The sequence below is a fragment of the Onychostruthus taczanowskii genome, unplaced genomic scaffold, assembly GCF_017590055.1.
Source record: "Onychostruthus taczanowskii isolate IOZ18803 unplaced genomic scaffold, ASM1759005v1 scaffold14, whole genome shotgun sequence".
NCBI lineage: Eukaryota > Metazoa > Chordata > Aves > Passeriformes > Passeridae > Onychostruthus > Onychostruthus taczanowskii.
The window spans coordinates 1,383,929-1,509,082 of NW_024498573.1; the positions used below are offsets into that span (position 1 = coordinate 1,383,929).

Consider the following 125,154-nt stretch of genomic DNA (forward strand, 5'->3'; position numbering starts at 1 on the left):
GAATGTGGTCCTGATTTTGGCAGCTCCTAAATCCCCCAGATTCAAGTTACACTTTTAGCATCCATCATGTTACATTAACGTGATTTTGACATGTTGCTGGCAGCTATTATTGTATGTCCTTATATTATTATTGTGCCTTTATTTATTTCCTATTTATTTATTTATTTGCTATTTATGTATTTGCTATTTATTTAATATTTATTTTATTTATTTCCTATTTATTTATTTATTTGCTATTTATGTATTTGCTATTTATTTAATATTTATTTTATTTATTTCCTATTTATTTATTTATTTATTTATTGACTTTGCGAGGCCAGTGGATGGCAGTTGCTGTTCAAACCACTGCATGTGTTAACTTACTTGGAAAGTCACCTCCTGAAAGAACTGTTTGAATATTCCATTGTTTAATTGCTTCATTATTTGCTTATTTAATATTTATTTGTGTTATTTCTGTGGGACTGTGCAAGCACAGAAAGCCCTGTCTGCCTGAGCAGCTGGGCTGGGGTCCCCAGGCCATCCCCACCCTCCAAGACATGGGGGTAAAGGAGGAATTGCAGGTGCAGAGCCCTGGGGATGTTTCCTGCTGCCCTGTGTCAGCTCTCTGTGCCCGCAGTGCTGATGCCCAGCTGGAGAACTCTCCATGAGGGATCCATGGAGCCCACTGGAGCACCGGTGTGAAGGCAGCTCTGAGCCTCCTGGCATCCCTGAGGAGCAGAAAGGAGCCAGGAGCTGCATTTCTCACCTCCCCAACAGCCTCCCCTCCTCCTGGGGCCTTTCTGATCCCGCTGTGCCCGGGGCATCTCCTGCTGTGGAATTGCACAGGAGCCAGGAACCCCCAGGGCAGCTGGACCTGCACCCCCTGCCTGGAATGTTAGTGAATGTTAGTGATCTCACAAAATCAGACTTTTAGAGCAGAGATTTTTGTAGCCCACGTTGCCGGCGTGCCCCACAGTGTGCTGGTGTGTCCTGAACCTCAGGGAAAACTCCTCCTGGCACAGCCAGGGCTCAGCTCGGGGAGGAAGCAGCAGCAGGAGTTGGGACGTTTGTATTTTTCATGGAATCCTGGAACTGTTTGGGTTGGGAGGACCTTGAAGTTCATCTGTTCTTCCCACTGCCCCAGAGGGCTCAGAGCTCCATCCAGCCTGCCCTGGACACTGCCAGGGATGGATCCTTTGCCAAAACACTGAGCCCTGACTTCCAGGAGGACAAAATACTCCGAAATATCTTTGAGGATTCAGGCCTTACCCTCTGATACAGAATCACTGACATTAAAGTCTTTCTTTGATACCATGCTTCCTTTTCCCCAGTCTTAGCCATGGGTGGTAATTTAAGATATTCAGACATTGAAATGTGTGAAGTATCTGATATTTCAGAAAACTGCTGATAACTTATTTACAAGTCCTGTTGGTATTTATTAATATTAAGTTTACATGTCTTATTTTAGCTATAAAGGCAACTTATGTGCTTGTTTACAAAGGAGCTAATAATAAATACACCTGAAAACAAGAATTTTGGGGTTTTTTTGGTCTTTTAAGAATGGTTTGTGTCAGTATTCACTTTTGTACCAGAGGATCAGACACTATTTCTGTCTCAATGTCTGCAGGGCAAATGAATTATTACTAATTAATAATACCAAATTCCCAGCCTGTAAAAGTGCAGAGGATGGGCCAGCCAAGGGAGCAGGGTGTCACAGCAGGATCTGCTGAGCCCTGCCTGCAGGAGGGAGAGCTCTGGGCTTCTTTGTGCTCTCCAGCTCTGAGTTGAACCCAGCTGCCCCAGGTTTGAGGGCTCTGAGGTTCAGAGGTCACAGAACTTTCCTGACCCTCAGGGTTTAAACCTTGGCTGAATCCCTGAAACCTCTCCTGATCTTGGGCCCAGCCCAGCCTCCATTCCTGGAATATTCAGCTAAATTTTGTATCCTGACAAAGCCTAAATTGATCTTTGCCTTTCAGAATGTGCCTTTCTGTGCCACGATGCCAGAAAATGAGAGAGGCTCCAGGGGGAAGCCACTGGGTGAATTTACTCAGGAAAATAACAAAGCTCAGCTCAGAGCTGCCCCTTTCTCTGCAGGAATCAGCTCACTGGCAGGTGGCTGCTCCCTAAGCCATGAAGTTGGCTTTGATCCCCAATTGTCCATTCCCTGGGCCCTCCATGGATCCAGGTGCTTGTGAATGTCTCCTCTGGAATTGTCAGGCTCCCACCTCTGCCTAGATTGGATAAAAAGCAAAAAATATTCACTGTGGTGGCTCCACACACAGGTGATCACGTTCTAACATGCTCCATCCATCCAAGAACATAAATTAATGTGTCAGTCAGCCTCTGGGCTTCTCTTCCTTCTTTCCTCTCCTTTTGCACTGTAAATAATCTGGAAGCCTCTGGAAATGCCAAGTGCACAGCTCAGGCTGCACAATGTACAAAATTCCCCCCACACCCCCAAGAAAACCCCTTTAGATGGCAAAATCCAAGCTTCTGACATAAAATTTTAGATTTAATTTATTCCTGAGAGAGAAGAGTCATTGACTGGTCTAAACCCCAGATTTTTCTGCTGCCCTGCTCCTTTTCCCAGGCCCCACCATTCCCTGGGAAGGGGCAGCTCCCCCAGCTTTCCACTCATCCCCATCACTCAACCCCTGGCTTTGGGTTCTGCTACCACACCTCCCGAAATCTGCTCTGAGCAGAGCCTGACTAATTCCCCCCGGGCCTTTCTGTGGGTGCTGCTCGGCTTAAGGAATGCTGGCAGATAAAGACTCGGTGTCCTTAATGAGGCACTAATTGGTCGCTGTAGGAATTTGCTGTTCTCCAAGAGCTTCAGCCCCTGAGCTGGGCAGGCAGGCACCTGCTGAGAGCAGAAGGGGGACAAAGCTGATGTTCCATTAGGGGTTCTGGGGGAGAACACAGATTTCAGCTCCAAATGCTTCATATCCACCCCTCCTCCATGCTGAACCTTCCTCCCACTCCTCTTCTTCCTAAGTTGTAGCTTCTCTTGTAGACACGTTTTATTTTTAACAAAGGGAAAACCAATGCACATCCTCCAACCCTGTTGTGAACCATGAAAACACCTTGAGGCCTTTCTTGAAATGTCAGTTTGATTGACTTTGGTGTGACAGAAGGGCAAAGTCCAAACACCTGGAAGTTGCATCTTAAGGCGATTTCAGATCAGTGCTTTTCAAAGCCCATTCAGAGGAAGTGTTAAACCATTAATGCTTTGTTTTTGTGAAGAATCAGCTCAGAACCATCAATGGTTGATGCCCTGTGAAGGCTGAGCTAGAACAGAGACTAGACAGAGCTAAAGAATAAAGCAGGGATTTATTCAAAGGCCTCCATGGATGCACCTTGGGCAGCACAAGAGCCCAGCCAGGGCTGCACCCAAGATGAACCCAAATGGTCCCAAAATGGATAACCTCTCATGGGGTCTCTCCCTGGGATCAGCTCTGCTCCATGTGCACATTGCAGTTCAGTGTCCAATTCCAGCTCAGCCCCTGCACTCCCATCCTGCTTGTTTTTCTCTCTCCAGCCCACGGGGTTTGTGCTCTTGGGCTGAGATTTGGATCATTTGTCCTTGGTGCCCAGCTGGAGCAGGAATTGTTTTGTCTCCCTGCTCTGTGCACAGAGCTCACCATCCCCTGATGTGAACCCAGACCCACACACTAAAGCAGCACAGAATCTGAAAAATATAAAAGCCAAAACCTGAGGCATCAATCTTACACAGGAACCAAAGGATCCCCGAGCTGCCTGCAGGATACCAGAATCAATCCTGGCACTGTGTCCCAAAGAGATCAGGAGGGACAAGGAAAACAAAGATCAGCTCCAGCCTTTGCACATCCTGTTGGGTTTATTCTTAGTTTCTGAGACAACACACGAGACCTTCAGCAGGGCTCTGGCCTGGCCTGACACCCACAGTGCTGAAGGAAGGGCTCTGCTCTCCCACAGGGGTGGAAAACAGGGAACTCTTTGATGCCTTCAGAGGCTGCCTGGAGCAGAGCCTGGGCAGAGTTCAGGAATAAATAGGTTTTTATTAAAAACCCTTCACAGGGCACCCCGGGGGCAGTGCAGGAGCCCGGCCGTGGCTCCACCCCAGGTGGACTCCTGGCCACGAGTTCTCACTCTTTGATCAGTTTTGGTCCATTCCATAATGGGGTTCAGTGTCCAATTCCAGCTCCAGCTGATGCAGTCCCATCCTCCCAGACTGCTCTCCTCCATTCCCTGTTGGTGGCACTTTTTGGGCTGAAGCTGCAGCGGTGTCCTTGGTTCTGGGCTGGAAAAGGATTGTTCTGTGTGCCTGAGCTGTGAGGAGACCTGCTGACACTTGATGTGGAGTTCAGAGTTCTGTACCAGTGCAGTGCAGAGTCTGGGAAATATCAAAGCTCAAACTGAAGGCATCATCCCCTTTCCCAGGCAAACACCCAAAGGCTGTGGCACAGCCTGAACAAAGGCAGCCCTTGGTTCTCAAACCCTGCATTGAGCAAGACTTCAAAATCTGATGCTTTAATTGCACCTGGGCGGACAACCCTGAGCCACCCACCCTCGCTGGGCCTGGGGCTGAAAACAGCCCGGGATACCAGGGAGGGGAGGACCCTGTGACTGCAGCAGCCCCGGCTGGAGCCTCCCTCGCAGTGACAAAGTGGTTTTTCACCTTTTCCACGTGCTACTCGTCATCTCTGCGGATGCCCCACATGGGAGGCTCTCCACGGATGAGTGGGAGCAGGTTCCTGCTCTGGAATGCAGCCAGGGAACATCCTGCCATGCACTTAACTAATGACCTGCTGCAGCAGCATTTTTGGCATCCCAGTGGTGCTCCAACGAGGGCTCCAAATGAAAAGCAGTCTCAAATTTGGAATAAATAATAATTGGGAAAATTTTCTTACCCTCAGAAAAATGCACACTAATATTTTATCACGTGTAACAACATGGAATTGTTTTTTCTTCTTGAAAAGATCAACTTTGAAGGATAAGAATTTGGAAAAAAACAAGATATAATGGCAAAGGTATAAAATTACAGGAGTTCCACAAGTAAATTACAGGTATTCACGGGTTTGCTGATGAGGTCAAAATTGCACTCACAATTCTTCAATATAAACGATTTACCATATTCACCCTCAATTTCAGGATGAGCTCAGCAATTAATCCTCACTCACCCAGCTTTGGGAAGCAGCTGTCCCTACACACATCCCAACATTTGTTTTCCAATGAACTCTTTTTCCATTGCGGTGCTTCACCGCCCGTGTTTGCTTTGTCAAACATTTATTTACGAGGACAAAGACACCACAAGGTCCCTGAAAATGCCAGCCCCACCTGACATTCCCTGTGGGAATGGCAGAGCCAGTTTCCATTGGGATGGCCCACGGAGGTCACTGGGTGCCCCCGCCCTGCGTGGCCCCTTTAGGACAGACCCATTTTTGCTATCTCCAGGGATCTCTGTGGGTAACCTCTTTCCATGGTTGACTCCTCTTGTTGTGAAATTTGTTTTGCTCCCATCTCTAATTGGAATTTCTCTCCCTGCAATTTGCTCTGTTCCCTCTTCCTTTCACTCTGCAGCTCCAGGAGGGCTCTGGCTCCTGTTTCCTCTGTTTCCTTCCTCTCCAAATGGAGCCAACCCCTTCTCCCAAGTTTTCCTCTGTGTTTCACTCCCTCAGCACTGGGTGCTCCCTCACGGGCTCTGCTCCAGCATTCCAGTGCCTTTCCCTGCCAGGGAGCCCAGAACTGTCCCAGAGCAGCAGCTCCAGCCTCGCCAGGGACACCTTGGGAATTATGGACTGAAATTCAAGTGCAGGGCTGGAAAATCTCCCTGCATGAACGGAGCAGGATTTGTATTCCCTGAGAGGGATGGGATGGGATGGGATGGGATGGGATGGGATGGGATGGGATGGGATTGATAGGATTGATGGGATGGGGTGGGATGGGATGGGATGGATGGGATTGATGGGATGGGATGGGATTGATAGGATTGATGGGATGGGATGGGATGGGATGGGATTGATGGGATGGGATGGGATTAATAGGATTGATGGGATGGGATGGGATGGATGGGATGGATGCTGGGGCTGCATTCCAGCGGACACTGGGAGCACTGGGCTGGGCCCTTTCCTCATTCCAGGCTCAGGATCTGCCAGGCTGCAGTTTTAGGGTCAGGACACCTCTGGGAGCTGTGTGTGCTCCAAACCCTCCAGATCAGGAGGAGCTTCCGGCACAGTTTGGGTTTTGCTCCTGTTGCCTCATTGCTGAAAATTGTCCCTCAACCACGGACGTGTCCTCAATACTCCCCACGAGTTCCTGCATGCTCCTTGCCAGGATTTTCTCCAGAAAATCTCCCCAGGACACAAAGTCACCCACAGCCCCAAGCAGGGGGACCCAGAGCAAGCCCACCCTGCCTTTTGTCCTCAGCCTCACAGGAACAAATATCCAAATTAAGGAAAAAGAAAAAAATTAGAACAAAACCACTGAAGGGCATTCAAAAATAAAATTCCAAGCTTCCAGCTCCAATTGGATCTTTGCCCATCCTGGAATTCGGATTTGATGGCATTTATGTTTTTTGTCCTGTTAAGTGATGAGAAATTAAACATTGATTAATTACCTATACTCTTTAAGACAAAATTATTCATATCCCTCTTGGGATGAGTTAGAGGGGCCCAAGGCTGACCTGACCTATTGAAATCTTTTCTGCAGGAGCCTTCAGGCCCTTGTTTTACTGGAATGAGCACCTCTGGCCCCAATCCTGCACAGGGAGAAAGGCCTGGGCTACCCTGCAGTGAGGGAAGGTGATCACTGAAATACTGGCAATTGAGGTGGTGTGCAGGGATTTTTCTTGTTGAGATTTTTGCACGTTTAGATGGCAAATCACTAAGAGAAGGCAGCTCTGGATGGAGGGGTGGAAATCACGCTATCACCTCCACTCTCCACATCACTTTGGATTTATGAAAATTAAGCCTCAGATCTGAGTGTCCCATGGGGAGGACTCTGTCATAAAAGACAGAAATTGCTGCCTTTTGGTTAAGCCACCAACAAATGCAGGGTTTGTTTAAGGAATCCCTCCTGTTGTGGTGGAAATGGGGGACATGGGAGCAGAGGAATCTCTTTCCCTGGAAGGAAAAGGACCCCTGGGGATGCTCTGGGCTGGGTGTGAAGGGTTTCCAGCAGAACACAGATCTCCCAGAGCAGCTGAAGGGCTCAGTGCATGGCCACAAGCACTCAGCTCCAACCACAGCTCAGAAGCAGCTCCAAAACACCCCAAAGAATAAGAATGAAGCCCTTCTGGGATGAATATTTTGGCAAACACCCAGCCAGCATTACTCTTCCCTGAGTCCCCATGGCAATAACAGAGCAGCCAGCCCTGAGTCAGAGCCCGGCTGCTGGGGCTGGAACAGTTAATTAGGCTGGGCTTAGGCAGGACAATCCCTGCTCCATCAGCAGCCCTGCCGTGCCCAGGACACATCCCACTGACCCTGCCCTGGCACCACCTTCCCTAATTACTGCAGGCATTTCATCACCAGTGCTGCCTATAAATGGTGCCACAGGGCCGTGGGACACTGGGGACACTGCGGGGAGCTCAGCTGCTCTGGGACAGCCATGAAGGTCACCCTGGTGCTCCTGGGGCTGGCAGCTCTGTGCCTGGCACGTGAGTACCTCCCTGGCCTCCTGGGCTTCTCCTCCTGGAGGGTTCTCAGGTGGTTCCTGCATTGCCTGAAACTATAAATGGGATTTTCTGCTTAAAATCCTATTATTTAGCACCATAATAGTTTATTACCCAGCTGGGGCTGGGGTGGGTGGAAGCTGCTCCTTGCTGGGCGTAGCTCAGAGGTGTGTTCTGTGGCTCAAAAGAGCTGTGATGCCTCAGAACCACCTGGTTTTATCTATTTATTTTTAAATTTCCATCTGAGAAGGGAGCTGGGAGCTGGTGAGGTCCTGCCCCTGCCAAGCTGACCAAGCAGGGGGCAGCTGATGATGCTCAGGCCACATGAAACAGCTGGGAATTGCATCTTTTTAATCCTATTTTTCCAGGCTGCAGAGAGATTTGAGGGACATATTGCTTTAAAAAAGAGGGATCTGGGAGGAATTTCTTCAGCCTTTACTTGGCAATTTTGTTTTTACTAAAAACTTGCAGTAAAAATGCATTTTTAGAGAAAGATAAGTGCATTTAAAATAACTGAAAGACTCCACACCTCTGCAGGTAGTATAGAAGTTTTAAAGCATTATGAACATTAAAGAAGCAAAATAATGAAAATGTTAAATGCAAAATTATGAAACAAAAGAATCTTTTGAGTAGCTCTGAAGAGGTTGCTTTGAAATTTGTCTCAACCCCAAAATTTTTATGAAAAACAGCAGTTTAAATGAAATGTGATGAAATATTTCAGTGTTTCATTAGCTGCAGGAAAATAAATAAATATTCCTTCCATTAGAATTCCAGGAAATCTCTTCCTTGAACTTTCTGGTTTATCTTGTCTGCTTGAAAACTTCATGAATCAGCACTTTCTGAGCCACACCTTTTTTGCATTCACTCCGTTTGCAGAGCGGCTCCTAAAGTTTACCAGAGGAAAAAATCAGATGTGAGTGGTTGGGGGGAAGTGGAATAAATCGAATCCAATTCCAGAATAATGAAATCTCAGTCAACCTCTGGTGACAGAGATGGAAACCTGACCTGGAGCTTTATTTCTGCTCATTTTCTTTACACTGAACAACTGTATTTGATGTGAGGGTGTAAACAGGTTTATGAAGGGAAGTTTTTGTGCAAAGTTTAACCTTTGAAGATCAAAAAAAGCCAAATTTATTCCAAAAGACAATTGCTAGAGCTCTGCTCCAGAACAAATTTGGAAAGTTTAACCTTTAAATATAAAAAAAATCCAAATTTAATCAAAGAAACAAGTGCTAGAGCTCTGCTCCAGAGCACATTCCTGCTCCTTCTGCCCAGAAATCTCTCCCTGGTCCTGTTACCCCCTGGAAGCCCCAGGATGATGATTATGGGACAGCAGAGGCACAAATACATTCCTAAGGAAAGTAAGAAATGTGTCAGCAGCCTGGAGCCACGCCAGGGAGCTGATTACTTTGTGGGAGGTGTAATTAGCATTGTTTGGAAGGAGCTCCTTGAAGCCCCACCTGAGGACACGGCTCTGTCCCAGAGGAATGAGGTAAAAATAGGAGCCAGTCACCTTAAAATCCATATTGAAACAAGGGAAACACTTCCTAAGGCGGGATTAGGAGCCCAATTGTATTGTCATCGTTATTCACAGTCAATATTGTGTTTAACTCTCATTGTTGACATGAAACACAGATATAGAAGGGACATGTGGTTTGCTCACAGCCACACACAGCTCTTGGTAAACTCAGAATTAAACCCCAGCAGTTCATCCTGGACATTAAACACAAAATAACATGATGAACAGTAAATATAATATTGGCTGCTGGGCTCTCAGTGGTTTTGTGGTGAACAATGGCTCCATTCCCCCCTGCAGCAGAGGCTGTCCCAACAGGGGACAGAAGTTTCTAAGGTAAATAATGCACCAAACCCCACCTGCTCAGTGGGTTCTGACACCTCACTAATCACTGCACAGCTCTGTCAGTGCTGACAGTAAAGGAGGTAAAAGATTCAGGGCTGCTGAGTGAAATCATCCTGGTTTGCACTTGAGTGTTCATTAACTCTGGCTTTTCATTTTCTCTTTTGTGGTTCAGTTTCCACTGCAGATGCTGCCACGCAGAATGAGGTGAGTGATTTCCTTTTTTTTTTTTTTTCTGGATAAAAATATAGAATATGAAGTAAAAAGTTATAATAACATGAGGTCAGAAAATAAGCATAACTTTAATTGAATGCCTCCATTTAATTTATTGAGGTTTCAGTGAAAGTTCCTGAGTTTGGGATATGGGGTTTCCATAGAATTACCCTGACAACTTCCAGATGTTTTCACCTGTTTGACATTCTGGGCAAGAAATTGGGCAAGGACAAATTTTAACTCAGAAAAATCTAGATTAAAAATAAATAAATTTATTTGATGATGACCCTATAAGGCTTTTTTAATGACTTTTAGCTCCTAAATCAGGTACCTGTAGAGATTTTCATTCTCTCTGAGTACTCTGGGGTCAATGTCTGGAAAAATGAGGCACCAAGGAAAAAAAATCCTTTCTGGGGTGAGCAGGAAGGTCCTGGCAGAGTGGATAGTGGTGGGGAGAGGAAATTCATCCACACACAGAGCTGGACCTGTATTTGCAGAATATATCAGGAATTTCTCCATGGAAAGGGTGGTCAGGCATGGAAGGGCTGAGGTGGAGTCCATCCCTGAAGTGTCCAAGGAAGGGCTGGATGGGAATTGATCCCACCTGGATTTACTCATTGTTGTGATCAGATAATAAAAACCCCAACACTCCGCTCCTCTGGGGCTGTGTTGTTCCAGGACCCCATTCCTGCCCATCCCTGTCACAGGCAGCCCCACTCTCACCTCTGAGCAGAAATTTTTCATTTTTTGGGGCTTAGCCTCTGTCAATAGAGGTGGTGCCACCTCCCTGCTGTGCTGCCCCAAAGCATGCCCCAAAATTCAATATATTCATGATTTCTGTGCATGGAGGAGGTGGCACAGTAAAGCAGAGGGGGCTCATTTTCTTCATGCAGAAAAAGCCAGTTTTTATTCAGTTGGCTCATATTTACAGGAATTCTGCTCCTCTGGGGCTGTGTTGTTCCAGCCCTGTCACAGGCAGCCCCAGTCTCACCTCTGAGCAGAAATGTTTCATTTTTTGGGGCTTAGCCTCTGCCAATAGAGGTGGTGCCACCTCCCTGCTGTGCTGCCCCAAAGCATGCCCCAAAATTCAATATATTCATGATTTCTGTGCATGGAGGAGGTGGCACAGTAAAGCAGAGGGGGCTCATTTTCTTCATGCAGAAAAAGCCAATTTTTATTCAGTTGGCTCATATTTACAGGAATTCTAAAGGCACTGTGTTAAACCTGACTGGATAACAATACACTGTCAGTTCCTTGGTCAGTAAATGGAATTTTGTGCCTCCATCAAACCTCTTTATTCTTGGATTGTTTACACATCTTCTTCACTGATCCTCATTGCACCAATTTCTTGGTTTTGCAGGTGCAAACCTATTTTTCTCCCAAGAATAAACTATTGTGTTAACTGACTTTTCATTCTTACGACTTTCCTCACGGGAACAAGCAGTAGAGCTGCACCAGCAGGCCTAAGCCTGACATTATAAAGCCTTTTTTTTGGTGAGGTTTCCCCCTGTGTGGCCCAGAGGGTGTGAGACTCAGGGCTGTTCTCGTTGCAGGTGGATTGCAGCGAGTACAAGAGGCTGGAGAGGGGCAGGCCCATTTACTGTGAGAGGCTCTACCAACCCTACTGCGGCTCTGATGGCAAAACCTACAACAACAAATGCTCCTTCTGCAAGGCTGTGCTGTGAGTACTGAGCTGCCCACTCCCCTGGGAGCCAAAAGCTGCCATGGGCTCAGCAGCTGGGATTTCTACCCCGTAAAAGTGCTGGGTCTCTTTAGGGTTGGTGCTCCTCTGCTGCTGTGGTTTGCCTTTACACCATTATTGTTCCTCCCACTGATGATGTGCAAGTGAGCTAAAGAACAAATGATGGTGATGTTTGGGTGAGAACTTCCTGTTCTGGTAGGAAGTGTAAAATAGGCAACTAAAAATTAATGACCCAGATATTCAAGGTCTGAACTTCCTATTCTGGCAGGAATGGTGAAGTCGGACACTAAAAAATTACTAGGATATGCGTGTGAACAACTTCCTATTCCAGCAGGGATTGGGAAGTTAGACATTTAAAAACCACTTGGATATTTGTGTGAACAACTTCCTATTCCAGCAGGAAGCGTAAAATAGTGAACCAAAAACTGACCCAAATACTTGTGTGAGCAACTTGCACCAGGCACTGTGAAGTTGAACACTAAAAAATTATTCCAATTTGTGTGAGGAACCTGCTGCAGGTGCTGTAAGGTTTAGTCACTAAAAATACCCTGGTATTGGTGTGAGCAGCTTCCTATTCCAGCAGAAACTGTGAAGTTGGACAGGAAAGAGTCCAACGAGCAGCAGAGACCTGACAAAGCACCTGCACCCGATGCAGGTCACACAAAAATTCAGAAGTGGTGCTGGCAGTGTCTTGGGTTTATGGATAAAATGTATAATTCTGCAAGGAAAGCTGTTTACAGATGAGTGCCCTGATGTCTGCTGTGAACATTTACAGTGCCTCCTCTGTCAGCAAAGAGCTCCAGAGGATTTTGGTGCAGCATTCTGTGTGCAACGCCCGTGTTTTTCCTTGCAGGAAGAGCAGAGGGGCCCTGCAGATGAAGCAGGCAGGAGCGTGCTGAGGACAGCTCTGCCCGTGCCTGCCTTTCCTCCAGCCTGCCCTGAAGTGCCAGCTCTGCTCCAGAGCTGGGACTGCCACTCCTGTCCCCGCAGCACAACTGCTCCTGTTGCTGCACACCAGCCCTTCCTCGCATGTTTGTCTCCACGGCTGAAGTTCAAATCCTCTGACAGTGCCCCAAGTCTCTCCCCTTCGTTGATCAAATTTTGTTTTTTGTTCCTTTACCCAGAATCTTCAGCAGATATTTTTTTCCCCAAAGGTTTTCAGCTTTCCCAGGCACTGCTCTGAGTCTCCCAGTTTTGGGGCTGAATTTTAAGTGTTTGTTTTTCATCCCTCTCTGTACAATTCTGGTTTCTGTCTGTTGTTCAGCTACTCAATGTACTTGTTTATTAAAATAAACCTTCACTCTTTTTTTTTTGTCCATGGTGAACTTTCTAGAGAATTTATTGCATCCACGACTAACAAGTATTTCTCAAATTACAGAAAACTGTGGTGGAGCAGGGGCTGAGTCCAGAGGCAAAAATCTAAAGCTGGGATACAAAAGTTGTATCCCACTACATGGCCTTATGTACTGCAATTTGCCCCCCAATCTGGCTCTTTTTTTTTTTTTTTTTTTTTTTTTTCTTTAAATGAGACAAATCTGGTAAAATGTAAGACTGTAGAAGTTTGTTAAATCCTGTCATTTAAATGTGAACATTCATTAATCTTTTCACTTGACAAATTTCAGAACCTAAAGAAATTTATGTCCTGCTCTTACATCCTGATTATCTTCACTGTTAAACTAATTTGTCTTTTACTCAATACTTGGTCATGGGAATGTATTTTCCCAGAATTAAAATTGTGAATGGCTGCCCTTATTGGGCTGCCAGGAGGAAAATTTTGGAACAGCTGGACACAGGAGAAATCCAGCCCTATCCTGAATTCTGTTTATCTGGAAACCAGGTCCCAGCAATTAGGAGCAGGAATGAAAATGAGGAAGGTAATAGAAAAGTTCCTCCTAGCTCAGGGGCTTCAACCTAAAGAAGTTCCTAGAACAGATCACCTTGACTGAAAAAGATAAAAATGAGAAAACAAAGATCAGATTGAGAAAACAAAGGGAATCTCTGAGGTCTCCTCGTGATGTCAGAAAAACCTGATTTGTGGATATTTGCTGCCTTCCAGCCTCACGGATATTCCCACCCTCTGCTTTGGTTTGTTGGGATATTTCATGGGCTGTGCTTGTGCACCAAACTGAAATTATCCTGCAGCCCCAGGAGTGATTCAAGCAGCTGCAAGGCAGAGGTGTAAACCCCCCCCTGAATCTGCTGGCACTCCAGTGTGCCCCCGATCATTCCTGACAGGGAATCCCTGAGCCAGGAGCAGCAGGAAAGCAGGACCTGCCCAGCTGGGCGCCTTTCCTCGCTCACACCTGGCAGGGAGGCACAGCAGCTCCTGCCACATACCAGAGCACAGAACATCACCTGCAAACTGCTGCAAGGGACACCTGCAGAAAATGCTGCTGGAGTGGCTGGCCAGGCTGGCCAGTCGGGTCTGTGGGATGGAGCAGTGCCAGGGAAATGTGGGGAAGGGAAAATGAGCAGAGCCTGAGCGAGCTGATGGTCGGGTTCTGCAAGACAGAAAATGAAATACCGGTGTGGAATAGGGAACAGAACAGATCTTGCACTCAGGGAAGATCAGAGTGCAAAACTCTGCGCTGGAAAGGTACTTAAATACCTGCTGTGTCTTTATAGCTGATGCATTTACATGTGAGGGACAAGGAGGGGCTTTCCTCAGGTCCTACAAAACACTTTCTTTGTTGTAAGACAAGAGGTGATGAAATCTGGAAATCAGACAGTGGGATCCCTGCAAGAGCAAAGCCAGTGCTGGAATGAAGCTGGCTGGGGTTACCCTGGCACCATTCTCACCTGAGGGCTTTGGCTGCTCAGATCTTCTCTTAGAAGCTTTAATTTTGGAATGTTGAGGTTTTGCTCCCTGTTTGTTGTGTAATTAACGTCTCGTTTGGTGATCAGGAGTGTCCAAGGCCAGGCTGGATGGAGCTCTGGGACAGTGGCAGTGTCCCTGCCCAGGGCAGGGGTGGAGTGAGACCTCTGAGCTCCCTCCCAGCCCAAACCATTCCATGATTTACCATTGTTGGGATGGAGAACATTCATTCCTTCAGAGGAAAAAATCTTAAAAACATCTCCTAGGGCTGCTGCTAAGCACTGACAGCTTGTGGGGAACAAAATATTGGGTTTTTAAAGGAAGGCATTGATTCTCTCAGGTTTTTTTTTTATTTTTGATTCAGTAATACCTGTGCTGAGAACCAGGATTCTGAAACCCCCCCTAAAATCTAAACTGTGTATGTCCAAATAGCTTCCACCAGCAGTAAATGAGGAACAACAAAAGCAACGTGCTCTTTTGTTTTGCAGCTGGTCAAGACCAGAACAGAATTTTTATTGATGACTGTTCAGCATCTCTGATTGTTTTCCCTTGGGTTTCAGTTCAGATATCCTTGAGTGCTGCAAATTCTAAAATTTCCCACATATGGCAGTGGAGCGAGAAAGAAGTGGAGGAACCCCAAACCCTTCAAAGATCCACAAACCACTGACGTGTGGGATAAATCACAGGGTTTCTGTTCGGAACAAATGGGGTGGTTTTGGTTTCTGCTGTCTGTCTCGTAACCACTTCACCATTCACATTCTGTGACTGTTCCAATGACAGCTCAACCCCAAGGCCCTGCCCAAATTCCTTAATTCCATTTAGTGTCTCCTGTGTCCTTCAGGCCATCTCCTCTTGCTGCCACCCCTGTGTCCCCTGCCTTGGGCTGAGGGAGGGCAGGACAAGCTTTGCTGGACCTGGCTCTGCTCTTCCCACCCTCACTTGTCCCATTTTTGGGGCTGATTTTTCGGATGTTCTGCTGTTTTTAATGCTGTGTTGCTGTCACAGGTTGGACTCGGTGACTTCTGAGGCCTTTTCCAACCTCAGTGATGCTGTTGACACATCCAAAATTCACAGGGATTGCCAAGAATTTATTTTGTTATTCCTACTCTGCCACAGAGCATCGTGGATTCCTCTGGGATTGTCACTGACCCAGCAGCTGAGTCTTTGCATGCTGTCATTCACAAAAAATAACTCACCAGCAGTCTGCTGGGTGGTGAACGAGCCTTGTCACCCAATCCCTTGGGGCTTGCATGAAACATGACTTTAAAATGTTGAGGGAATTGTGATTTCTGCTGGGATCCACCCAAACACGGCGATTCAAACAAGGCTTAAGTGCAGACCTGCACAATGCTGCAAATACACGTGTGGGGCCAGGGTGAAGACTCTCCAGGGAAAATCACTTCTAAAGCTTGCAGAGAGCCTCCAAAGGAGGGGATGAGGGTGGGGAAGGGTCTGGAGGGGCCATGGAGGAGCAGCTGAGGGCACTGGGATTGTGCAGCTGGAGGAGGCTGAGGGGAGACTCCTCGGGCTCTGCAGCTCCTCCCGAGGGGCAGCTCGGATCTCTGGGACAGGGACAGGACACAGGAAGGGCTGGAGCTGTGCCAGGCTGGGTCAGGGTGGATTTTGGCAAAGGTTTTTCCCCTAGAAGGTGCTGGGCACTGCCCAGGCTCCTCAGGGATGGGCACAGCCTGAGGCTGCCAGAGCTCCAGGAGGGTTTGGACAGCGCTCCAGGGACCCCGGGTGGGATTTTGGGGGATCTGTGCAGGGCCAGGAGCCGGGCTGGATGATCCCGGAACCCTGCAATGCTTTGTGCTGGAAGGACAAGAACGCCCAACTCATCCCAGCCCGGCACGGGCACCTCGCGGAGCCGCGGCCGCTCGGGCTCCACCCGCGGCCTGCTCGGCTCGGCTCGGCACAGCCGGGACCGCAGCGTGTAGGGCTGACAGCCATCCCTGGGACTGCCGAGGACTGCTACTGACACCCATCCCTGGGACTGCCGAGGGCTGCTACTGACACCCATCCCTGGGACTGCCGAGGACTCCTATTGACTGCCATCCCTGGAGCTGCCGGGCGCTTTTATTGACACCCATCCCTTCAACGGCCGAGCGCTTCTACTGAATCCCATCCCTGGAAATGCCGAGCTTCTGAATCCCATCCCTGGAAATGCCGAGCTTCTGAATCCCATCCCTGGAACTGAGGGAGCGCCTCTCTTCACTCCCACCCCTGCAACTGCCGAGCGCTTCTATTGAATCCCCTCCCTGCAACTGTGTGAGGACTTCTTTCGAATCCCACTCCTGTAACTGCCGAGCACTTTTATTAACACCCATCCCTGCAAGTGCCGAGAACTTCTACTGAATCCCATCCCTGGAAATGCCGATCACTCCTATTGACTCCCATCCCTGGGACTGTGCGAGCACTTTTATTGACTCCCATCCCTGGAACTGCCGATCACTCCTATTGACACCCATCCCTGGGACTGCCGAGCGCTTTTATTGACACCCATCCCTGGAACTGCCGATCACTCCTATTGACACCCATACCTGGGACTGCCGAGCGCTTTTATTGACTGCCATCCCTGGGACTGCCGAGCGCTTTTATTGACTGCCATCCCTGTGGCTCAGCGCTGTGCGCCCCAGCTCCCCGGAGCCCTCAGCGCCCTCAGCGCGGCCCGGGCGGTGCCGTCCCCTCACGGCGGCGGGGCGGGCCCGGAAGCGCGGCCGGAAGCGGAAGCGTCGGCGCAGGAAGCGGCGGCGCTGGCGGAAGGGGCCGCGCAGGAAGCGGGGCCGGGGCTGCCCCGCGGCCACAACCGGGGCGAGGGCGGCGAGGGGAGCCAGGGCAGGTGAGGGCAGCGAGCGCCGGGGGAGCGCAGCGAGGGGCAGGGCGCGGGGACGCGGCCGGCTCGGCTCCCGGGGCGGCGGGGCGGGGAGGCGCCGCCGCCGCCGCCTCCCGGCGCCGCGGGCTCGGGCCGGCCCCGCTGTCACAGGCCCCGAGGCCCCCCGGTGACGGGGCTCTGTGGGAACCTGGTTTTCCTTGGCTTATCTCGGCACAAATCACGGCGTGCTGGCGTTTCCCCGCTCCGGGAGCGCCCCTCCGTACCGGCGCTTGCCAGGCCGGCCCCGGCTGCTCTCGCCGTGGTTTTGCTCATTTTTGCGCTGCTGCGGAGTCTCCCCGTGGTTCTTTCAGCTTTTTAAGGTCCGCGGGGTGTTTCTTCATCAGGAACACAGCACGTCGAGCTGTTGTTTCGTGCGGCGCTCATCGTCGGGAGTAAATTGAGGTGGGGGCCGCAAAATCCCGTTTGCTTTGTGGAATAGATAAAGCTCTTTGTGCTGTGGAGAGCTGTCTTTCATTTTTAAATGGGGTCAGCTGGCTGATGTAGAATGAGGTGTCAAAGCTACGCTCATTAGCTCGAAATAACCCCAGGAGGAGCTTTAATTGTGCAGAAACTGCAGACTCATGGAGACAAATCCTTCTTTTCCCCCTTCGTGGCAGGGGCGGGTTGTGCTGGTGTCATTTGCAGGATTTTTCCTGCTTTGCTTGTTAATATTTCCATTTCTCTTGCCTTTTGCCCCAGTGCTTCTGCTGTTCTCTTTCCTGCTGGATTGTTCCCAGCACGGGGCTGTGCCAGCCTGGAAGGTTTTAGGTTGTGTTGCAACGCTCTGTTCAAATTGAGTTATCTCAGGTGACTGGGGATTGATGTTTTCCTCGGAATTCAATCTATAAATAGTTAATTTTGGGCTTTCTCAGGTTGATCACCCCAAACTGAGCCCAAAAAGAACAAGCACAGGGTCTTCACTCCTGGCTGGAGAATTCCCCCAGACCAGAGGAGCAGAGAGGCCTTGCTGAAAGCTCTTCCAAAATCTGCCCTTTTTTACCTGTTGTTTCTCCTCAGTCCACTGAATTTTGGCATCCAACCTGTTTAACAGGTTCACTGAGCTGCTGATGCTTTGCCCTCCTCATTCCTGTGTTGGAATAAAAGAAACCTTTGCCAGATCCAGTCATGACAGGATCTCTCAGCATCTGTGCAAGGTGATTTTCTGTCAGCAGTGAGTTCATCCTTCCTTTAGGTGCTGATTTGGTGCTTCCATGGTAATTGTGGGTGTTTTTGTGTGAGGCACTGGAGTCCACAGGGGAGGACACAGCTCAGGGAGGAGCAGAGCATCCTGCACACTGCTTCCAGTGACTCCCAGGTTCCCTGTGCCTTTGATCTCTAACTCAGCAACCTGAACATTTTACTTGCTCTTCTCACCTCCAAGAGGAGCTGCTTTGAGGGCTTTTAATGGGGCATTTTTTTGGAGAGTGATCAGCAGGAGGCCATTTTTTCCAAAAAGAAGAATAAATCATTTTTCTGCTGGACAGACTCTGGACTTTTACTTTGCACTGGAACGTTGTAGTTGGTGCTGAGCTGGTGATCCCTGCACAGCTTCCCTGAGACTGCCTTGATCTCAGGGTGGGATCTCTGAAGGTTTTGTATTCATAAAAAGAACTGATCTCTGGTTAAACCTGTGATGTTTCTTCATCACTCCCTCAGCTGAGAGGGTTTGCCTGAGAATCCTCAGGTTTTGTGTGAGCCCTTCTGTCTATAATCAAACCACAGCTTGATTTTTTGCAGCTTCACTGCAAAAATTTTTATTTTTTTTTGCAGCTGTGCCCTCTCTGCTCTGTCCCTCTGTGTTTCAGGTGCCTGAATTTCATCACTCTGTGCCTGAATTTCATGACTCTGTGCCCGTTTCCTCCCAGCAGAGCTCGCAGCAGAGATGGGGCCCCGGCGGAAAACTGTGAAAGCAGTGAGCAGGGAAGGGGCAGAGTCTACCAAAGCTGAGGAGCCAAAAGATTACATGAACCAACTCTCTCATGAAGTGCTTTGCCACATCTTTAGGTGAGCAGCCTGGCAGAAATCACTTCAGTGCTTCTTATTTTAGAGTTGTTTTTTCTCCGACTTCACCTGTTTGTGACACAGTAAACAGTGGATGTACCACGGGTGGAGTGGTGCATAAAAAGGGATGACAAATGTTTTTTTCAGTCTCCAAAATTCACTTGGAAAGCGAAAATTAATTTATGTGAGTGTCATGAATGTTCAAATGAAGAAGAAATAAATAAGTGATTTAATTCTGTTATAAATCCTGACTTTAGAGCAGAAATACACTTTGGGTAGGGCACAGTTGAGGTGATTGTTTGGGAATTGTTGTATCTGCAGAAGGGATCTGGGATGAGGCTGTGACTTCCCCTGCAGCAAAGTCCTTCTCCCAGATGGTCACTCAGCCCTGTTATCCATAATGCCTCACCCACAAGTTCTTGGGAAACAGCAGCTCTCCAAAAATATTTGAAAATTGATCTTGCACTATGTGCTAGAAAAAGAAAGTAACTTAATCAAACCTGTTGAGGGAAATGGCTCGGTCAGCAGGGTTTGGCTTGGTTTGCATTAACTTTAAGGAAGGAATTCCTCCCTGTGAGGGTGGGCAGGACTGGCACAGGGTGCCCAGAGCAGCTGTGGCTGCCCCTGGATCCCTGGCAGTGCCCAAGGCCAGGCTGGGTGGAGCTGGATGGGCTTTAAGCTCCCTTCCAGCCCAAACATTCTGCGTTTCTGTGATGTACCAGAGAACCAAGCCACCTGTGCATTTAAAACTCCCTTGGTGTGGCTGTTCCACACTCAGCGTCAGGAGCTGCCGAGTCACTGCTCAGCAAAACTCCGGTTGAACCCCGGGCGATTCCGTGTGAGCAGTGCCCCAGTGCTGCAGCCAGGCTGTGCTCTGGGATGGCTGGAGGCTGCAGCAGGGGCTGTTTGTGCTGTCCCCAGGTACCTGCCCCTGCAGGACATCATGTGCATGGAGTGCCTGTCCCGGAAGCTGAAGGAGGCGGTGACGCTGTACCTGCGCGTGGTCAAGGTGGTGGATCTGTGTGCGGGGCGTTGGTGGGAGTACATGCCCACAGGTGAGCTGCTCCCTGCCTCCCTCCTGCTCAATAAACCTGGACTTGCTTGCATCTTCCCTTCCTTTGCCTTGGGGAATGGCTTGCCACGTTTCTGTCTGCTTGTAAATACAAATTTGGCGTGTTGCTGTATTAGGTCATAGGTTGGAGTTGATGATCTCAAAGGTCTTTTCCAAGCCAGTTCATTCTGTGATTCTGTGACTGGGAGTGCTCTGTAGGCAGCTGTCAATACAATCTGTGTTTGTCTGATTGTTGGAAGGGAGTTTATGCCATGAAGAGGCTGTTTGCATGCAGGCAGCAAAAAATACAATGGAGTGAGAGAGCAACTCATCTGCCAGCACTTAACAATGTAAGGATAAGTTTTGATGTCGCACCTCGAGTCACCTGCAGCTCAGTAGATAAATTTGTCAGTCTGGGTGAACCCTGTGAGTACCAGGATTTATGTTGGGTTTAAATTGCACTGCTGAGATTTGGTGGGGGACACAGCTAAAATGAGGGAATTCTGAAAATGAGAGGATTTGCAAATTGAGATTGACTATGGCTGGTATTAAGCAGGTGTTTAGACCTAACCTAAAATTGGTGTAAATACAAGTAACATACCCAGTTAAAATCCTTTTTATGTGCTGTCTTTCATTAGACTAAAATAAACCTTTGCTTTAAGAAACCATCCTGTTTCTGAGAATGAGAAATGTGAGCTGTGGTGAATAGTGAACTGAAATAAAGGGATCCAGCTGGGATTATTTTGAGCCATGGAGCTGATAAATGGAATTCCAGGAAAAATAGACCCACAAAGCTTCATGTGAGCAGGGAGAGAGCACAGTGAACCCTGCAGCCATTCAGCTCCTCTGAAGGAAACCTGTAGCAAACCTGCAAAATTCAAGGCAGAGGAGTATTTAGGTCATGATTTCTAGAACGTGGAAGTAAAAGAAAAGCTGTTGCTTCACCAAGTGCATCTTTTCAACATCCGCAGAACTTGTACGCCACATAAAGAGAGAAGTGTGTTTGGCTTTCCCTTCAGAGCTGAGTGTCTGCTGCCACACCAATACCAAATGTGTTGTTGTTGTCTTAGGTTTCACTGATTCCAGCTTCCTAACGCTGCTGAGGAAGATGCCAGACATTGAACAACTTTATGGTCTTCATCCCAGGTATCTGGAAAGGCGCCGAGTCCGTGGCCACGAAGCTTTCAGCATTCCTGGAGTTTTAGAGGCTTTGCAGGCCTGTCCAAATTTGCTGGTGAGTGGCTGGACTTGGGAGAGAACCTCCTTCAGCACTGCTAAGAATTGTGACAGGGACTTGCTGCTTCCAGGGCTTTGGTTTAGGCCTGGCTGCACAGGGAGGGGTTAATTGTGACCCTCTTTGCTGGTGACAACTATTTTTAGTTGCACCACTGGGAATCCCAGGTGCTCTTAAGCCCAGCAAGGAATTAAAGCTCTGATCCCTCTGCTTTTAAACAGACAAGTCTTGCTAGAAATGAAAAGTGAAATAACGTTGCATTCTGTAGTTTACATGGTTAAGAGGATGTTGTTGTTGAACTGGTGTTAGAGCATTTGCTTTGCTTCCTTTTATCCAGGGTGTTGAGACCTCTCATTTAGAGCTGGTGGAAGCTATTTGGACATACATGCCCCAAGTCCACATTTTAGGGAAGTTTCGTAATCGTAATGGTGCTTTTCCAATTCCTCCTGAGAACAAGCTGAAAATTCCTATAGGAGCTAAAATTCAGACTTTGCACTTAGTAGGTGAGTGTGGTCGTGGTGAAGTAGTTGGCTTCAACACAGGTGGATTTAAGGGCTTTGAAACTCTGCAGATTTGTAATTCTTTGGAGGAGAGGGAGTTTGGGCTGTGGCATCTTGGAGATCTTAGTTGGATATTTGATAGCAGGTGCAGAGGGCAAGTTCTAAAGAATTATTGACAAACCAAGGTGAAGAACTTGTGTTTCAAGTGTTCACAGCTTTTCTCACTTGCCACAAAGCACAGAAAAACTTCCTTTTGAAAGCCAGGAATTTGTCATGCAGTGGATTAGTTTAAAGCTTGTTTAAAATGTTTGTTTGTTTTGTTTATGTATTATTAGGGGTGAATGTCCCTGAGATTCCTTGTATCCCAATGCTGAGGCACCTTTATTTGAAGTGGGTGAGACTCACCAAACCACAGCCTTTTAAAGATTTCCTTTGTATCAGCTTGCGTGCTTTTGTCATGAGGAACTGTGCTGGTAAGAGGGATTCTTCCTGTCTGAAGGGGATGGTAGAGCATGGAGGAAATCTGGTTCTGTTAAAGTCTTGGAATTCCACATTCTGAGAGCAGCCCTTGTTTGATTTGTGGTGTTGGACAGAAATCTCTCCCTGTCCTGTCCCTTACTTGGTGCTGTGTGGTTCTGTTGACTTCCTGCTCTAGAGGGATTTGTGTGGATGTGTTTTAGTTCTTCCATGGGATAATTCAGGGAGAAGTGAACAATCTGCTCTGTCTTTCTGGCCTTGTTGTGTGCAGGACCCACAAACTCTCTGAAGTATGTTCCCCTGGTGACAGGCCTGGCTTCTGCCAGGAATCTGGAGCACTTGGAGCTGGTCCGTGTTCCATTTCTTGGAGGACTTATCCAGCACGTGGTAGAAGACAGCTGGAGATCTGGTGGGAAACTCCTACTCCCTCATACCTAAATAAAAATTAATTAATTAATTAAAGCTTTAGCAAATTCTGGGGGCTTTTTGTCTGTAGCATATTCTTTTTTTAAGTGTTTGGAACTATGGTCATAGTGCTAAACGTGCTCTGTATTGGGTATAATTTTGACATTCTAACTGCAATTAACTCTTAATGAGCTACATTTGTTGATGAGCAGAACCAGGATTGGAGGATTTGGGTGCAAATATTTGTTTTCTTGATTTGCTGCAAAAGGTTAAGACATGACTGGTGAAGATGTGTAGGGCTGAGGGCTGTGATGTGAGGCTGGAGTGTAAGAAGGCTGTTCTTTTTTTGCCAGGTGGTTTTAGGAATTTGCACACTATAGTTCTGGGAGCTTGCAAGAATGCACTTGAAGTGGATCTTGGCTACCTCATCATAACTGCTGCACGAAGGTACCTCCCTTCAGATCTCTCTTAGCTTCCCCTTTTTCGAAATAAATGTCTTAGAAATGGCACCCAAGAGCCAGAACAACCATCAGACTTTAAGGAATACACATACAAACTTCACATAACAAGAGTGTCCTGTGATTAAAATAACTGCAAATACCCTCTGGGTCCTGCCAGAGTCTCTGTTTGATTGGAACAGGGCACTTTCTGGAGTGTTTTCTGTGTTTTGGCCTGAATTTTGATAGGAGCAATTCTGAATTCCCTGCAGGTTGCACGAAGTGCGGATCCAGCCTTCCTTGACCAAAGATGGTGTTTTTTCTGCTTTGAAGATGGCTGAACTGGAATTTCCACAGTTTGAAACTCTTCACCTAGGCTACGTTGATGAGTTTTTACTACAGTGTATGACACTTTTTATATCCATAAAAAGCACAAGGATTACAGAAATTGCTGTGTTTTCCATCGTGTTCTCAGTGATTAATAAGAATATGAATGTTGCATGTATTGAGGCTGCTGATCTCATGCAGCTGAATCTGGTTTTCCTCACTCCCTGAAACTGGGAGGGCTGAGCTTTATTGAAGGAATGATCTGATCAGTAAGGAGTTAGAAAATCCTGCTATAAAAGGCAAATTTACTGCTGTGTCTGCTCCTCTCTTTTATAGGTAAAATGACGAGTACGGACTTGGTGAGGTACGGCTTGGCTGATGTGGTTGAAAACCCAGGAATTATTACAGATATTGGTATGAAAGCTGTAAATGAAGTTTTTTCTTTCATCAAGTATCTGGTCATTTACAACTGCCCACATCTACATAACCCAAATAATTGGATCACAGGTATTGCACACCTTTGAAATTTCAGAGCTATTGTATGAATTTCTGTGCTAAACCAGAATTTCTCTGCTCTAGTACTGCTTGTTCTGTTGTTAGTAAGTACAGTAGATGATGCTTGCTTTGGGGCCATGGTGGTGCTGGGAACAGGATGGAGATCCAGAGGATGCTGCTTTCAGATCTGAAAAGGGGGTGATAAACAAGGAGTGAGGTGGGAATCCCTCAGGAAAGGCCTCTCTTGTGTTCCCAGACCACTCGAGGTGGACCCGCCTGGTTGACCTGACCCTGGTGAGATGCCATGCCATCAAGCTGGACTCTTTCAGTCAGTTCATCGAGTTACTGCCAAGCTTGGAGTTCATTTCTCTGGACCAGATGTTCAGAGAGCCTCCAAAGGTAAACTCCAGGGAATGGTTTGGCGTTTTCTCATTGCCAGGGGTTTTACTTGTTTCCATTTCATTGGCACACCAGTGTGCTCCAGCTGCTGTGCATTCTTCTCAAAGCTGTCATTAATTGAAGAGATTGGTAATAAATGACTTTGGTTTGCAGTTGCTTTTAGCATGGTATGCTGGGGAGAGTGGTGCTGCTTCTGCAAATGGGAGCTGTGGCAGGGAATGAACCTGTGACCAGAAAATAAAACTCATTGATCCTATCACGAGTAAAACTCACTGATTCTCTCAAGGTCTCTGCTGATATTTCACTGTGCTGCTGCTTTTTGTATTGTTTTTTCCTCTTAGACCTCTCTTTACAATACTAAGAGGTTTTTATTATTTTTTGCTGGCTGAAATGGGGATAGTGTTTCCCTTCTGAAGTGCTTTCAGAGATTAGGAGTTTTATTTCTTCACATTGTCCCCTCCCACACTGTAACACAAATCCTTGGTAAGCTCCTGGCAGGCAATGGAAAGTGTAAAACCTGCTTCCTTTGGCCATTAATGGTATGCTGGGAATATCCTTCCCTCGTGTGCTGGGAAGGCTCTGATCTGCTGTTTGTATTCATGTCATCATCCCACAGCAAATTAACAGATTACCACAATTAATAGATTAAAATGAAGTGCTTTGAGGACTTCTCCTTTCATTAGGAGTTGAACAGCGTAAGTTCTGAGTTGCCAGACCTCTGCACTCAGGAAATCTGAGGGACAGTTTCCCTGTCAGTGTTGTGCTATCCCAGCCATTCCAGCAGAGAGGTTTTCCTGTTGCCTTCAGGGGATGTTGAGATAACAGCTCCATGTTTTCAAATCTGAATTTCTGCTCTTTGTTTCCAGGGCTGTGCTCGGGTGGGCCTAAGTGCAGGCACGGGAATTGGGGTCTCCTCTGCCCTGGTGAGCAATCAGAACTCTAACAATGACAATGACAACAACAACAATCACCAGAACAACAACAACAACCCCAACATCCACCACAACAACCACCAGCACCCCAACGAGCAGAACGAGGAGAACGAGCTGCGCCAGGAGGGCCCTGCTGAGGAGCAGCAGATTGGGGCTGAGGGTAATCCTGGGGGAGCTCTGGGGGGATTTGCAGCTGAGGGTAATCCTGGGGGAGCTTTTGGGGTAGATTTTATCTGCATTCCCACTCACATAGGCTCCTGGTGAAGAAGGGAATCTGCACTGAAAGCTTGTTGCTCTTTCAGCTCCTGGTGGGGAGCTTTAATCTGAGTGAACTAAGCCCCAAAAGTTAGGCTGGGCTTTGCCTACAGAGATCAAATCTGTGAGATACTTTGTGAAACCCAGAGGCTCACCAAGGCAGTTTTTATTTATTTCCTGTGGGTGTTTGAGGGCTCAGTTTGTTCTGTTTCCTGTTCCTGACCTCCTGTTCCCTTTGCAGCCCTGAATGAGATGGAGGAGGTGGCACAGGAGGAAGGGGAGGCTGCTGGGCAGGGCCAGGACGAGCTGCCAGCTCCCAGCCAGGCTGTTGTTCCCATGGAGGTGGATGAGGAGCAAGCAGGTAACTGGGTTGGGGAGGAAATCACCTCTTGGTATCTCCCTGAGGGATTAATTTTCTATTCTAAGTCTGGTTTTGGATGTTTTACTTCAGCAGGGTTGTCTGATTTTGAATAATGATGTTAGCACAGCTTAGTGCTGTGAAGGAATTTATTCTCTGTTACAGCCCAGAGCTTTCTCTGCATATGCAGGGAAATACCTTGAGCTTAAAGCCTGATTTTTGTGCTCAGTATAATAAAAGTCAGAAGGCCTGAATGAATTTGTCCTGTTGCTCTCTTGGTGTTCACGGCCTTAGTCCTTTCACTGCAGCCCTTGGGTTGTTTTTGCCTTTTGTCAAGCCAGCACAACTTGTTCCAGTATTAATTTAATTTAATTAGTGACACAAGGCTGTCTTGATTCTTTTATTGCCACTTTGTTGCTGGACAGTATAATTTTCTACTGAATATCCCAACAACCTGAAGTAACACTCCATTGTGACACTCCTCCCCTTCCAAACCAGAATGCTTTAATGCTGAAATGCAGTATTTTGTTCTTCTCCCATTTATATTTTAATGAGGGACCCACAGAATGAGTGGCTAAATTGACTCTAATTAATTCCTTACCAGTTTTTCAAGCAGTGCTGAAAGATTTTCAGCCCTTTAACCCATGCTTGGTTAATTTTTACATGAAATGCTGATATTCTCCTTCTCAGGACCAAGTGGAATTCAACCTGCTGTAAAAGCAGCTCCTATTACCATCCATGATTCAGACAGTGAGGATGAGGAGGAAAACATGGGCACTTCCAGAGCCTGCATCTCCAGCAGCATTGCACAGAGTTACTCAGATGGGGAAGAGAAGAGCAGGGATCCAGTGGAAACCAGAGAACCTTCAGGTGTGCAGCATTCCTTCTTAAGCTTCAGTCTTTCCCTGTGGGTCAGGTTCATTTCTAGCTTGGTTTGGAATGTAGAGTGAAGGTGGAAGGAGATGTTTGAGCAGTCACAGGTCTTGTACAGAAACACAGATAGTGTTGATAGCACTGATCAGAGACCTGCAGCTCCTCTGTGGGATTCCCAAGTGGACAGAATTTATCAAGCCTGTGAGCCCACAGTGTGGATGTTTTCAGGGGGGGAAAAAAAAATCTTTGTTTGGAGGGAGTTTGCATCAACTTTTGTACTGCCAATATTGGGGATTTGGGGCATGGGGTAGTGCAGTGAGCTGAGAGGATTCATACAGACATTCAGGAGGAATTTCCCCATGGAAAGGGTGCTCAGGCCTTGGCAGGGGCTGCCCAGGGAGATTTGGAGTGCCATCCATGGAGGTGTCCCAAGGAAGGGCTGGAGGTGGCACTCAGTGCTCTGGGCTGGGGACAAGGTGGGATCAGGCACAGCTGGGGCTGGATGGGCTGGGAGGGCTTTTCCAACCTCAGTGATCCTGGGATTAATTTCTGTTATGATTTGTGTGGGTTTTTATTCCCCTGTGAGCTGAGCCTGCTGTTACTGCAGGCAGCACTGCCCAGACCCAGGAGGGGGAGCTGAGGGTTGCTGCTGAAACGTGAACTTCAGTCCTGTCTGTTCCTCTTTGATTCTTCAGATGTATTCCTCATATTTAAGAAAACAGAAGCCTCTCTAGATTAGATATTAGAAAAAAAATCCCTCCCTGTGAGGTGTGAGGCCCTGGCACAGTGCCCCGAGCAGCTGTGGCTGTCCCTGGATCCCTGGCAGTGCCCAAGGCCAGGCTGGACACTGGGGCTGGGAGACCTGGGACAAGGGAAGGTGTCCCTGCCATGGCAGGGGTGGCAGTGGATGGGATTTAAGGTCCCTTCCAACCCAAACTATTCCATATTCTTTGATTCTGTTATCAGTGTTTATTTCATATTGCTGTGCCCTTGTGAGCAGTGAGCCGCTCTGGACAATCTGTGATTTGTGTGCAAACCCTCCAGCACATCTCTCCAAAAATAGCTGCAAGATGTTACAAAGGTGCAGCAGCAGCTACAAATACTAATCATTCCCATTGCTGGGGAGACTGTCATTGGCCTCTGGGCTGCCCTGTGTTTTCAGCAGCTTTCAGCAGAGGAGCACTCAGGTTTGTTGGAGGTGTCTCATGGTTCTCCCTCCCTTCACTCCTGCAGTGAGCGGCAAAGGCAAGACCCCCCTGCGGAAGAGATGCAGCACCAGCCACGGGGGCCAGGCCAAGCAGTTCCCCGTGGAGGAGAGCAGCTGTGAGAAGGGCTGCCAGGTGACCAGTGAGCAGATCAAAGCTGACATGAAAGCAGCCAGTGACATGCCAGAGAGGAGCAAAAGCAAGGATTCCTACGGCAGCTGCAGCAACGCCCCGGGATCCACGGCAACGTCCAGCTCCTGCAGTGCTGCTTCCCCCAGCCCTGACTGTGCCCAGGCAGCCCAGAGCCACTCTGCTGGCACCAGCCCAGCAGCTGGAGAGGAGTGCAGGCAGTGTGGCTGCTCTCCCTGCAGGAGGGATGGATGCAGCGAGAGGGAGCCCGAGGAGAGCTCGGTTTGCTCCCGCTGCTGCTCCCAGGCGCAGCGCAGGACGAGCGGGGGGTGGGATGGGGAGAGCCCCTCCACCAGTGGGGCCTGCAGGGACGGGCCAGACTTTGCACTTAGGACACTGCCAGACTGTGGGGCTGCAGGAGAGCCTGGGGATGACAGGACTAGTGGGAGTGCCTGTGGGGCTGGCAGCCAGGAGCAGAGCACGCAGCCCTCGGGCTGGGAGCTGGACTGCAAGGAGGAGTATCCACGGAGACCCCTGACCAGGGCCAGGAGCAGGCTGTCCCACGTGCCTCTGGTGTCAGAGCCAGGTAGGACTCACACCCAGAGTAACAGCTGAGTACATGCATAGCTGCCATGAGACAGCTCTGAGCAACTGCAGCTCCCCCAGGAGCTCTGATGTGCAGCTCATTAGTCAGGGGTTTAAACCTGAGTGGTTTGAAAGGGTCAGAGCTTGATGGAGCAGAGGTGCCATCACCAGGGAAAATCAGGTTTCTCTGGAAGTGCACTCACTTTCCTCCATGCAGCTCTTTCTGTGTTCTTCATACATTCTAACCAGTATTTGCTTTACTCCGTTGAAAAGCAAATGCTATTTTTTGGTACTCTGCCTGCCTGTGGAGGCTGTGATTCATTGAAACAGAAGTTGTCTCTCCATTAAAATCCTCCCTGCAAAGGCAGCAGCTACACTTAGATCTGAACAAGAAGGCAAAGGTTATAACTGGTGCTTTATCAGCCAATAAAGTCATAATTGCAATTGAGCCAGGCTTATGGACCTGCACTGGGCTCTGCTTCCAAGTGTTTAAGGCAGGGTGATCAAACTTACTGAAAATTGTCCTTTTGTTAAACACCTTCATGCTTCACATGATTGTTTTGTTCATCTGACATAAAATAAAACCCCTGAAGGGCTGGAATGAAGGGAGAAAACAACAGATGTGGGAGGGGAACTTGCTGTTTCTTTCAAATATACTTGGTTACCAAAATAACCATCTTAGTGTGGCACAACCTCACATATCCAGGATTCTTTGCTGGGAATATCTGGCAGGTAAAATGAAACTGAAAGATGAATTGTGCTGCTTACACAACTGTGAGTGTTGGAGGTAGGGAAGATTGAGGGCAAATGCCTGCCTCTGTTAACATGGAATGATTCAAACACTTCATGTTTTTCCAGTTTATTTAATGCTCCCACGTGTTAACAAAACCTAAATCACCTCAGATGTTCTGCAGGTAGATGCAGCTCAGGTTTCAAGAAGAGATCTTGCTGTTAAATTTAAAGTATCTGGTTTCTGCCTCAGGACCAGTGATTAACTGGAGATCTTTGTGCACATATGTTTTAATAAAGAGAGCTTAGTTTTAGTAAAATAATTTCTCATTTTGCTCTGTTAATGACAGAAAATTAATTCTAGGGCATTTTTTCCTCTTTCTTTTGGAAATAATGCTTGTGGTGATTTTTTTTCAAAGACTGATCTGTTAAATCAAGCAGGAATTTGAGGTCCCTGGTGGAGCTTGGGAACATTAAAGGATTTTATATACCTGGGCATGCTTTGGAATATTAGGAAGCACTTAGTGACAGTTACAAAGAACAGATTTTCCAGAAGTTTGAGATAATTTCTACTATTTAAACATTAAAGCTATTTTGGGTCTTGTATTTATCAAGGATGTTCTGTTTCCTGCAGAGATTCAAGTGTAACCTAACCATGAATCTTTTCTTTTCCTGGCTCCACATCTTTCTGTGGTGTAGGTTCAGCATTCCTGGGTTTTCACCTGTAAAGTTATTTATTGGGAATAGTTCTGAGCACCAAGCTGACAGTGGGGTTTGAGCAAGCAGAGATTTGTTCTGAAGCCAGGCAGGTGTTTGGATTTACCTGTGTGGGAAAAGTTGTTGTGGCGTGGGCTGTTCTCAGCTGACGTGGAGCAGAGGAAAGATTTTCAAATGTTTTTGTTTCCAGAAGTAGCAAAGCCAAAGCCAAGGCAAACCACCAAGAGGAAAAGGACAGCTGACAAATCCACCAGTACCAGTGACCCTGTGATTGAGGATGATCATGTTCAGGTAAGAGCTTTTCCTTCACTCCCTGCAGCTTTATCACCATAAACACCTGTTGGGAGCTGAAGCTGTATTATATTAATTCATATATTCCTGTAGCTCATAAAATACAATTTATTTTTCTTTCATTTTTACCTTTTCATACTTTTTTTTTTCATTTTCCCCAGGTACTGACTTTGAAATCAAAAAATCTTGTAGGAATCACATTGACCAACTGTGGAATAACAGATTTGGTGCTGAAAGACTGCCCCAAAATGATGTTCATCCATGGTATGTGCTTCATGTCAGGGCTGCCTCCTCCCTCTGGCATTATTGGAAATTCCAGAAAGAATTCAAGTCAGGCCACTGCTCATTTTGTATTCATCAGCTGCATTGCTGGTGAATTAGAGCTCCAAATATTGCTGCTTCCCACTCTGAATGGCTCTTATAACAGCTTTAATAAAGATTAATATCTGAAAATCAACCGCTGAAATGATCTGACAATTAGGGAGATGAGATGTTTATTGAAGAGTGGTAATACAGTAATTAGAAGTTGATGAAATGAGTTTGAGTACCTTGTTTTTCTCTCATTTCTTCATTCTCCTGTAGGTTTTTTAGCTGACAGGATGATACTTTTGCTCCTTGACATGATAAAAATCTGTTTTCAGTGCTGGCACTTAGCTTGCATTAGTTTCATGTGCCAGGGTGTGACTGCTCCTGGATTGGGTCATTTATTGTTTTCTGCACCATCCAAATGAAGAATTTTTCTTCTGAAATGAGATCTGTGTACTTAGCAGAAATAAAGGAATTATTTCTTTATTCCAGAACACTTAGAACACACATTGATTTTTGAAGGAAATTTTGATTACATGAGCAGTGTTGCTAGAAAGGAAACAATTTTATTTTCCATTGTGTGCCTTCCCAATCCTTTGTGTTTGAACTGATTTTAGAAGTTGTGGCAATCCTCAGACCATTTCAGTGACAGGAAACAGAGGGAGAAAAAGGTTATTAGATGAAATTTGATATGGCCTTTTAAAAGGCCACTTCTGGCAGGGTCACAGCAGAAAAGTTTGATGATAATATGGAGAAAATGAAGAGCTGGGCTATATCTGAGACACGTAATCTTTTGGAACTTCTATTGCTTGTTTGCTTTCTTTTGAACCTGCCAGCCTTGAAATTCTCTGTCAGGAGGCTCCTGAGGTTTTTATTTCCTTTTCCAGCTACCAGGTGCCGTGTGCTGAAACACCTGAAGGTGGAGAATGCCCCCGTTGTGAATCGCTTTGACTACGCCCAGTGCAAGAAGCTGAACATGGATCAGGTGCTGGATCAGATCCTCAGGATGCCCCCAGAGAGGAACAGGATCATTTACCTTCGTCCCATGCAGCAGGTACAGAGGCAGCTGGGCTCCCTGCAGCTCTGCCTGGGGGTTTGCAGGGATGCTGCAGCAACACAGCTCTGAAATTTGCTTTTTTCAGCCCAGCAGGGCTTTTATTGCTGATCCTGCTGCTTGGATTTTAAGATACTCTGCTAGATTAAATATTAAAATTCATAGTCTCCAGTATTCAGTGCATTAGAGGATATTGTAAACTGCATTCTTAAAGGTGCAGGACTTCATATCCAGCATGAACAGAACAGGTGACTGGGGATACAAGCATCATAAAGTCACCCTAGGACAGATGCATTGAGATCATTTCAAGCTGAATAACTCAGACTGTGAGAAGCTGGGTGCTCCTTGTAGCTGTGTGTGAGCATAGGGATCTGAAATCCTTAACCCATATCCTGTTGGACTGAGGAACAGCAGAATTTGGGATTCTGAAGGCTCCATCCCCTCCTGATGCTGCAGTGTTGCAGGATACTGGTGGGACTGGGAGCCACCCTTTCCTTCCTTGGGCTGTGGGAGCTGGAAACAGGGACATGTAGGGAGTTGTTTAAATCATCTGATGAGGATTTATGAGGGCTGCATTTAAGATCTGGAAGGTTGGGAATGTTTGATTTTATCCCTCTGTGGTGCTGCTCCTCTCCTGCTTTCCTGTCTTGGTTTGCCAACAAGGGAAGGTTGATTGTACATAAAATCCATAAAATCAGCTTTGCTTTGAAATCACATCTCTTAAAGGACAGTGGTCAAAATATTAGATGGGAAGAAAACCCCAAATCACTGATCCCCTCCTTGTAACAAAAATTCTGAGGAAAAAATGTAGTTTTAGACCATTCTGTAATTTTATGGGGTTTATTTCCACATTGGAGTTGGGAAAGACATCAGAAATTAGACATTTCCTACCCAATTCCAGTACTCAAGAAAATAAATTGACAGAGCTGCCCTGGGGAGGCTCCACTCCCCTCAGTCCTGTGTTTATTTGTGCTGTTAAAATTCTCTCCCTTGCTGCATTTCCCTGGCATTTGGTCAATATCTGTTTGCTCTTGACTCTGCAAGCCCATGCCAGTGCTTGTGGTGCTCACAAGTCTTTGTCCCCAGGTGGACACGCTGACTCTGGAGCAGAAAATCTTCAGTGGCCCCTACCCCTACCACATCTGCATCATCCACGAGTTCAGCAACCCCCCCAACGTCCGCAACAAGGTGCGGGTGAGGAGCTGGATGGACACCATAGCCAACATCAACCAGTGAGTACTGCCAGCCAGGCAGCCCTGGGACACCATAGCCACAAAACCAGTGAGTACTGCCAGCCAGGCAGCCCTGGGACACCATAGCCAACATCAACCAGTGAGTGCTGCCCAGCCAGGCAGGCCTGACCCACAACCAGGCAGGCCTGACCCACAACCAGGCAGCCCTGACCCTCCCTGGACACTCCTGGCCCTACCCAAGGAGCATTTGCCCTCCAGGGACTCTGCCAAGGTGTCCTGTAGCAGCTGCAGTTCCAGACCTGCTCTATTCTGTCACCGAAATTTTAAAAACAAACCCCTTTGGTTACTACTGAATGTTGAATTCTGGGTGGTGCAGTGTAAATGCAGTGTCAAGATGCATTTAATGTAAAGCAGACTGTAAACCCATATAAAAAAATCCTATAAATTCCCCAGCAATAACCTCACATTCATCCAGCAATAATGCAGTTGTACATGGAAGTTGTTGGAATAGTTGGGAAATGTCTTCAAAGCTGAAAACAAGTCATTTTTAAAAGAGTGCTTTGCTTTAAGAAGTAGTGTTGGTTTCTGTGGAAGGTGATGTTCAATCTGTGTCAGCTCCTGAACATTCCCAGCAGTGGGAATTGTGTCAGTGGATCTCATCCAGCAGTTCTAAACCTGTCCCTGTTGGCTGTGGTTGCTCTCCAGAGTGAAGGGATGGAGCTGAGCTGGTGTGAGAGTCTTGGGTTTTTCCGTGGTTTTTCCATGGGTTGAGGCTCATTGAAGGAATAATCCTGTATTAGGATTCCTCCTTTGCTTTTTGTCCCTCCCACCTGCCCATTTCCTGGCTGTGACCTGTCCCTCCTCCTCCCCAGAGAGCTGATTAAATACGAGTTCTTCCCTGAGGCCACGAGGACTGAGGAGGACCTGAAGAAATACCCCAAGTACCATGGATTCAGGCTCATTGAAGGAAGGTTGTGTCTGAGGATTCCTCCTTTACTTTTTGTCCCTCCCACCTGCCCATTTCCTGGCTGTGACCTGTCCCTCCTCCTCCCCAGAGAGCTGATTAAATACGAGTTCTTCCCTGAGGCCACGAGGACTGAGGAGGACCTGAAGAAATACCCCAAGTACCCCTGGGGCAGAGACATCTACACGCTGGAAGGTGAGAGTTTGTGGGGAGCTGAGGATTCCTGCTCAGCCTCCTCTAAGAGAAGAGCTTTGCACCATCACCAGGGCTGTGGAGAATATTCCCTGTGAGGGAAGTGGGGAAGCAGCTCAGGGGGGGAATAAAGTGAGGAGCTGCTTTGTGCTGGTCAGAATTTGAGGGGTGCTGCTGCTGCAGGGCTGGTGTTTTCCTCTTGGCTCCTCACGTGTCCCTCTGCAGGCATTGTGGATGGTGCTCCTTACTCCATGATCACTGACTTCCCCTGGCTGAGGTCCCTGAGGACAGCAGAGCCCAACAGCTACGCCAGATACGACTTCGAGGACGACGAGAGGAGTGAGTAACCTGCTCTGCTTCTTCACAGAACTGCTTCTTTGGCAGTGCCTCCCTTTCTTTCTCAGTTCCCTGCTCCTTAGGCTGGTTTTGGTAGATATGTTGTTAAGGTGGGCTGGAGAGAAGTGAGATAACTCAGAGAAATTTGATGTAAAAGTTCAAAACTGGACCTGGAAGCTCTGGCACGGGGATGATGTGGGTTAGAATTTACTGCAGATGTGGCTCTTTCTGTTGAGATATGATGGTAGGCAGTGCCTGGGGCTCAATTAAAAACCTTGCTTGCTAGCAGAGGAAAAGAATGTTCTTCTATTACTTAATTAGGAGCATCTTGGTTAAAAATACCTCTACCTTCATTAGAGGTATTTTTAATTGATCCTGGTTTGGATATTCTTACCCAGCTCCAGTTTAGGAATCTCAAGAGGATGAGGAAGAGAGGATTTATTTTTTTGGCTATACCTTACTCTGGTTTTATTTTTTAATTTCTTTTTTAAATTTTATTTTGGACTGATGTAATCTAATTTTATTTTAGCTTGGCTTGATGCCTGTAGTTCAATATGAGGTCTGAATTACCAAAGAATTGATAAGCATTTAAGAGTCAGGATGTTAAAAGAGTCATGGTGCTAAAGCCATGAAAATTCAGGAGAGCGCTGCTGCTTTATCTGCAATTTATAACAATTGCTGTTGTTTCTAAAACATCTAAGTGATGGATAACCTGGAATTATGTCAGAGAGCCTCAAGGAGAAGCTTTCTGGGGTTCATTCCACTCCCAGACATGTGGACATGGGGACTGGAGCTGTGGAAAGCTCAGAGGAAGGCAGCAGAGAACATTCCTCAAACACGGCCACGCAGGGGAGCCTTTTCCTCTTTTGCCAAGTCTGAAAGCAGAACCAACCTGTCTGGGGAAATACTTTTGGGAGAAACATCTCCTTTTCCTTGCTGTGTTTGCCCAGCCACCATCTACGCCCCGAGGAGGAAGGGGCAGCTCTCAGCTGACATCTGCATGGAGACCATCGGCGAGGAGATCTCGGAGCTGCGCCAGGTCAGGAAGGGCGTGTTCCAGAGGGTCGTGGCCATCTTCATCCACTACTGCGACGTCAACGGGGAGCCCGTGGAGGATGACTACATCTGAGGGGTGCCCCCAGCCTGCCCTCCCTCCCCCTGGCACTGCTGGCCAAGAAAAAGCAGGATTTTTTTTTTTTTTCCAAGTGCAAAGCATTTCCCACCAAGGAGCCCTCGGCTGTTCCCCGTGGCCAGGAGGATGTAGTTAAATGTAAAATGGAAAGTACAAATTGTATACTAAGAGTTGTACATAGAGGAAACAAAAACAAAAACAAAACTTCCTAATACTGAGACTTTATTTCATATGTTTATACAATTTAATTTAAGTTCCATTTTAATGAAGGCCAATAATTAGGAAAGGGGAAGAAGATTTGAACTTTTCAACCCATACAATTCATAGCAGTATTTTTTTTTTCCTCATAAACAACAATTCCATTTGCTGTGTTCAAAAAGAGTCATCAGAGTCTCTTTTAATCTGTGCCTTTTTCTTGAGCATTTAAGAGTCCAGTCTGAGTAAACCTGTTGAGCACAATCTTGGTGTCTTGTGTGCATTTTTGGAAGGGTCAGAATATTCTCCAGCTGTTGCAAAGAAGGCCAGAAGCAGGAAAACAAAAAAAAAAGTAGAGAATTTGGTGATCTGTGGTAGTTTCTAGAGATATTCAACCCATTTTTGGGGGGAAGGAAGCCCCCCTGTTTAGCACCTTGGAAACAGAATGTTCTCAAGCATTTTGTACTGTTAGATTTCATTTTCATGGTGTATTTGACTCTGTACTGTGGAAATCAAGTTGCTGATTGTTGGTTCCACCCTCTTGAACACAGCTCTGCCCGTTCTGGCTGGCTGGGAGCTGAGCTCTCCCTTCAGGCAGGCAGAGAAGGGGATGTGGAGCTCTGGGGCTGGGCTGTGCTCCCTTCTGAGTGCACATTTTCCAGCTGGTCAGTAAAAACTGCTGCTATTTGCCCCAAAAATGTGTGTGTGTGGTGTATTGAAAGGTGCTCCCAGTGCCCACAGGTGTCTGGTGGGGATTTGCTGCCAGTGCAGGTGTGAAATGCACATTTTGGTGGGGCACTCCCAGGGTGCCCAGGGCTGGCAGAGGCCAAATCCCAGCTCTGGCCTGTTTAAAATTGGTGTTACCAGCCTAGAAAATGACACTTGCTGAGGTAAAAGCTGTACAGTTTAGAGCATTTTATCCAAATTTTGCTCATTGTCCTGATGGTGATTCTCTGCATTTGGGGTAAATGTGGCTAATGGGGATTTCTGTGATGTTTAGCTCTGTAAAACTGAGGTGAAGCTGCTCCACACAGCCAAGGCAGTGTTGGTTTTCTCGGCCTCTCTGTGGGAATTCTTGGGATAATGTGGAACTAGAAAGACATGGGATAAGAGGCAGAGAATGGTGCCTAATGGGAGCATTGCCTCAGCCCTGCTCTGTGCTGGCTGGAGGTGGAGCACTAAACACCAGAAAATGTGAATGTTACTAAATTTGCTTTAATGCAGGATCACAGTCAATGGTTTATTATAACTCTTATATTTAATTAACTATAGATAATGTATTCAATGATACTCAGCCAAAACAATTGTGACCCTTTCTAGAAGTGTTTCAAGTCCTCTGAGTCATTGATTCTGTCAGATTTTCCATTTTAGTCCAGAAAATGTTACTGAGTTTCTGGAGTATTGCACCAAGTCTCCAGCTGGTATCTCCTCACTGCAGCCTTTTGCAGAAGTATTTACACAAATAAAGTGTTTGTTTATATTCAGTATCTCTGGAAGCAATTGAAATTTGCAGTGATTTTGCCCTCTGCAATGTGACACCCATTTTCCAGCAGTGCCTGAATCCATGTCTCCCATCTCCTGAGGGCTGGAGGGAGGGAGGAGCTGGGATCTGCTGGGGATTTGATCTTTGGGCTCTGAGCTTCCTCCTCTCTCCATTTCGTGGCTGTTTTGGGCACTTTTATTCAATCCCCACGGCAGGAGAGGCTTTCCCTGGCTCTGCCCAGCTCAGCTCTCCTTGGAACATCCCAGATGTTTCCGTGCCAGGCTTCTCCTCCCTCCTGTGCCTGGTGTGTGACAGGAGGAGCAGCGCTGTCCCTGCAGGGGAGGGCACAGATCCTGCTCCTCCTGCAGCACAGCAATTCCAGCTGGGCCTCAGCTCTGCTGTGGGGCCAGGCTGGGATCCATCAGAGCCCCTGAGAGCAGGGATGTTGGCACCTGGGTGCCAGAGGGAGCTCCAAAGGCAGCTTGGCCAGCACTGAAGCTGCAAGGTAAGGAATGCTAGAGGAGATGTGACTGCACCACCTCTGTGCCCTGCTTCCCCCCTGTGTGTGGCTTTGGGGAAAACACGGAGCAGGAATTTCTTCCCTGGGTCAGCTCTGGCTCAGCCACACTGGGAAGTGCAGTCCTGGTGGGGTTTGTGTCCCTCTGTGCAGGAGCTCAGTCACAGGGGGCTCCTCTTACAACCCCTGAGGAGCAATGAGCAGGTGCTGGTGGTTCCTCGGGCTGGGGAGCGAGCCTGAGGTGACTTTGGCACTGCTTTTCCCACAGCTCCTCCTGGAAGAGGATGCAGAGATCGCAGCTGGGAGAGGCTCAGGTGCCTGGAAATGTCATCTAAATAGTACAGAGGGTGAACAAGGAAAGGCCAGGGTGTGTTTGGGCACAGCACAGGGCACAGCCTCGTGCTCACTGTGCTGGGGATGCTTTTCCCTCTCCTTTGGGTGGAGGGCAAAATCAGTGCTTGGGTTGAAAAAGGAAAGGGTTTTGGAAGTGTTTTCGTTTGAGAAGCTGTAAGGGGTTGATGGAGACAGGAATGTTGCCCCTGCTCCCTCTCCAGGCTGCTCAGGGTGTGAGGATCCCCTTGCCCAGGATTTCCACTTTCAGTTCCCAGTTAAGCAATTCCAGCTTACCCTCTGGTCAGGGTGGGACAGGGACACTTGGCCCTGTGTGCACTGTGTGTGACAGCAGGACAGCCAGAGCCAGGGCCCATCACCTGGAGAGCTCCTTCAGCTCCTCAGCATTCCCTGGGGGTTGGCAGGAGATAAACTGGGGATTTATTCAGGAAGGTTTATACAAAAAGTGGAAGAACTAAAAGCTTTGGTATATTTTTATTGAGTTTGTATTATTAACCCCCTGCAGATTTCTTGCCTTTTGGTCTGGGAGTGCTCAGAGGTCACTCAGGAACTCAAATGTGAAGAAAAAGGGGATCCTAAACTGGGGAAGGGTTCCCAGCTGCCAGGTGCAGAATGGAAATGCTCTCCTTGGCTTCAGCACTCCCAGAGCTGGCTGGGAATGACTCAGAGCCTGTGTGGGCTGCCTGCTCCCAAACCAGCTCTTGGCTGGAGCTGCTCCCTGCTTTTCATCTGTGCTGGCAACGAGCTGGACACGATCTGGGCCCCACAGGTTGGTTCTGGGCACGTTGTTAAGTCAGGCTGACACCAAGAAGTGCCTTAAACACTTTTGATTCTCCTTTCTCTTGCTGAGCAGGGCCAGCTGGGAGTGAGCTCCATCCTAAAGCCACGACCTTGGGTGAGATGAGCTTTAGGCTGAAGATATCTGTCAGTAACCCCTGCACTGAGAGTATTTGGAAATGCAAAACCAGCGTTTATGTAGCTAATAGAGCATTGCTGATTGTTCACAGAGCTCTGGAGCCCAGCAGGGCACAGGAGAAGCAGATGAGGTAAAATCAAAGCCATGGTGAGTCAGAGGCAAGGTGAGCATCGTTTACCTGTCAGCTCTGCAGGTTTTCAGTGGCACATTCCCAATGTCCATCCTCCCTGAAGGGTCCTTTGGTGGAACAGACACCCCTGGAGGAGCAGAGTTTGCTAAAAAAGTGTCTCTGGAGCAGGGGATCCACACTGCTCCACATCCAGGGCACCCTTGGCTTTCATTTCTCACACAAATCCCTTTGGATGGCTCTGATCCCATCAGCAGCTCCACAGGGACCTGGGAATCCTCCAGGTAAGGGGTCGGGACAAGGTGGGGTCTCCTGGACTCAAATAAATCAGAATTGGGAATGCACAGATTCCTGTGAGCATGGGGACAGGCAGGAGCAGGGCAGGGACTGTCCCCTGTGCTGGCACTGCTGAGGGACCTCCAGGGGTGTCCAGTTCTGGGCCCTCAGGCAGGAGGGACCTGCAGGGGCTGGAGCACGTCCAGGGAAGGGAAGGGAGCTGGGAAGGGGCTGGAGCCTCAGGAGAGGCTGAGAGAGCTGGGGCACGGGCTCAGCCTGGACAGAAGGAGGCTCAGGGGGGACGTGGGGGGTCTCCAAAGCTCCCTGGGCAGTTCCAGTGCCTAAGCACCCTTTCCATGGGGAAATTCCTGCTGTGCCCACCCTGAGCCTGCCCTGGCCCAGCCTGAGGCCGTTCCCTCTGCTCCTGTCCCTGTTCCTGGAGCACAGCCCGACCCCCCAGCTGTCCCCTCCTGGCAGGAGTTGTAGGAAAAGCAAAGAGGGTCATATTCCCCTCCCTGTTCCAGCTCCTGGAGCCTCCTGTGGGGCAGCTGGGAGGTGCCACCTGCTCCCACCCTGCACCAGAAATGAGCCCAAGCTGGAGTTCGCTGCCATGTCCAGAGAGGAGCTTTTATTTTTAGGAACAGCCACTGCAGCACACATCACTGAGCACAGGCAAGGACTGGCACCAGCAGCCAAGATGGGCAAAGCTGCACTGGGAGGCCACAGGAGCAGCCATGGAATTCTAGAGTGGGGCTTTCCATGAAACCCCTCCTTTTCCAGGGGAATTCTCCACTGCTGATGGCACAGTGCCGTTGCTGGCTCACAGAAGCTGTCTGGGATTATTGGCTGATTGAGCAGGAGCTGCCAGGTGGTTCCTGACAGGTTTGCTGAGCCCAGGGAGGGATTAGAGGTGACACAGGACATGGATATTTGGTGTTTGGAATTCCATCCATTTGGAGGGGGGGAGTCTTTTCCCAGTGAGAGCTTTTGACCATTTTGGCTGGTGAGCCACTGCTCCCATTGACAGAGCCTTGGGAATGTTTCCCTGGGGAAACTGGGAGTTTATTTGAAATTAAAAAGAGATCTTTTCCTAATGCACATAGAAATAAAGGAGAAAAGAACACCTGAAGGACAAAGCAGAACCAAAGAACCCCTCCCTGTGCTGCTGGTTCCATCTCACTCCAGGAAATTTCACACCAAGATCTGATGCCCTTCAATGGGGACAGAGAAAAGCTTTTTTTGAGGATTTCTTTAAGAAATTTGACACTTGGGGTGAAACCAAGCCAAGCTGTTCTGCAGCCTCGTGTGCCCAAAGCCCAACAAACCCCCGTGGGCACTTCCACAGGGGGAGGATCACAGCACTGAAGCAGACCTGGATGGGTTTTTTCCAAATTTTCAATAATGGCTTTTTTTCACTCCACAGCTCTGGTGTCAAGAGTAAAGTTACATGAATTTTTTTGAGATAAAACCCTGTAAAAACAGGTCATTGCCAACCAGGAGCACCTTCCACCACAAACATCAATAATTTGTGCCTTTCCAGCAGCCAGCAATTTTCTACCTCAGCATTCCAACTGGGGCAGTTTCTGCCCAGTGTCCTTCTGAATCCTACAGGAAAAAGATGTGAAGCTTTATCAGTGACTTTGCTGTGGAAGAAGTATTTAAATAAGTCAGACACCATGGCCAGGAAACCACTTGTTCTTCTCATGCACAATATTTCTCCTACTGAGCAACATTTTTGTTTGTTCCGAGCGTGATTCGTCTGTTTGCAGTAAATACCTGTCACATAGCAACAGAAATATTACTAAATAATAATACATAGTATGTTAAGCTCCTTGGTCTAGAAGCTTTTAATGAAAAAACCACATGTTCCTGATAAAAAATAATAAATAATGTCAGCTTTTCTTTGTACATTAAAAATATCTGTACATGGTTCCACGATATGACAAAGTACAATTGTATTTTCGAAGCTCAGGGTGGCATCTTGGGGTAGATCTTCACCTAAAAAGGGTCGAGGCTCGTGGTCTTGATCCTGCATGAAAATCCTTTTCCCAAATTCGTGGAGTTTCGAGCCTTGCCCACCCTTTCCATGCAAAGGGGGAAGCAGCCCACGAGGAACGTGGCAACACCGACATGCAGGAAGCAGCTGAGGACTGAGATCTTTGCAGATGTGAGACTGGAGAGCCTGGAAAACTTCTTGCCTCGACTGGAAGAGACCAGCAACAAATAGAAAAATAAAGGTGGCAAAGGTAAGTAGAAGTCTCTCTTCCAAATGTAGCTAGAAAAGGGTTTAGGTGGTTTTTTTCCAAGATGGCACTTAGTGATCCATTGGCTCTGGCTCCTGCCCAAGCTTCTGCTGCCTCAGAATGCCCAAAGTTTGCTCAGGGGAGGGATGGGGACAGCTCTGGGCTCCAGGGCACGTCCCATCCCCTGGCAATGGCAGAGCAGGGCCATGGCTCTGAGCTGGGCTGGTCCCACTCAGCTCCTGCACACCCTGGCATCCTCCCTGGCCAGGAAACACCACCAGGCCATCCCAGAGCTCTGCAGGGTGGGGGAAGCAGCAGCTGGGGCTGGAACCAAAGGGCAGCAAGCATTTCCTCTTGTTCTCCTGGAGAAAACGTGGGGCTGCTCCTCTCCTGGCAATGCCCAGGCTCCAGGCAGAGCCAGCAGGGAGGGAGCAGCTCGGTGCCACCCCACAGCTGGGACGTCCAGGATGGGCTGAGCTGAGCAGGGGGCAGCTGGAGAGGAGCAGCAGGAGTCCCTGCACAGGCTGGTTTGGAGCTGCTTTGGTCCTGGCTTTGTCAGGAATGCCTTGCTCCTGGAGCAGGGCTCTGGCACAGCTCCAGCTGCTCCTGCAGGGACAGGGACAGGGACAGCAGTCCTGACCCTCCCCATGCTCCCAGCCAGCTCCCACAGCTGGGCATTCCTGGGAATTCACTGCAGGAGGCACCAGGACAATGCAGATGGATGGATTTTCAAGTCCTGCTGTCTGTGAATCCTTGGGATATCCTCAAAGGCCTCTGTTCCTCCTCTTCTGGGCCAGGACTAGAAACAGGACTCTTGGGATTCAGGGTCAGTGTGGATGGGAAGCTTCTCTTGTTCCTGGTGGTGCCCGTTGTGTAAAACCGTGTACCTGGCAGGGGAACACAAACCTTTGTCAGTGCCAGGGCAAAGGCCAAACTGATGGAAAAAGGAAAATGAGATCTTGCAAACTCCAAAGTATATTTAAGAGAGTGATTCTTCCAAATATCCAAATCCCACATTAAAAAAATGTGAATCCCTGCTTTGGGAATGAAACCTTCAGTGTGGAGCAGTCAGAGCAATCCCTGAAAACCAAGAAGCTGTTGGGTTTCAGGTATTGGGTTTCAGAAACACAAGCTTCTGGGTTTGAGGTGAGCTGCACTGCCTGAGTGTGGGCTGGAGGATGCTCCTGCAGGAATTCCCAGCTGGATGCTGGCTCCCAGCATGGCCAAGGCACTGAATGTGCAGGTATTTCCCTCAAACATCCCCTGGAACTCCAGCACTTCAAACAAGGATCAGGAGTTTTTAAAATGTGCTCCCAAAGAGTCACAGACTGGATGTCAGAGACAAGCAGAGGCATTTTGACCTCACACTGAACAGACTCCAACGAGACAAGCACGAAGAGAGAACAGAGCTGGAACTGATGGAGCAGGTCAGACAGGGACACTGTGGGACACAATCCACCCGGGACACCTCGGGAATGCCAAAGGCTCTGCCACAGACGGGACACGGACAGAGCCCTGACACCTGGGGCAGCTCAGGACCATGGACAGGGACCGGGATATCCAAGGATCCAGACAGAGACTGGGATATCCAAAGTTCCAGATGCACAGGGACTGGAACACCCAAAGATCCTAATGGACAGGGACTGGGATATCCAAGGTTCCCAATGGACAAGGACTGGGATATCCAAGGATCCAGACAGACAGGGACTGGGATATCCAAGGATCCAGACAGACAGGGACTGGGATATCCAAGGATCCAGACAGACAGGGACTGGGATATCCAAGGTCAGACAGGGACATTGTGGGACACAATCCACCCGGGACACCTTGGGAATGCCAAAGGCTCTGCCACAGATGGGACACGGACAGAGCCCTGACACCTGGGGCAGCTCAGGACCATGGACAGGGACCGGGATATCCAAGGATCCAGACAGGGACTGGGATATCCAAAGTTCCAGATGCACAGGGACTGGAACACCCAAAGATCCTAATGGACAGGGACTGGGATATCCAAGGTTCCCAATGGACAAGGACTGGGATATCCAAGGATCCAGACAGACAGGGACTGGGATATCCAGGGTTCCAGATGGAGAGGGACTGGGATATCCAAGGTTCCCAATGGACAGGGACTGGGACACCCAAGGTGCCAGATGCACAAGGACTGGGACACCCAAAGATCCTAATGGACAGGGACTGGGATATCCAAGGTTCCCAATGGACAAGGACTGGGATATCCAAGGATCCAGACAGACAGGGACTGGGATATCCAAGGATCTAGACACACAGGGACTGGGATATCCAAGGTTCCCAATGGACAGGGACTGGGACACCCAAGGATCCAGCTGGACGGGACTGGGAGATCCAAGGTTCCAGACAGACAGGGACTGGGATATCCAAGGTTCCAGATGGACAAGGACTGGGACACCCAAGGATCCAGCTGGACAGGGACTGGGACACCCAAGGATCCAAACCTTCCTCCGTGTTCTGCGGCCGTCCCAGAGTGGAGCAAGAGCAGCAAGAGCAGGCGGTGCCGATTGTTAGAGGTTCATTAAGCTAAAGAGGAGTCATTAAGGTGTCCCGGGGTGTCTGTGGCACAAAGTGTCTGTCTGAAGCCTCTGGCAGTGAGCTCAACACTTCCAGCTGTTTACCCTGTGGGGAAAGAGGACTGCTAGGACAGGAGGAAAGAGCATCCCTGGCACAGGGAGTGCCAGCTCATGGCTTGCTCAGGTACCAGCACATCGTTCCTAAAATATTCCCAACATCTCCACGAGTCTGTTAAGGGTGTCCTCTGCTGCCAGGCCTTTGTGTTCCATGGGGTTTTCCATACCCTGCACCCTTTCCCTTCAAATCTAAGTTCAGAGCCTCTTGCCAGTTGTAGGGCACTGATTTAGAGTTGAGTAAAAGCTGGGATTTTACAGCCCTGCTTTTGTTCTCACAAAAAGTTTTTGTTCTGTCTCTTTCCCTGTGCCTTCAGTGATCTCTCTCTGAAAATACACCTCATTTCTCAGCTCTTGGCACCTGTGGGAAATTCTCGTCTGCACCTGAGATTCAGCTGCTTCCCCTGCAGGAACACACCTGGTGCTCCTCAGCTCCCACCCCATGGATTTGCCAGGGATTTATCCTACAATGCAAGGAGGAAACAGCTCTGGAACCCTCCCTGTGTGGGCTGAAGGCTTCAAGAGGAAGCAGCCAGGTAGGTGTGAGAAATAAATACATCTGAGGGAGCTGGAATATGTGTGCAGGGGAAAAAAAACTTTTAAAGGGTTAAATGCATTAAGTAAATGATCTGCAGCAAATTAATTGTGCTGTTTTCCTGCCTTGATGGGCTCCTTGATGGGATTTGTGCTCAAAGAGCATCCTGGGCTGTCCCTCACAAAGTGGGGACAGCATTGCTGTCCCTTCCCCGGGAGCTTCCCCCAGATCCCAAGCACCCCCCAAAAAATGAATTATAAACCATAAATCCCAGCAATGGGAAGGCCCTGCCCCTCCAGGGACCTGCTGCAAACCCTGCCCATGGCCCTGGGATTGTGCTGATGGCCAGCTTGGGGACAGTTGTCCCTGCCAGCCCAAGGGACTCTGGAATGACAGCTGGGCTCAGCTCTGGGCACCAGGGGAGCTCTGGGGCTCTGCAGGACCAGGAGCTCCAGTTTATTCTGGGAATTTGGCAAATCCCAGGCAGAAGGGGGACTCCAAGGGGATGCACTGTTCCCACTTCCACTCCCTGCAGAGCTGCCCCAACACCGACCTGGACATTTACCAGGCAAGCAAAGCCCAGAAATGGCTGGGCTTTGGTTTCCCCAGCTGGAATGAAATCCAGACCCCATTTCCCCCCAGCCTGAGGTCCTGCTCAGTCCTCACCCCTGAGACCAGCCCTGAGCTCTCAGGGACAGGAACTGTGAGGGTTTGGATCACATTGGTCATAAATAAAATTATGAAGAGAGGCTAAAGGCAGGCTGGCCCAGCCACAGCTGAACCCTGCTGGCTGAGGGATTTGTGGCTGCACTCCTGCATTTCCCACCTTCCCAAGCCCACCAGGCTGTGCAGCTGCCTTTGCTCTCTGTTCAATAATCCCTTCCCACTTCACAGCTCCTTTCTTTATTAATTGCTTCCCTTTTGGACTGGCAGGAGGGGGTTCCTGCTGTCCTGACAGTCCCTGGACAAGCAGGGGAGGTTCTGCAGCTTCCCTTTGTGCAGGGAGGGACCTGAGTTGCCAGCTCTGGGCTTTTGCCACTCAATCCATTCCCCCTCTGCTCAGAAAAGGAAGGACAACAGGCAGAGATGAGATTTTGCTGCAGAAATTGGGATGGGTGGGGGGAGTTTTGGTGTGGGGTACCTCAGGTCTCACTGGGTGCAGAAGTTTAGACATGAGCTACACAAAAAGGTGCTAAAGCCCAACTCTGGCTGTATTCACAAATCCCTTTGTAATTTTTGTATTATAAATGCAAAATAGTTACTGACAGACCCCTGAGAATGCAAGGGCAGAAGAAGAAATCCAGGTATCAAATTCACTGAGTTCTGAGCTGTTCACTTTTTTTGCTTTCCTCATTCTCCATAATTTCCACTCTCAGATATTTTCCCCATTCCTGATCTGGAGCAAGTCTTCAACTCCTCGTGAGGTAAAACAAAGAAGAAAAAAGCAGAAAAGAGCAGATTGCAATTGATGTCCAACTCTCTTTGCTGCTTTTATCAGGGGACCGATCTCCCCACTGATATTGACAATTTTGGGAGTGAACATTCACTGCCTGTGTCTCCATTTTCTCCTTTTCCAGTTGCTGAAGCCCAACTCTAAATGAAACAATTCCAAACACTTTTCTTCCTTCATCTACAACCAGAAACTCCCCCAGGAACAGCCACCATCCCACCTGGAACAGATCTCCAAGGAAAAGGCACGTAGGTGAGGATGATGGCTCCCACTGTATCAAAAACCTTTTGTTATTTGCAGGAGGACCCAGAGGAAAACAAGATGAAATTATGAAAAACTGTGAAGATTTGCATTTGGCTTGAGCAGAATCCTGTTCTCAATAATGTGTTTTTTTACCATTTTTCTCCTCAACCACCTAAAATAGTGGAAGGTAGAAGAGGTTTTGAGGTAAAAGTTGCCTGGAACCACATTTTAAATGGAACCGAGCTTCCAAACTGAATGAAGGATTGAAATCTTTCTAAGCTTTGACAATTGTGTTGCTCCACAATTTATCTTTCCCTGCATTTTCCTTTCTCTCCCAAAGTGATTTTCCTCTGGAATATTTGCAGCACCACTGCTGGAACTTCACCCTCCAGATCGTGTCCATGCCTCAGAGCTCTGCTGCTTCCAGAGGGAATAACAAGAGCAGGAACAAATAATTGATCTGCAGTGGGATTGTGGTGAACAATCACTTGGCAGAGGTTATTTTAATGAACACATCCCTGAAATCAGCCCTGCACCATCTGCTCAGTTCCAGAATTATAAATTCTGAATTAGAAAACAACGGAATTCATGAACCACTCTGGCAGTGAGGGGAGGAGAGCAGCTTCAGATGATTTTTGTGCTTTATCCCAGCCTGTGCTCGCTCTGCTCCGTTCCTGTGTCAGGAATGGGTGGAAAAGGTTTGTTTTTTTTTTAATTTCTGTGTTTTATGGCAGCCACAAAGCCCCAGGAACCAAGGCCTGGAGGTGCAGGATGGGTCTGGGTGGCACCAGGAATGATCCCACAGATGGAGCTGCAGTGGGCCAGGAACAACATCTGAGTCTGTTCTCCAGGACATGAGGAAGGTCCCCTCCTCCTGTCTGCTGGAAAGGGACTTCTGATATTTTTGGAAAACTGGGAGATGATGGGAAACAGAGAACTGAGAAAAGTGTGACACAAAATCCAAGAATCTCTGGAATTCCCTATTTTAATCTGTGATATTTTTCCACTTTGAAAGAGCAAAACCCTCAAATCTGAACTCCACCAAATGTCAGAATGAACTGGGAACAAAATGCTTTGCTCCATTTGCATCTTCTGCTGAAAAAATTAATCCACAGAGGCCAAATTAAATGGAATTTCACAAAACATTTGCTTTTAACGCAGCTGCATATGAAACTTCCACAAATGAGAGCAGAATTATCCCTCTCTCAGCATTCCCAGGTTCACAGACTCCAGAAAATTAAAAACTTCCCAGTTACTCTGTAACCTCTGGGTTGAATTTGTCCTGCTCCCATCCCTGCAGTGAGTTCTGCACCTGGCCATCAGCATAAAATCATTAGAGCAGGGTAAGAATAAACTGAATTATCTCATTGCAGCCCAACGTGAAAACCCAGATCTTGGGAAAACGTTGGGATTGCTGAATTATTTACATGGCTCTGACAGCAATGTTGATTTTAGAGTCCTTTGTAGTCAAATCTAGACACAAATCTCTCTCTGTCTCATGACAAGTGTTTATTTTCCCACTCCTGAGCAGTTAAGCTGAATCTCTTAATTATCTTTAAATCAAATAATGCTGTTCCGACCTTGGGAGCTGAACTCAGGCCTCGTCATTCTTTGCTATATATCAGGCAGAGGTTTTATAAAACATCTGTCTCCAGCCCACATCACCCAGCTTCCAGTGCGCTTGGTAGGATTTCTGAAGAAATCCAGATTTAAAATTAGCAGTTCTCAAGTAAGTAAATACTTATTTCTCTTGAATAAGAGGAACATTAAAAAAAAAAAAATAAAAAGGAGATTTTTTTTTTTTTTTGTCTCTGACAAGTCCGGAAACAAAGAGAGCATTTCCCCATATGTTTGTGTCTCCTTTTTTCCCCCATTGTTCCATCATCTCTCTTTTTTCTGGCAAACCAAGATTAAACCCCCTCCAGTCCCTTTGTTTTTGTCTTTGCAGGAGCTGTGGATCCTTTTTGAGGAGGATGTTTAGAAGTGCAGGCAAATAATAACCTGAAATAGGATCTTGAAATGAAATGTCCAAACCCTTCAGCATCTGGTTTCTTTTTGCTTTTCTCCTGTTGAATTTCACCCAAATTTTGTTCCCTGGGACTGCAGGTGCTCATTTCCATCTTCCTTTTTTATCTTTTTTATTGCCAGGCTCTATTAATGAATTTCTCTGTGGTCCTTCCCAATCCCCCTCACCACAATTGCTGAATTTGATCGTTTTTCCCTTTTCCCACTCTCCTTCTGCTTTCAGCTGCTCCACCTAGTTAATGTTTATAATTTTCCCTGTTTTCCACTGCAGGATGTTTTGCTCAGCTTCAGCTGAAAACCTTGGAATTTGGGTATGATGGAGAGGAGTTGGTGATGGAAACCCAGGGATCCACACAGCAGCCACGAGGTGGGGATGGCCCAGAGCTGCTGAATTTCTGCTTTAGATTTGTGCCATTTCCACGTCGCAGAATTTGATGTTTCCACAACAGAAGCAGCAATTTGGGCACCAAAGGACAGAAATGAAGCAAATTTCAGCATCAACGAGGGGCTCCTTGTTTGCAGTGAGTGAAATGCATTTGCTAATTATAAACCAGAGCAAACAAGTCAATAAATGAGAGAGGCCATGCAGGGGATGTGGGGAAGAGGAGCCCTTTCCCCTTTTTCTCCCATTAACTCCCCATTTCCATTTCTCCCTCGTTAATGTTAAGCTTGGCACTCCATTACAGGCACTAATTAGCTCCAGATTTTGGCCTCCAGTTCGTTTTTGCACCATAATTAATGCAACAGCCCTAAGAGCCCCAAATTTGATAATGAGGAGAGCACTTGGAAGTGCTCAGGCACAGAGCAGCCCATTAAGAGCAGCTCCCAGCCACCCCCACATGGGAGGGCTCACAGTGGGCTGCTGGCTTTAAGTGTTTCAATTAATGAAACACAAGCAGCATCAATTAATAATATTCAAATGGAAGATAATTTTTTTTTTTAATGGTGGTTTCATCACTGGCATAATTAAATCTTTTATCAGCTGGGGAAAAAAAAACCCCAACATTTGTTAAAGCTGTGGAGTGAAACAGTGGCAAAAGCTGGAGCTGTTCAGTGGAGTTTGTCAGGTTTCAAATGTGCCACAGGGGGAGAATCTCAGAATCTCAGGGTGGAAAAGCCCTCCCAGCCCATCCAACCCCAGCTGTGCCCTGTCCCCACCTTGTCCCCAGCCCAGAGCTCTGAGTGCCACCTCCAGGGATGGGGATCCAAACCTCCTTTTCAGTATTTACCAACCCTCTCCCTCTGGGAATGGGTGGTTTTTCCCCACTGAAATACCCAGTGGAAAATGGAATTACAGCTCGTTGAAATCCGGCAAAAAAACTCCCCCCTCCTTCCCTACTTTGTGTGTGAACAGCAGAGCTTTTTTTTTAGGTGTCAAAACCAGATTTTTCTGCCCAGCATCACGTGTTTGGTAACAAAAGGCTGGCATGTGCACATTGTTCCTGTCACTCCTTTGTCACTCAGGAGCAAATGCCACCAACTCCCTCAGAGCAGCTGGGAATCCCTCCCACCCTCCGGGCTGAGGAGAGAGTTCTGCTCCCCAGGGAATGGCTTCCTGCTTTTTGTCCTGCCAAATCCACAGTTTTGTGTCCTGGGAGCTTCTGTGCAGTCCCAAGGTGGTGCTGGGAAGCTGTGCTTACTTTAAAGTATTTAATTTAAGGGCTGAGAATTATATTTTCTTGTAATGGAGTAATGACATAAAAATTAAATAACGAAATACCAGTTAAATAATAGTCAATTTAAAACCTGTTACATTTTATAAGGAAAAAAAATTAAAATTAATAATAAATAACCTCGTGATGCCTTTAATATCTCAAATAGGACTTGTTGTAGGTTAAGCTCATTAAATCTTATTTATCAATCTTACACACAATTTTAATTTAAGTTTATTTGGCTGCCTTTCCTCAGGTCTCCATCCTATTGAGAGAGCAAACACCAGGTTCTACTGTGTTGTGTTCAGTGTGAGTTTCTTCTCCCCTTTCCTTCCAGGTTTTCCAATTAATAATTCGATGATGTGATTAAAGTAGCACATTCCTGGCTTTGGACTTTCTCCCTTACAACCCACGGGGTGTGAATTTGTACAGCTTCATCCGTGGGATTGTGAACAATATTAATTAATTGTGAGCTGTGCTCCCCGCTCCTCATCCCTTGTGAGCCTTTTATCAGGATTAAATGTCACACCACAGATGGGGACATTGGCAGCGGGTGCTGAATTTGGATAAAATCTCCACATTCTCCCTCCACAGCCTTGGTTTTGAGTGCAGGCTGGGATTACAGGCTCCCTGTATTCACAATTCATTCCCTGCCTCCTTCCTGGGCAGTTTCTCCTGGTTTCAGGCTGTGCAGGTTCCCAGCCAAGGAGCACAGCTTGCCCGTGGCTGTGTTCCTTCCCCTGTTCTCAGGAAGGATGATGCTCCCCTGGCTCATCCCCTTCCCTGCCAAGAGCTCTCCCAGCAGGGTCAGATCCTCTGCAGGAGGGGGACAGGAGCTGCTGCTTCATCTTGCTGTGATTCAGAGGCTGCTGAGCCCCCAGTTCCTGTCACCCTGTCCCCAAACCTCCTGTGCTGCTGCTCTTACCCCACCTCAGCCTCTCCAGGGGCTGTTCCTGGGATTTTGTTCAAATTAAACCCCTGAGGATCTGTGCAGGTGGTGCCAGAAACCTGCTCCCTCTGGGATTTCAGGGACCCTCTGAACCTCTCTGGAACAAAAACCTGAGGAAAACTTTTTTTTTTTTTTCCCCTGAGCATCCTAAAGAGCAGAGCCTCAAATGTCCTGAAGGTGACCAAAAGAAAAATGTCAAGCTCAAAATCTGAATGTGCCCTGTCCAGGGCAGGAAGGGGTAAAAATCTGAATATAAGGCATAGCTTATTTTGTGGGGAGGATGAGGGGAACCCAAAAAACAAGGGACCATAATCAAGCAGAATTTATTTATTCTCTGATGGGTTTGGGGTTTTCTTTTACTCAGAGTAAAACCAGCTCTCAGCAACTCCTCTGGAGATCATTCCTTAGAGAAATTCCCTGCAGACTGGGACATGACATGAAGAGTTCCACTGATCAATGAATTGATTTTGAGCACAGGAGGAGGGAACCAAGGCCATCAAAACTCCTCTGAGTTTGTAAACCCTTTATCTCCCTATCCCTGCTGTTTACACGAGGTTATTTCTGGTATTTTGTGCTTTCTTCTGGTCCTTCTGCAGATCTGTCTTTCAGGGCCACCTGTGAGACCCCACCTGTCCATTTCTTGATATATTGCCATCAAATTTGCTGTGCAGAGCAAAAAAAATAAGTTCAAACTTCTGAAGGTTTTGCCATCCCTTGGTTGCCCCTGGGCCTGTCTATTTTCTGCTCCAGAGGAGATGACACAGTCCATAAATCTCTGCCCTAGTCCCTGCTTTGGTAAATAAAATCTGCTCAGATTTATGTCTGCTCCTTCCTGAGGAAAAGCAAAGCAGTGATACATGTGGCAAATGGAACAGAAAATTGCTTTTCACCCATCAAGTTTCCAGTGTAACTAAAGTTTGGGCTCTCCTACAGCAATAACTGATCTCACAAAATAAACCCAATTTTGCAGCACAATTCTTTGTGTTACCTTGTGGCAACCAAAGATGTGCTTTGCCCAGTAATTTAGCATATGTGTTTGGCCAGGAGAATGTGTCTGCTCCCTGTGTCTGGCCAGGAGAATGGGGCTGCTCCAGGGCTAAACCCAACCCCTTGGAATCAACTTGGCTCCTGAAAAACAATTTATGAACCCAGCATCCCAGCCCTTTGCTGAGCCAGTTCTGAATTGCTCCCTTTCATCCTCTCCAGCTGTAATTCATGCTGCTTAATTAATCTTAATTAAATGTTGTGGGCATCTCTGGAGCTCAGTTCTCTCTTTATTTAATTACGCTAACACACCATATAATGGTCTCTGTTTGATGGGATGTTTTGCACAAGAGTTTAATCCAGAAGCTGAAAGAATTAATTAGTTCTTAGAATGTCTCCAGAGGGTTGGCCAAGTAAACTGTGAGTTTGTCACAAATGCCTGGACTCTGCAGCGACCAGAATTCATCCCTGACACTGCACACCTTGAGCCACAAACACGTTTCCCCTTGCTGGGGCTCTCAGATCCCTGTGGGATCTTCTGGAGCAGGAATCACTCATAGGAGACAGGGAGATCTGGGATTTGTCAACATTTTACAGCTGGTTCCTGTTCCAAAAGCTTTTCCCCCTGTGCCCTGGCCACTCTCTGCACACCCACAGCTTGGGCCAGCCCCAGAAGGGATCAGCTGCCCATGGAATGGGAATTCCAGAAGGGAATGATCCCCCTCTTTGCCAGGGCTTTGGTGGGAACAGGGCATTTTCTTCCCCAGCACCTCCTGCGACCTTGGCACATCCACACTGATTTCTTTGCCCAGCAAGGCCTGGAGCTGCTGGGCCTCCTCCTCTTTGCCAAGAAGAACCTGGGATGGCAAAACACAGAAAACTGCAGGGAAACTCCTGGAGCAAGGACAAAGGGCAGCCAAGGCAGGGACAGTTCTGTGACCCCAGAGCTCCTGATGCTCCTGTTCTGCTTGACAGCTCCACTTGGGATGATTTTGTCACAGGATCTTCTCTCTAGCTGTGATTCCTTCAGGAACAGAACTGTAGGGCAGCACAGGAGTTCCACAACAACCATCCAAGGGTGGCCTGCTTGGGATGAGCACCTTGTCCCCACTCACCCAAACTCACTGCAGAAGTCTGATGCTCCTGTTCTGCTTGACAGCTCCACTTGGGATGATTTTGTCACAGGATCTTCTCTCTAGCTGTGATTCCTTCAGGAACAGAACTGCAGAGCAGCACAGGAGTTCCACAGGAGTTCCACAACAACCATCCAAGGGTGGCCTGCTTGGGATGAGCACCTTGTCCCCACTCACCCAAACTCACTGTAGAAGTACAATCCTTCCCAAAGACAGACAAGCAGAGCCTGACTGGTTTGCTCCCAACATTTCCATGAACTTTCTGCTTCTTCTTGGCCCAAGCAGGGAGCTCTGGATCCATCAGCCATCTCTGCAGGGATTTGTGGGTCAGGAGAGGGTGGTGATTGTTGGAGACTCAGGTTCTGAGGGCCAACTTCCATCCATCCATCCTTCAGGAACCGGCTCCATCCCAACGGAGGGGAATTCCAGGTGGGCCAGGCCCTCCCGAGCAGGCAGCTGGCAGTCCAGTGCTTATGGCAGAACCATTCCAAGAGCTATGACAATGACACTGTTGATAGCTCTGGAAATGGCGCTGCCATCGGCACCACGCGAGGCTCCGTCCCCGCTGCTCCTCCTCGTGCTCCTGTGGCCTTGGGGGGGGGAAGGAACGAGGATGGAGGAGCAGCTCTGGCTCAAATCCCTGAAATCTTTAGGAAAAGGTCCCAGGGAGGGTGTCTGAGAAGCCTCCAGAGGTGCTGGCTGCAGTGTGCTGCTGCTGGAGCGTGCCCTTGGGATACAGAGCACACTCACACTCACACACAGTGCCTGTTTCCCCTTTTACCCTGGGTTTAACTGGAAACAAAGGGAAAGCCTCCCTCTCTTTCCTCATTCTCTCATTCCCCCTTTGCAGTTTTCTCTCCTTCCCTTTGGATCCAAGCCAGAGCTGCTGCCCAGCCCTGGAGTTCCTGGTGCTGAGAAAAGCACGTGGAACTGGCAGGGCACCCGCTGCACCTGCCCAGCAAAGTGCCACAAATCCAGCTCTCACTTCATCCTGGAGCATGCTGCTGGTGAAGCACTGATCATTCTTACTGTCCTTCCAGCAGGAAGCCTGTTCCAGGGTGGGTATTTCCATTGCTTCTGTTCCTCAAAACTGAAGGATTTATGCTTTGGAAAGCTGGGCAGCTCCTGGTTTCTGCTGCTGAAACCTCTTTCCAAGACATCTCTTGTACCACTACAGCCAGAACTCCCAGCAGGGATCATCCTTACCACACCAAGCATTGTTGATGTAGGAAAAAAGACAAAAAGGAGTTTTTCCTTCTCCTTCCAGGCACATCCTGCAGTAGCAGGGATCATTACCACACCAAGGGGTTGTTGATGTAGGAAAAAAGACAAAAAGGAGTTTTTCCTTCTCCTTCCAGGCACATCCTGCAGCCTCCAAGGATGATTGTGGGGAAAGGTTTGAGTTACAAGGTGAAAACACTTTTTCTGATGCCTGAGGTGTTTCAGTCAGCAGTGCTCCTACAACAGGCACTGACAACTCCTCTCTCAGAGCTTCTAAGCCTCAAAAAAACCCCCAGCACGATCCCCAATAACTTTTCTGCAGCCTCACCGAGGATCTCATCAATAACAGCTGTGACAAAAACAACTGGGGACATAAACAAGGACAAAGAGAGGAGCAGAAGAAGAGAAAACAGTCTTCACACCCCAGTTCTGTCTCCAGACCAGGGAAAAATGGCCCAGAGCATGGAGGGGGCTGCCCAGGGCACCTTTTTCCAGTGCATTTTGACTTTTTTGTCCTTGCTCCTTATTGCTTCCTGAATCTGAATATTTTGCTGCTGTCCTGACCTTGAGGGAGGTATTTGTCACTTTGACCAGGGAAGTGTAAAATCCTACCAGACCACATGTTTTGTAACTACTTTGCATAGATATGAGGGAAAAATCAAGATTTTCCTCTCTGTGCCCAGCACAACCAGGGGAGAGGTGTTATGTCCAAGGGTCACAGGGTTTGGCAGCAGCTCAGCTTGGATTGTTCCAGGCAGAGGTAACACTTCCCCAGGAGAGCAGAGAGAGCAGCACACCCAGCAGCCCACACCTGCAGCCTCTCTCCAGTGCAGCTTTTTGGGAAAATTGCAGCCAAGATGGATCACAACAAAGGGGTGGACAAAGGGATGCTTCCAGAGGGGTGAGAGCAGACAGAAACACTCACAGAGGACATTTCACAGACACCTGACACAAAGGATTGAGGGAATAACAGCTGGGTACAGCTGCAATGGAGACCTTTGAGTGCTCAGTGAAGCCTGAGATCCCAAAATGTGAGGAATCCCGAAGTGTCCCAGCCAGGCTGGACAGGGCTTGGAGAGTGGAAGGTGTCCGTGGCAGGGGGTGGAAGAGGTGAGCTCTAAGGTCCCTTCCAACCCAAACCATTCCATGATTCTCTGTTCCTGCAGGCCTGGGAGGGATGGTGGCAGCTCTCCCTCAGTGCTGGCTGTTCTGCAGAGCAGCTCCAGGGAGCAGATTGCAGCCTGAGCTCAGCTCTGCCACCCTGCGTGCCCAGCCCTCCCAGGGAACCTCCCTGGGGAAAATTCCAGATGGAGGGAACAGAAACAGCCCTGAACTCTGCTGGTGCAAAATCTGCTGCCTCGCTGAAATCTGTGTGCCTGATGAGGAATAACCAAAAGCATTGAAGGGAAAAAGCAGAGGGAAGCCCCTGCCTGCCCCAAATCTGTTGGGATAGTTGCAGGTTCAGTGGGAGCTGTGCAGTGCGCCCAGGATTTGGGCTGCAGGTGAAGGGATGGGTGCCTGGGGATGCTGCAGCTGCTGTGGGGTGTGGCACTGAAGGGAGAGAGGCATTCCCTGTGTCCTGCCAGCCAGGTCCCACACAGGGAGGCTGTCACTGTGAGCACCAGCACTTTCTCAGTCCTGCCATGAGCCCTGCTCCTTTCCCTGCCCTCTTACAAAGCCATTTTGAGGAGGAAGCCAATTCCACGCTTCTTCCGCTCTTCTGGAGCTGCATCTGTGGAAGTGCCTGGCCCTGGAGCATTCCCAAGGTGGCAGGAACCCAGCTGAGGGAAGGGGAAGTCTCTGAGCTGTCAGGTTTAACCAATTTAAACCAGGTCCAACCTGGCCTTGGACACTGCCAGGGATCCAGGACCTCCCCACCCTCACAAAGAAGAATTTTTCCTAATATCCAAACCCATTCTCTGTACCCTGCTTCTGTCTGTGTGCTGCCCACTGAGGAGATCCTGCAGTGCTGTAGCCTGGTCCTTGGAGTGAGAACAACCATCCCAAAGGGGAAAATCCCTCTTATCCACATTACCCTGCAGCAGGAGCCCACTCCCAATGCCCTGCCAGACATCCCCATTTCCCTGGGGCTGCTGCCTCCACCCCACAGGTGTTAAGCCATAAATCAAGGAGGGTTTACAGTGGGTTGCAATAAACAGTGAACAGACAGAGCTGCAGTAATAAAAGAAAGGACTTACAGAGCATGGTCATGGCTAGACAGGAGCTGGTCTGCTGCAGAAGAGCAGGAGGAGCTTGGAGACAGAGGAACAGCCACTTTTAGTGCAGGAAGGAGCAAAGACAGACACAGTGAGGGAGTTAAAGGGAAAAAGGAAAAAACACAGCGCTGGTTAATCAGGAAACAGCCCCACATCAAACACTGAGCAGTCAATGGCATCAGTCAGAGCTACATCCCCAAACCTCCCACTGAAAGGAGCCTGACTTCAGTGTTAGAACCATCTGAGCCATCAGCTGGAGGCCTTTTCTCCATAAACCATTCTGGGAATCATTGTGCTTTTCAAGAAAATTTCCCCATAGGATTTTAGGCAGGAATTCTCTGCTGAGCCTGTTTTCCAAAACCTCTTCAGCATTGCTCTGGAAGGGATTTGGGAGCTGGGTCCTGCCTTCCTCCCAACCATTCCATGAGCACCAGCCACCCCTGTGCTCTGAGGATCCTCTCTGGAGGAAGCCACATCTGGCTTTAAACCCAAGTCCAGGGAATTGTGACTTGGCCACTTCATCTGTCCCCATGATTTTAGCAGCCATGCTCACTGCTAAAAAACCTGATTTATGGAGGCAGTGCAGAGCTGCTGGAGCTCCCTGGCTGGTGGTCCTGGAGTCTTTTGGCAGCTCCAATGTGCTGGAATGCTGGGTTGGGGTTTTAGGTACAGATGGGAGAGCAATAGCTGAGCTCCCTGACTCAGTCTGCAGTGCAGGAGGACAGCAGTCACCACTTCATCTTTAGCAAAGCTGGATCGATGCCTGCCTGCAGGATGAGCTTCAAAATCCCCCTCTGTGGGCTGCTGGTCTTTCACCAATCCCCTGAAGTGGAACAGGGAATTCCAGGGGTTCCTAAAACAGCTGTAACCCCACTCTCATCCTGCACTTTTCTCCTGAGCCAACAAGAGCCTGAAACTGTGCACGTGGAAAAGAAAATTCTCCTATAAAACAGCAGTCCTGGATTGGAAGAAATCAAATTTCAGGCATCTACAATTCCTCAGAGTTAAACAGCTTTCTTTATGTCATGAGAGGATAATGTAGAACTGTCCCTTAGTGTAGCTGAGTGTGAAACAGGAGCCTGGAAGCTCTGTGTGTGCTGGGCCTGCAAACAGGAGAGCCCCTGAGGGAGGAGAGGAGGGCAGGGAGCTCCAGGAGAACCCAGCAGCCTGTGTGCCCAGCTATTAATTATGGGACAAGAAGAACTCCAAGGTGAGCAGACACAGTTTTACAGCCAAATCTTGCCAGGCAAACACATGTGAAGCCAAGCAAGGGAGAAAGAGGGTTTTAAGGAAATTAATTTAGCTTGCAGCTTATTTTAAAGGATTTTATGGGCTTGTTTTAAAATTTATCAAGGACAAAGATCCTTTCATAAACAGAGGAATTAGTTTGTCACTGCAGTGCATCATTCATTTCCCTGAGTTCTGTGAGCTGGTGTTTTATGGGGCTCTGTCACAGAACAGAACCATGGAATATCCTGAGTTCCCACAGGATCACCCAGCCCAGCTCCTGACCCTGCACAGCCCTAAAATCCCAATCTGACTGTCCAAACCCTCCTGGAGCTCTGGCAGCTTTGAGCTGTGCCCATCCCTGGGGAATCTGTGCAGTGCCCAGCACTCTCTGGGGGAAGAACCTTCCCCAAAATCCACCCTGACCCTGCCTGGCCCATTCCCAGCCCTTCCCTGGGTGCTGTCCCTGTCCCAGGAGCAGAGCTCAGTGCCTGCTTTTCCTCCCTCCTGCAGAGGCTGAACAGGGCTGTGCCCAAGGAGGATTTCCAGGGATGCCCAGCAGCTGCATCCCTGCCTGGGAGGTGGATGGGACACTCCTGCAGGATAAAACATCCCCCCTTGAGCTCTTTGAAGCTCTCCTGGCAGCACTCGTGGCAGTGTCACTCGTAATTGCTTCCCTGCCTGCGGAGCAGCTGCTTTGTGCAGTTCTTGTCTCAAAAGCTGGATCCGAGTGTTATGAAGTGCTTTCAGTGCTAATAAACACCAACTCTGGTGCTGTAAAAGCCTGTCACAAAAGCAGCACAAGGCATGAATCTCCCTGAATGCATTAATGTGCCTTTAATATATCAGTGGAAACTGGGACTGCTCCTGTGCACTGACAGATCAATCTGTGATAAAGTTACTCATAGATAACATTAATGTGAGACATGAGCAGTTTCTTGATTTTTTTTCTTGAGTTTGCCTGTTTGGCTCTGCTCTGTTTCATGTAGCTTTGCAAAGGGATAAATCCATATTTTTTCCTTCAATTCTTAAATAAATCTCCACAATATATTGCTCAGCATTGCACTTAAACTGTTGTTTATGTGTTTTTCCAGAAGTGGCTTCACTTCAGTGGTGGAAAAAGCACTGCCAGGACTCAGAGCTTGGAAAACACGGAGGTTAAAGGAATTGTTAGACTTCATTTTGAGAGAAAAGGATTTCAGAGCAGGAAAAGGCTCCTGTGTGGATGTCACATCGTTTGGGCCATGCCATCATATCAGGGCAAAGTACAAAAAAAAATGGAAGGGGCTGCCCAGGGGGGTTTGGAGTGCCCAGCCCTGGAGGGGACCTCCAAGGAATTCCTGGAGGTGGCACTCAGTGCTGTGGGCTGGGGACAAGCTGGGGATGGGGCACAGCTGGGACTCGATCCTGGAGGGCTCTTCCAGCCTCAGGGATTCCACGATAACACAAACACTTCAGAGATAAAGCAAAAAGCTCTTTAGTGCCACAAGCTCTGCCGTTCCTGAAGCGCTTTGATGGCTCAGCGGAACGACACAAATTAACAGCCTCATTAACAACCCTTCTGCCAGAGCTGCAGGAACATCTCTGAAGGGCTGTCAGTGACAGTGGCAGACACAATCCACACTCAGGGACGTGACTGACTTTGAAACCAGTGCCAGGGAAGGCTGAATGAAGCAAGGTGGGAATTCTGAGGGAAACAGCAGCACAGGGAGGGAGGAATTCCAAATGAACCACGCAATGCTCCTGTTCCCAGCCCAGGACTGCCAGAGCAAGGGAAGGTCACACAGCCAAGCCTATCCCAGTGCAAAACTCATTCCAGACCTGGGCCTGGAACGTGGCTGTGCCTTCCAATCCAATTTAAGGGCAGCCCAGCAGAAGGCCTGGCTGGGAGTCCCTGGGGAGTTCCCAAAGTGCCTCCTAAATCTGGTTACCTGCATTTCAAAATGCTCTTTCCTGGCTGCCTGGAATGGGCTGTCACAGCCCCAGAACAGAAAGATGAATGCAGAAGCGAGGACTGGAAATCATCAGCTCATGCAGGAACAGCCTCAATCAGCTGGATTTCATAGGGATGGAATATTGGCAGGGCAGGATGCCATTCCCACGCTCCCACAGCAAAAGTGCAGCTTCACTGGTGGCAAACCCAAAGCAAGGCTGGCTCTGGATCAATTCCCAGGCTGGGTCACCATTCAGGATGCACTGAGCAGCACATGGTGGCAAGGATCGCCTCTGCTATGCCAAATAAATCAAACCAAACCCTCAAATGCCAATTTCCTGGTTTGAAATGGAAAGTTGAAGCTCAGAGCTGCCCAAGGGCTGGGCTCACAGGTGGGTGAGCCTCACAGGCAATGGGAAGGATCTCAAAAATGGCAAATTTTCTCAAATGCCAATTTCCTGGTTTGCAATGGAAAGTTGAAGGTGGAAAGACGCACAGAGCTGCCCAAGGGCTGGGCTCACAGGTGGGTGAGCCCCACAGGCAATGGGAACGATCTCAAAAATGGCAAATTTTTAAAAAACAGTCACATCACAACAGGTGTGCTGAATGTCCTCAACACCTTCTTGGAAATACCAAACTTCTGGCCAAAATATCTTGGGAATATCAAGGTTTTCTCTCCCACAGACATTCCAAAAGCCTTAAAAGCAATTTTAACACAGCAACAGGGAAGCTTTTCCACATTGTGACTTTTTAATGGGGTAGTGCATACAATGCTTAAATGAATTCTCCTCTAGCGATCAGAAAGGAAGAGAATTATTGAAAAGAACAGCAAAGAAGTGAACCTAAAATTAAAATGCACTTACACAATTAGCTCTGAGTTGTAGATACTGCTGCCACGAGGAAGAACAGAACATGACAATAATTGCTGAGGTTTCCATAGAATTTCTAACCCTAAGGCATGTGGAGCTCTTTGCACATGCTGATTTGCATTGTCTGAAAACACTTCGCTAATAAACCAAATTAATCTCTCGAGAGGAGAGAACCAGCCCAACACATTCAAAGGTTAGTTGAAACAGAAGGAGAGTAGGTGGAGAGCAAGGTTCTATCCATAATAGTCTATTCAGGCACCAAAATTAGTTTTAAATCCTGTTTTGGACCTCTGGAATGAGTGGAGAGCCTGACAAAGGACTGGGAGTTGGATCCAATAGGTGCTGCATTATGAGGGATGGCTGTTTTATCTGAAGGCAGTTGTTGAAGTTGCACTCCATTATTTAAGTGGGAAGTTTCCACCAGGCCTGGGCTGTGCCAGGAGGAGCTGTCAGGCACTTCACCTGCAGGATTTTGGGGCTGGGGGCTCTGTCTGGTCATGGATCCCTAATTCCAGCTGCACGACACAGCTGCCCTCACTGCCCAAAGCACAAATCACACAATTAGAGGCAGACAAAGATGAGTGACATCTCAGTCATCTCGACTCTGTCTGGCCATGGATCCCTAATTCCAGCTGCAAGGCAGACCCTGCCCCAGCACGACACAGCTGCCCTCACTGCCCAAAGCACGAATCACACAATTAGAGGCAGACAAAGATGAGTGACATCTCAGTCATCTCGAAGCTCCAGGTGCCCTGCAGAGCCTCAGCTTCCCCACCAGACACAAAGTGATCCCAAATCTTGTATGGGGCCAAATAACAAAAAGGGGTTTAGCTGCACTGTAATCTCTTTTTCCAACATCCAGGCATATTGAAAGGGATTATCTTTCAAAAACTGAAGGAAGCTGTGCTATTGCAAATCTCTAATCCCCTCTCTCCTTTGTAGGAAATAAGATAAATATCTTGATTTCACTCAGTACAATTACAAAAAGCTTTTATCTTATCAGAAGCTCTCTGTTCCCTCCAGGGAGGCGTTTTTGGAGCTGGGACTGGCTTCAGCAGTTCCTGCTCTTTGGGGAGCAGGGTTTGGGGGAAGGGGGCTCCTCTGACACAGGGTGGTAACTTGGGCTTTGTGGAACACCCACATTCCTGCACCTGAGGGTTCCTCTGCTCCTGGACCCTGCAGCAGATCCCAAATCTCCCCTGACTCAGCCCAAATGTGTCTGAGTGACCTCAGATGGTCCCAGCTCCCTGTGCCCTGAGAGCCCCAGTCCCAGGGAATGGCACAGAAAGGCTGGCACTGATGCCAAGCTGGAAAACCACGCCAGGGAAGTTGGAACACAAGTTTGGTTGTAAATATTGGCAAAGCTTCATTAAAAAATTAAGAGTGCTCCCTCAAGAAATGACAAAACTCTTTTTTTAGTTGTTACTGAGTCTAATCATCCCTCGTATTTTTAGAGAATTCCTTTCCAGGTTGGCAGCTAATGAAATTTAGGTGAAAATCAAATTACTCTTGGCTATTTAACAACATTAGCATTTCCAGGCAGCAATGAGATCCCCTCAGCTTGGGCTTGGTCTGGAGCCACTTCTGCTGGCACAGGGAGCTGATCCCTGGACTGAAACCTCTGGAGTGGAAAACACATCTTGAACAACCTCTGGCTGCCCTACCCTGGGCAAAACAAATGAAACATCACTGAAATCATCATTTTTAGATGCTCATCGTTTGCTGTGTCTCTCAAGCTTTTGCTCAGGAATTTCCAAAAATAGAATTTATTGGGAGCGTGCACCTTGGCAAGGGGGGAAGTTCTTCCCTCATGGTGCCGTGAATAAAGGAACTGCTGGAGAAGGGGCAACACAGACCCAAAAGCTCTGGAGGTGCCACCAGCACAAAAACTCCACAGCTGCCTCCAAAATACCTCCAAAAATGCCCAGTGCAAACCCAGGGTGAAACAGGGAGTCTGGGGAATGGAGAGGAGGGCAGAGCAAGCCCAATGATCCACCTGGGGCTCATGAACTTGTCCTGAAGGAGACAGGACCTGTCAGAGCTCTGACTCATCTTGCAGGATCATGAAAATTCCCAAGCAGTCAGAAATTTTAACCCTTTCCAACCCCTGAGTGTGCTGCTCTGCCTTGGGGAGCTCTGTGGTCTCTTCACCTGCCCGAGTGCCCAGGGAAGGATAAAGAACAGGAGGAGGAAGAACAGGAGATATTTTACCTGTCAGCCCAGATCCCAAGAGACCCGCTGGGTGCACCAGGAACAGCTCTGAGGGACAACCTCTTCATTCCCTGAGCTGAGCCACAGCTGCAGCCCATGAAATCCCACCCTCACAGGTGGGGTGGGGTCACTGCTGCACCCCCAGCACCACCTGTGCTGTGGGGGAACCCTGGCTGAGAGCCACACATCACAAACCATTCAAAAAACAGCACAACCCGTTCAAAAAACATCACAACCCGTGCAAAAAACATCACAAACCATTCAAAAAACATCACAACCCGTTCAAAAAACATCACAAGCCATTCAAAAAAACATCACAAACCATTCAAACACCCACACAAACCATTCTGTGGTTCCAGGATTCTGTGATCACTCATCCTTTTGCTCCACAGCAGCTCTGAGCACTTTACTACCACCAGGGATTTATTTTTATTCCACTGGATCCATGGAGCTGTTAAACCTCTAAAAACTGGAGCCTGAGGTGCTGCACTCCTGTTCCAGTGGCAGCAGGGAGCCCTGGGGCTCACTGCAGTTCCAACCCCACAAAGTGCTCATTTCTGCTTTTCTCCACTTTGTTTCTCTTGGCTCATTCAAGAGAAAAATCAGGAATCGTTCTCCTTTGGAGAAATCCTATTGACATTTGGAGAAGACCTCTCAGTGCTGGAAAATGAGTGGTAAATAAACCTCTCACTAGAGCTTTCCCTGGAGAGAGCAATGCAGTGCTCTGAGCACTTCTGAGAGGAAATGGGAACACAGCAGAGTGACCTCCCTGACCCAGGTGTTGCAGAGTTTGTCTGCTCTGATCATTGCTCAGATGTATTTCACCCAAAGTCATCTTCTTTGCCGTGGCAAAAATTCACAACTTGTTTTATCCAGGAATTCCAGCAATGCTGACCTGGCTCCCCATCCACTTGTGCTGTACAAGAGTTCAATAATTCATGGAGGCAGGAGTTTGTTGGTTTGTGTTGAATAAATATCTACTTGTGACAGAAGAAATGCAAACAATCTGTTTCAAGGGGAGCACAGCATTTTTCAGATTATTTTGGCTTTTTTCAGTCTGGTGTTGCACAGAGCCCTGAACACCCAGAAATCCCCATCTATTTACAGTTCATTATTGTGCTAATTTTTGTCATTTGTTCAGCACAAGGTCTGTCCCTCTTGCCACTGCCCTCCCTGCCAGGGGACAAAAAGCAGCTGTAAAATCCCACTGGCACAACCTCCCCTTTTGCAGAAACTTTTGGTCCCCTTTCCTAAAGGAGATGCAGCAGAGAGCATCCACAGGGTCAAGCTGTTCCCTTCAGACCAAATGATGCCAAAATTCACACACAACTTCTGCATTCTTCCAGCTCTTTCCCGGGCACACCTCTGGAGGAACTGCCCACACCTGCTCCCTACAAACCCAGGCTGTCTGAGCACCTCAGGATTGCTTTTACCCCGTCCCTTTCTAATAAATTGCAGGGATAATTCTAATAAATAATTGCTGCCCCTTCCACCAAGATGCTGCAAAATGAAAGCAATCCTGTACAAACTCCTCTTGCTGGTGGCTGCAGGCTCTGGGCAGCCCTGGGCTGATGCCTTCAGTTTGAGCTTTGGTATTTCCCAGACTCTGCACTGCCCCGGTACAGAACTCTGAACTCCACATCAAGTGTCAGCAGCTCTCCTCACAGCTCAGGCATACAGAACAATCCTTTTCCAGCCCAGAACCAAGGACACCGCTGCAGCTTCAGCCCAGAAAGTGCCACCAACAGGGAATGGAGGAGAGCAACCTGGGAGGATGGGACTGCATCAGCTGGAGCTGGAATGGGACACTGAACCCCAGTATGAAATGGACCAAAACTGATCAAAGAGTGAGAACTCGTGGCCAGGAGTCCACCTGGGGTGGAGCCACAGCCGGGCTCCTGCACTGCCCCAGGTGTGTCCTGTGAAGGGCTTTTAATAAATCCCTGCTTTATTCCTTTAACACTGTAGCCTAGGTGGCCTTCTAGGCAGCCTCTGAAGGCATCAGGGCATGTTACCATGATATTTTATGAAAAATCCCTTCACCAGGATTTCTTCTCCTGGGAAGATGAGAAGCCTCTGAAGAAAAGAAAACCAATATTATCTGATCGCTTCTCCCTGTGTTTTGCTGCTTTGGAATGTGGCAGATACATCTTTGATTGGTTCCATGTGAATTGTTTTGACTTAATGACCAATGCCAGTCCAGCTGTGTCGGACTCTCTGGTCAGTCACGGGTTTTTATTATTCATTCTTGCCTAGCCTTCTGATGTAGCCTTTTCTCTATTTTTTTAGTAATATAATATAATGTAACACAATATATCAGCCTTCTAAGAAACATGGAGTCAGATTCATCTCTTCCCTCATCCTGGGACCCTCACAACAACGCCAACAAGGGCAGACTCACCTCAGCACGTGCGTGGAGCCATTGATGGTGGTGGTGGAGCAGGGCACGGTCTGGCCCAGGATGGAAGGCCTTCGGTAGCGCTCGTCGCCGCAGCAGAGGATGATGAGGAAGGCACGTCTGAAAGCCTTGTTGAGGAAGGCGTAGAGGAAAGGGTTCAAGCCCGAGTTGATGTAGCCCAGCCACAGGAAGGCCGTCCACAGCTTGCCGGGCACGGTGTAGTTAATGAAGGGATCCACAATGTTGGTGACAAAGAAGGGGGCCCAGCAGAGGCAGAAGCAGCCCATGATGATGCACAGGGTCTTGGCAGCTTTGGTCTCGGTTTTCATGCGGTGGCTGCTGTGCTGGTCGGGGTGGTGCTGCCGTGGCTCCTGAGGGCCATGCTGTGGCTCCTGAGGGCTGGGCCATGGCTCCTGGGGATGCTGCCGTGGCTTCTGGGGGTGCTGCCGTGGCTCCTGAGGGCCGTGCCATGGATCCTGAGGGCCATGCTGTGGCTCCTGAGGGCCGGGCCGTGGTTCCTGGGGGCCCTGCCATGGATCCTGAGGGCCCTGCCGTGGCTCCTGAGGGCCCTGCTGTGACTCCTGAGGGCCGTGCCATGGATCCTGAAGGCCCTGCTGTGGTTCCTCGAGGCCCTGCCGTGGTTCCTGGGGGCCCTGCCGTGGTTCCTGGGGGCCCTGCCGTGGTTCCTGGGGGCCCTGCCGTGGCTCCTGGGGGCCCTGGCGGGGCTCGGCCGGGTTCCCCGCGCGCTGCAGCAGGCGGATCTGCCGCGCGTGCGCCCGCGCCGTCACGTAGATGCGGTGGTAGGCCAGCACCATCAGCAGGAAGGGGATGTAGAAGGCCACCACGGAGCAGGTGATGGCGTAGGGCTTGTTCACCATGAAGATGCAGTAGGTGGAGTTGGAGGCCTTGTTGAATTGTCTTTGCTGGATCTGGGGTGCGGAGGGGAGGGTGAGGCAAGGAAGGAGGGAAGAAGTGGGGATCAGAGAACGGGCTGGGTTGGGAGGTGTCAACTACAGTGCTGTCAATCAGTTTAGGAAGCTTTCTCTACGGCCTCAGGTCAAATGTAGTGCTCTCTTGACTGTCAGTCTGTCAGCACAGAAAGTCTAAAATTCTCAGTGTCCAGGACTCCAACAGGGAGAGACCTTAAAAATCCTCTTGTGTTACCCCCTGTCATGGGCAGGGACACCTTCCACTAGACCAGGTTGCTCCAAGCCCCATTCAGCCATCCTTGGGCACTTGGACACATCCACAACCTCCATGAGCAACCTGTGCCAGGGCCTCACCACCTCCCAGGGAAGGATTTTTTCCTAATATCCCATCTAACCTGCCCTCTGCAGTAATTTTGGGCTCCCTTGTCCTGGCACTACTAGCTCTTGCTTTTTCTACCAAGAGAATAATCCTTCCTCTTGTTTTAGTGAGAGCTGCAAAGGCTGAGGGGACCAAGGACTCCTGAGGTGTTTTCAGGGGCCAGCTGGGCTTGGCCTCTTTTCCAAGGACACCTCACTGAACTGGGAGTGAATGTGGCTAAAATCCTCTCCCAGGCCACTGCTGTCCCTGTGTCAGTCCTTCCAGGACAGAGCCACCTCAACCCCCCCTTAAAGACCCCTCCAGAATCTCAGCAGCCCCTCCGCACTGCCAACAAGAAGTTTCTCCTTCTTTTCCCCTTTCCCTGAGAATTGCTTTTTAGAGAACATCCAGCACCCATCCAGCACGCTGGATTGGTGTCCCTGCTTGGCTGCTCACCAGATCAATGATGCCAATGCTGTTCCAGCCCTGCATGATGGGGAGGAAGGAAATGAAGGTCGGGATCACCCAGCAGCCTCCCAGCATCAGCGTGATTCGCAGCGGGGTCATCTTGTTCCTGTACACCAGGGGCTGGCAGCAGATGGCATAGTACCTGCAGGGCAAAAACGGGGTCAAAAAGCACTTCTTCATGCAGAAAAGCCAATTCTTTATTCCCATAACTCATTTTTCTGTAGTTTTCACGGACTTTGTGTTCAACCCCAGTTGGCTGGAGTTTTCCTGGCGCTCAGTTCATTGGTTAGAAGGTGTTTTTGTGTGTACCTGTTCAGACTTTTTCTATTCACAGGTGTTTATGTATTATTCTTTGTGGACTCTAAAATTATTATTTATTCCTGAGAAGACCAGATCAGCAAATATCCAGTTGCATACTTTCACTGGTCCTGACCTGACAATCAGTCTCAGATTCCCAATAAAATATTTTTTGCTCTTTAGCTTTTTGGATTCTTTAAAAAAATTATGAGGGCAGCAGAACCATGAATTAGAAGAATTAAATTAGCAAGCACACATGTGTATTAAAGAGCTGCTCTTCAAGATGTGCATTTATTTCATCAAGATTTGAGTGGGACCAAGAGCTTTGTCCTAAACAGGCACAAAAATATAAGAATTTCCATTTTTTCTTAAGAGTTTTTTTTTTTTTTTAAAGTCATGTGGAGTCAACCGAATTGCTTTATTTTGATAAAATCAGATGATATATTCCACACAGAGGTTTGAAATAATATCAAAGTGTCAAAAGAAAACATTTCTTAAAAGTCTCTTTGAAACAAGATTCAAAATGTCACAGGGGAAAAACGCTGAAACAGGCATTCAACTCCTGCAATTTGATAATTCCTCTGTTCTCCTCTGGTTTCCTGTGTGCATGAAAAATCAGCCTGTTCCTCTGGAAAGCTGCACTTCCAAAAAATGGGATTTGCCAGGAGCTGTCTTTTAGAGCTGTGGGTGCAATGTTCCTCTGGTGGAGCTCCAGCTCCCCTGGGGCTGATCCCTGTCCAAGAAATGACCTTGGAATTCCAGCAGCAATTCTGGGGACGTTTATTGGGACAGAGGGAGCTTCAGAGCTGCTCCTCTGACTCAACACAAAGGATCTGTAATAAATTTAAACCATTTCATTGTTTCTTATCTCAAAGTCACCCACTGGAAGTGCTGGACATCAAAGGCATCAAAGGCAAGGCACGAGAGACTCCATTTCTTTGCAGAAAGGGCAAAAGAAGAAATCCAGTAAATGAGAGGATAAAACCAGCCAAGACAGCAGCTAGCCTTTGACAAGTTGGATAAGCAAACAGGAAGAGAAAGCCACTGTACACTGGTAATTAAGTGCAGCAGGAAAACAATTCTTGCCAGCAGTTTGAGTGATCACATTTCTCTGCTCCTCTCTCAGCTGCAGCTGAAAGAATTACACTGAATTGTTCCTGCTATTAAAGGCCATTAGAGTAAAAATTATGCCTGTAAAAATGACACCTTAAGCTCTCATATTTCCTCCCTCCCAGTGATTCAGCAGCAATTTTCCTCCACTTTCATGTCAGAAGATTTTATTTTATTTCACTTTCCCTGCTACGAGAACTTCCCCCGTGCTCAGCCAGCCCAGCTGGGCTCCTCCTGTCACTGTTTTGGGTGACAAAGTGCCCTGAGCAGGGTGTGGGTGACAGCTGTGTGGTGGGGAGGGAGGCAGAGGAGCACAGCAGCCACTCCTCAGAGCCCAGCAGGGTTTCCATCCCAGGAATCTGATATCAGACAGCCGTGGGTGCCACCAGAAGGCCTGGAAGTCACAGCTGGTGCAGGAGCTGGTGGTTTGATGTATGTGGTGGCCTGAGCATTTAAGCAGCTATTTATTCACTGGGAGAAAAGTAATTATATCTGTGAGATTGGAAATAGTTTTAGTCAGAGGCTGGAATAAAGACATGCTCTGTACTCCTGCTCCATCCCAAGGCTGAGCTGTTTGCCTGGGCTCCCAAGGAACGTCTGTCACGTGCTGCTGTGGCAGCCTGATGGATGAACATAAAATGCAATACATACACATGATTAATGCCATGTCCAGGCCCAATTAAATATTAATTCTCTCTATTATCAGACAAGTTCCTTGCAAATGTTCACTTCCCTGTTCCCTACAGCAGAGGAGCTGGTGTGAAACCTCCTCTCCTCTGCAATGACATCCTCCACTGAAGGGGAAACACAGGAATCCCTTCCCGGAGCTGCAGCTCTTCCAACAAAGCAAAGGTTAATATAATACTTCTCCTTCTCCTTATCAGACATTTGCCACAGGAATGAATCAAGTGCTAACATTTCACAGGTGGCTGAAAAGAAGAAATCCATCATTTCTCTGGCCTTATGGCTCTTTGGCCACTGCAGAAATCACAGAATCACAGAGAAGGTGTGGAATCCTCTGGACTACAGGAAGGGACTTGGGAAGGGACCTTAAAGATCATTTAATTCCCCCCCTGCCGTGGCAGGAGCACCTCCCACTGTCCCAGGCTGCCCCCAGCCCCAGTGTCCAGCCTGGCCTTGGGCACTGCCAGGGATCCAGGGGCAGCCACAGCTGCTCTGGGCACCCTGTGCCAGGGCCTGCCCACCCTCCCAGCCAGGAATTCCTTCTCAAATCCCCCCTATCCCTGCCCTCTGGCAATGGGAAGCCATTCCCTTGTCCTGGCACTCTTTTTCCATCTTCCCCCAGGCACTGGAAGGTCTCAGTTGGGAACCAGTTCCACAGTTCTGCAGTTCCTGGATCTGCCTGCCAGCAGCACAATGGGCTGTGGGCCATGGCAGGGAATTATTGATTTATCCAAACACCTCCTCAATCCCCTGGCTGTGCAAAAACTGCCCTGGAGTGCTCAGCTCCTGCCTCAGCCCCACTGAGGCTCTGACCACAGCCCTTTTCCTTCCTGCCTCCTGGGCACGGCAGAAATGGAATTACTGAGCTGCAGGAGATCATTGCCTGCCCCTGGAGAGAAATTAAAGCATCTCCTGGTTTGCAGTGCAGTTTGGAGCTGGGAGCCTGCAGGCACAACCCTGCAAGGAGCTCTTCAGCTATCACAGACAGACAAATCCACCCCCAGCCTTATTAACAGCCTGGCTCTGGGGGTGGCCCACACTTCAAAGCATTTGGTGTCATGTGCATATGGAAAATGATGTACAGAGCATATGTTGGACCATCCTGGGGCCAGGATGAGCCACAGAACACTCACTGAGCGCTCACACTGAGTAATATTTCACCCCCCCTTAAATCATCGAGGGAAAAAGAAGCCAAAAGATAGGAAAACTGGAAAAAAAGAAGACAAAAGGATGGGAAAACCGGATAAAAGAAGGCAAAAGGGTGGGAAAACTGTGGGTGCTGCTGGCTCTCTCCCAAAGTTAGGGTGCAAGTGTCAGTGGGAGGTCACTGCCCTTGTCCTTGTCCCTCAGGGAATCCAGATGGGGACAGAGTCTCCAGCTGAGCCCTGACCAAGTGATGAACCTAAGGAGCCACAATTTCAATTTATTTGCGCCTTTGGGAAATTAATCCTACACTGCTGTTGCTGATATTTCAGTGAAAACAGGTTCTGGCCTCTGTATAACCAGATTTTAACATTTTTTTGGAAAGAACAGCTCTTTCTATTTTCCTTTTTCCCACTGAGCAAATAAGCTTTGGGCTCTCGTTGTGCCAAAGAAAACAAAGTTCTGCATCGTTGGTCCAGAAAAAGAAAATGTCCTAAAATGATTATATCTAACAAAATTAAATTCTTATTAGAAAAACAACGGCCTGCTGGTGTTGAGATAATTACACTGAGAAAAATGCTAAAGAGAACAGTTAATTGGAGCTGGATAAATTTAGCAGGGAACACAAACAAATAGATGTTGCCAAATGGAGAGAGAGGGGGCTCCTGATGGTCCCCGTGAGGCTGAGGTGTGTGGAGGGTTATTGGCAGCGAGGGTGACGAAATAAATGAAATATTTCTGGAGGGTTTGCAAAGATGAATAAAGGGCAGCGCGTCCCCCAGCCCGTGCCGTGGCCATCTGCTCTGGGATTTTGCTCAGTGCTGTCAGACCTGCGTTCTGCAGTCCCCGGGCTGGTGTCCTGCCTGGCAGGGACAGCTCCACAGCTGTGTCACCTCTCCGAGCCGTGGGGACAGGCCCAGCTGTCCCTGCCTACGCTGCCCCTGAGCTCCCACCTGAGCTGGCTGAGGTGAATTTACAGCCTGGGCACAGCTCCACCTGGAATGCGGGGCATTTAATCAGACTGTAGCCATTAATTACTGCCAGCTAGCCGAAGTTTAATCACTCTCCCCACTAACAAGCTCCTGGTGGCCCTGGGCAGCCGGGGATGTCCCACTGCTGGGCACAGCAGCTTCCTCCAGCCTGGGAAGAAACTCTGTGCTCCCATCCACAGCCTGGGCATCCTTTGGGCACCAGCCAGTCCCTTGTGCCCATCTGTGATCCATGGGAAGGGGATGAGCAGGGAATGCTGGGCTGGAGCACCGGGAGCAGGGGCAGTGCCCACCCGCATCCCTCAGGGCCACGCTCCGTGCCCTGGCACAGGGACAGGGCTGCTGTCACAGGATGTCACCACAGGGCTCGGCAGGCTTTACAGCATCACCTCTCCCACGGGGCTGAGCTAATTTGCTGTCCATTAATGGTAATTAATGTTTGCAAACAGCACAAGGAGCAGCTGTCACTCTCCGGGCGCATCTGCCGTGCTTTAGCCCTGGCTTAGTAGGGATTTTGGGCTGTGCCTGAGTGTAGGATCAGTTTGGGATCAAAGGACACACTCAGGGCTGGTTTGTGGGGTGCAGGTGTCTGAAACACCCCAGCAAACAGAGCAGCCACAGGGACACAGCCCCGGGGGGACCTGGGACAGCCAGGAGGGGGCAGGGGCAGGGAGAGGATGCTCCAGCTGCACAAAGAGGTGCCAGATGTGCATCCAAACCCAAACCCACAGACCTCTGGGACCTGTTTGTTTCTCTGTTCTCTTCCCCAGCCCCCAAAGACTTTGAGAAGTAATTGCATTGCAAATTGGACTGCAAATATTGGAGGAGAAAATTGCCTCTCCTGACAGGTCCGCTGTATTTGGAGACTCTGTCAGAGCTTCTGGGTCTGTTTATCTGCAGTGCAATTATTTTTTATTGCACTGGCACAAAGAACGGACATGTATGCATAAAACATGCAATAAATAAATATTTCAAGGGTAAATCTCTCTAATATATTAGAATATCAAAGAGATTATGAAGAAGCTTAAGGCAGTGGCAGCAAACTTTGGATTCAGTGAGCCCTGAGATACCTTTGCTACCTTGGAAAAATCCCTTTTCCAGCTGAGACTGGCAGAGGCTGTCTGCAGTACTTTTCTCCCTGTGTCTGAGCAGTAAAATCAGATTATTATGTGGTGATTTCTCCAGATTTTCTCCAATGCCTTTGAGAATTCAAGCCTCAGAGCTTGTTTCCTTCTTTTCCAGAGGCAGCAGTGGAAATAGTTACAAGACTTTATCAGATAAAAATCTTTTCAAGCAACACTTTGTGAATATGTTGAAGGGAATGACTTTCAAACTGAGTCTCTAGGATTAGATTAACCACCCAGTTTTCTTAAAAAAAACCCTTAAAACTCACACCTGCATGCTCTGAAATAAAACAGAAGGCAGGAAATAGATCACAGAAAAACTACCAACTAGAAGCAGCACACTCCCATAAATTCTGAATGAACACAAGAGCAAACAGCTGGAAAAATTGAATTAAGTCCTGGGAAGGAAGCAGTGCTGCCCTTGCAGCCCAGGGAGGATCGATGCTGGGCTGAGTCATCCCTCCCTCCACAAAAACCTCTCATTCATCCACCTGCTCTGCCCTTTTGGGGTCATCCACCGCCTTCTCTTCATCTGTTCTGGCCCCTTCACACTGTTCTCAATCAGTCCTCGCTGTGGAAAAAACCAACCCCAAACCAACTAAAAAATGTCAGAGAAACTCAAGTTAATGCCAAGGGCCCAGGTGGAAAAGTATCCCTAAAGCATCATCAACTCCAAGCCCAGGCTGTCCCAGGATCTTGGGGACAGAAGGGGACAGTCAGCAGGAGCAGGAGTTCTGGACATGGGGGGTCTCCAGGAGGGCAGGAGAAAGGGGGAACCTCCTTTCTGTGCCCTCACACAGGAGGTTCCTCATCCCCTGCTGCAGATGAAATCCCCTTTCCCTTTCTCTCCACAACCCTCTCTATTTAATTAAGAGCCTGGAGAATCAAACTCCAACATTTCAGAGAGCAAGGTCGTGTCCAGAGCACGGTGCCCAACATCTGCTTTCCTGGTAATTGGCTCTGAGTGGCAATTTGTCAATGGTTTGAAGATAACGAGCTTCCCATTTGTGTTCCAGCCATCTAAACTTGCAGATAAGGACAGGAGCTGTGGCTGTTGGATGTCAGCTTCTCTCTGGATACAAAACTGCCTGTGCTGCTGCCCTGCCTCCCACCCCACAGCACTGCTGCCCATCAATACAGAGGTTAAGCAACTTTTTTTTTGAAGTCTGGCTGCGCTCAGACTCTCAAGGTACTGAAATGCCACATATTTAAATATCAGCTATCACAATAACAAGAATAATTATGGTTATTTTGGCCCTGTTAGCAATACTAAGTAACAGGGTTTTTAAAGGATTGAAATCTCCACAGAGAACTCAAAAAAAAAAAAAAAAACCCAAAAAAACCCTCTAAAAATATTATCAGAATAGCCAAAATGTTTTCTACTGAATGTTTATCTTGTGAAAACTCTTATGGAAGTTCTTCCATTTACCCAAAAATCTGCAGACAGCAGTCAAACAGAATTGCTCACCATAAATTATTGAGGCTTTGGGCTTTATTTTTAGGTGGCAAGAAAAGTTTGAAAGAAAGGAAAGTTTCTAGGATCTCCCAGGAAATTTAGGCTGGAGAAGACCTGTGCCCAATGCCCACCTTGTCACATCCAGGTGACACCTCCAGGGATGGGCACTCCAAACCTCCCTGGGCAGCTCCAAGGCCTGAGCACCCTTTCCATGGGGAAATTCCTGCTGGTGTCCACCCCGAGCCTGCCCTGGTGCAGTTTGAGGCTGGTTCCCCTCATCCTGGGAGCAGAGGAACCTCTCTGCTGGAACAACCCCTGTGCACGATGTCCCTCCCTCTGCCCCAGCTCAGCTCCCACTTCTGCACACATTCGAGGTGTCTTTACTCCAAAGGAGGAACAGAACCACACCTGGCCAGTGCTGCCAACAGAGCTGTGCAAACAACAACCCAGGCTCTCTCCAAAAATCTCATCCCACTCCAAATTTCTCTGCCCTCATCAGGATTCTCTCCGAAATCATGCCCTGGGAGGGATTTATTGCTCTGCCATTCCCAGCAGGTCCATCTTTGCCCTCTGGCAGCTCAGGATAGCCCAGAACTGAGCAGAGCCTTCCAGCAGTGGCCCTCTGCAGCTCGTACCTGTCCAGGGAGATGCAGCAGAGGTGCAGGATGGACGCTGTGGTCAGCAGCACGTCCAGGGAGGTGCGCACCAGGCAGAACATCTCTCCGTAGATCCAGTTGTCCTGAACCAGCTCCATGGCTCCAAAGGGCATCACCAGCACCGACACCAGCAGGTCAGCAAAGGCCAGGGAAACGATGAAATAGTTGGTCTTGATTTTCCTGCGAGGCAGATCACAAAATTAGGGTGGGTTCAGTGCAGCAACCTCCACACATGGACAGAGATTCCAGCTTGAATTTGGGTTTAATCTGCTCTGTTGCACTAAAAGCTCCTCTCTAACACACTCCTCACTTTATATGTCACTCCTGGCTTGCTCCTGGTTTTTAAAGCTAAATATCCACCATTTTCCTGGCCTAAACAGATCTTTCTGCTCACCCAGAGGAGGCAAATGGATGCTCACAGGCCTCTGCAGGTGGCTCAGCCTCACAGCTTGCACTGGAGACTCTGGGGTGGAAGAAGGGGATTTTATTTTAACTTGTAAATGGAGAAAATCCTTCCAGAAAGCACTGAGAATAATCTAGACCGAAGCTGTAATTTTAACTTGAAGAGTACTTTTAAAATCACAACAATAAAATAGAATTAAATCCATTAAAAATCCCACGCAGCACATGAATAGAGGCTGTTAAATCTCTCTCTCTGCTCCTAAGGCTGGGCTGACAATTCCCAGGGTTAGCAGCAGCCTTGAGACAGGAATTGTGCCTGTGACCCCCTCAAATCACGGACAACATTTGCTAAGTTGTGCTGGTGCTGCACAACCACAACCAGACCTTGGTCTGTGCACTGCTGATGAGCTCATTGGGAAATCTGAGATGGAAAAGGGCCAGAGGCCAACCTGGGAATTGCTGCTTAACGTGCTTTTTCCTGATTTGTCTGGTTTTCTACACCAAGAATGCTAAAAAGATGAGGATGGGAATTTAAACGGAGCCAGCACTGCAGGATGAGCCGAGGGCAGGGAGGGTCTGCAAGGCAGGGGCACCTCCCTGGGGACAGCTCCTGCCCTCAGTTCTTCAGGAGGAGCTGTATCCCTGGGGTGGGCTCACCTGAGCTGCCTGTCCAGGCACAGGGCCACCACAACCAGCAGGTTGCCCAGTTTGGTTGGCCACCACGACCAGCAGGTTGCCCAGTTGGGTTGGCCACCATGACCAGCAGGTTGCCCAGTTGGGTTGGCCACCATGACCATCAGGTTGCCCAGTTTGGTTGGCCACCATGACCAGCAGGTTGCCCAGTTGGGTTGGCCACCATGACCAGCAGGTTGCCCAGTTGGGTTGGCCACCATGACCAGCAGGTTGCCCAGTTGGGTTGGCCACCATGACCAGCAGGTTGCCATCTCAACACCACAATGTTTGTGCATCTGGGACTCAACCCACGACAGATCCCCGTTGTTTCATCAGCCGAACAGCCTGTTTGATTGCTCCTGAACAGCTTTTACAGGCAATTCAAAAACTCCCAGTGCTTCACAGTCATTGGTCTGGTCCCTAAACCCCCCAGGCTCTGAGCCAGCCACATGCTGGTATTTCAGGAGAGTTGTTACTGGTTGGAATCTCTGCCAGTCAGCCCACACTGGTTTATGGAGCCGGGCTGGATTTTTTATTTATTACTGGATTAATGCTAACCACAAATCAGCTTGTCCTGCAGAGTCAGGCTGTGTCCCAGGGGGGCTCACCTGAGCTGCCTGTCCCGGCACACGGCCACCATGACCAGCAGGTTGCCCAGGATGGCCATGAGGATGACGGCGGAGATGAAGGAGAGCAGCACGATCTTCTCCGCGATGCCGAAGCCCTCACTCGAACTGGGGGGAACCAGAGACAAAAGTGGGAGAAACAAGGCTCACTCCTTAGAATTTTTCAAAATTAAAAGGGACAGTACAGTTGGGGTGCTCGGCAAACTGCCCAGAGCACACCAGTGAGTTAAAACAACTTTCCTTATATATTTTTTCATTGCACTGATCAGATGCATATTTATGAAGGTTATACATATTCAAATATTCCTTTGAGTTCTTTCACATGTTCTGGGAATTCTTTAGTTTTGTTTGACTCCTGACCCCTGCAATAGTGCAGATTTGAGTTTTGGGGGTCATGTACATAATTTTCTCACAATGTACATATCATTTCCTCACAATTTATATGTCCTTTCCTCACAATGTGTATGCCATTTCTTCACAACAACAAATAGGGGATTATTGACAGTGACAAAGTCAGTAGTAGAAGCCTTTTTCACATCCTTTCTTTTAATGTTATCTGTGTGGTTCTTTCCGTGTTGTCTAATCATACAGTTTTAGCTGTTTCTACAAACTTATTTAAGTTATTCTCACTATTGTCAGTTAGTTACAAAAATAAAAGTATCCTGCAAAAGCTAACACTACACAGTCTCTATTTAAATATTTTGTGAAAGCCTAAACTACAGTATATTTTTATCACACTATTATAATAATAAATAAGCCACACATTGGCCACAAAAGTTGATAAATTGGCCACAAGAGTTGATAAATTATACTGTATCAAAACCAGTCCATCAGTGATTACAAACTGCTACATCGAAATCGTTGTGATAATAGTTTGCAAACTAATAGTTTGCAAAAGTTAATACACAACACAGAAGCCAACAACTACAGTTATTTATAACAAAAGGGAAGGAGCTGCAGTGGCACTGGGTGCCCCCATCCCACCCCTCCCAGGCATGGATGCCCTGGGCAGGATGAGCCCCACAGCCCTGCAGGACCCACTCAGCACAGCTGGGTGACCCTGACAGCTCAGAGCCTCTGCACAAAAACCTCTCCATTCTCTTTACACAAAAATAAATCATGCTATTTTCCATGCAGAAGCATTTGGGTGTTTGGGGGTTTTTTTCTGTCATTTTTTTTTGTCATTTTTTTCACAAGGTTTTAGTATCGTAAAATCACAGAATGGTTTGGGTTGGAAGGAACCTTAAAGCTCTTCTCATTCCACAACTTCTGCTATCCCAGGTGGCCCCAAGCCCTGTCCAACCTGGCCTGGGACACTCCAGGGATGGGGCAGCCACAGCTGCTCTGGGAATCCCATCCCAGCCCTTCCCCACCCTCACAGGGAAGGATTTTTTCTTACCTGTAACCTCAATTTCCCCTTTTCCCTTCTGAACCCATCACTCTTTGTCACTCCAGTTCCCGATGTGATGTGACAAGGACTAATGGGTTCAAACTTTCCTCAAGACAAGCATTTTACGTCTTCAGTTTCAAAATCTACATAATGTTTTGCCTTTTTCTCTCTTCATTCTGTGCTACAAAACACAAAACAGTCTGGCTTTTCACTTAGTAATTCTTCCAGAGTTAGAGAAAGGAAATATTTTTTTTTCCAAGTGCCTAATTTTCCCCTACTCTGAGATCAATAATTTCTTACAGTTAATGAAGAGGAAGGAAAACAAAAAAAAGGAAGAATAACATAAATTTCCCCCAGACCCCACAATATCACTCATATTTTAAATCTGAATTTCTACAAATAATTTGCTGTATCAAATAAAGGTTTTGATTTTTTTTTTCCCCAGAGCTTGCAAAGCAGAAGGTAACCCCCAGGATGCAATAAATTCCTCATAAACCTGATTTTATTACAAAATTTTGATTTATTTTTCCCTTAAAGCGATTTCTAATGCTATATCCTGAATAAACTGCATCCTAAACCTTCACCTGCTTGTGTGACTTCACATCACACAGGTGAGAACGGGGTTGTTCCTGTTATCAAGTGTGGCTGGAGATAAACTGGCATTAAAAGCAACACTTGACACTAATTCAGCAGGGAAATTTCTTCTCAGTTTACAGAGCTGGTGTTGGACACCCAGGATTAATGCTGTGACACTGCTCAGGTAACTGAAAAATGGAACTGTTATTCTGTTTTACCTTCACTGACCCTGGGGTCACCTTTTATGTACTAAACAACATCCCAGGCTTTTTACACTTTATCTCTCTGAGCACTCCTGATCTGGAGAAAAGCTAAAAGGGATTAGAAACTCCTGGCACACAGAGATGTTGAGTTTTACTCACGCAAACAAGCTCTGGAAATGCCAGAGGAGTGCAGAAATGAGCCAGACATTTCTCCAGACATTGCATGGGGGGGGATTCCACCTCTGAGAGTTTTAAATCCACATTTCCCACCCTGTCCTGAGGGTGGTGGCATCCTGGTGGCATCCCTGGGCAGAAGTGGTCACCACCAGGCTCTGAGCAGAGCCCAGCAGGGCAGGAACTCCCCCTGGCAGATTTGGGAGAGGAGCTTTAGCTCTGAAATCAGTTTTGGGAGTGTTTCCCTCGTGCCATTCCCCACTGCTCCCCTGGGGAACATCCAACAGGCAGATGCCTCGCTGGGGTGCAGGAGGGATTTCATCTGGGCTCTTTCTGCCTTTGGAATAACCCATCATCAGGAATACATGTTAATTATTCAGTCTTAGTAATTCCAAGTTGTTAATAATGGAAGAAGTGGATATTGCTGTAAATTGAAATCAATGGTTTGCATAACATCTTTTATCAAATCGGAGTGCTCTGGCTTCCAAGCTTGCTTCCCTCTTTAATAAAGCAGAGATTGATGGGTTTGCTATTATGAGGAAATGAGATTCAGGCAAAATGATTGCTGGTTAGCAGGAATACAGAAATCACTTAAGGAAAAAGGTGAAATACTGATGGGGAATGAATGCTTAAAACCCACATATGGACATATTTAAAAAGCTCTTCTGCATAGTCATTAATGTGAAAGTGAAAAGAAGGGTAATTACTCTTTCAAGCTCAATTTTCACTTTCCTGTAAACACCCCAACTTTTCTAAACGAGCTCAAGTGCTTTTGCATATTTTCTGCAGCAGTCAAAGAGCACAGATCAGTCATGGGGGCAGAGCAGGCACATTCCCTGGATCCCACTGCACACAGAGGGGAAACCCCTGAGATTCAAAACTCACAGCAGTGGGAGCCTCAGAAAGAGTTCTCCTGATTTAACATTCCCTCTGGTGTGGGGAATAAAGGCTTGGGCTGATTGTTTCCAGCCAGGGCTTTTCCCTCTGTAATATTTCATAACCACAAATAAGCTGTCATTGGCCTCTCCTCTTTCCTGCTTCCCTGATTATTCCTGGGCATAAAAAAATCATTAGGTCTTAAGTACCTAAAAATCAAGATAAGCTGTTTATGAGTAAACCTGATAATGTGGCTCAGAACAGAAACATGACAATAGGGAAGTGATGATTTGATCTCTGCCTTTCCAGCTGTTACCACATCCTTTTCTAAAATATTAATCACAAGTCAGCATTAATCCAGAAGCATTTAATTTCCTTTAATGCCTTTAAATGCTGCACTGCTTTGCTTCAGCCCGTGCAGATGGCAGGACAGCTCCCAACAGATCCCAGTCAATTCTGCCCTTCACTTCTGTTTCAGAAACAGACTGAAATTAATTAAAGTATTGACAAGGCAGGAATAAACAGCACTCCACGTATCAAAATAACCCGGTCATATGATTCGCTTATTTGAGTGGTTTTTTGAAAAAAAAAAAAAAAATCAAATAAATTGTGGCAGCGGGGTGGGAAGGAAGGGATGAGGTTTTCTCCTTTTGTGCTGGTTTGAAACAAAACTCCTGATACCATCAGCAGCCCTGCACCATGAATCTCCCGGAGGCTGAAAGCTGCAGCGCTCCAGAGAATGAAGTGTTTTAAGCAGCTGATAACACTGATTAAAACCAATTGTCTGTCAGGATGAAGCAAAGGAGACAGGCTGTTGGGATGTTTCAGAAATTGCCGTGTGTGGGTTGGCGCTGTCAGTCCGCGCTGGGAGCGCTCCCCACTTTGGGGACAGGGACCTGCCACACACGGGGGGACCTGGGGAGACACCAGCACCTCCAGCCCTGCTCCCACCTCAGCCTCCGGGCCTGAATCTGGAATATCCTGAGCTGGAAGGGACCCTCAGGATCATCCAGCCCTGCACAGCCCCAGAATCCCACCCTGGCATCCCTGGAGCAGTGTCCCATTCCCTGGGGAGCCTGGGCAGTGCCCAGCTCCCTCTGGGGAAGAACATTTCCCAAAATCCAGCCTGACCCTGCCTTGCACAGCCCCAGCCCTGCCCTGGCTGCTGTCCCTGTCCCTGAGCAGAGTCTGGAGCTGCAGACCCTGAAAGAATTTCGGATGCTGCCCTGGAGCTGGCTGTAAATCGCCTTTCAGTGCTTGTGGCTGTGGTACCAGGTGCTCTGTTCAGGGATCCTGCTGCTGTATTTTCATGGAATCTCAGAATCATAGAAAGGTTTGGCTTGGAAGGGATCTTAAAGAGCAGCTTCACTCCCCCAGCCACGGGCCACCTTTCACTAGAACAGAGTCAAGAATTTCTTCCTAACCCCTAATCTAAATCCTCCTTTTTTCTTAGTTTAAAACAGTGTCCCCTTTTCCCATGTCAATCTCTATCTCCCATCCCTTCAGCTGCTCCTCCATGGCCCCTCCAGACCCTTCCCATCCCCGTGTCCCTCTTGGGAGGCTCTCCCAAGCTTTAGAGATGTTTTTCCCACTGTGATGCCCAACCTGCCCCCAGGACTGGAGGTGAGGCTCTCACACAGGGCATGAGGAGCTCCCAGTGCCCAGCCCAGCAATTCCTGAGCTCTGCTCCCTGCATGGCAGCAGCACAATTCTGCCTTTGCCCAGTGGAAACTGGATCTGGGGCTGAGCACTCATCCAGGACCATGAGCTGATTTATCATGGTCTGAGCCAACAGGCAGGAATTTGCACTTGGGGAATGAGGGAGGAAACAAAGCCAGGCCTGGGGAGCTCTGTCTGAGCCCTGGGGCTCTCTTTGCAGGGCATGAGGTGCCCAGCAGAGCCCTGTGTGTGCCCCTCGTGCAGGGCAGCACATCCACATTACATAATTGACACCCACGTGTGAGCAGATACTGCTGCAGGGCTGATGCCTGTGAGTACAGCCCTCAAAACCCATCAGACTGTCACCTGGAATATAAGCTAAAATTAACTTATGAAATCAGCATGAGATCAAGATCACAGTATTTACAAGGAGCAAAGGCAGCTGCTGCAAATACTTTGTTTGGCATCCTCTAACAACTTTCCAGAGGAGAGCCCTTGTGCCACCAAATTCCACCCTGGCACATCCACCTGGGCTCTGCAGCACCCTGGATTAATCTTTTTTCCTTATAATGTATTTGCAAGTCTGCAGACTTTAACCCAGCTGTCCCCTTCAGGTGCTGGACACTCCCCTTGTGTTCTCACACACTTTGGGATGTGCAGCACAGGGAGGAGCTGGAGCTGCCCAGAGAGCCCAGAGGAGGCACCAGGATGCTCAGAGGGATGGAGCAGCTCTGCTGGGAGAGCTGGGATTCTGTGCACAGCCAGAGTGCTTTAATGCAGCTGCCCAACACTCCACAACAATGAAAAAACCCCAAATCTCTGACTTAGACAGGGATTTAGACACACTACACAGCACACTAGAGATGTTGTAACAATCATTTCTCTTTGTAAATGCTGAACAAAACCAAAGATCAAACACGTGTTTAATCAGAAATGCCTTGATCAGTTCCTAATTAGAATTGCTCCTGCAAAGGAAGCCCATGGCCTCTGCCAAACCAAGAGCAGCTTCCTGAGGAACAGAGGGTGATGAAAGCAGCACAGTAGCAATCCTGACTTTTGGTGCATATTCCATAATCATAATGTGATTATCCCCTCTTTTCTAGGTGGTTTTGCCTCTCCTGTCACCCACAAGGTTTGTTCAGCAACAAAAAGAGCTGTGCTCAGGAGAGCTGATGGAGTGAAGCACCTCATGTCCAATATTCTCAATAATTGTCATTCATTTCCCTTCCACATTCTCCAAGTGCTGAGGGCAGAGCCCAAGGTATATTTCTGCACAGAAATGTTTGTAATTTGGCTACTGAACAGGATGATTTTCCCTCACAGAGACATCACCATTACACACATGCAGCACTCAAGCTTTGCCTCAGGAGCTCAGAAACGGGGAGGGACTGGGTGCAGATCCGTGACACAGAGTGGGAAAATAAAGGTTTAGGCTCACACCAAACATACTCTGAGTGCCCAGATTTCTCACAGAACTGAGAAAATGAGAATTACTGCCTCCTGCAATGACCAGGTGCAGAACTGGGGTGCACAGAGCCCACAGCTCTTCAGGAGTTGTGCTGCTGCTCCTGGGCTCAAAGCATTCAATGCCCTGTCTCTTTATACCTTTTCCTATAAAAATTCCCCCAAAATAAGCCCTGCCCTATGCCCAGAGATTTGTTACCACTTGATCAAAACCCCCTCTGGCAGTTCTCAGTCGTTCTCATTCTGACTTCTCTTTCTCCAGCCTTTGTTCCTGTCTCTGCCCAAAGCCCAGGACTTGCAAGATGATCAATTCAGAAACCATGAAGGTCCTGCTCTGCTTTTTCAAACAATATCTGCAGTCAGGAAAATATTGTTAGATGAGAGGCATTTAGTCAAGACCCTTGGAAGGGTCCTGGAACGAGGCTGGCTATTAAAATATCCAGGCTGTGCCCTTTTCCCAATGCCTGTTTACACCCTGGACAGCAAAAGACAAATACAGCTATTGGCTGTCCAACTTCTGATATTTCCTGGAGAGTTTCCCAGTTTCAAACCTCCAGAGGAACAAAAAAGTTCCTTGCAGTTACCTCTGCTAATGGAAGGCTTGGCACAGACAGGATAAAACACTGATTTCTAAAATACTTTTTATTTGAGACCTCCCCCTGAACCCCTGCATGACTCTGAGCCACACAAAAACAGCTCCCAGCTCATTTTGAGCTTTTCCACATAAAACAAAGTTTGTTAAAGATAACTCCAGTGGTGCCAGGCAGAAACCTTCCATCCCCTGATGTTCCCAGCTCATTTTTATGGCCCTCACTGGCGTGGAGGCTCCAGGTGTCCTCTCTAGGCAAGGACATGGAATGCCCTTGACTCAAGAGCAGAACACTTAAAATTCCTTGGGTTTGTTTTAGTTAAACCTCCTCCTCCATCCCCAGCTAAGTGCATGTTCTGCATGCTCCCCACAAAGCCCTCGCCACATTTCCCACTCCAAATAAACAGGACAGGAGGTCCAGGTGCTTTGAGGTGGGAAGTGCAGGCTCCCAGCTCAGGTGGAGCTGATGCCACCCAGGAGGCAGGACCAGCACATTTCTCCAGCCTGGCAAGCTCTGGGAGTGTTTGTTAATTGTGTTTAATTGTGTTTGATTGGGGCTGAGCAGGGCAGGAGCTTCCAGCAGGAAGGTGCTCACCTGCAGCTGCCCCTGATTCCTGGGAACAGCCACTCCTGGCAAAGAGGGCAATGCAAACATGGGGAGAAGTGGAATTTTGCCAGCCCAGTGCTGAGGGTCAGCCCTGGAAATTGAGGGAGGTGTTGTGGAAAGCCCCTGGCACTGCAGCTGCCCTGGGTAAAAGCTGGCAATAAAGTCCAGCCCATTTGGAGCCCCAGAGCCCAGCCTGCCCCAGGATATCCCAGTTTTTAGGATGGTTTTCACATCCTTCCACAGCCTTCTCCAGATCTCCACTCGCTGTCCCTTCTGTGCACAGACACTGATGCTAAAAACGTCATGCAAGACATCAAAAAAGTTCATTTCTGTGGCCCAGCTCTTAGTCCAGGGGATTTCCACGTGCACAGCCTGCTCTAACAAAAGCAGATGAAGCCTCCCAGAGGCGTGTGATGGCCTGACCTCCCCGTGGGGCTGGGCACAAACACAAACAGGAGGTGCCCCCGTGCACTGCCCAGCCCTGTGTGCAGAGCTGTGTGTCTCCCTTGCTGCACAGCTGCCATCAGAGCACTCTGTTCATCTGCAGAGGCTGGAGCCAGGCTTAAAATCTCCATTAATTAAGTGTTGGCGGAGGTGTTTGGAAAGATGTTCCCATAAATATAGTGCTTTAAAGTGTTTCCCTAGAAACTGAGAAAAGAGTTGAACAATATGAAAAATAGCCAGGCTGATGACTCCCCCATGGAGCAGTGCCTGGGCTGGAGGGAGCATTTAGGAAAGAGAACTTTTCCCCCAGGGTTTTTTTTTTTTTTTTTGGCTACTGGAAATGTTTGGCTGGTAGCACAAAATGCAAAAGTGAGCCTCTTCATCATTCCTTGCTCCCTGTGCCCTCCTGCTTTGCCCTGGTGCTGCTGGCAGGTGGGGGATGCTCTGTGGCTGCAGGATCAGGAGTGTCCCTGGTGTTCGAGTGCTCCCCTTGTGTGGATTCCTCCCAAAGTGTCCCTGCTGTGCCCAACCACCTCAGCACCTCCAGGCACAGCCAGGATAAACCTGGCACACCCCACAGCCTCCTTCAGCTGGCTGCTTATAGGATTTCATGGAATCACTGAGGTGGGAAAAGCCCTCCCAGAGCACTGAGTCCCAGCTGTGCCCTGTCCCCACCCTGTCCCCAGAGCACCCAGTGCCACCTCCAGCCCTTCCTGGGACACTCCAGGGATGGGCTCTCCAAACCTCCCCGGGCAGTTCCAGTGCCTGAGCACCCTTTCCATGGGGAAATTCCTGCTGTGCCCACCCTGAGCTGCCCTGGCCCAGCCTGAGGCTGTTCCCTCTCCTCCTGTCCCTGTTCCCTGGAGCACAGCCTGACCCCCCGGCTGTCCCCTCCTGTCAGGAGCTGTGCAGAGCCACAAGGTCCCCCTGAGCCTCCTTTTCTCCAGGCTGAGTCCCTTTCCAGCTCCCTCAGCCTCTCCTGAGGCTCCAGCCTGGGGGACCAGGTGGAGAAGACAGAGTTTGGCAGAAAATCTTCCCAATCAGTTCATCTACCTCTGCAGAAATGCAAGAGCAAATCCCTCTCTGGCTGGATGCTGCTGATAGCACAGAAGGATTAGAGTTGATCTTCCCTTGGAAAGGGAAGGAGGAAGAGAGCTCCAGGCTGATTGTGGCCTGTTAAATGACATTTTATAGCCTGCTATTTCTCACCTAAACACAAGTGTGATCAAAGGACTTGAGATAAACAATGATTTAATGACTCCAAGTGTAGGAGCTGGAGAGGTTTTGAAAAGAGCTTGTGTACACAAGAATAAACATTTTATTGCAACCTCAGCTGTTTGCTTTCCATGAATCCCCACTGCCAGGGCACTCAGAGCACACAAACACTTCCCTCAGCTCCTTCCATTTCCTACACTTTGGGTCATTTTGGTTCTTGCTTGGTGGCAGCCACTCAGCCCAGCTCAGGAGTGGCTGACAGTGTCCTGAGCAGGGGGGTGAGGGCATGGTCCAGCTCCTCTAGGACATCCTGGAGCTCCAGGGATGGGCCTTTGGGTCCCTGAATCTCCCTCCATCACTCTTGCTCCTGTTTCTCCCAGGTTTGGATGGGGAGAGGAGATCAAGAACCTTCCCTGCCTGTGCACAGCACCAGGAGCCAAACACTGGGAGAAGGAGCCAGCACAGCAAACTGCAGGATTTGGGACTCACCAAACACACAATTCCCTGTGCTCCCCGTGCCTCTGTACCAGGGCTTTGGGTTACAAAAAAAATGGGATTTTGCTTTTGCTTCAAAACAAACCCAACCACTCCAAGGGATGTGATTCCTTGTTCCCTCACCTTGCTGCTCATTCCTCAAAGTCAAGATAAGATTAATGAGCTGCACACAGAACTGCTGGAGGGCTCTGCGCTTTCCAAGCCACAAAAACACCTTCAGCAGCAAAGCGAGAAAACTAAAGCTGATAAAGCCAAGTTTGGAAGCAATTAACATCAATCTAAAATTCAGCGGGTTTGGGGGCTTGGCTTAAAAAGAAAAAAGCAATTACTGCTGTGACAAACTGAAATAATACCTTGTTTTTGCAAAGTTGACTTAGCAAAGGGAGTCTGCCTTCAGCAGCAGCTGGAATTAAAAGGGTTTTGTAAAAGATGTTCACCAGCATTAAAGGTGCTGGTGATTTTTTTTTCGTCTGTTTATCCAGACTGTAACAACCTGAGGAAGCAAGAAGCCTTTACTGAGTGTGAAGCACTCAGGACAATATCCCAAAATCCGCCTGGAACACAACTGTGGGATCAATATTTCCCACGTGTGGGAAAAGCCAGGGTCCATAAAGGAGACAGAGGAGTCCTGCAGCTTGGTTAGAATAAAAGGAGATATTCCACTGGGGAATCTCAAAATTCCTTTTATCCCAAACTCCTGGCTGCCTGCAGCCCTCTTCCTTTCCTGCAACAGGCTTTGTGCTGACCCTTTATCTATGACCTTAAAGTTCAGGAGTCAGACTTGTGCGGGGTCTGTAACAACCTTGCCCTTGGAGACATCAAAAGCCACTTCACAGCCGTTCATTAACACCCCTGGAATTGTTTGTAAGGACATTAGCACACATCTTCCCCTATCAGCATTAAGGGGATTTTCCAAGGGAAACCTCAGCCAGCCCAGGAAAATCAGCTGCCAGCTTTGAGCACAGCTCGGATTCTCGGTTAAATGCCATTTCCCAAATCGTGGCAATGGGTAAAGAGGAAAGAAAAAGGAAAGAAAGGAGAAAAAGGTGGGGGATAAAAAAGGCAGGGAGGGAAAGGATGGGAAAAAAGGATGGGGGAAAGGAGGGGGAAAAAGCAGGAGAAAAAGCAGGCTGAAGAAAAAAAAGGTGTGGAAAAAGGTGGGAAAAATCAGGTGGGGGGGAAAGGGTGGTGAAAAAAACAGATAGGGAAAAGGGAGGGGGGGAAAAGGGCAGAAAAAATAAAGTCGGGGGAAAAAAGGGTGAGAAAAAAAGGTAGAGGGGGGAAGGGGCAGAGGGAAAAGGGCAGGGAAAAAAGGCAGAAAAATGCAGGGCAAAATTGCCATGCAGAACTGGTTTAGATAAGGGTCACCTGTGCTCCAAAAATGTAAGAGAATGGATTTAGCTACCATGACATAACAGGGGCTGCCAGACCACCAGAAGCTCTGCTTCATTCCTGGGAATGCTCAGCAGGGAGATGATGGAGCCTTACCCAAAGTCTGGGGAGGTTTTCAGAGTCCCAAAGGCACAATTGTGACTTACCCTGCTAAGAGCCCAAGCCAGGCAGAGCTTGCCCCCCCTGGATTGCTGTAACCAAGCTGAGGTTTTCATTTCAAACCACTTGACAGGATCTCATTAACCTACTGCCTGTAATGAATGTACCAATAACAATCGCCGAGTCGCATGAAATTAAAAAATCCAATAAAATATAAATAGGAAACACTCGTGGGTCATTTATTTTTCTACTCTGGAATGAGAGAAAATGAGGTCTGCCACCTCCCTCGAGCTGTGATGAATGCAATTTCCAAACTGAACTGTCAAAAATTTCCAGGAATGTCTCTCCAACATCACACTGCAACCTTTTCAAAATTCATAACATTTTCTACCGAAAAGAAATCCTTGACTCGTCTAGGCCAGGCTTGACACTTCTCCAGACACCAGGGTGATGTCACGGCCTCAGAGAAGCTCCAGGGAAGCCCAAGCCAGGCCCTGCTGCGTGAGCAGAGAGTTTTATCTGCAGGCAGAGAGGAGATGCTCCCCTGCTGATGCATTTTAGGGTCAGTGCCCAGCCCAGCTCGCGCTGCAGCAGCCGAGTCCCTCCTCCTACCTCACATTCACATCAAGCTCTTCCATCACAGGCAGCAGGCACAGGTAGCTGGGAGTTCAACGCCCATAGGAGAGACCTCATCCTGCAGGGGGGAGAGGAATACAGGGGTTAGTTCCAGGATCTCCACAAATGCACATTTCCCCCGTTGGAGATGCCCACTGGAGGATCCAGGCCAGGTGCCCTCGGTGTTTTGGCCCCTGTTCAGCTGCTTCAGACCAGCACTTCCAGCTCCTTTTCCATCAGGCAGCTTTCCAGCTCTCCCCCCAGCCTGCCTGTGCCCATTCCAAACTACCTGCACACCTGCAAGACTTCCCCAGCAACTTCCCACCTTTCAAAGGTACAAGAAGCAGTTTGAATAGAGCCAGGCTGAAGAAAGTTTGCAAAGCCCAGGTGGGAAAACACAAGCAAGAAGGCTTGGTAAATTAGTTTCTGTTTTTACACAAACCTAAAACATTGACTTACCACTAAATTAAACCAGGTTTCCTGTGACACTCTATTGTGCAGCCTTATGAATACTTAATAGCAGTGCTGTAATTACAAAGAACTAAATGCTTTGCAGCTTGAGTTAAAATAAATGTACTTACTTCCAGCACCACTAAGTGATGTAAATATTAATGGGGTTTTTAACTCTATCAAAATTCCATCCTGACTCCAAAGAAATGAATGCACCATCTTAATAATGTGCTTGTGCATTTGCTGCTGCTAATCCAGTGGAAAAAAATAGGCTCAGTTTCGGAGCACTTGAGGCTGTTGATTACCCCTTGTGCTGTCTCTAGGGAGCCAGGGATAAAGGCACCACCACAGCCTGTTCATGCCAGCCCAGATGCAAATAATGCCACTGTGGTTACTTGGCTTCAAAGGAAAATCAGAATAAAAGTGCCTCAGCCTTCCCAGACACTGATGCCAGCTTTGCAATGCAAATGAGCCCCCCACTCTGCAGACCTGGCTCAGAGCTTGCCACGGGGAGGAATTCAGGATCTGTGGATGTATTGGACATCATTTTGCAAGGGAAATTTGCTGGAGTCAAAAGGATATTTTTATAAAAAAAGGCAGATTTTGGTTGGTCCCTGTTTGCAGCTTAAAGCTTCAGCTGGTGATCCTTTGGGCACTCTGCAATCTCCTGATTCAAAACTGCTGCTGTATTTTGTAAAGAAAGGGGGGAGAGAGAGGTCTAGAGATTCACCTCTGTGTCCCTAAGACCTGACCTCGAACCTGAACCTGGAGGAAAAAGACTAAATTAACTTTAAAACCCCCAAAACTAAATAATAAATAATAAAAACCTAAAAACACTAAGACTAAAACTAAACTAAGTTCAGTTTCTGCATGTCTCATGCTTTCAGTGAAGAACTGGACTTATCACTGAGTGACTTTGTCCTTCTCTTTGTAACTGTAAGATAAAAAATCCTCTCTATAATGATGCTGTGCCAGCTTTGTGGAGCACAGTGTGGTGTGCAGTGATGATGGCTGATTTCAGTGCAGTTTTCTGGCACAGACACGTTTTTTTATGGGGCAGCACAGAGCAGAAGATGTTTAGAAGCTCATTAGCCTTCCCCTGGAAATTGCTGTCCTCCCCACCTCGTGCAGGAGTTCTTGCAAGTGCAGGGAGTCATTTAGCTCCCGTCCAGGGTGGGATTCCTGATTGAGGCCAGCAGAACCACTCTAACATGAATGAAGACTGCATTTACCTTTAAATCCACGATTTCGAGAGGCTCCTCACTTTCTGCAGTGAACAGCTGCTAAATTGAACTGGGGTTGAATAAAAAAAAAAGAGTGTTGCTCGATTCCCTACAATTTCACTTTTGGGTGGTGGTTTTCCCCATAGCTCCACCATTACCAGAGAAAAAGAAGTTGTTAGCAGAGGTTAACTGGACCACATCTTCCCAGCCCACATTAAACTGGTATTTTTGAAGTGAGAGTCACCTCAATCCAAAGACAATTTCTTGCTCATCACTGCAGAGAAGTCCAAAACCCTCCAAGTGTTGTGAGAGAACATCCTGCCTGTGACAACACTTGAGGAACAGGAAATATCAAAGTGATTCACCTTGTTCACTCCCAGCAAAAATGGCTTTATTTCCCCCCATTTCTGCCCCCTCCCTGCCTCTGCTGTCCCTTCTCTCCCCAGGAAGGACAGAGCTGATAAGGAGTCCCTCAGCTGTCAGCAGAGACAGATTGCTGGGCTGATTTAATCCAGCCTCATTCCAGCAGGGGAAAATGGAGCACTTTGCTTAAACAGAGAAATTAAAACCGACGTGACGCATCCCGAAAAATGAAATGGAGTCCAGCTCGAAATACAGAGCACAGAAGAAATGTCTCTACACTTCAAAAGCTCTTTAAAGTCTAAGGAAAGCCTGTGGCTTGCCCACCCAAAGCACAGGCTGAGTTCAGGGGCTCGTGTTCCCCCGGGCTGCCAGGCTCAGGTGGCACTGGGGTGACAGTGACAGTGTCAAACAGCCTTTTCTGGGTGCCAGCCCGGCCTTCAGAGCCCCCAGCCGTGCCCTCTGAGCTCCTCAGCCTCTCATCAGCTCACTCTGCCAACGGTGAAGTTTAAATTTCATCCTTGAGCACCAAAATAGCCCCGGCAGGCAGCAGAGTCCAAGGGCTGCTCGCAAGCAAAGGGCACGGCCAGGCAGTTGCGTCCTCCTGGATCAAATATTTACAGCAGTGAACTCCTCAAGGGTGACTTTGTTCCAAAGCAGAGATATCTGCAGCTTCTGCCAGGCTGTGTTTGTGAGAGGGGAGAGAGGGCAGCTGTAAAAGCTGCAGGTTATTGCCTGGGACAGGGGCACTGTGAGCTCCCCCAGCTCGCTGCTCTCACCTTCAGCAGAGACTGTCAGCTTTGCTATCCAAACCAAGCCTTCAGCTGCACTCAAACCTCGCCCAGAGAAACATCCCAGGGGAGAGCCTGGCTCTCTCAGAAGACCAAAAATACAGTAAGAGATGTCAATTAACAGCTGAGGGCAAGAGGCTGGGCTGAGTCCTGTCTCAGCACCCGACTCTGATCCCTGCAGGGTTGCCGTGCTCCCTCTTTGTTCACAAGTCACAAATTCCTCAGAACTGACATTTTCTTTCCTAAAAACACCTTCCAGCTTTTCTCCTCCTCACACCAGCACCAGGGCGTGGAAACTGCTGCTCCAGGAAGGCACCAGCTGTGCTTTCTGTGTCAGATAAATGGTTTGTTTCCTGTCCATGCAGACTGGGAATGCTGGAAAATGTGGGAATGCTGGTAAATGTGGGAATCCCTCAGCTCTGCCATGGGGCAGCTGCTGCTGGTCACTCCCAGCCTGCTGCAGGAGATGATGCCTTCAGTTTGAGCTTTGATATTTCCCAGACTCTGCTCGGCCCTGGTACAGAACTCTGAACTCCACATCAAGTGTCAGCAGCTCTCCTCACAGCTCAGGCACACAGAACAATCCTTTTCCAGCCCAGAACCAAGGACACCGCTGCAGCTTCAGCCCAGAAAGTGCCACCAACAGGGAATGGAGGAGAGCAATCTGGGAGGATGGGACTGCATCAGCTGGAGCTGGAATGGGACACTGAACCCCAGTATGAAATGGACCAAAACTGATCAAAGAGTGAGAACTCATGGCCAGGAGTCCACCTGGGGTGGAGCCACAGCCGGGCTCCTGCACTGCCCCAGGTGTGTCCTGTGAAGGACTTTTAATAAAAACCTATTTATTCCTGAACTCTGCCCAGCCTCTGTCCCAGGCAGCCTCTGAAGGCATCAGCAGAGCACAGCTTGTCCTTCCCAGTGCCCCAGCTCCTGCTCCTGCCCCTCTCCTGCCCAGCTTGTTGTGGTGGACTCGTGCCGCTCCCCATCTGGGGCTCGGGCACAGCCACAGCTTTATTGTGTCAGAGTTAAAAGCCTCAGGTTTGTTTTTATTGCTGCCATAAGTTGGGTTTGCAGGCTGTGAAACACAAGCAGGAAATCAGCTCCTGCTTTGAAGCCCAGCGCCAAGACCCAGTTTATGGATCTGGAGCAGGAACAGGAGGATCCCCTGGCCTGGGGCTCCTTCTCTGCCCCAGCTGCTCCTGTGTAACTCCAAAAAACCTCTTGGGTTGGGCTGAATTACAGCACCTGCGATCTCAGCTCCACACAGGGTTTGGTGGGCAAAATCTCCTGGTTTTAACAGAGCTGGAAACAGGAGTTAAGCAGAGGGATGGAAATGGAAGAGGGTGAGAAGCACCAGGTGACAAACCTGCAGCGCCTCAAACCCCGCGGGCAGGCTCGGGGCAGAGGTCACAGCTGTGCAAAAACAGAGAAGGAAAATGCTGCCAAAAATACAGACAAAGGGCAAGCTGGGAGCTGTGGATTCGTGGTAGAAGTTTAGGGATTGTCAGAAAGCAGGAAGAGTTGGCTCTACTTGGGCAGCACTCCTCAGAGCTCACTCAGCCAGACCCTTCCCACCCAGCAGGACTGGCAGCCCCACTCCACTTCCTTCTGAAATTATCAAAAAGAAACTTCAAAAAATCCTCCTGAAAGCATTCTGCACTTCCCATGTTGCTCGTGAGAAGAATTTTCTACTTTTTATTCTCATGCACAAAGAGTTTCTGCCTTTCTGCCACTTACAGCCACCATGAATATTCCAGCAAACAAATTGATCAGTAAGCCCCTGGGAGCAGCAGATTTTTAACTGAATATTGGGCTAATTAATCACTAATTAGCGATTAATTATTTCTGAATTTACAGTGGCAAGGATTAGCAATGAAAACCTGATTTAGTCCCTAAGATAATTCAACAGGACAAAGGAATCAACAGTCTGTGACTTTTATCTCTTGGAACTGAACAAAACCAGCTGCAGCATCCACAACCAAAAAAATGGCAATGAATGGCCCAGAAATTAGCACAGAAAAGAATCTGAATGTTCTCAGAGTCTGTGATTCGTGGTTTTTAATCTAAAATTCATCTACAACTGAAAATCTCCAGTGCAAAGATCAGTATTGAGCCATCTCCACAGTTCCCAGGAGTGAGATATTATTCCTTATTCTCGAGCTCACCTGGACTCGGGGTGGGTTCCTCCTGTGCTAAATTACTTTGGAGGTTGCAGCATGCTCAGACTGCAGGGATTTATGGATGGGATGGTCTGGGAGACTGGAAAGGGCACAAGCAGCATCCGTGAAGGTCTTTATTTTGAAATTCTGTGGTTTTAAACAAGAAAAAGGTTTGGTCACAACCAGGAAAAGCAGCTTAAGGAAGACCTGAAATTTCTGTGAAAAATATGATATAAAAGGTTGTCCTTTGTGGATTTATTTGGGGCAGGGGTCTGAGGCAGGGCAAGAGCTTCTGCTGGCCAGGAAGGTTGGAAATCCTCTGAATTCAAAGTGCTTTTGGGCATTTTTCAGCAAAATTCCTTTGCTTTCACCTGCTGAAGCTCCTTTCTGTCCTGGTCTCAGTAATTGTGCCAAACCCTGATTACAGACCTGAGCGTGCCCAGCCCCAAACAACTGCAGGGACTCCAAACTGTGCCACAGAAAATCAAAACTTGGCAAGTTTTCCATAAAAGAGACGCAGAAGGGAATTGCCACCTTACCTCTGGAATTCCCTCCTTGTTTCCAGGCTCACACCTGGCAGCACAGGGATGCCTGGGGACAGCACAGCACCGCTGCAAATCTTTATAAAAATCCCAAAAAGTGCTTTTAAAATGGTGAATTGCTGTTTGCACTCCCTCTCTGGAGCACAGGGACACTCAGGGCTGGAGGAGTAGCTGCAGCCTACAGATGCAGTTTGAGGCTGCTTTTAAAAACTTCCATGTGGGTGTTTGCCAAAGGAGCTTTTTTTTAATATATATATATATTTTTTATTTTCTTCCCTGCTCATGAAACAGCTGACTTTTATTCATATTTACACAGTCCCTCAGAAAGCAAACGAAAAACCCTTCCAGAGAAGTTGCAAAGTATTAAATTAGCCAAAAGTAAATGTTATTTTTGGAAAACAAGTTCCAGGTGTGGCTGCCAGGCTCCTTCCACCCAAAGCTGCAGCATTTAAGGGAACAAAAGAGCCTGGATGTGACAAAAGGAATGTCACTGCTGTTGAAATAAAAACAGATTCTGCTCTCAAGCAAAAGCTGTTTGAGAGCCATTTCTTTTACCTGGATGCTTTTCCCAGGGCTGGCAAAGAAATCAGGGGGCTCTGAGTCCCCAGAATGATCTGGCAGCCTCCCAAGCCACTTCACAGTCACTCACAATGAATAATTTGTCATTTTGGATTTTTTTTTTAACTTCTATTTTTCATTCTTGCTCTCCCCAATCCTTTAAGATTCCCCCATACACATTTATCATCACATACCTTCCTGTTTGGGTTTGTTTTACCCTGAAATGCCCTGACTCTAGCAGTGCTGCACTTTTTAGTGGGTCCTAACTTGCCCTTTAAAGAAATTATTCCTTTGAGGAATAAAACACCCACCTTGACTAGAGAGCTGATTCTCCCACTGCATTAATTCTATTAATTAATTCTATTTCCTTTACTCCAATTAAATATAATTTCTACCAGCACAAGAGATCCATCTCACTGTGGCTAGAGCCTCTCTGTGAATCCCTTAGGAATTAATGAAATTAATTATGATAATTAATAATAATAATTAATGAGCTGGGATTTTGGAGGGCTGGTACCAATTTATTGATTTTCATCCCAAGAGGAGGTGCTGCCTGCCTTGAAACAACTCCACCATCCCCAGCTGCCCCTGGAAGCTCCTGCAGACACAATACAATCTAAAATAACAGTGATAAAGGATAAATCATCATTTAAAAAGGCTGCTGAGCACATGGCTCACAGCAGAGGCTGGAAGGGCCAGCCAAGGGCACAGTGCCTGCAGCTGGCTGTTAAAGTTAAATGTGGATTTATCAGGGCTGGATCCTCTGTATCAAACCTGCCTGCAGCCCTGCCCTCCCTGAGATCTTTCCTAACACCCCAGTGGGTGCACAAAAGGGTTTTTGTAGGGTTTGGCAGAGCTTGGGGCTCCTCGAGGTCACTGCCTCTGTGGGTGAGGCTTCTCCCTGGCATGGAGAATTCGTGGGTTTCTTGACCTGTGCACGTGTCCCACTGGGATTTTGGACCTGGCCCTGCACCCATCCCACCCCTGACCTTGGAAATCCCAGATGTGATGGCATCATTTGAACTGACCTCCCCAGACCTGGCTCATTTCTGCACTGTCTGGTGCAGCCCTTCTGCTCCTGCTCCTCTTCTTCCTCTTCCTCCTCCTCCTGCTCCTCTTTTTCCTCTTCCTCCTTCTCCTTTTCCTCCTCCTCCTCTTCCTTTTCTCTTTCCCTTTTCTCCTCCTTCTTCTCCTCCTGCTGCTCTTCCTCTTCCTTCCCCTCCTTTTCCTTCTGCTTCTCTTCCTTCTTCTCCTCCTCCTCCTCCTGCCCATCTTCTTCCTCCTCCTTCTCCTTTTCATTCTTCTTCTTTTCTTCTTCTTCCTCCTCCTCCCCTTCCTTCCCTTCTTCTTCTTCCTCCTCCATCCCTTCCTTCTTCTCTTTCTTCTCTTTTTCCTCTTCCTCCTTCTCCTGCCCATCTTCTTCCTCCTCCTTCTCCTTTTCATTCTTCTTCTTTTCTTCTTCTTCCTCCTCCTCCCCTTCCTTCTTCTCTCTCTTCTCCTCCTCCTCCTCTCTCTTCTCCTGCTGAGATCTCCCTTTCTTTGCCGAGAGCAGGACAAGGTGCCCCCGGGCGTTCCCAGAGCTTCAAAGGCTCTGTTGGACTGTGCAGAGCACAGGGGGAGATGCCAGAGGGGTCTCAGGGATCTCCTCTCTGCAAGGCAGGGTCTGGTGAGTGCTCCCCAGTGTTTTATCCCTGGAGCATTGCCCAGGGCTCTGCTTGAAGGGTTGGACAGCAGATCCCTTCAATCTCCATCAATCTCTGTTCCCCTGGCTCTGGCAGGCCCTTGGCTGCCTCCCCCCTGCTAAAAACCTTCCTCATTCAAAGCAGCAGACTGAATTTTTTCCCTTTGCCTGGCAGGAAATGCCATCAGGCCCTGCTCTGGAAGGTGCAGAAGTGAAGTTTGCTGAGCACAAAGCAGTGTCAGGGCAGGGAGGAACACCCAGCCCCAGGCTCTGACTGAGCAGCTCAGCTTTGGTCACACCGGTTCCCTGGGAGCTGCTCCCTCCAGGAATTCAGCAATCAGATCCCCCCAGCCTGCTCTTCATCCCAGCTCGAGATTGGGATGGGGAGAGGGCAGGGAGAGGCTGGGGTGGGAGCAGGAGCAGCTCCAGCCTCAGAGGAGGAACTGACGTTGCAGTTTTTGCCCCGCTCATTTTACAGTAAATAAAGGAATTAAGGAAGATTGCTGGAAATGTGTCCATTCAGGCAGCAGCTGAATTTCCTGTTAATTGCTTTGGGAGTGAGGGAGGAGGGAAAAGTGTGGAGACATCACAATGAGCAGCGAGTGCCTGGTGAGTACCCAAACCCTGACTCTGCACATGTGCTGCTAAGGACAGAAATAGAGATGTGCTCTCACAAACCCCTACTCAGTGACATAAAAAATAAACCCATCTCCCAGGGAGACAGAGAGTGCCAACTAATTTACCATGGCATTTGTTTTGGAGGAAGGAGTGGCACGAGCAGCCCCAGTGCCCTGGGGCTGGAGCCAGCTGAGCACAGGGTGAGGAGGAGCCTGGTGTGAAAAGGAGCAGCCCAAATCACAGAAATATGGGATGGTTTAGGCTGCAAGGACCTCAAAACTCATCTATTGCACCCCTTGCCATGGCAGGGACCCCTCCCACTGTCCCAGGGTGATCCAAGCCCTGTCCAGCCTGGCCTTGGCACTGCCAGGGATCCAGGGGCAGCCACAGCTGCTCTGGGCACCCTCCCAGGGAGGAATTTCCACCTTGCATCCCATCTAAACCCACTCTCTGCCAGCTGAAGCCATTCCCTTCGTCCTGGCATTCTTGTAAAGTCCCTCCCCATCTCTTGGCTCCCTCCAGATTAACCCTGTCCTGTGCCAAGCCTGGCTTTGTCCCTGCACCTCACAAGGGTGGGGGGAAGCTGCTGGGACTCCTGGAGACCCTGGGATATTGATCCTGGTGCACTCAGGAAGGGTGAGGGTCAGGAAGGGGGAAGGAGAGCCTCTGCTAACGTCACACCTTTCAAAGCCAGCCAGGACAAGCAGCCAGAAGGGCTCTGAACAGGGAAGCAGGAAACCCTGAGCTGACACAATCTCCTGCCCTGTTATCTGCACCTTTGGTTTATTATATTTAATCAGGCTTTTGACCTGCAGGAGGAACATCCGAAGAGAAAACAGCACCAAAATCTTTTGTCAGCACCAACTCTGCAGATCCAATAAAAGCTCAGAGCAGCACCAAGCCAGCAGATCCAGCTTTTCTCTGTGATCCTGGCTTCTCCACAGCAAGTCACATTGCACTGCAATCAGGCTTTTCCAACAGGAAGTTCCCATTTGTCACTTTAAAAACCAACTCACTACCAAGAAAATCCGTCACGCAGTTCTTTCAGCTCCGTGTTTCTTTCCAGGCTGTAAAGCAGAGGCCATGGAGAGAGGAATCAGATGGAGGCAAAGGCCTGGAAGGGACCCTGAGGAGCAGTTTCACAGAGCCAGCTATACTTCAACCTGCTGTGGAGGACATTTGGAGATGGAGATTCCACATTCTCACTATGCAGGCTCCCAGGGGAAGCACATGCAGGGATTTTTCTGGGCTCTCTCCTAAATCTTCCTTGGTGCATTTTATTGCTGCCACTGGGAGTTTGTTTATTCCCCTTGCTGCAGACACTGCTGCATCTGCCCAGCAGCCCCAGGGACAGCCCTGGCTGTGCTGGCACTGACCCAGAGCCCCCTGCTCTGCTCTGCTCATTCCTGAGAGCTCCCACATCCCTCCCGTGCCTTTGCTGAAGTGCAAACCTGAGAAGAGCACTGGGGGGAAGGATTCCTTCCCTGCTTTCCACATCCCACCCCTGGATGAGCACTGCTGCAGGGTTTGTCCTTCCCCAGCAGCAGCTGAGGGCTCTGGGGATTCTCTGTTCTCTGGCTGTGACTTCCAGGGCCTTTTCCATGCAGCACCTCCCTAACTGATCACGGAATCACAGCATGGGTTGGGTTGGAAGGCACCTAAAGCCCACCCAGTGCCACCCTGCCATGGCAGGGACACCTCCCCTGTCCCAAACCCAGTGTCCAGCCTGGCCTTGGGCACTGCCAGGGATCCAGGGGCAGCCCCAGCTGCTCTGGGCACCCTGTGCCAGGGAACAGCTTCTTCTCCAGGCTGAGCAATCCCAATTCTCCCAGCTTTTCCCAGTCCTCTTGGCCTTTTCTCCATCCTCTCCTCGTGCAGTCAGTGACTCCTGCCACTGGCCACACCACAGCCACCTCTCTCAGGCTGCTCTTCCTGCTGCTCTTCCCTTCAGCTGGGGTTTGTTCAGTGCTCATCACCTAAAAATGTTTCCACGAGCCAAGACTGGAGCTTTCAGTCTCTCCTGGCTTGCCTGTTTTTGGATCCTTGATCTGGGCTCTCGTTGCTGATTCTTTCTTTTTTTGTGTTTGTTTTGAAATAAACAAAAGCTGGAACAATAAATGTCTGGGCACCCGGAGAGCAGAGAGGGATCAGATGTTTGCTGAAAGGAGGGATGTGGAAAAGAAAGGAATTACCTGGGAAGCACAGATCTCTCAGCATCTCTGTCAGGGAGAGGTGCCAGGAGGGGAGGGCAAGGAGCCCTTGGGATGCACACAGACAGGGATGAGCCACAGAGAAACCTTAATCCAGAATTAATCTGCTGCCACCAGTGGCATGATTGCTAATAACAAACAGTGGGCTGTGCTCACAGCCCTTCCTCACTGCCAGGATTCCATGCAGCAGGAACTCCTGCCTGCTGCAAACCCTTCCTCTGCTCCAGGCTTCTCTTCTCCGAGCTCACATTTTCCCATCTCCCAGACATTTGTGCTCACACTGTCCTGACCTCACCCCAGACTGTCCCCACAGGTGAACAATGCAGATTTCTCCTCCCTTTTAGCATTTACATGGTAAATGGCTCTTCCATGGAGCAGGGAAATCCTGAGCTGCATGGGCTGAAGGAAATCCCTTCTTCCTCCAGCTCCCAATTCCCTGGTTGTGTTTTAATCATCCCCCAGCAAGTTCTGCTCGCTGTGTTTTATTAAAAGCAAACACAAGTGCAGGAGGGCTGCTTGTTTTCCTCCCCGAGCTGTAAGGGAAGGGACCAGATCAATAAAACAGCTCAGCCAAGCAGAGCCCATGGAAAACGAGGCACTCATAAATGGCATCCTTGCAATTAGTTTTTATCAGCTCCATGATTTTCTGCTGACCAGGGAGGCTCCTAAACCCAGAGCAGCGAGGAGATGCTTGCTCTGTACTTCCCTGCAGCCCCCGGGCTACAGAGCAGGCTGGGCTCTGCCACTGGGAGATTTTGGGAGCTGCAGAGCTGAACCTCCTGTGCCTGTGACAGTGGGTGCCTGTGCAGCACAGCCTGGGAGGCAGAGCCAAGGACAGGGAGGGGATGAAGGCAAAGAGGAGGAGGAGGGAAAGGGAACTTGGTTTTCCACAGCAGAAGAGAAAGGGAACTTCATTCCCTTCATTTTCCACAGCAGAAAGGAAAGGGAACTTAATTCCCTTCATTTCATACAGCAGAAAGGAGAGGGAACTTCATTCCCTTCATTCCCCACAGCAGAAAGGAGAGGGAACTTCATTCCCTTCATTCCCCAGAGCAGAAAGGAAAAGGAACTTCATTCCCTTCATTTCCCACAGCAGCCTGGGCTCTGGGGCCCACAGGACCTGTTCTCCTGCCAAATTCCCCTTTCTGCCCCTGACCCCTGCCCAGTTCTGTCTTTCTCCTGCAGTTTGGTGATAGCTCAGCAGATTTTGTTTCTTGGGGGTTCAGTCTAACTCTGTCTTCCCCTGTTTTGACTCTACCATTTGAACCCAGCAGAGTTAATGAACACAACATTCTGGTGGTTCTTGGAAGATGCTTTCCCTTCATCCTTAACCCCCTGCTCATTGCTATTTCACAGATTCCTTTAGCCTCCCTTATCAGACACCTACATGTTCTAATTCCTCATTTGTATTCATTGCTGCAACTTTCCCTTCTTTTTCTGGGGACAGTGTTGACTGGGTTTGGGTTTCTATTTTATTTCCCTTTTGCCCTTCTCTGCTGAATGATAAAAATTCTGCTTGGCAGTTTTTCCTGCTAGGGAAAACATGTTTTTGTAACAATCCCATGGAGGACCCATGAAGAAAAAACATGTTCCACTGCCTTGGCTCATCTAAAATCAGCTGCAGCCTTGAGTTCTGTCAGACAGAGCTCTGAGAGGGGCTTTAATGGGGCCAGCTTTGGCTTCAGGCGATGTCAAAGCAGCCATAAAGAGCCAGATCACCCCAAACATCCTCCTCAAGCTTTTCTGGTCCATGTGGAACCAGCCTGGCTCTCACCTCAGCAATCATTTCAGCACCAGAGCCCAGCCCAGTCCCCCAGAAGAGCCAGGACACCCTAAAACATCTTCTGGGGTGATGAGCAGGGAAGAGCTCCTGTGCTGGATGCAGACCTTCAGCTGCACCCTTCGAGTCCTCCCAGGGAGAGCTCTGAGAAAGGTTTAATAGTGATATCCTGATGGAACAGCAGCCCTGCTACACCATAAAATGGGAGTTCATTCTCAGGGAGAGCTCTGAGAAAGGTTTAATAGTGATATCCTGATGGAACAGCAGCCCTGCTACACCACAAAATGGGGGTTCATTCTCAGGGAGACCTCTGAGAAAGGTTTAATTGTGATATCCTGATGGAACAGCAGCCGTGGTACACCCAAAAATGGGGATTCATTCTCAGGGAGAGCTCTGAGAAAGGTTTAATTGTGATATCCTGATGGAACAGCAGCTGTGGTATACCACAAAATGGGGGTTCGTTCTCAGGGAGAACTCTGAGAAAGGTTTAATTGTGACACTCCTGATGGAACAGCAGCCCTGCTACACCACCAAACGGGGGATTCATGAGGCCAGAGCAACCCTTCTGCAGCTGGGGAAGGGGCTGTGAGCGGCTGCTCAGCTGCTGGGAGGGATGATGTGGGATTTTAGTGATTTTCAGGACCCCCAAGCACCGAGGTGGAAGCCTCGGGCAGGAGTGGGCACAGCCAGGGGCAGAGAGGAGAGGGGAGGATGTGGTTTGGGGGCTCTTTGGAGGACAGAGCCTGAGGAGGAGCAGTGCCTGGGCTGCTGCTGGAGGATGAGCAGAGGATGTGCCTCACCTGTCACTGCCCTGTCCCCAGGGGAGCTGGGACAGGAGGTGTCTGTGCCACCTGCCACCAAGCAGGGGACACAGTGAGCCCTGCAGATGGCTCAGGGGGTGCTGCTGGGCTGGACACAGCCCTGCCCTGGTGCCCCGTGCTGGGCTGGACTGGGCTGCTGCTGGAGGATGAGCAGAGCTGGCTGTGCCTCACCTGTCACTGCCCTGTCCCCAGGGGAGCTGGGACAGGAGGTGTCTGTGCCACCTGCCACCAAGCAGGGGACACAGTGAGCCCTGCAGATGGCTCAGGGGGTGCTGCTGGGCTGGACACAGCCCTGCCCTGGTGCCCCGTGCTGGGCTGGACTGGGCTGGGCTGGGATGGATCTTCAGACTCCCTGATTCCAAACAAACCTGCGGGGTGAGAGCCTCTGGAGATGAGTGGGGATGGGATTCACTGAAGGCAGGGCTCTGCACGGCTGCCTCAGCTCGGGGAAACGCGGAGCCAGAACCCAGAGCAGGAGAATGATGTCCCTGCTTGGTGCAGGAGCAGCTCCAGCCCCTGCTGCATCAGCCAAACCCAGGCACTGCTCTGCAAAACCAGCTGGGAATAACCGAACCCTCCTGGCTGCAAAAACAGCCAGGACAAAAACACCCCACAACACCCAGAGAGGGGCTGAGAGTGGCTTTTCACCCTCATCTCCCCATGCCAGGCTGGGGACAGGTCCCTGTGCCCAGGGGTGACTCCCAGAGCAGCTGGCACCCAGCAGCATCTCCTCCTGAGCCTCAGGGCACTGCACCTCCAGCGATTTTCTCTAATTGTTTCCCTAATCACATCAAATTGCCCAAGCTCCATGTGTGCTCCTGCAGAGTAATTTGCTTTCCCCCAGGCCCTGTGTCTCTCCCTGCAGCCACTCCCCGGGGCTGAGGGGGCCTGGATCACATTATGGGCTCTAATAAAAATAAATCTAATGGAATTACACAGCAAGGCCAGATTAAAGTCAGCTGCTTTGCAAATCCTGGGGTTGGATTGGCGTTAGCTGAGGGAACGAGCACATGGATCATCCCTCTCCCACCTTCTGCCCCAGCTGAGGCAAAGGCAATGCCTCCCTAACAAATAATAATGTTATAAAGGTAGTCCCACAAAAAATGCACCAGGGAATGCCAGGAAACAGAAGTGGAAGGAGTTACATGCAAAAGCCATGAAGCACTTTCCCTCCTTTCCCATAAACTGCACCACAATGAGGTTCTTCACACTCTGCTTCCTCAGGGATCACTTGTTTACAAAGAAACATCGGCACCATTTAATCGGGTGTATTGCTCTTTTTAGAAAGAGGTTTTTTTTCAGACACTCCCTAAGGAACGAGGGACAGGAATGACAAGGTCAGAGCAGGGGACAGTCTCTAACCTGACACTCATCAGTGCCTTGCTCTGCAAACGGGCAGGGAAGCCCTAAGTGGATTTTAATTACAAGTGTTCCCATGAGAGATTTCCTTTAACCCCCAGAACTTGGCACTGTCCCCTCAGATTTTAGCCACGGGGTTCTCAGGATTGACACCAACATTCACTGCAGTCACAGAATCCCAGAATCATTTGGAAAAGCCCTCCCAGCCCATCCATCCCAACTGTGCCCCATCCCCACCCTGTCCCCAGCCCGGAGCCCCGAGTGCCACCTCCAGGGGCCACCTCCAGGGATGGGCACTCCAAACCTCCCTGGGCAGTTCCAGAGCCTGAGCACCCTCTCCATGGGGAAATTCCTGCTGATCCAACCCGATCCATCCTGAGTCCTTGTGGATCCCCAGGCAGCTGGAGCCAGGAGGGCTCCTCAGTGGAATGGCTCAGATTATTTCCATGTTGCCTCTGTGAACAAACCCCCCCAGGGGCAATCCTGCCTCCCCACCCTGCACCCTGCAGGGCTCGGGGATGGCTCTCTCCTGCCTTTCCCTCAAGCAGCAGCTGTGCTTTCACACACACACAGGGATATCTCCAGGGATGCAGCGTGGCCGTGGGATGTGCAGGGCAAGCTGCTGCCTCCTCCCCCCTCCCACTGCTCCTGCAGCGGGGCTCTGTCCCCACAGAGGACACTGGGCTCCTCACCTTGTCCTCCTGCTTGTCCCCCCTTGTCTGCAGGAGTGTGGGAAGCAGGACAGAGCTGTCCTCAAAGGAGAGCTGAGCAATTCCCAGCTCCTCTTCGGCCCCACTCCCAACACAGGCTCCTGCATCCTCCATCCCACATCCAGCTGCTTCTCCCCTGAATTCCCCTGGAAGCTCCTTCCACAGGTTCCAGCTGTTTCCAGCCCCAAGGGCTCAGCCTGTTCTGGCTGCCACCTGTCCCTTGCTCTTTGTCCTGCCTGGGACTTCCTGGAATACCTGGAAAAGGGGAGCAAACGTGGAAAACTCGAGGCATGCCAGCTGGCTCCAGAGGATGGAGATGAGGAGGAGGGGGAGAGGCAGGAGCACTGCTGGCACTTGCAGGAGCACAGTTGGCACAGAGGAGCCGAATGTACGATTTGGAGACTTCCTAGAATGAGCCAACAGGCTCACTCCGAGCACTCTTACTTTTAAATCAGTGTTTACAAAGTCCTGGGCAAACTCAACTATTTCTGTCTGTCCCCAGACAGAGCCTGCTGGAGGAAATAAGACAAACACACCTTGGTGTGGAAGGAGTTATTACCTAAGCAAACTCAGCCTGACTCATGTTTGTTTTTTAACGGCGTTATTGGACAGCACTGACAGAGCCAAGGTCAGGCTGCAGAGGGAAGAGGCAGAGGAAGATCTCAGAGGAGAGGAAGGTGCTGCTGCTCCCTGCCCATCACAGCAGTCCCCATTCCTGGTGGGAATGCTCCCTGTTTCCTGGGCACACCTGCTGCACATCCCTGGATGCCTTCCCTGGACAATGACCTCAGCCAGGCCATCCACCACCCTCTGCTACATGGACAAAATCCAAACGAGCTCCTAAAAAGCTCCACCCTGCCTTTGCCAAGTGAAACCAGCCAGCTGCAGTAACAGGGGACAGAGAAAAATCCTCCTCCTTAAAAAAAACCACCGGGCAATATTGCCATTCAAAGGAAAGTATTTTGGGTTTAAGAAGAAATGAAGTCACAATGGCATCACACGTTTCAGAGCACACTCCAGGCTCTGAAGCTGGCAAAGCAGGACTTGGCTCCTTCCTCAATGCCCTCAAGCAGCACAAACTTGCAGCTGGGTAATGTTTTAATTACTCACCCTTCTATCAAGTTTCCGAGGGTGAAGTTTGTTTTGGAGCCAGGGGAGGTGCCCCAGGGCTTGAGGAAGTGACACAAGTGACACTGCTCTGTCACCGGCAGGCACAGCTCTGTCTGTCCCCGAGTGGGAGCCACAAACTCCCAGCGCCTGAATCAAAGCATCCGGGCTTGGGCAGGACTCCTGGAGCCTCCCTCACCCTGGAGTGATTCTGAGCAAGCTTCGGCAGCAAGGAAATGCTTCAACCTCAGCGACACGAGCTTGGAACGGATGCAGAGCTGGGGGAGCCCCAGTGTGAGCGGAGCCTTTGCACTCTGGACCCTGGCACAGCACAGAGCTGCCCAGTCCTGGAAAACACCTTCTTCACCACAGAATCGCACAGTTGTTAAGGCTGGAAAACCCCTCTGAGATCCTCGGCTCCATCCGTTCCCCCAGCACCGCCAAGGCCACCACTGAGCCGTGTCCCCGAGCGCCACAATCCTCCGGGGACAGCCGCTCATCCTCGCTTTAGCGAAGTTTCCCACTCGTGCAGAGCCCGCCGAGCCGCCCCTCGCGGCGATTCCCCGGTGCCAGGCGCTCCTGCTCGCTGCCATCCTCGGTCCCCTTCCTCCTGCGGCTGGGTGCTGCCCATCCCAGCGCTTCCCTGGGCACGGGAGCCGCTCGCTGCCACCTTCAGCTGCGCGGGCACGCACGGAGCAGCCTTTCCCTGCGAGCGCCCGGGGCTCTGCCGCCGGCCCGCGGGACACCGGGCACCGCACCCGGGGGACACCGGGCACCGCACACGGGGGACACAGGGCACTGCGCCCGGGGACACTGAGGACAGCACCCTGGGGACACTGAGGACAACACACGGGGGACACCGGGCACCGCACACGGGGACACTGAGGACAGCACACGGGGGACACCGGGCACCGCACACGGGGGACATTGAGGACAGCACACGGGGGACACCGGGCACCGCACACGGGGGACATTGAGGACAGCACACGGGGGGACACCGGGCACTGCGCCCGGGGACACTGAGGACAGCACCCTGGGGGACGCTGGGCACCGCACCCGGGGTGGGGGGACACAGAGCATCGCACACGGTGTGGGACACCGGGCACAGCACCCGGGGGATGTACGGCACCGCACCCGGGGGCTGACACCGAGCACCGCACCGCATCCCCGCCCGCATCACCCCCGCGCTGCCGAGCGGCTCTCCCCGGGCGATGCCGGCGAACAGCCGCTCCCGGAGCGGGTTTCCCCCATCCCCAGCGGAGCCCCGTCCGCCGCTCCCTCCGCCGCCCCCTGCTCACCGTGGCCGGGGCAGAGCCCCGCGGCTCCCCCGGCGCGGCCGCTCATGCTGGAGATGGGGCAGGCGGCTGCGGGCGCTGCCCGGCGCGGATGCGGGCTCTCCTCTCTCCTGCCCGCCCAGGTGCGGATGCGGGCTCTCTCGCCTGCCCAAGGTGTGGATGCGAGCTCTCTCTCCTGCCCCAGGTGCGGATGCGGGGCTGCGCTCCCGCCCCGGCTCCTCGGGCAGCGCCCGCCCCCGGCCCGCCCCGCACGGAGGTGCCCGGCCCTGTCCCCGCCCCGCCCGGGGAAAGCCGGGGCCGTTCCCCCCAGAGCCCGAGCCCGAGCTCGCCCCGTGTGCCCCCGGAGCGCGGTGGGCAGGGCAGCTCTCCCTTTATCCAGTGAATTCTCGCCGATGCTTCTCCCTCGCTTTCGGAGCGACTCCAGGGATCGGCGGTTTGGTTTGGTTGCTAGTGTGCAGAAGAGAAGTGGAGCAAACCCATCTTACTGTAACTTGCTCGTTTGGAACCGCTTCTTAAAGATCTGAGGGGTTTTGGCAAAGATCTTTCAATGGATTTCTCAAAACAAACAGAAAACTGGCGCTATTTCCAAGCACGCGGCGAAGGCTTTTTCATTGCAGCATCAGTCCAGCTCCTGTGACATTATTGGAGATTTGGCAGCTGAAATCTGGCCCTGACACCCTGAACAAAGCTCAGTCTTGGCAGAGCAGGACACCACAACCAGCTCATCAGCTGAGCTTTTAAAACACCCATTGAAATAAACCCAGCATCAACCCAGGAGCTGGGCAGCTCCTCCTCCAGGTGTGGTCACCTTCACCTTTCACTGGAGCTGCGCTTTGGGGTTTGGGGTTTCAAGCTGCAGGGCCTTTGTACAGTCACTGCAGGGCTGGCATTTCTCAGAGATCACTGGGTCACTGTGTTCACAGCGAGATCCAGAGCACGCTCAGGGTCAGAGATGTAATTTTTTTTTTTTTTTGAGCATTTCCGTGCCCTTTAACCACAGCTGAGGTCCTTGCCCCTGGAAAAGACATCTCCACTTGTGTGTGGGTGCAGGAGAAACCACAGCACCCACAGAAGTGCAATACCTGCTGCTTGCTGACAAAATACGTCAAAAAAGTAAATGTATATTGAACACATTATCAATTTGTCTGATAGGACTCATTTTTTTAAGATCTGGGGGGTTTTGGCGAAGATTTTTCAATGGATTTCTCAAAAATTTGGTGTTGTTTTCAGGGCAGTGCAGGCAAACACCACCCAGGAGTGTGTGCTGCATGTGTTTGTCCATCACTATAGAAACTGAAAGACAGAGATAGAATAACATTAACAAAAGTAAACCCCATCCAATCCACGAAGAAACACCCTGTCACAGTGTGGATTTTCTCGGACTCAAAGGACCAAAACCAAAGTAAATGAAGCTGGTCTGGGTGGAGCTGTTAAAGAGTTCCTGAAGCAATTTTGGTTTGCCTGCGTTTTCCTCTCCATGGTACTGATGTGAACTTTCTGGACATTATTGCTATTTACTAATAGTAGACACTAGTGGTAGCTACTCACTAGTGTAGCCTCTAGCTTTAATGCTGAATTGACAAATAAATTCCTCATGGAGCAAACAACTGTAGTTCTTCCTGGCAGGACCTGAGTGCTCAGAGCAGCTCCTCACCTGCCTTCCAAAGAGTTCCCAGCCAGGCTCTCCAGCAGCACCTCCTAAAGGGAAAAAATGGCACAAAGGGGAAAAAATCAGAGTGTGGAGCCCTGAGGCCATGCCGAGTTTGCAGGAGGGGGAGAACTGAGGCACAGTGGGTTTGTGTGCTCTCCTGTCAGTGCTTGGGTGGGCTGAGGGCCAGCAGTGCCCTGGGCAGGGTTGAAGCTGCTCAGGGGAGGATTTGGTGCCCAAGCCCCCTCCAGCCCTGGCTGTTGTGAACCCGGGCCATGCTGACCCCACTGCTGTCCCCAGGGTCCATCCCACCTCCTCTCAATGCAGCTTCCTCTCCAGGATTGGCAAAAGTTTATTCCACCTGAATGGCACGCCTAAAAAAAAACGGATTTAAATTTTGAAACAGGAAAATTGGAAAGTATTAGAGAAGGAGATAAAGCACTGGAGTTTGGGTTTTGTTTTGTTTGTTTGTTTTTTTTTTTTTGTTTGTTTGTTTTGTTTTGTTTTTGTTTTGTTTTGTTTTGTTTGTGGTTTTGGGGGTTTTTTTTGTTTTTTTGGGGTTTTTTGGGGGTTTTTTTCCCCCTGTTTTTCCTCCCCTCCTCCTGCTGTAACAATGATAAATCCCAAGATCTGGTTGAGAAGGAGAGTGGCTGAGTGATTCATCGGGACTGAATCACAGTCACTCTGCAGAGGAATCCGCTGCTGCTGCAGGTGCAGCTCCATCCCTGCCCTGGATCCCTCCCCGCTGCCCCCCAGGAGCACAGAGGGACAGGAACAGAGCCAAACAGAGCGAGCAGCTCTGGGTGAGCTCCCTCCGAACAGCCCTGCTCTCCTTTGCCCACGTGGGAGGGATTCTATCCAGAAGGGAGCAGGAATACTTTGATTTTCTGAGGGTTTTACCCACTGCTGGATCACGCAGCCTCCCACTCCCCCGGGGAAGAACTTTCCTTCTGTTCCTTTTGAAATGGAAGCTTTCCCCCTCCCTCTCAGAGAATCCCCCACTAATCCTGGGATGCAGCAGCAATTGGTACCCAGAGCTAGGCTGGAAAATCGGGATGCAGCAGCTGAATTCCTGGGATTTCCCAGGCTTGGATTTTCTGAGGGACATCAGAGGAGAGGCAGGAGAAAAATTCTGCTCTGCAGCTGATTTGCAGCACCAGCTGGGTTGATGCTTGTCCTTACAGAGAATTTTGTCTCTCTGTTGTCAGCACCTCCTCTCCTCGCATCATTCACACCCAGAACTCTCGGGATTGCCAGGAATGCACATTCCCAGACCCCTCTGAAAGTGCTCAGCCAAGCCGAGGTGCAGACCAGCTCCAAACTGAAATGGCAGGGAAGAGGAAGGTCAGCCTGGTGATTCCCAAACTGACAGGTTTTGAAATAATCCAGCTCTGCCCTCCCTGTCTGCAGGGCACTCTGATCCAACCCCACAGGTTATTTACAGCTCTGTCCCCAGACACAAACCTAAATCCCAGTTTAAGGCAGGTCTGGCTTTTAGCTTTAAAACAGAGCATTTGGGTCACTTTTAGCAGTGTAAAATCATTGTTCATAACGCAGACATTGCTGGCTCTGCTGTCATTGGAGGGGCACAGAATTATTTTGGAAGATCCTGTCAGAGTGACCCCTGGAGAAATTTGTTACCTCAGGACCAAAGGTGGAACCAAAGCAAGGGACAACCACGTCAGCATCACCTGGAGAGTCAGAGCTGGAGGCAAATTCACATTTACAATCCGTGGGCTGGAAAATACTGAACAATCCCTCAGGAATGCAAGGAGGAGACTCTCCTGGGAGAGCTCTCTGAGTCCTGGGCCATCTCAATCTCTCTCTGTAGGCCACACAAGTGTGACAGAACTTCCCATCCTTTTCTTTTAACCGTTTCTTTCCTAAAATCCTATTTCCAATGAACACTTGCACTTGTTTCTCTGCTCCAGCAAGGAAGTTTTGGAAGGAAGAGGGAGGCAGAGATGCAAATCCCCTGCCATCCCCCCAGGGCTGAGGGGTGCTTGGGTGTTTGTCCTTCTGCCCTGCAGAGCTCCTTCCCTTCCCTGGCAAGCACAGGGATGGGTTCTGGATGTGGAGCCCTCCCGGGCTGCCTCATCTCCATGCAGATGAGGCTGTGTGTAATTCCATGGGAGTGTAATTCCCTGGGAATGCAGATAACTGGTGCGGCTGTGAATAAGAGAGCCGAGTGAATCATTCATCACGGATTATTGATGGGATTAATTTTACCTCTTTTTCTGCTCTCAGGATGCCCACGAGCCCCCCCCCAATTTATTTCCCCCCTCTTTTATGGAATATTTCTGGAGACAAAGTAGATTAAAGCCGAGTAATTTTTCTGCTCTCTGCTGGGCTGAATGAGATGTTTGCTGCCAGATTAACCCTTGCAGTGTCTTCCCTGCTGCCACCACACCCCTTGGGTCACACTGCTTTTCTAACACCAGCTCTGCTCCAGACAGACCTCCCCGGCCCTGGGCTGGTGTTTGTGTCCCTTCGGTGGCTGTGACAAAGGTCCTGCCCCGTGTGAGCGTGGCTCCCTCAGCCCCCAGCACCAGGGGATGCTTTGGGGTGATTTTCCCCAGGATTGCTCCCTGGAGATGGCTGCAAACCCTGCTGCTGTTTCCATGGCAGCACGCAGCCAGTTCCACTGGGGTTGGGCACAAAACCAAAATAAACCTGCACAGAGATTTCCCCTTGCCCACCCCTGGCCTTTGGGGACCCTTTGGGGACCCCTGGGAACCTCAGGCTGCTGCTGTGCCTTTGTCCCCTGGGCTCTGCAGCTGTGTGAGCAGTGGCTCTGCTGTCTGGGGCTTCTGTCAGATGCAAAACCAATTTCCCAAATCCTTTACCTGCTAGGTGAGGCAGCATCATTTCTGATTATTAATTCCCTATCGAAAAAATAAAAGGAAAAAGAAGGAGAATTCTTTATTCAGAGCTGTTCAAAGAGATGAGGAGAGCCTGCAGTGGTTTGCAAACCCTTCCTGCCAACCCCCAGAGGTAAAACCAACCTGTGCCCAGAGTCCTGAGCTCAGCTCCTTCCCAGGATGGTTTTTCCTCACGTTGCTCTCGTGTTTCCAGGCTGGCATCCAGGGATCTGCAGCAAGGAGCTAAGCCAGAGCTGTGCTACCCACAGGTTTAGGCCAGGCTTTGATAAGACAGACTCAGGGCTTTTCCCCTCTCTGGCTGGGGCTCAAAGGCACAACTGGATTTACACAACCAGCCCTGGGTCCAATAAATGCAGAAGACAATTCAGTATTTGCCCTTCCAGTAAACAAACACCAGGAGCTCCCCACCCAAATTTAACTCACCTCTTGTGCCACGTTTAACCTTCAGCCATTCTCACATCTCCTTTCTGCAGTTTCCACCCGGGTTTGGGCAAAATTCACGGGCAGTAAGCACAAAGCCTTGAAGGGAAAGCCATTCTGCAGCTTCCCAGCCACAGCAAGAGTTTGGAGCTGAAAGGGCACAGAGGATGGGCTGGGCACAAGGAAGGGAGGGCTCAGCAAGGGGAAATCACCTCTCAGCAGCAGCAGCTGCTGCCCTTCCTCCCTGGGGCCACGCACAGGTGTTTGCAGGAATGCAGCTCCTGGAGTGATAAAAAAAGGGGAAAAAATATAAAAAATTAGAAAGAATTGGTTGGTTGTGGTCCAGCCACAGCCCAGGGGTGTGGGACAGCCCCAGGGTGGGGACAGCGGTGTGACACAACGGGGCCATCCTGTGGCAGGTGACACCGAGAGCCCTCCCCTGCCCTGCTGTGGGAAACAGCAAAGCCTTTCAGGAATCTGGGAAAAGCAAGCCTCAGAAACAGAAAGAGCAGAGAAATTAGAGCTGGCTGCAGCTGCAAGGTGTGACAGTAGAAAAGTTACAATAGTACAGCAAGCACACGATATGAAACAATAAATATGAAGCAAACAATATGAAACAATAAATATGAAGCAAACAATATGAAACCACAGCAAACAATATGACATGAAACAATAGCTTGAGTTTTAGGCTTGGCTGAGATGGGCCTTCAGAGTGCAGAAATGGAAGGTTTGAAGCTCAATAATTTAGTGTTGTGTGTTGTCAATAGAAGGCAGGCAAGCATTTTGTGCAGCAGGAGTTCCTGTGCTGTTAGTGACTGGCCAGAACAATTGTCTGTGAGCTTTAGCAATATGCTGCTGGCTAGAAAGTTTTTCAAATGCTCTGGAAGAAGGGCTGGCTGCAGCTGCAAAGTGTGACATTAGAAAAGTCACAATAGTACAGCAAGCACACGATATGAAACAATAAATATGAAGTAAACAATATGAAACAATAAATATGAAGCAAACAATATGAAACCACAGCAAACAATATGACATGAAACAATAGCTTGAGTTTTAGGCTTGGCTGAGATGGGCCTTCAGAGTGCAGAAATGGAAGGTTTGAAGCTCAATAATTTAGTGTTGTGTGTTGTCAATAGAAGGCAGGCAAGCATTTTGTGCAGCAGGAGTTCCTGTGCTGTTAGTGACTGGCCAGAACAATTGTCTGTGAGCTTTAGCAATATGCTGCTGGCTAGAAAGTTTTTCAAATGCTCTGGAAGAAGGAAATCTTTGGCCGCTGCTGGCAGGACGTGAGCTGTGGCCACCTTCCAGTGGTCTCAGCCACGTGCTGAGGCTGATGCTGCAATAAAGCTCGAGGCACAAAGCCCAGCAGTCCTGTCCTGTTTGTGAAAACCCCCAGAGAAGACTTTGGGGTTCCCTCCTTTGGGATCGAGCAGAGCTGCCCATCCCTGTGCCATCCTGTCCCCAGTGTGGCACGATGCTCTCTCCAGCTGAGTTTTGTCTGCTGGGGCAGTGCTCATGGAGATAATCCCATGCTGGCAGCACATTAATTGCTTCAGAGCACTTAGAGAGCTGCAGAAGCAACTTCTTGCCATTCCAGGGGCTGTTTTTTCCAGGAACAGGCAGAGAGGAGAGCAGCCCTGGGTGCAGCAATCAGTGCCTCCAGAGGGGAAGCAATCAGCACCAGCCACAACCTTTACTCCTCCAACCTCCCCGGAGGGAACATTTCAAAGCATCAAAAGGATTTAAACCTGTCCAGCTGCTGCTGAGCCATAATTACCAGTTGCACAGTCAGCTCCCAGTGCGGCTGACAAAGCCTCAGCAGCAAATCCTCTCCTCGTGCCAGTGCTGGAGTATTTATAGAGCCCAGCCAGGCAGGGGGCACGGGCAGCAGCAGCAGCAGAAGGGATCTGCATGCCAGGGGGGAGAGAATTTGCTTTCAGCTGCCTGGCCTTTCCCCAGCCCCTGGGGATGCTCCAGGAGGGTCCCTGGCACAGAGTGGCAGCTCCTGGGGCTGCTCCCCAGGAGCTGCCCCAGGAGGACAGGGGGACATTGGGGCCCAGGCTGTCCTGCCACAGCTCTGCCCAAAACTGGCCTTGGGCAGTGCCATCTGCCCCTCCTGTGTCACATTGCCAGCCCTGGGCTCTCACAGAAAGTGACATAAACCCAGCAATGCTGGGCTGCCCTGGCAGTGTGGGGACAGGGGTGCTGGGGCTGGGAGAGCTGGGCAGGCAGGGCAGGGGCTGCCAGCGAGGTCCCAGGGCTGGAGGGGACAGGGGAGGAGGTTGTCACCCCTGAGCAGTGCTGGGTGTCTCTGTGGCACTGCCCCAGCTGCCCACGCGTTGATCTGTGTCCCACTGCAGGATCTCTGCCCTGGGCTGCACCAGGCTGTGCCAAGGCTTTACCAGCACTGCCTTTATTTCCTGCCTTGATCACCCCACTGAGACCATAAATACCTCTGAAGCCTAACCAGAACACTTTCATTTGCTCCATAAACAGTCTTGTGAAGGAGATGATGGCTGTTCAGAAGGGGAAGGGGGGTCAGGGACCAGGAGGTTTTTACTGCCTTGCTGGTTTTACCCCCCCCCCCCCCGAAGTGCCCCATTCCTCTTTGTTCTGGGGCTGAGGGAACTCCCTGGGGAGTTTCCTCACTCTGGGATGGCCTGAGAGGATCCTTGGAAAGAGGAGCTGCATCCCACCCACACCTGGAGCACCTGGAGCACAAACATCCATCCCTCCCTGCAAGATCTTTGGTCACTTCAGCCCCCCTGGCACAGCCTTGCCCCAAGGACTGCAACCAGCCGGACACCCCGTTTAAAATAATTTTTAAATCTATTTTAAATCAGTTTTTAAGCACAAAAAGGCATTTTCCTGAGCACAGCCACAGGATTCCTTTTCCACACTCTTTATTTACAGCAGTCTCCCGTCCCTGGGCTTCCAAGACACAATTCCCTCCAGCAATTCCCTCCAGCAGGATTTCTTTTGGGGGTGGGGATGGATGATGCTCACGGTCCTTGCCATGGCAGGGGTGGATTGGGATGAGTTTTGGGGTCCCTGTCACAGCAGGGATGGGCTGGGATCAGTGCAGGAGGTTTTGGGGTGCCTGTCACAGCAGGGGTGGGCTGGGATGAGTGCAGGAGGTTTTGGGGTGCCTGTCACAGCAGGGATGGGCTGGGATCAGTGCAGGAGGTTTTGGGGTGCCTGTCACAGCAGGGGTGGGCTGGGATGAGTGCAGGAGGTTTTGGGGTGCCTGTCACAGCAGGGATGGGTTGGGATGAGTGCAGGAGGTTTTGGGGTCCCTTCCCGAATTCCCGGCGGGTCCCGGCCCCGCTCGCGGCTCACTGGCGCCCTCCAGCGGCCACGCGGGGCAGGCGCAGCTCCGGCCCTTCCCACCCCTGCCCCATCCCGAGCTCAGCCCCCCCAAACCCTTCCCACCCCTGCCCCATCCCGAGCTCAGCACCCCCAAACCCTTCCCATCTCTGCCCCATCCCAAGCTCAGCCCCCCAAACCCTTCCCATCCTCTGCTCCATCCTGAGCTCAGCTCTCCCCAAACTCTTCCCACCCTTCTGCCCCTCTGGCAGAGCATCCCAGCCCCTCCTGCTCGCTCCGATTTCCCACCTCTGCCCCATCCCCAGCTCAGCCCCCCCAAACCCTTCCCACCCCTGCTCCATCCCGAGCTCAGCACCCCCAAACCCTTCCCATCTCTGCCCCATCCCAAGCTCAGCCCCCCAAACCCTTCCCATCCTCTGCTCCATCCTGAGCTCAGCTCTCCCCAAACTCTTCCCACCCTTCTGCCCCTCTGGCAGAGCATCCCAGCCCCTCCTGCTCGCTCCGATGGCTCAAAACCGAACCTGCTCCCCTCTCCTCGCACCCAGGGCTACAGAGCCACCTGGAAGTTCTGTTCTTCGGGCTCCGGGAGAGCAGCCTGTGTGTCCTTGCTCTCCCCCCGGTGCCAGAGCTCAGCAAACTGCACGGCATCGTGGATGCTGCGGATGCAGCTGGCCCCCAGTGCCCCCCGCCCGGCCAGCCCAGCCTCCCTCCCGGAGCCGCTGGCGGATGGAGGGGTTGCAGTTGGCCAGGAGCACCTGGACACCCACCTCCTTGTAGTCATGGTGTGTCTCCTTGAGCACAGAGAGACCCACGGTGTCTATGAACTGCATGGCCCCGCAGTCCAGGACCAGGGTGTGCATGTCTGTGCAGGGGGGACAGGTATCTCCTGGAGGTCTCTCAGCCCTGCTCCGGGCCTGTTTCAGGCAGCCACAGCCGGTGGCCCAACAGCCCCTGCTGCTGCTGCCCGGCTCTGGCTCTGCCTGCAGGACAGCAGCCAGCAGGAAGGGGTTGACCCCGGTTTTCTGGTACAGCACAGCCTTGAAGTAATCCTTGTAGTAGAGGGAGCACTCGAAGCGGAAGATTTTGACGTTGGCGATGCTGCCGAGCTGTTTGTAGGCGGCCTGGTCCTCGTGGATCCCCCTGTCGCTGACCTTGCCCAGCAGCGTGGCGCGGGGCCGCCGCGTGAGGAAGACGATGCTGAGCAGGGCGAAGCAAACGCCCAGCAGCAGCCCGACCTCCGTGGTGACCAGCGTGGAGCACAGCGTGGTCGTCCACCACACCACCGCGTCCAGCTTGCTGAGCTGCCACATCCTGCGGGTGTCACGAGGCCACCCCGCAGGTTGGCGATGGTGACCACGCCAAGGATGGAGGTCTGCAGCGAGTAGAAGAGCGGGGAGATCCACAGCAGCACCAGCAGCAGCACCAGGGAGGTGACCAGCCTGGACACCTGGGTCTGGCTCCCCGTGGACTCCTTCAGCAGAGTCTTGGTCAGGGCAGCAGAGCTGGCAAAGCAGTAGAAGAAGGAGGGGATGAGGTTGCACAAGCCGATGGCGATCACCTCCTGGTTGGCGCTGACGGCGTAGCCGTGCTTTTTGCCAAAGATTTCTGCCAGGGACACGGTTGTGGCAAAGCCAGTGACGGCGATGGGCAGAGCATCCAGTGCCAGGCTGGGAGACAGGCTGATGTCTGGGACAGTGGGCTTCCTGAAGCCTGTGGGGATGTCCCCGCACACAGCGGCCTTGTAGTGCTGCTGGAAGCCAAAGTAGCGGGAGATGATGGTGGCGACGATGACCACCAGCAGCTCGGTGGGGAACGGGGCCTTCATCCTCTCCTCGTAGCGCTCGTTGAGCTCCTTGATGGGCACGATGATGGCCAAAGCCACCAGGCTGGTGAGCAGGTCGCAGATGTTGGTGTTGTGGATGTGCCTGAAAAGGTCCACCCAGGTGAGGAGGAAGGAGCCCACCCCCTCGTGACGGGGGATTTTCAGCCCAGCAGATATTCCATCTGGGAGGTGATGATGGTGAGGCTGGAGCCTGTCACGAAGCCACCCAGCAGAGGCTCTGACAGGTAGACAGCCACGAAGCCCATCTGTAAAACCCCCAGCAGGATCTGAAAAGCAAAGCAGCCGCAGCTTTAGCATGGGTGAGAAGGGCTGGAAGGGATGGCTGGAAACTTATGTCACTTTGCTGCCACTTTAGCAGCTCTGGCTACTCTGTCTGGGGATGTGCTGAGCATTCCATGGGAGGAGTTTGTCTTCAGGAGTTAATCTGGAGTACGGAAATCTAGAGGGACCTACCTTTAACACTTCCCTGTGGCTGGGGATGCCACACAGAAAATCCTACGAGATCCCTGCTGCTGCCTCCTCAAGAGCAGCCCCACCAGAGCAGCTCTGGGTATCACTCACTTGGGATACCCTGAATTTCAGCTGTCCCAGTGGAAAAGCCTGGAACTGCTCAGTGACAGCCTAGGCAGTGGGAACACTGCAGGGAGCATGGCAGGGTCCTTGAGGGTGGTCCTTGTCTGCCCCAAACCTGCTCTGAGCTGCCCAGCTGCAGCACTGAGGTGCTGGGAAGGTGGTTCACAGATCCTTCTCTTCTCTTGCTGTGTCTTGATCCTGAGGATGTCTCAGACACATCCAAGGACGTGGTTGTCCCGTGGAGGAAAACAAACCCCATTCAGCTGTGTTTGCACTTTTAAAATCACTGCATTCACAAATTCAAGCATGGACGTGGCCGCGTAGATGATGTCGCAGAAGAAGTTGGTGTAGGTGCCGTAGACAGGATCCTGGTGGGCCAGCAGGGAGTAGGAGATGGACTGAGGGATGGCCACCACGGCCACCAGGAGCCCCGAAACCACGTCCCCCAGCAGCTGGGTGCGGGGGCAGCCACAGCAGCAGCACAGGGACCTGCCCAGGCTGCTCTGACCTTCTCCAGGATCAGCTCCCTGCTGTTCGAAGCTGTGGGCTCGTGTTCCTCCGGGATGATCAAGGTGGCAGGAGCCTGGTGTGGCTGGAGGGAGCCCAGGGTGGCTTTGCTGGGTGCTGGCTCCTGGCTGGATGTGTCCCCCATGGGCACAGGAGAGCCGAGGCAGGAGAGCAGGTGGGTGTGAGGGGCACAGGGGCTTTGCTTAGCTCCAGGGCTCGTGCCATGGGCAGATAAGTAAATAAATAAACAAATAAACACACAAACAAATAAATAAATAAAGGGAAATTATCTCAGACAAGGCAAACCAAGGCGTTTTCCCAAGGCTGATTTGTTTGCTGTCACTTCTGGAGCTGATTAACCACAACCCCCAAATCAGGGGCACAGCTACAGAGCATCCCCCGTGCTCCTTCACCATCCCTCTTGTTTTGAAACAGGAACTTCACTGAATTTCAGTGAAATTTCACTCAATTTCACTTAAACTCCTTCTGCCATCAAGACGCTGCTACTTAGGCAAAAACTTCTTTTGGAATTGTTAAGATATTCCAAGGGATACTTTAGGAATCAAGATGTGGGTAAGGGAGATAATTTGCCAGTTAATTTTTCCTTCAACATTACATAGTTTTAAATTGCATTAGTGGCTTGCATCAAACAGGGGTTTGATCCCATCTTCAGAATGAAACCACCCTGCTTTTTAAGTAACAGAAACGCCTTCCAGAGCTACTCCAAGTTTTTTCAGCCAAAACACAGCTGCACCAAAACACCTTTATGTGACAACTGAATGACAGACAGAAAGAAAAACACTCCTGAGGGGAGACCCAGAGTGGCCTTGGTTTGGAACTGAACTGGGATGAGGAGAAATCCCTTTCTCCTGCCCTGCACGCATCACCAAGTCTTACCTCTGGCTGCACACCGGGTGTTTCCTCAGCACCTGGAGCTGCTCCCCTGGGCACAGAGCTGTCTCCACCTGGCAGCACCCCTGGGCAGGGGAAAATCTGGCCCAGGTGCCACCTCCCTTGGGATCTGAGCTCCTGAGCCAAGCCAGGTCTCTTTTATCTCTGTCCAGGCACTGGCCAAGCAGAGCTGCGTTTGGAAAACAAACACCGTTCTCAGAGAGTATTTTGGCTGACAACTTGTTCTGGACACCAAGAATGATTGAGGGGGCTTAGAGAAGTGCTCCTGCCAGATAAGAGGATTGCTTGGATCTGGAGAAGTGTTTGCTAAACACGGGCAATGATGGAAAGAAACCTCCCTGCTCTGCCCCTCTCTGAACTGAGCGAGCTCGGGTCCCTCTGGGCTCCTCTGCTCAGGTTTTCAGCTATTCTGGACAAGCTTTTGTGCCAAAAAACAAGAAGCAAAGCTGTTCCAGAATGACTTTCCTCTCCTGGTAGTTTTTCCTCCACAGAGGCTCTGTGAAGCAGAGAGCAAAGCTGTGGTGACACAGGTTATTTCGGGAGGCAGCAGAACTTTGGATGTGTCCAATCTGCACAAGTCACATTTTGCAGAGCCTTTTGGCACACGTAACAAGGGGCTTTGCCGTGCAGAAACACAACTGGGAAAAGAGCAGGGTTGTATTATTTGGTAGGTAAAGGTGAGCAATTGCAGCAGCAGCCAGGGAAAAAAGGATTGTTCATCACCCTGAATGGAAAGAGCAGCCTCATAAATATCAGCTGGCACTGCTCTGCCCTTGTCAGCTGTGCCAACAACCTCCACCAGACCTCTGAGCACACACTCCCCCTCTTCTGCCCCCTTCTTTTCCATCTCTTTCCCACTGACCCAGACCAGATTTTGCTGGATGTGCCATGCCCTGTGCAGCTGGATAAATTCCTGCCACACAGGCACCTTGGAGAGGGGTGGGGATGGAGAGCTGGAATTCCACAGGGTTTGGATGCAGATGCTGGGGAGACACCCAGAGGGAAGAGAAGGGGAAAACCAGCATCCTGAGCTACATTTATCTCATCAGGGGAAGTCTGGATCTCAGTAATTAGGAGTAAATAAATCAGGAACATCCGTGTTCTCTGGCAGCAGGAGAAAATGAGAGCACATGGTAGGGAGGCAGCTGCTCAATCTTTTTATCTATTTATATAAATTCTTTTTTTTTTCTCTGCCATTCCTCCACAGCTCATGTATTTTCAGGTGCAACACTGAGAGTTCCCCTTTCCCTTCCCCTGCTCTCAGTAACAGACTTTATCTTTCCTTTCAGGCACTTTGTAATTGTTTCTACTTACAGCTCAGTTTGTGTCTTGGCCTGGATGATGTGGTCTCTACTCGCTCATTTTCTTTTTCCATCTTCTTCCCCAGCAAATGACCCAAATTTCCATTTTCTCCATGAATCCTTCATCTTGCAATTCACTGAAGAAGTGATGAGTCAGCCATTGAAGAGCAGGCCAGGCTGGACTTTTAAGTCTGATTGTTCCCTGAGATGAAACACAGCTGAGCACAATCCATCTTTGGGTTTGATCTTATTTAGGAAGATCCAGCTCTGGATCTCTGCCCTGTCCACCACAAAAATGGGGTGAAGCACTTTTTCCACCCATGGCAGGATTTAGGTTACCTTCAGCCTCCAACCTGCTGCTGCTTTTCCTTCCCAATTCCATCTTCATTTCCATATTCTGGAGCTCTTTTATTTGTTGAGATTTCCTTTATGCCCTGATGGAGCTTGGGAAGCCCTGACAGAGCCCTGCTCTTCCCCCTCCCCGAGATTTCTGCCTCCAGGCCTTCCCTGCCATCCTCCCCTGGAACTTTTCTCTCCCCTTTCTTGTGTTCAGATTCCCAGTTGCTTTTGTATACTCCAACAATAAACATATATTTCAATATATTCCATACTTTAGTGTAAGATATTCCAGTTCTCAAGCTCCTTGTCCCCGCTGGTTCTCTGTGCTGGAAATCGGCAGATTTAGGTTACCTCCAGCCTCCAACCTGCTGCCTGCTGCTGCTTTTCCTTCCCAATTCCATCTTCATTTCCATATTCTGGAGCTCTTTTATTTGTTGAGATTTCCTTTATGCCCTGATGGAGCTTGGGAAGCCCTGACAGAGCCCTGCTCTTCCCCCTCCCCGAGATTTCTGCCTCCAGGCCTTCCCTGCCATCCTCCCCTGGAACTTTTCTCTCCCCTTTCTTGTGTTCAGATTCCCAGTTGCTTTTGTATACTCCAACAATAAACATATATTTCAATATATTCCATACTTTAGTGTAAGATATTCCAGTTCTCAAGATCCTTGTCCCCGCTGGTTCTCTGTGCTGGAAATCCCAGCTGTGGGCACTGAGGAGAGGCCACCCCACATCCTCCATCCCAGCAGAACACCCTTGCTGGCACTGTGCACATCTCTGCAATTAATTCCTTTTTCTGCATGAGGTGAGGCAAGGGCAGAAAATACAAAAGCTTCACGTTCGCTGTGGGAAAAGCATCACAAAACAAAAACAAAAAAAAAATAAAAAAGAAACTCACCAGGGAACTCCAGGTGACCTTGAGGCACCCAAGGCTGTGCTGCCCTCCCCACGCAAGGTCAGCACAGCTGGAACAGTTTCTTTCCAAAAGCACCTTCAGGGCTTGTTCTTTATTGCCACTATAAACTCACTCCGTGCTCAGCTCCATCCTTGGGCTGCACAGATGGTTTTGGACAATGCAGGTGGAGACAGCACCCTGCCTGCACTGACACAGCCCCCCCTGCTTCCCAGAGCATAAATAAAATAAAAATAAAATCCAAACTTTTTATTCCTGGCACGGTGTGTGAGCAATGAAACATCCATCTATGCCACACTGCAGCCAGGTGAGAAACGGAGCAGTGCCAACAAGCTCCAGGCACAAGGAAAAGCAGGAGTGGTGTTTGCTGGTTTCTAGCCCAAAGTGAGCAAAAACCATGGAATTTCCTGCCTCTGGAGTTGTTATCCAGGCATTTTGCAACAGGCAAAGGCAGCAAATTGAAGCCTGTGCTGCTGTGTCAATGCATCCCTTCTGTTTTACAGGACAAGCTGGCACCTCCAGTTTTCCTGGGAACAGATTTAAGTGCTCTGCACAAAGGGGTTTGGTTTAAGGTTTGCAAATACATTTGTGTATACATTATTTATGTATACAATAAATGCAATATTGTGTATACAACAAATACAATCTTGTGTTTTATTTAAGCCAATAAATACATTATTTGGCTTCTGGAAGCCCCTCAGGTCATGGGCCAGCCTGGCTTAGGACATGGCTGCACCCACTGCTCCCATGGCTTAGGTCACAATTTTATTTTTTTTTATAAAAAGGAAGCGAGCCAGGTAAAGGTGCCAGGTAAAAGTGCCAGGTTAACAGAGATGCTCTTCCTTACCTTCAGATGGGGGGGTCTGACAGCATTTTTGTATGCTGGTTCAGCTTCACTTGAAATGTATTTACTGCAAAACATCATCTTTTTTAAGGGGGAAAACAAGGAAAAGGAGACAAGCCCAGAAGTGGTGCCACTGCTGAGATGGCAAAACACAACAGAAGCACCCGAGGACAAAAAAGCTGAACAGAACCCCTGCAGTTGTTTTTTGGAAAGGGATTATTTACATTTCTGCAGGAGGTAACACATCCCAGGAAACATCCCCTGTTCCCTGGCAGGGCAGTTTAATGTTCAGGAGCCCCAGCAGGGGAAAGATAACAAAAATACTGAGAGGCCAAAAGTGCCCCTGCCCCTGGGACTGCACCTGGGGGGCTGAGGGATCAGAAGAACTACAAATAAACAGCAATAAAGAGCATTTTCACTCCTGGGAGATGGAAAAAAGAGCCAAGCACATCAGCTATAGAGGTTTTGGGGAGCACTCTTTACAACAAGGAGCCAAAAAATTCCTTTTGCTGCCCCTTGTTGCTGTCCCTGTGCTTTTCCCTGCATGGCACATTCCCAGTGCCCATTTCCAGATTGTCCAGCTCATCACTGCAAAGGCTGCAATGGCTCTGCAAACAGATTCAGCTGAGTCCAGGGAGTAAAAACGTGGAGACACGTTTCTGTTTCCTACTGATCTGGCACCCAGGCAGGCTGTTTGGTACCCTTAGGGGGTGAGGACCTGGCACAGGGTGCCCAGAGCAGCTGCCCCATCCCTGGAAGTGTCCAAGGCCAGGCTGGACAGGGCTTGGAGTGTCCCTGTGAACTCTGTGTGTGTGGAGACAAAAGGCTTGACTCCATGTTTCTCAGAAGGCTGATTTATTATGTTAAATATTATATTAAAATGCTACATTAAAACTATACTAAAGAACAGAGAGATCAGAAGGCTGCAACAAGAATAGAATAGAATAGAATAGAATAGAATAGAATAGAATAGAATAGAATGCATAACAAAATCCTGTGACTGCTCACAGCCTCGGCACACGTGGCTGTGGTTGGTCACCAAGTGAAAACAATCCACATGCACCAATGGAAGATGCACCTGATGCATTCCACAGCAGCACACAGTTATTGTTTTCTCTCCTGAGGCTCCTCAGCTTCTCAGGAGGGGAAAAATCCCAGCAAAGGATTTTTCATAATATCATGGCTACACTTGGAGCACCTGGGAAGGTGTTTGGAATGAGATGATCTTCCCACCCAGCAAAGAATTTCCTCCCAATACCTAGTTTAATCTCCTGCCACGTGACAAGATTGGATCTTCCATCAGATTTGAAACAGCAGAAGGTTTTTGCCACCACTCAGACACTGGGATGCTGTCACAGGGTGTGGTGGCAGCTCTGGGACAAGGGGTGATGAAGCTTCTTCATGAAGAGGTGCTGCAGCAGCTGTACCAAAGCGTCTCAGAGGTTTGTGTGGGAGGGCTCTGAGCAGGCTGGAGCCCTGGGACACCTTTCCCAAGCAGCCCCAGAGGCAGGAGATGGGGCTGGGGGTCCCACGGGAGCAGGGATGGCAAGGATGAGTTAATGCCAGGTAAGGCAGAGCCCAAAGCTGCCCAGGGAAATGTGCTGCTGGTCACCTCAGCTGGGAGCCAGGCTGGTGTGGCTGGAGGCAAGGGCTGTTCTCTGCTTTTCAGGAGGAAGCTCCTGCAGGCATTCCCATATCCCAGTGCTCCTTCTGCTCTGCTGGCACCAGCACAAGAGCTGCAGCCTGTGCACAGAGGTCCCCTGAGGTGAAAGGCATCCTCAGGTAAAAGCTGAGCCAGGAAAGCCTTCTCCATAACTCAAGGACACCTTTGCAGGCACAAAGTCACAGAACTGCCCAGAACTGCCCTCTCACAGCTGCTCACAGGTTTTTCTGGCTTGTCCTGGCCATGACCTGAGCAAGTCACAGAAGCTGGGACAGAACCACAGAATCAAAGGGAAGGGACCCACAAGGGCCATCAAATCCAGCCCCTGGCCCTGCACAGCCCCAAAATCCCACCCTGGGATCCCTGGGAGGGTTTTCCAAACCCTCCTGGAGCTCTGGCAGCCTCGGGGCTGTGCCCATCCCTGGGGAGCCTGGGCAGTGCCCAGCACCCTGTGGGGGAAGAACCTTTCCCAAAATCCAGCCTAAACCTCCCTGGCCCAGCTTGATTTATCTCCAGGACCGCTGAAACACACGGCAGCAATTCTGCAAGGCTGAGTGTGCAACAGCAGCTGCTGTCACTACACCTGGTGTAAAGTACCAGCAGCACCACACGTGGCCATTCCACAGCTCAGGAACTCAGCCTGGCCCACAGGAGGGTCTGCTCCCTGGCACAGGGCACAGGAGGGTGATGTATTGTAAATCAAAGGCGACTCCAACATTGGCGAGGGAGAGAGAACGATGCATGTGACTCCAACTTATCAGAAGGCTAATTAATTACTTTATTACACTATACTACATACATTTAACCTAAACTGAATCTGCCAGGCACTCACTCTTGCTCCCAGCTGCACAGAGCTGCACCCTGCTCTGATTCTGCTGCTGCCTGGCACAGGAGGGTCTGCTCCCTGGCACAGGGCACAGGAGGGTGCTGTATTGTAAATCAAAGGCGACTCCAACATTGGCGAGGGAGAGAGAACGATGCATGTGACTCCAACTTATCAGAAGGCTAATTAATTACTTTATTACACTATACTACATACATTTAACCTAAACTGAATCTGCCAGGCACTCACTCTTGCTCCCAGCTGCACAGAGCTGCACCCTGCTCTGATTCTCTCGGGACAGTCCAACACACACACTCAGTGCCAAGGAAACAAAACATCCTCACCTTGGCTAAACAATCTCCATACTGCATTCTGCTTTGGCACAACACAGGCACAGCAAGTGAGAAGAACTGGGTTTTCCCTTTCCCTGAAAACGGTTTTGGTGTCAGAACACCCAGACAATGAAACATTTCGAGGGAAAAACAGAGCCTGGCATTCAGCAGGAGAGTGCTAGAGAGATTTCCAGTACAGCTGAGACTGAGAGTTCATTTCCATAATGCTCTGTTGTTGACATTAATGAACGTGCTAATGATCTCTTAATTCTTCATTTAGACGGATAACTGCTGATTGGGACATTTGGGAATAGAGCTGAACTGATTTGTACCAGCTTCCAGTATGGCCTGGGCTCTGGAGGTTGCACCTGGGAGGAACATCCCTGCTCCAGACCGATGGAAAACCCAAACCCAATCGTTCTGAGGGACCCTCTTCCCAAATTCACAAATCCAGGGGATGGGGGAAGCACAGGAAGCAGTGAGTATGGCAGATTTTCCCCTTAAAAACCTGGCACATGCCCACCACTGTTCATTTCAAACAGCAGAAAGCAGGAGAGCCCTTTCCAGGGCAGGACAGGAACATCACAAAAGCATAATTGGAGATATCCAGCTGCTGCATCCATCACACAGCAGCAAAATACAAATACATAAATATATGGATTCCTTTAGAAAACAAATGCTTTAGAGGAAAAGTTTCCAATCAGTGATCCCCAATTCCTAAAGATAAAACTGGATTATTTTAAAGGGTCCATAAACAAAAAACGTGCTGCTTACCAGTAGGCTCAAATCAGATTCATGTCACTGCTAAAAAACAATTCCAGGCCTGAGAGGAACAGGGCTGAAACCCACTGTTGTGAGAAGTTCCAGCCATAATAAGCTTTAATCTCCAGTTAATTCCCAAGAACTCCCAATTGCACTGAACTCTGGCAAATGGCATTTATTTCAGTTCCCATTTAGCCAGGGCAGCGTGCATTAA

At 49.5% G+C, this 125,154-nt stretch overlaps 3 protein-coding genes and 1 pseudogene across 8 annotated transcripts; 2 read left to right on the forward strand and 2 right to left on the reverse strand.

Moving 5' to 3' along the window:
* Positions 1-7,566: 7,566 nt before the first annotated feature.
* SPINK9 (serine peptidase inhibitor Kazal type 9) lies at positions 7,567-12,302 on the forward strand. The gene is made up of 4 exons (XM_041398058.1): positions 7,567-7,615; positions 9,664-9,695; positions 11,255-11,382; positions 12,257-12,302. Exons 1-4 carry the CDS (start codon positions 7,567-7,569, stop codon positions 12,300-12,302), a joined length of 255 nt encoding a protein of 84 aa, XP_041253992.1.
* A 4,626-nt stretch (positions 12,303-16,928) lies between these two features.
* Positions 16,929-37,362, forward strand: FBXO38 (F-box protein 38). 6 transcript variants are annotated; one of them, XM_041397661.1, is made up of 23 exons: positions 16,977-17,057; positions 17,435-17,492; positions 18,959-19,094; positions 20,013-20,146; positions 21,213-21,376; positions 21,714-21,879; positions 22,212-22,349; positions 22,625-22,762; positions 23,112-23,205; positions 23,468-23,598; positions 23,859-24,029; positions 24,274-24,416; positions 25,283-25,508; positions 25,845-25,964; positions 26,652-26,831; positions 28,068-28,754; positions 30,390-30,490; positions 30,652-30,754; positions 31,684-31,850; positions 32,937-33,082; positions 34,099-34,202; positions 34,425-34,538; positions 35,486-37,362. In XM_041397661.1, exons 3-23 carry the CDS (start codon positions 18,973-18,975, stop codon positions 35,662-35,664), a joined length of 3,528 nt encoding a protein of 1,175 aa, XP_041253595.1. In that variant the 5' UTR covers positions 16,977-17,057; positions 17,435-17,492; positions 18,959-18,972; the 3' UTR covers positions 35,665-37,362. The 6 variants fall into 6 exon arrangements, with proteins under 6 accessions (XP_041253594.1, XP_041253596.1, XP_041253595.1 ...); XM_041397660.1 differs by lacking the exon at positions 17,435-17,492 and having other exon boundaries at positions 16,929-17,057; XM_041397662.1 differs by lacking the exon at positions 17,435-17,492 and having other exon boundaries at positions 16,955-17,057; positions 18,956-19,094.
* Positions 37,363-42,574: 5,212 nt separating this feature from the next.
* On the reverse strand, positions 42,575-79,186 carry HTR4 (5-hydroxytryptamine receptor 4). Its single transcript, XM_041397791.1, has 7 exons — positions 79,161-79,186; positions 76,375-76,500; positions 74,672-74,872; positions 67,222-67,375; positions 66,210-66,407; positions 65,482-65,849; positions 42,575-42,662 (listed from the first exon to the last, which is right to left on the reverse strand). Exons 1-7 carry the CDS (start codon positions 79,184-79,186, stop codon positions 42,575-42,577), a joined length of 1,161 nt encoding a protein of 386 aa, XP_041253725.1.
* Positions 79,187-114,681: 35,495 nt separating this feature from the next.
* Positions 114,682-117,202, reverse strand: LOC121332407 (annotated as a pseudogene).
* Between the last annotated feature and the right edge of the window lie 7,952 nt (positions 117,203-125,154).

What these genes read in the sequence shown, in the direction of transcription:
- SPINK9 (XM_041398058.1), top strand. Translation starts at nt 7,567, where the DNA reads ATGAAGGTCACCCTGGTGCTCCTGGGGCTGGCAGCTCTGTGCCTGGCA. An exon ending in GGCAGCTCTGTGCCTGGCAC is followed by an intron (nt 7,616 to 9,663) that starts GTGAGTACCTCC and finishes TTTGTGGTTCAG; the next exon opens with TTTCCACTGCAGATGCTGCC. An exon ending in ATGCTGCCACGCAGAATGAG is followed by an intron (nt 9,696 to 11,254) that starts GTGAGTGATTTC and finishes TTCTCGTTGCAG; the next exon opens with GTGGATTGCAGCGAGTACAA.
- FBXO38 (XM_041397660.1), top strand. Translation starts at nt 18,973, where the DNA reads ATGGGGCCCCGGCGGAAAACTGTGAAAGCAGTGAGCAGGGAAGGGGCA. An exon ending in GTGGGAGTACATGCCCACAG is followed by an intron (nt 20,147 to 21,212) that starts GTGAGCTGCTCC and finishes TTGTTGTCTTAG; the next exon opens with GTTTCACTGATTCCAGCTTC. An exon ending in TGTCATGAGGAACTGTGCTG is followed by an intron (nt 22,350 to 22,624) that starts GTAAGAGGGATT and finishes TGTTGTGTGCAG; the next exon opens with GACCCACAAACTCTCTGAAG.
- HTR4 (XM_041397791.1), bottom strand. Translation starts at nt 79,186, where the DNA reads ATGCAAACCATTGATTTCAATTTACA. An exon ending in TGCTGCATCTCCCTGGACAG is followed by an intron (nt 67,376 to 74,671) that starts GTACGAGCTGCA and finishes TTTGCCCTGCAG; the next exon opens with GTACTATGCCATCTGCTGCC. An exon ending in TGCAGCGCGCGGGGAACCCG is followed by an intron (nt 65,850 to 66,209) that starts GCCGAGCCCCGC and finishes CATGGCCCTCAG; the next exon opens with GAGCCACGGCAGCACCACCC.